Source organism: Lissotriton vulgaris, chromosome 9 (assembly GCF_964263255.1).
Source record: "Lissotriton vulgaris chromosome 9, aLisVul1.2, whole genome shotgun sequence".
NCBI classification, from domain to species: domain Eukaryota; kingdom Metazoa; phylum Chordata; class Amphibia; order Caudata; family Salamandridae; genus Lissotriton; species Lissotriton vulgaris.
This window is the reverse complement of record NC_141697.1, coordinates 700914073-701058251: the sequence shown is the minus strand read 5'-3', so window position 1 is coordinate 701058251 and position 144179 is coordinate 700914073. Positions and strand designations below refer to the sequence as shown.

The following is a 144179-nucleotide window of genomic DNA, read 5'->3' as shown; positions in this document are numbered from 1 at the left end:
CATTGTCTGACACTAGAATTTGAGGCAAACCTTCTAAAGAAAAAAGAGAATCTAAAAATTGTATAAGTCTTAGAGTCAATGGTTGTTACAAATTTGAAATAAATCCATTTACTATAATAGTCACACAGAACAATTAAAAACTTGGAATCATGGTCTAAAGCATGGAATGGGCCAGAGAAATCTATTGCTATATTACTCCAAGATGCACTGGGTATGTCAACTAACTGCATTTCTTGCACCCTAGGCTTTCAATGCTTGTCAGATTTCAAACATATTGTACAAAAATCCACGAAGTCATTAACCTCTGAGTCCAGCCCTGGCCACCAATAACACTGCTTCAACGCTTTCTTGGTCATAGTCGATCCTAAATGAGTTTTGTGTGCTAACTCAATAAGGAGTTTTCTTACCTTGGTTGGTGGGACCAACAGATCTCCTCTCAATATAAAACCGTTTTCAATACTTAATTCATCTGCCACATGCGCATATGTTTTCAAATCAGCATATAAGTTTCTGATTGGTGGCCATTTACTTGAAATGTACATTTTTGCTTTGCTTAAGACAGGGTCCTTGTCTAAGAGAGACAGCCATTCTGATTCATCACAAACTTGTGCCGAATTATTGAAGCAATTTACACACGACACTACAAATACAATACCCTTCAATTAACAACTGTTCAAAGGAAAACATGATAGGAAATCTGCTCTTACATTACATTTTCCTGCAATGTGTTTGATTGTAAAATTGTGCTCTTGCAGTTTAGATAACAATCTAACCAACCTTGATGACACCTTGCCATTTCCCCTACCACATCCATCCATAAGAAAGGTCAAAGGTTTATGATCTGTGATCAACTCGAAACTTCTACCCCAAAGGTACATCTTGAGCTTCTCAACAGCCCATACGCAAGCAAGAGCTTCTCTTTCTATGGTGCTATAGTTTACTTCTGCATCATGTAAGCGCCTGGAAATTAAGGCTATGGTATGCACATTACCTGCTACCTTTTGAGTGAACAAAGCACCAATGCCCACAGAGCTAGCATCCATAGTGATGACATTGACTCCATCTGGATCATACGGTTTTAATGTTGGCGCTTTCAAAATGGCATTCTTGATTTCAGTAAAGGCTAATTCTTGATCTCCAGACCATATGTATTTTGCACCTCTGAGTAATTCTCAACGAAACGCGAGTAGTACTCACTGAGCCCCAGAAAGGACCCAAGGGTATCTTTATCTTTAGGCTCTGGAGCATCGGTTATGGCTTTGACTAAGTTGAGTTTGGGTCTGATACCTTTGCCACTCAAAATATAGCCAAAGTTCTCTACTTCGGTTTGAAGAAACTTACATTTGTCCTTGGCAACCGTCATACCCCTTTCATTCAACCTGTTAAGTACTGTATCTAAAATCTTATTATGCTTTTTAACTGAACTGGCATGAATAAGAATGTCGCCTTGAAACTTCTGAACACCAAGCACACCTTTAAAAATACATTCCAAAAGGTTTTGAAAAACGCTGACTGAGGAAGCCAAGCCAAAAGGGGGTCTTATAAATCTGTACGCACCAAGAAGAGTAATAAACGTAGTCAAATCTTTAGAATCCTCTGAAAGATTTGAGATCTATAAGGGAAAAATATCTCGAACCTCTGGTGGCAGCTAAGATTTCCTGGATTTTCGGCAAAGGAAAACAATCGACCAAGATATTTTTGTTTAGCGACCTCAAATCCGCACACAGGCGTACCTCTCCATTCTTTTTTTTAATCAAAACAATAGCAGAAACCCATTCTGAAGAGTTGGTCTGCTCAATCACGCCTTCTTCAACTAATCTGTTAAGAAGTTTTTGTAAATCTGCCTTAACAGACAAAGGAATGGATCTTACCTTGTGCTTCACTGGTATTGCGTTCTTCTTCAACTTTATAGCATGTTCGAATCCTTTAACGCATCCAATTCTATCCTCAAAAAGAGTCTCATATTTGTTTAATATATTTTCAATATCGTTCATAGATGGCGATAACTCAGAAGCAGTGACAGTCTGTACAAAACTTTCATCAAGAACAATTGGATCATCTGCACCCGGTTTGAGAATTATGCCTAGCCGTGCCAAATCCTTCCACCCTACTATATCTCTGCCTTTTTCTGCTACGTATACCGTGGTAGAAATTATTCTTCCTTTAATGTCCACATTATCATGAAAATAGCCCAACATACTTATATCAAACTCTCCGAATGCTTTCTGATTGATATATGTGGCAATTAAATTTGTATTAGGCCAATACTTTTCATATTTCTTAACAGAAATGATGGTTATAGGCGAACCTGAGTCTGCCATAATTTTAACTTCAACTTCACTAATGTGTGCAATACCCAGGGGACCTTTTATGTCATCAGATGGGTCATCTACAGTCACAACAATATTGGAACACATGTCTTCCTCAAATTCATTTACAGAACTGACCTTAACTTTCTGGAATCTTTGTGGTTTGAAGTTGTTGCACACGCTTGCAAAGTGTCCTACCTTTAGACATTTAGTGCACTTCCTCCCTTGTGCTGGACACCCCGGGAAATCCGCCTTATGGGTTCTTTGAGCCACATCTAAAACAAACAAAAACATTTGAATCTGTACTTTTACCCTCTTTTCCTTTTTTGTCATTGAACGTCATACTTTTCTTATGATCAGGTACATAGTACACTTCAGGTCATGAATTTTTGTCAGAAGCAAGCACTTTTGATGTTTCAAGTGACCTTTCAATACCCTTTGCTATGTCAATAGTTTCTTGTAGAGAAGGGTTTTTGCAAGCTAGTAGTCTTTCTTGAATTTTCTTTTCGAAACAATAAAAAATAAACTGGTCTCTAATGTATATATCGACCAAGTCATTAAATTTGCACTTTGTAGCCAACACACGTAAGGCAGCAATGTATTCTTCAATTGTTTCGCTCTCAAATTGTTTGCGCATTGCGAAACGATGTCTGCCTATCATGATGTTGGGCTCTTCTCCGAATTGCTTTTCTAAACGTTTTATTGCTTCCTGGTACTCGTCCATAGGAATAAACTGACCAAGAGGCACCTCATATTCCAGCAAACTGTCAAAAATTTCTTGGCCCGCTGCACCTAACAAACCGACAGAATATGCACAATGTAAGATCTTAATGAATAAAGATGAATCTTTGAAATGTAACTGTCTTTGAATATATTACACAATTATAAATAATGTTTATTATCCTTGGAGTCATGTAACTAGACGTTGCTCATGACGCAGTCATCTGACAGTTACAGCTGCAACTGACAATGTCAACTGCCTCAGCTGATCTGCAAAAGCCGTTGAACTTCACCAACTGTCAACTCCCAAGGACTCACAAGCATGAAATGAAACTTGGAATATTTTAGTAAAAGAAAGTCTCATTGGCAAGAAAATGTCGTCAACAGTTACTTGCTTAAAAAATTCCTTCTTGAAGCTTGATTTTCGACAGACTTGCACGCAAAAATGACGTCTCGTCGTATCAGCTTCCGCTAAGTCTGCACATGAAGAATAAACAACAAAGCATTAGTACTATAGAACTACCCCGAATATAGACTAATTAATAGTAACTTGCTTTCAGAATAAAAGAAGTCCTCATGGAAAATCATCTCCACAATACTGCTTCAATGGGCCTTATCCTCCAGTTTCTATCCCGACCTCGTCGCCATTTGAAGTGTCAGCGTAGTATAAATTAAACGGATGCGTTTACATTTATACAAAATATTTATTATGAATACAAACGCCCGAAAGCAGCAGGGGGCTGAGATGACAGGAGCAAACAGCTGGGGTAGGAATGCCAACAATGCAGTGATGCACACTAAATAGGGTAAGGACTACTAGTGACTTGGGAGCTGTATGACCAATGGGAACACAGAGACAACCATAAGGATTATGCTTGATTGAGAGCACAAGAAGGCTGGTTTCACCAACGAAGCGGACAGGTTATACAACAGACAGCTTCTCTCGCCGGTTTCCAGTTACGTCCTCGGTCTCCAGGGGAACCAAACAACTTCCTCAACACTCCTAGACCCTGTTCCAGCTTGTAATTATTTCCGTCCTGCTACAAAAGGAAAGGAACAAATCAAGGACAGTATGTATAGTTCTTGCGCTAGCAGCAGACGCGTATTCAAGCTGACACAGGTACTGTTTTATTTCTAAAAAGAAAAGCAGAAAGAAAGTTTCAACAATATGAAGAGAAAAGACTCATTTTTGAAGTAGGAAAAAGTGTACATTTTATCAGGTACTTTATTTTCTGAACTTTATGGTGCTATAGTGATTTGTTTACAAGGAAAAGTGGCAATTGATAGTAAGTGTATCGAGGAATTGGATTTCACTCGTTAGTCTTTTATGTTTATACACATAATGTGACAAGTGTTATTTTATTTCACTGTAGAGAACAACTTTAGTAAGAACTATTTATACATTAATATTGTTCATGTGATGAGATCGAGAAGCATTATCTCTACTGTATATTGAAGGAACATATTTATAATTTGAAGCAGCACATAAAATAAAAGGTATGATTTTAAATATAGTGCAAAACAGTATTGTTACAGAAGTCCTGCTGATCGGTGAGTTTAATTTTTCTTTTTATTTGCACATAGATTTCTGAACGCAGAAGTTCTGCATCATTCAGTGTGTGACCAAGAGACTGCAAACAGCGCCACAGTTGTGCCGAGAATTGAATCCAGCAGTGTGTTTCTTTTCTGTTGTTTTTCTTTAATTTTATCCCATTTTCCCCCTTCCCCTGGAGATCTGTTCTTGTCAAGCTGTGTTTTTACATACGGTTGGACGGGTACAGATTTTTTGGGTATAGAGAACAATCATCTCATCTCTAAAATCAAACATCCTGAATTTCAGGTGAGTGGAGACTTGACAGAAGTGCAAGCCTTCCCAACGACTTAAGTTCTTTTTGAGAGATATGGACGATCACGATTGCATTGATGACCAAGCCATGGCTCACGCTCTAAGTGAGGACACAAATCAGGATCGAGCAATAGCAGATATGTTGCGAGAGTTGCAGTTTGAGATGCAAAAATTGAGAGATGAAAATACTGAATTGAGTAATGAGTTAGTGTGTTATAAACCAAGGGAGTCTTTAAGGGACAGTCCCTTTCCTAAAGCTTTCAAAACCCCTTCAGAAACTGGTGCTCGACTAAAGACATCAACTACTTTCATGACATCGGATACAACATAATCGCCAGTACATGTTACAGTAGCAGTTCCTAATGTTGTGCCCTTGGCTGCGCCAGAGCGGTTTTTTGGTGACAGTGCTAAGTTTAATGTCTTCCTTAGTCAATGTCAACTGCATTTTAATTGTAAGCCACAAGCATTCTCCACTGATGCATGCAGAGTGACCTTTGTGCCTTCTAATTTGGGGGGCACAGCCGCTAATTGGTCTATCCCGTATATAGATAGGAATTACCCCATCTTGTATAATTTGCATTGTTTAAAACAACCATGACTAAACTGTTAATCTAACACACATATGTTCAGGCTAGCGATAATGAGTTATTGAATCTAAAACAAGGAAGTAAGGATTTGTTAAGTTATTTAACCACAATTAATAGCTTGTTGACAGAGATCCAATGACATGAAGAGAAATGCATTTCTTTATTCTATAGAGGTTTGCGTGATGAGTTAAAAGACGCACTTGCACATATTGTTGAGTTACCAAAGGACTACTCGGAATTTGTAGATTTAGTAGTTAAACTAGATCATCTTCTAGGAGAGCGTAAAGGGGAGAGAACAAGAGTAGATTCCAGATTGATTGTAGTTAAGACTGACAAAAAGGATACTGACAGTACATTGCCAGAACCGGAACCGATGCAAATAGGGGGGATCAAGGGGCCATTATCTACAGAAGAAAAGGAGAGGAGACGTAAGTTAAATCTATGCTTATTTTGTGGTTGATCTGGACATTTTGCCCAGGATTGTTCAGTGAAGCCGAAAGTACCCAAAAAGACCAATATCATAACCTCCATTAATTAACATAGAACAGGAAAACTAGAGAGCTTGTCGAGTAAGGAGATCGCTTTGACGAGAAACGCAGTTCCGCAGATCTCCCAACACCAAGCTAACACAGTAGCCCATATACCAAGACATTTCATCATTCAAGTTACATTGATTTTAAGGACACAAATACAGCATTCAGCTTTGGTGCTTCTAGACTAAAGAGCGACAGGAAGCTTCCTGGATATTCTATTAGCACAAAAATGCACATTCCCACAGTATCTAAGACACAACCAGAACCAGTGTGTGCTGTTGATGGTACAGCATGGTCATCAGGATTAATAACCAATCAAACATGTCCCATTACTACAGTTTGTCAGAATGGCCACACAGTATAAGATTTGATCTTATAGAATCACCCACGTTTGGACTAATTTTAGGTGTACCATGGTTGATGGTGCAAAACCTAAAAATTAATTGGGACTTAAGAACCGTGACTCTAGGGGGCATATTATCAAGGGGGTTTATCTCTGCTTTTTTGGCTTTAAAAGCCAAGAAAGCGGAGATAAAATTATCTCCCTATTACCTAGCTGTCGCTAACACCAGTTAGCGACAGCTTGCAGGAGATAGCGACCATCTTGGGCCCCGCTTTGCATGTCAGTGATATTTATCACTAATGACATGCAAAGTGGGCGTGCCAAGATGTTAGCGACTGGAAACAGTTGCTAACATCGCTATCTCCTATTACCAACTTTTGGAGATATTCACGCTAAGCGCGAATATCTCCAAAAGCTAACACCTGCCCTGAGCAGTTCTTAGCCATGTTATCCAATGGGAGGTGGATAACATGGCTAAGAGAATTTGCTTGGTAATGCATGAATATCGCTGACTTTTCAGCGATATTCATGCATTTCGGCCAATTTTTATCGCTTAGGAGATAAACCTTGACAATATCAAGGCTCCTAAGCGATAAAAATCGTCGCTACACGGCGATCAAATTATTCCCGCTAAGCCAACCTAGCGATAATTATCGCTAGTTGTTGGTAATATGCCCCTAGATTCTTTACAGTGCCGGTCACATTGTTATCAAGAGGTACACACAGACTCTATGACAGTTTTACATTGTGCTAATACCACAATACCTTCTCCTGTTATACCTAAGGAATACCAAGATGTCAAAGACATTTTTGACCCTGTAAAAGTAACTACTGTACCCCCACACTCCCCAATAGTAGAGTATATGCTCTTTCTGAGGATGAAACACAGTACTTGCAAAGTTACTTGGATGAATTCCTGGCATTAGGCTTTATTCAACATTCTACTTCCCCTGTCTCTTTGCCACTATTTTTCAACCCAAAACGGGATGGTGGCTTGAGAGCATGCATCGGTTATCACGGGTTAAATAAAGCCACTATTAAAAATAAATATCCATTGCCATTGATCCCAGCCCTTCTTGACCAGTTGCATCATTCCACTATTTACACTAAACTATATCTTAGAGGGGCGTACCATCTTATACGGGTCAAAGAGCATGATGAGTGGAAGATGGCATTTCAAACCAAATTTGGTTTGTTTGTGTGCACTGTTATGACCTTTGGTCTGTGTAATGCCCCTGCGGCCTTTCAATATTTTATAAATGAGGTCCTGAGCAAGTTTCTAGATATTTGAGTAATAGTATACATAGATGACATCCTAATTTATTAAAAAAATAAGGAACATGATCAGCAAGCGAGGGCAGTTTTGAAAAAAATGCAAGAAAACCAACTCTTTGCAAAATTGGAGAAATGCATATTTAATATCGATCAAGTCGAATTACACCAGCTGGGATCATGATGGATCCAAAGAAAGTGAGTGCCATAATGGATTGGTCAGAACCAACTTCAGTCAAGGAAGTACAGAAAGTGTTAGGTTTCGCCAATTTTTAGAGGCCTTTCATACCCCAGTTTGCAGCAACTGTTGTACCCATTACAGAAGTGTTGTAAAAAGGTCAAACCTTTTGTTGGACAGACAAGGCAGCTCAAGCATTTACCAAATTAAAAGGAAAGTTTACCACAGCACCATTGCTAAGACTTCCTGATCTTGAACTCCCCTTCTTTGTGAAGGCGGATGAGTCACAAGTTGCGTTGGGAGCAGTTCTCTCTCAGAGAGATTCAAAAGATGGGCTATTACATCCTGTAGCATTTTATTCTAAAAAGCTACTTCCTGCCAAACACAATTACACGGTAGCAGAGAGAGAACTACTTGCGATCAAACTCGTCTTTACAGAATGTCGTAACCATTGTTCAATTGCATAAAATACCAACTACAATAGAATTTAGTAACATCTTCTTGACCAATGTAGTCTGTTTGCATGGCCTGCCATCTAAGGTTATTTCCGATCGTGAGTCAGTTCACGTCTAGGTTTTGGAAAGAACCCTGAAAAAAAACTAAAAATGGAAATAGCTCTCTGCACGGCCTTCCATCCAGAAATGGATTGGCAAACGGAAAGAGCAAATCAGACACTTCCTCAGACCTTACATTGTCTAATGTCGGACATTACCAGTGAATGGGATAAAGCTCTTCCATTGGCAGTTTGTTTATAACAATAATGTTCATTCTGCAACACATTGCACTCCTTTCCTTTTCTTAAATGGATATCACCCTAAGGCATTGCCTATTTTAATAAGGACTTCGCTTATACCTGCAGTCACAGGTCGTTTACATCAGTTACTGGATAATCAGGAAAAAGTCAAAAAGCATTTAAATAACTATAAAGAGCTAATGAAAAAACAAGCAGATAAATACAGACATTCCACTCCTTGTTAGAACATTGGAGACAAAGTCAGGTATTCTGATGCTGAGAATTCTTGGGAACCAGCTTCCTTTGTTCATGCCCCTTTTTGTGCGACAATTCCATTTACGATGTCCACAATAGCCACGCCCTGTAGGGAGGTCTGTGAGAGGGGCAACTGTTAAGAATGAAAAATTTCCTAGCTAACGTAACGGAAAGCTTCAATTCTATTAAGGACTAGGAGGCGAGGATTATGCAGTCCTTTCTTCTCTTTATTAAAATAGCAGTTCAAAGAAAAAAACAATCAGCACATCATAACTGAACCACAACTCCCATGAGCACATGGGGCACAGTGTCCATAGTAACCATCAGCCAATAACGATGCTGTCCGAAGTATAATTATCCATGACGTCCCTTCCTCTTCCTCTTCTTCTCTGTGAGGAAAGGGCCCCAGGAACGCTCTTCAATCCTTCTGGTCTTGCCCTGAATCCAACAAGACAACCGTTATCCAGTTCCTCTTTCACGAAAGAGCTCAAAAAGAGGCAGTACACAGCATTTACAAGAATCACCAAAGCCATGCAATGTGAACAAGCTGAGATCTAGAACATGTACACACTCTATTAGCCTGTTACAACACATCTCGTTGCATTAGCAGAGCAGTGGAATAAATCATAAACCAATACTTACTGAAGTACGAAGTTGTTCGGGTGGGTCAAGACCAGCAAGTCTCGGGAGGGATAATCCTCGCCTCCTAGTCCTTAATAGAATTGAAAATTTCCGTTACGTTAGCTAGGAAATTTTTCATTCTATGTCAGGACGGAGGCGAGGATTATGCAGTTTTAAAGCTTATCCACCACCAATTCCGCTGCGCCATAGATGGGCTTGAAGTAAAACTTTTTGAACGTGGATTCCGAGGACCAATCCGCTGCTGCCATGATGTCCTCTAACCTACCGCCCACCTGAATGGCTTTAGAAGCCATTGCTCCTCTCGTGGAATGTGCTCCAAATCTAGTCACATTTACCCCTGCTTCGGTCATGATCCAACGGACCCACCTAGCGATGGATGGAGCCGACACTGCCTTAAACGGTTTCTGCAGAGCAATGAGAAGCTGACGTTCTCCCGAAGGGCGGTACTCCGCCGTCATGTCCTCATACGCCTTAAGGCGCGGCACCACACACAGTTTTGATTGATCCGGGAACGTCGGGTAGGACACCAATCTGATATTAGTTTTGGTCCTCCTAGCCACAGTGAAAGTAACTGCCTCTGGAGTGAACATCCGTGCCGTGACATCCAGTGCTCGCACGTCAGAGACGCGTTTACATGAGACCAGGCACAAAAGGATCGCCAACTTAGACGATAATTCCTTCCTGTTCAGATATTGGTTATCGTGCCAGGAGCAAAGGAAGCGCAGGATGATGTTGACATCCCAGAGATTCTGATATCTGGGTTACGGGGGTTTGGAAAGCCTAGCTCCCTGCATGAGTTTGCAAACCCAAGGATGTTCACCCACCGGTTTTCCATCTATGTGGGCATGCCCCGCTGAAATGGCGGATCTGAAAGAGTTGATAGACCAATAGGCCAGCCCTGATTGAGCCAGTTTGGCTAGAAAATTTAGAATGTGGGTAACATCGGCCCCCACGGGATCGGCGTGTCTTCCCAGACACCAACGACGCCACCGCTGCCAAGCCGATCGGTACCTCTTGACCGTACCAGGGGCCCAAGCTCTGCTGATGAGTTCCTCAGCATTCGCCGAAAGACGTCCGTCTTGCCAACGTCCCCTGAAATCCTCCACGCCATGAGGTGTAAGGTCCCTTGAAGGATCAGCGGGTGCCCCTCTCCCATGGGTCCTGAAAGTAACGAAGGGAACAAGGGCAGTCGAATTGGACAATCCCACAACAGTGGGGGAAACCAGGCCTGAGCCCGCCAGAAGGGGGTCACTAGGACCAGCGATGATTGTTGTCGGCGAACTTGCGCCGCTACTCGAGGAATCATTAGAAAGGGAGGGAACGCGTAAGCTTGTTTCAGCGACCAGTCCTGTAGAAAATGCATCTACCGCCGTCGCCTCCGGGTCCGGCCTCCAGCTCACGAACCTCGGGAGTTGACGGTTGAGTCGGGAAGCGAACAGGTCCACCGAGAACGGGCCCCAACTGGTCATTAAAGCCTGGAAGACGGCAGGGTGCAGTCGCCAGTCGCTGAAATCCTGGAAATTCCTGGAATGCCAGTCCGCAATCGAGTTCTGTGTGCCCGGGAGATATTCCGCCGACACCGAAATTGGTTTCTCTAGGCAATAGTGCCAGATATTTTTCGCCAGGTTTGCTAGGGCCCGGGACCGAGGTCCCCCCTAGGCGATTGATGTAGTGCACCGCTGACACGTTGTCCATGCGCAGCAAGATGCAGCACGACACCTGATTCTGGGTCAGAGACTTCACCGCGAAGGAGCCCGCCAGGAGCTCCAGGCAGTTGATGTGAAGCTGGAGCTCTTCCTCCGACCACCGGCCCCCCATTGTGATCTCGCCGCATCGGGCTCCCCAGCCCGCTCTGCAGGCGTCCGATTCGATGATCAGGTCTGGGCTGGATCCGAAGATCACTCTCCCATTCAACGCACTCATGTGCTCTATCCACCAGCGCAACTCCGTCCTCGTTTCCTCCGTGAGGGAGATGAGTTCGGAGTATGTGAGTCCTCTCCGGAGATGTTGCGCCTTCAGTCGCTTAAGTCCAAAAACAACACTAATGCCAGTACTGGATAACGTTTTTTGGGGGGATGTAACCTCACAGAAGCTGCTATGAATTAAACATGGCAGTCTCATATAACTTTTTGTTGCTGATTTATTATAACCATTTTTTTTTGGTCAGAAAACTTTTTCATTTTTTCAAAGACATTTCTGTGCATGTACAAATATAAATATACAAAATATGCAAATATATACAACAATTACAAAAACACAAATAAAGGACAGTTCCTTGTTACATTAACAACACACCCATACTATACCTTTCTCACTACAATCGCTCTATACACATTCACACACTCTAACACAAACAAAATAGTTTAAACTATACCACTGAGGTATAGGTCAGTGTCAACGAACAATGTTTGAAATACAAAGTGTTAACAAGATCAAATGAATTTCAAGTTTGCAAAATCTTCTCTAAACTTGAAAACGATATTAGTTTGAATCCTATCTCTTACAGAACATTCATGTTGTTGACACTTGGCCCTAACGATCAACGCGTTTCGAACACCCTGATTAGCGGGGTTCTCCTCAGGATCACTACAATTTCTTAAACCACCTAGATAGGATAGCTTTCGTGATATGTTTAAGAGGATTGATGTGTGGACACTCACAAGCTGCGAAGAACGCTTGGAGTGTCCGGTATCGAGTTTGAATTGCTTCACCGGGAGCCACTTCACCAATCGCATGTATCGCAAGGAAAAAGTCGTTCCAGTTATTCGGGCTGCCGTGAGTTCAGGATGCCTTCTCTAGTTTGTTTGTAGTCGCGCAAATACACCGTGCCTCTGGTCTCTCCTTCCGCAAAGATCTGTCGCTGAAGGGCCCTGTAGTGCAACGGACCCGGAAAAATCGCCTGAATCGAGGACGATAGGAGACCCACAATTCGAGCCAGATGCCGAAGGGAGATTCTGTCCCTCCGAAGGGTCTGGGATAGTTCTTTGCGAATCTTGGTCACCTTCTGCTGTGGAAGGCTGAGGCAAGCAGATTCTGAATCTATGAGGAACCCTAGAAAAATCATCTGTCTCTTCGGAAGAAGCTCGGACTTCCGAGCATTCACCACAAACCCCAGGGCCTGGAACAGAGCAATAGTCATGTTCAAGTTGGAACGAAGCCGGTCCGGCGACTGATCCATGATCAGGATGTCGTCGAGATAAATGATCAACCGAACGCCTCTCTCACGTAGGGTCTCCACCACTGGCCGAAGGAGCTTCGTAAAGCACCATGGGGCCGACGAGAGGCCGAAGGGGAGTGCTTGAAACTCGAAGACCTCCCCGTTCCACAAGAACTGCAGAAAGCGCCTGTGAGGCGGAAAGATCGGCACCGTGAGGTACGCGTCCTTCAAGTCCAGGCAAACCATCCAATCCATCTGGAGTAGAATGTCGCGTAATAGATGGATTCCCTCCATCTTGAAATGGCGGTAGACCAGCCATTCATTGAATTCGCTTAAGTTGATAACCGGGCGAAACCCTTTGTCCTTTTTCTGGACTAGGAAAATGTTGCTCAAGAAACCCGAAGGGTGAAGACGTGTTCTGCGGATCGCTCCTTTCCTGAGGAGTTTCGACACCTTGTTTTCGATTAGAATCTTGTCTTCTGAGGAAAAAACCAAGGGGCGAGGGCGAGCCCTCTGACGGGGAGTGCCATAGAACTCTATCCGAAAGCCCTTGACCGCTGGAGCACCCAAGGGTCTGAGGAGATTTTGTACCAGTTGTGGAGATGATCCCATAACCTCCCCCCCCAGAACGGATGGGGAAAAAAGGGTAACACTCACCGGATGGGCCTCCCGGTGCATTGGTTCCGCCGTGATAGCCTCTGCCGTGCCCTTTGCCGGCGCCTCAACTAGGGTAGAAGTTCCCTTGGCGACCGTCGTTCCAGCCGTTGTTACGGAGTTGCTGGTTCTTGTTATTAGGGCCTTGCTGGAATTGGCGGCCGGAGGAGCGACCCCGTCCTCTTCCGGCCCCTGCAAAAACCCGTCCAGGAAAAATCTTCTTGATGGACGACTGTGCTCTGTCTAAAGCAGAGAAGGCTGTGACGAACGTATTTAGCTCCTTAATAAAGGGCTCGCCAAACAGCTTGCCTTGTGCAATAGGCCCTGCCTCCGAAGTGACCAAATCTCCAAGTTTAGGATCTATCTTGATGAGGAGGGATCTCCTCCGCTTCGCCGCCAACGCGCAGTTTGCGTTACCCAGGAAGCATAGGGCTTGCTGTGCCCAACCTGCCACGACCTCCGTGGACATCGCCGTCCCCGTTTCATTGGCCCTCTCGGCTAACTGGATGATCTGGGTCACGGGGCCCACGGCGTCCAGGAGCTTATCCTGGCAGTTGCGCCAGGAACGATCTATGCCCTTCCTAGGGTCCTTCATAAACTTAGCGAAGAACGCATAGAGCTTCTCATAAATGTCTGGGGTGGACGCCACTCTGCCTTCCAGCTTCGGGCGAGGGCACTCGCCCGTGCATGCGGGTCCTAACCTCTTTCTCTAGGGGTTGGCGCACTTTACCCGCCACATACGCTGCTACTTTGGGATCAGGGATCCATTCCGACGATCTCGGGTGGTAGATTCTCGTCTGGTAGAACATATCGGGGGTCCTGTCATCCCCTTCTATAGATCCCGAAGAATGAGACGCCGGGCGCAATGGCCGCCCCATGTACTCATCCTCATCCTCCGAGGAAACATCATCGTCGGTAACACCCTCTCCCTCCCGGGGAAACCATCCTCCTGGTCTGTGTCCGGGGCGACCTCGTCGCCATCGTCTTCGGGGTTGAATCCCTCCCGGCAGGGTACATGTTTAAGCGTTCGCGCACTCTTGCGGAAGGAGTCCCTCAAGCGATCGAACTCCTCCAGGTGCCCCGCGTGACGCTTTGCTGACTTTTTCCCTCCCCCCTGCGCACCTTTGGGTCCGTGGTCAACAGGCACTGCGTTGCCAAACACCCCAGGGATGCTTTGGGTGAGGGCATCCACTCTCTCCCGCAGGGGCGCTAGCACAGTGTCCAGAGCCTGAGAAAGCGCGCGACCAACCACCGGTGTCAAGGGTCGGGTGCAGCATAATTCCTCTGCCTCCTGAATGGGGGGTTTTGACTGCTCAGCAGACTGCATTCTATGAGGGTGTGAGCACTAAACACCTTAAACCTAAACTCCAAAAGGTAGCCCCCTCGCTGGTGCTCTGACAGACTAGCTGTCAGAATCCAAGTGCGGTACCCGAAAACCGCCACTAGATGGCGTGGCGCACACTGCGCGTTTGAAAACACTGAGTCGGTGTCAGAGCGAGGGTTGGTGAGGCCGGTAATACACTGCTTCAGCGCGCCGTCCCACCAGGATAAAAGCCGCGATCGCAGCCTTGTCCCCAGCGGTGGCGCCCCACAGAACCGAGGAAGCGCGTGGACGCGCTCCACACAGTCTGCGTTCGCTCGGCAGAGGTCAGCTCAAAAACCATTTCCTAGATCGTTCCTTGTAAATATACTCCTTGGTTTTGGCACAGAAAAGGAAAGTGCAATGTGCAAAGGTGGTAAAAAAAGTCCCATGGTTGCTTCAGATGTTGTCCCCAAGTGTTCCGCAGAAGTTAATTTAGAGGAACCAAACAAATGTGGAAAACGCAAGTACAAGCAGCACAGTTGGCCCAAAGTTATATGGTGGCTGCACAGAGATGTATCAAGCAGAGATCATTTTAGAGTCAAAGCAAGTAGAAAAGCCACAATACAAGGGAGCAGCAGATTAATCCTCGAGTGCCTCAGATGTTGAATAGGGACTGTGCAATTAATTGATCAGATTTTAACTACCATGTTTTATAGTACAGATAGTATTTGCAGTACCCAGTTTCACTGCTGCCATCAGGAGAAATGTGACCTTTTTGATATTTAATGTGGTATAGAAACTTACCCCCTAGCGGCAGGTTTGAACTCCCAGACAGACAAAGTCTCTGCGGAGTAGAACTTATCTTTGCTGTAGCAAGGAGGGACCGTGCCATTAGCTTGGCTTTTCTCCACAGTGGATAGGTGCAAGTGCTGTTTTTCTGATGTTTCCAGGGAAAGTAGGAGTTAATTTCTGACCAAGCATGGGAATGCTTGCTCAGTGCTTCCATATCCTCTAGACTTGACAGCTTTTTTGCGGTAGCTGCTGTATACTTTTTAAATGCCAGCTGTGGTGTACACTTTTTAAATGCCAGCTGTGGTAGGCTGACTCTGATTTCCTGTTCCTTCTCATCTCGTGTTCGGCTTTTCTAGCCTTTTTCATTTTCTATTTTTCTTCAGTATTTCTCTTTTTCCACTTATTACGTGCCTTTTTTCATCCCATCCTTGATACTGCTCTGAACCTGCGCCCCCACTTTCAGCGCTTTTTCAAACCTGCCAGCTGACCAGACCCTCCCACCTCCCTATCACTACTTAATGGCCACCACTGTGTGGTTGTGCAGCTGGCGTGCCACAGGCACACTAAAGGCAAGTCCATCTAGGCTAGTCTTCCCCTGGACCGCGCCCAGCTCCACAGACCCTGGTCCCCGTGCCTTCACCACAATTACCCCAGTATCCTCCATGCCCTCAACACCAGACAAACCATTGCCTGTCACCTAGCGTTGCCATATGACACCCAAGACCCATTTACCTGCCGCAAGTGCACCTTCTCCCCTCTGCACACCAGACCCATCAACAGCACTCTCCCATAACAAACAAGCTGTGGAGATCAGGGACCTGCTTGATTCCATCTACCCCGACGTCGCCTTCTTCAGTGAAACCTGGATGAACCAACCCTCAGCCCCAGACATCTCCATCACCATCCCCGACGGTCACAACATGGCAGGCACCGCGCGTGCCTGTCATCTTGTGCTGTGAAACGCACAACAAGCATTTTTCACAATGCGGCGGCCGGTGCTTTAAGCACCGTCAGCCGCAATTTTAAAAATGCGGGATGCACCCGCCACTGTGGCGGGTGCATCCTAATAGGGGGCACGGTTCCTCCACCCTTGTGGCGGACGGTACCGGCCCCCGACAGGATGGTGGGCGGACTTGGTCAGTCCGCCATCCTAATGGACCCCTTTAGTATTCCCTAGAGTAAATTAGGTGTGATTATTATATGAGCGCCAGCATATCCTGTACACCCAACAGTAGCAACAATATTTGTGTACCAGCTCATTTTTTAGATGAACCTGGAAAGCCACCAATGAGGAGAAAAAACTGGTTAGGAGCATTCGAAAAATAGCTAATATCAATAGATGGAAAGAATTATAGTCCAGAAAAGAAAAAAACATTATTATTTGGACTACTTGGAAATGCAGGTCAAGAAATATTTGACAGTTTACCAGAATTTGAAAGTCCACCAGGTGTGTTCATACCCTTAAATGAATACCAGGAAGCTGTGAAACGTTTAGAAAAAATAATTTTCAGAGGAACCTAATATTATGATCGGAAGGCACAAATTGAGAAAGCAAAATGAAGAATAATCTATAGAGAAATACATTGCTGCACTACGCGTCCTTGCTAAGAATTGCAAATTTGAAGATATGGCTGATATTTACATAAGGGACCAATTTGGATCTTATTGTTTTTTTAAAAAAATACAAGAGAGATTACTTGCTTATAGAACCCCACCTTTGCAGGAAGTTATCGATATAGCGAAAGGCATAGAATGATCGTTAATATCTACAAAATAATTATCTAATGCTAGTTCAAGCACTAATGTTTTCTATTTACAGGAGAAAAAGAAAAATGAAAAGACACAGTATGAAAAACTTAAAGGTGGAAGAAAAACAGAAGGTAAAAATTATATTTGTTACAGGTGTGGTTCACATGAACATCTTGCTGACTTTACAGGTTGCCCTGCGTTAGGGAAAAGATGCATGAAATTTAAAAAATGTGGACATTATACAACCTTGTGTAGAACCAATAAATATTTCACTAATGACAAAGTAAAGGTAAATGCAATCAATGAATTTGATGAGGAAATGTGTGCAAATATTGTTTTGTCATTAGAGTCAGCCGATGGAAAAATTAAAGGATCTTTAGGTAATGTGCTTCTTGGTGAAATTGAATTAAAAGTTATGGCTGATTCAGGTTCACCAATAACAATAATTTCTGACACTACGTACGAGGAGAAATGTAGTAAAATAAAATTAAGTGAGACAGATGTAAATCCAAAAGCTTTTGGAGCGTATGATATCGATATGGTAGGATATTTTCAAGACACACTCTCATTCAAGGGCAGAGTAATTAATACAAAAATGTAAGTAGCAGAACGTGGACGCAACCTGGTGGGTTGGAAAGATTTAGCTAAACTTGCCGTTATACTAAAACCAGGTGCAGCAGATCCAATTGTTCTTGATGATGAATACGTAAACAGGAGCACTGTGCTGCATGACGAGCTGAGCTCGTCATGAGCATGGGAGGGGTTAAACAAAATAAGGACATTTTTAGAGATGAAATTGGATGTGTTAAGGGATTTGAGCACAAAATTAAACTCAAAGAAGGCGCCATTCCAGTCGCACATAAAGTAAGAACGATTCCTTTATCTGTGAGAAATGAGTTAAAAAAACATTTAGATAAGTTATGCAAAGAAGGAGTCATTGAGACAACAGACTCATCAGAGTAGGTTTTAGCTATTGTTGCCAAGAAAAGAAAACAAGTGGCATTAGACTCTGTGCTGACTTAAGATCACTTAATAAAAACATAATTATTAATTGTCATCCCTTGCCAAAGTTCCATGAAATCTTGTCATCTACTGCTGCTTCAAAGTATTTTTCCTTCATCGAACTAAGGTCAGCCTATCACCATATATGTTTTTCTGAGGAATCTAAAGATTTGACGTTTGTGACCCCTTTTGGAGCGCTTAGATACATTGGACTACCTTTTGGGTTAGCTTCTGCATCTAGTGTATTTTAAAAATTAATGGATATACTTTTTGGCAAAATTGATGGTGTAGAAACTTTTCAAGACGAGATACTTGTGCATGCTAAAACTGAAATAGAACATAATGAAACTATAAATGAAGTTTTAACTATTCTAAAATAAAGGGGCATGGCTGTTTCGAAGGATAAATGTAAATTCTTGCAAAATAGCATTGAATATTTAGGACATGTTTTGTCGTCCGAAGGAATTAAATCCAAAAATGATTTGATAAAAGCAACTAGAGAAGCACCTAAACCAAGAGATAAAGAAGCACTTAAATCCTTTGTGGGACTAAGTGAATATTATTCCCGTTTTATATCTGGTTATGCAGATGAGGTTGAACCTTTGAGAAAATTCACAATTGCGTTCATATCTAGAAGACTCAGTAATGCAGAAAAATGCTACAGCACCATTGAGCGCGAAACACTTGCTTGCGTATGGGCTGTGGAAAAATTAAAGACATTTTTATGGGGAAAAGAATTCAAAATTATAACAGATCATAAGCCCCTAATATATATGATGGACGGATTTGGTCGTGTTAACGGAAAGGCAAGTTCTAGGCTAGTCAGGTTACTTTCAAAACTACAAGAATTTAATTTTAGAATACGACATATTAAAGGTGGTTTGAATTGTAGGGCAGATTATTTATCCTGTTTACCTGTTATTGAGAGTGATGAGGATAGTCTTGACAACACTCAATGTGTGGTTGCACATATTGATGCCACTGTCATGTGTGAAGGATCAATCACAGAAAGAGAATGGTTAGAAACTCAAGAAAAAGATGGTATTATGAAGCAGGTTTTTGAGTACACCACTAATAAATGGCCTCCAATAAGAAATTCAACTGCTGAAATGAAAAGTTTTCAACAAGTAGGTGAAGAATTAACCATACAGAATGGTTTCCTAAAAAGGCATGATTGTTTTATAACACCATTAAAACTATGCAAAAAACATATACATCTTGCACACAAGTGGCACCCTGGCAGCACTGCCACAAAAAAAAATTGCGATGTTATTGTTGGTGGCCAGGAATAAACAATGATGTTAACATTTACATTGACTAATGCAAACAATGTTTTAAAGCTGATAAACACTGGAAAATTACCAAAAACTAAATGCAACTTGTAGAAATTCCTGATGGACCATGGGCTAAAGTTACAATTGATCTCTCTGGACCATTTATTCTTTTACAAATTAATTGCAAATATTTCGTTGTATTAATCGATTACTACTCTAAACGGATCCATTATGAGTTTATACAAAATATTACAACAGATGTTGTCATTGATTTTTTAAAAAGAATATTTGCAACAGAGGGCCAACCTAAACTTCTGGTATCTGACAATGGTACGCAACTCGTATCTAAAAAAATGACAGATTTTTTACAGAATCAAGGAAAGACTCCTCTTTATACCCTTCTTCAAACGGGCAAGTAGAAAGAGAGAATAGATTTTTAAAGGAAGGTGTTCAATTAGCTATAGCATCCAATTTACCTGTACAAGAGAACATAAGAGAAAAAGTAAGCAGTTACAACACCACCACAGATAAAGTAACTATACACACCCTTTTTAGGTCTCGCCTGAGACAATGCGCTTGCGCATTGCTGGCGAGATTATAGTAAGGGGTACAGAAAAGTATACCAAAGAGCTTTAAAAATGCGGTTTATGGCCAGTGCATGTGAGGCATTCAAGCGCGAAGCTGGCATCTGGACTGCTTTCGCCAGCGCGCGCTCGGCCTCACTTCCTGCTCCTCCTCTTACTTTCGTTATCGCTCATACCCCATATGCTCGTTCCCTCCCAACCTTCCGTTGATGCCAGAGGACTTTGGAATGCGGATTATGGCCAGTGCAGGTGCCTCACCATTTGCTCCCCCGTCCCCGCATCAGACTTCAAAGGCTGCCGCTACCCCCCCCCATCAGACTTGAAAGGGATGCACTCCCAGCTATCTTGTTCTTTTAGCCCTACACTCGCCATGCATTAGCTAAAGCTCACCAGTGGGCCTTTTGCCCCTCACTAAAAGCTCCTCTCCTCACGTCTCTTTCTTGCTCCCACGCTCTTTCTGTTACTCCTTGCTCTCTTTATCTCGATTCCTTCCCTGTAGTTCTCTCTCATTCTCGCGCTCTCCCTCTCTCTCCCCATAACATCCCTCTCGTTAACCTACTTCCCTTTCAATGCTGAAGATTGAAAAATATAAGCAGTCGCCAGGTGTTTTTAACTCAATTTTTTTCACTTTCTACGTGCGCACCACCCATGTTACTTTAGTTTCTCCTCCTACCCCTCTCTCTACGTCTTTCTCGCTCTCGCACCCACACTCTTTCTGTTACTCCTTACTCTCCCTGCAACTCCAACTCCACCCTCCAACTCCACCATCCAACTCCACCCTCCAACTCCATCCTCTAACTCCACCATTCAACTCCACCCTCCAACACCACCATTCAACTCCACCCTCCAACTCCACCATTAAACTCCACCCTACAACTCCACCATTAAACTCCACCCTCCAACTCCACCATTCAACTCCACCCTCCAACTCCACCATTCAACTCCACCCTCCAACTCCACCATTCAACTCCACCATTCAACTCTAACTCCACCCTCCAACTCCACCCCCCAACTCCACCCTCCCACTCCACCCTCACCCTCCATCACTCAGGAACACCACCACATCACTCAGGGACACCACCACATCACTCAGGGGCACCACCACATTACTCAGGGGCACCACCACATCACTCGGGAACACCACCACATCACTCAGGGACACCACTACGTCACTTGGGGACACCACCACATCACTTGGTGACACCACCACATCACTTTGGGACACCACCACATCACTCGGGGACACCACCACATCACTCAGGGGCACCACCACATCACTCAGGGGCACCACCACATCACTCAGGGACACCACCATATCACTCGGGGACACCACCACATCACTCGGGGACACCACCACATCACTCAGGGACACCACCACATCACTCGGGGACACCACCACATCACTCGGGGACACCACCACATCACTCAGGGACACCACCACATCACTCAGCCCAACCACATCATCACTCCGCACCACAACAGCACTGTCCTTGCTTGCTACCAACAAGCATTGCCATAGCCAATAGGACTCGCATGAGGAAAGTGTAAGCTATTGGCCTTGTGAATAACGATGCTATTAATTTATATTTTTTCAAAGCCAACACATATTCAAAAAATTGTCATTTACAATACCAATAGCTCACACTTTCCTAATGCGAGACCTATTGCATTGCAAATGCTTGTTACTTAATGAGAGGAAAAAAATGCAATAACGCATTAACACCTAAATGTAATGATTGGTTTAGTAAGAACAGCAAAAAACAGAAATGATAAATGATGAAATAAAGTGCAGGAAAAATTGTGGCTAAACAAAAACTTTCAAAAATATATAGTGATATAAGTAACAAAGCAAAAGAAAAAGTATTCAACAAAGGGGATTGGGTCATTATAAAGAAACCCTGTAAAGTTATAAAGGTGAATCCACTTTCTCTGCTCCTTATTGCATAATACATGTTTCTAAAGGCACAGTCTTTTGGGGAGAAAAAGGGTGGTGGAGCAAAAATGATATTGTTAAATTAAAAGATGGTCAAGAAAAAATCCCATTGGAAGGAAAATCTGAACATAGTGAAAATGTAAATGACAGTATGTTACACTGTGAAGGTTATTCATCAAAGAATTGTAGTTTTTATGATGGCAATGATACCTTCAATATCTCTGGAAGTGAAGAAAGTACGTTTGCACCTATTGAAAATAGTGACTGTACTTTAAATTAAGGTAACATTCAAGCAAGGGAAGATAATCCTTTGCAGTAAGAATCTAGTATTGTACACAATACTGTAAATGAGAATTTTGAATCTGTAAACGACAAGTGTGATGATCATTTTAACTTTAGACAAAATCAGACGTCAGAGAGAGTAGTAAGGATTCCCAAGCTTTATGAAAATGTTGTATTGTTTAAATTAATAACTTCTTCAATACATAACAGGGTATATTATTATTAATTCTATTACAGGACCGGAGGCTTCAGATTATGCTTCTCAATCTTTACTGCATAAAACACAGCAGCCAATAAAAATTTATATTTTCACAAAAAACAGTAAATAAACTTCATTTCTCATGAACACACATGAGCATAGGCACACCCCCATAGTCCATAAGAACCGCTTGCGTGCTACCATCATCCTCTTTCTTTGCTGCTCACAAGTCAGAGTTAAGTGCACCTCCCCTCGGGTCCCCTCAACCTGCTTGTGGTTTGGGATACTGTTTGGGGTTTATATTGCTGTGCTTTAAGGTTATTGCGGGATTCCCCGCTTTTACTTGGGGTCTTATTGCATGATCGTTGTTATTGTTATTTTGCCTTTTGTCCGAAATTATTGCACTCTCCGACTTTAGTTCCTTTATAATCTCGCTTTGGGCCTATCAGCTTCAGCTGTTATTATTTCCGCTGTGGAGCGTTTGCTTCGAGCATTTATTCAGACGGTCTTTGACCGGCAAGGAGCCGTCGCGCTCTTCAGTGGAGCCCGGTACCGGCTGCCTGAGGGCGCGCATGGGCTCCCCTGATACGCCCTGACGCTTAGACCGGGTGGCTCTCGGTCGACGCGCGCATCCAAATCACGGACCAAATTGGGCTGCTTCTGGTAGGTTTTTGGTCGCTTTTGGGCTGCGCGCCTCAACGTGATACCCTGGCTTACAGGAACACGTGCCCACACGTTCCACACACTGACGTGCTCCTTGTTAGATAGCCAGAGATTTGGTTGGAAAATAGTGGTGGCCCAGGGTGTGCACACGCTCAGGAGATCTAAGGGCCTACTTGACTACAGCTTTTCTGAGGGGGTTTGGGTAACTTTGCCCGAATGTTTATTTGTCTAGTGTGCTTTGGGCTGACCCCCCCCATTACCCTCCCAGGTGTGAGGCATTCAAGAGTGTTCTCTCTCGTACCGCAAGGTGTATTCCGGCACCATGGAAGATTGGGTACACAACCCGGACGAAGTAAACGCCGATGGGGAGGAGAATGTTGAAGGACAGCCGGAAGCTGTCTTGGAGGACAATATTGTGGAAGCGTTGGATGCCTCGGTCCAGGCTTCCGTGAACCGAGCCATGGAGACGCAAGTCCCTCAGACAGTGCAACAGGCACTGGCGGTGGCCCTACGCCCTCTATGGGAGCTACTAGAGGGTTTTGCGAAACGCCACGGTTACACCAAAAAGAGAAAAGGGAAGCAGGCAGCCTCTTCTTCTGCCGCCGCAGGTTCGGCCGACCAGCAATGGCCGCATTCGCAGTCTTTGGCTTCCCTGCCGGCGAAAGGGGCATCGGACCAGTCCCACGCAAGTGGTAAGGCGAGAACAAAGAGATCGGCACCAATGGACACCGATACCACCACCACTAATACCGATACAGACACCGACACGTCGGTGGAGCAACCTCACCCTCCTAAGGCTAAGGTGGTACCTAAAACTGAGGAGGACAAGGTTGCCAAAACCTTCAACTTTGGCCCTTCGGATATAGTACATCCACGGTCTTCGGACTGGGTTCCGCCGCAGGAAGTTTCCGAATATCTTCATGAGAACCTCAGGAAAAGCTTCGACAGGGAAGTCCGTAATAGGTTGCGCTCGGAGTGCCCACGCCTTGATATCCCGGATGGTGTGGCGGACACTCCGGAGATAGATGCCAGCATGCTAACCTTCTTGAGAAAATTCTCGAAGGATCCCAAACGGGGATTGGACCGGGCTTGGCGAGGATGCCAGGATAAGATGCTCGATGTGGTGGGGCCCCTGGCGAAAATCTTGGAAATGGCCCTGGTGGCCAAGGAAGGGGCGACACCGGTGGATCCGGACATATTGGCTGGCTGGGCTCAGCGCGCTATTTGTTTGGTGGGCAATGCGAACTGCGTGATCTCTTCCCAGAAGCGCAAGTCCTTGTTACTAAGGATGGACAGTAATCTGACTGACCTCGCCGAAGCTGAACCAGGCCCTCTGGCAGGGGTTTTTTTGTTCGGAGACCGCTTCGTCAAGGACGTCACTAAGTACGTAGGGACCTTCACCGCCTTGGAGAAGGCACAAAGCGGAATCAAGCGAGCCCTAAATCAAGGGGTTTTCAACAGGGCCGGGCGAGGCGGGGGTCGCTCGTCAGGCCGTGGTTTCCAGCAAGGCTCCCAAAGAGGAGACTTTGGTCGTGTCGTGGAGAGTGGGACTCCACCCGCGGTGGCACCTTCTACCCATCCAGGAGGAGGTTCAACAAAGGACGTTTCCAGTCGGGAAACAACAGAGCGAGCTTCAAGTCAAGCCAAAATACCGGTGAGTGTAACAGATGTCTCTCTACTTCCATTGGGGGGGGCGCACGCAGCACTGTCTGCCACAGTGGCAAGCCATGACTTGCGACGCTTGGGTGCTGCAGACCATTATGGGGTTTCAGCTGGAGTTCTACTCTCACCCAGCGCAAGCGTTTCCCCCTCCACCTCTCCATTTTTCCCAACTAGATCACAATTTCATAGACGAAGAGGTGGCAGACTTCCTGAAGAAGGGCGCAATTGCTCGATGTCAGGGAGGCCCTCGCGGTTTCTCCAGCAACGTCTTTATTGTTCAGAAGAAAGGAGGTGGCAACAGGTTAGTGCTCAACCTCAAAGAGTTCAATCAGTACCTGACGTACAACCATTTCAAAATGGAGGGTATTCATTTGTTAGCAGACTTACTACAAGAAAACGATTGGTTGGTCCGTCTGGACCTCAAAGATGCATATCTTTCTATACCGATTGTTCCTCCACACCGCAGGTTCCTGCTGTTTATTTGGAACGGCCATTGCTACGAGTACTTGGCCCTTCCTTTCGGTCTCTCCTCGGCTCCCTGGTGCTTCACCAAAGTGATGAAACCGGTGGTAGCCTATCTCAGAGAAAGGGGAGTGCGACTGATCATTTATCTGGACGACATTCTGATCATGGCGCAGAATCAGTGCGTCCTACAGCAGCAGTTGATCATGACTACTTCGCTGCTCCAGGACTTGGGGTTCGTGATAAATCTAAAGAAGTCGGTGATGGTCCCGACACAGGTGATAGAATTCCTGGGATTCACAATCAACTCTCAGACAGCGCAACTGTGTCTGCCCCAAGCGAAATTGAGGGATTTGAAGAAGGAAATTGTGAAACTACTGGACAAGCAAATGGTCACACTCAGGTCGCTTGCCAGAGTAGTGGGGATATTGGCATTGTCTATTCAGGCAATATTCCCGGGCCCCTAGCATTACAGGGCCCTCCAGCGCCTGAAGATCAAGCATCTTCAGAGGGGACTCTCATACACAGACTCAGTTCCTCTTTCGGAGGAGGTCCGTACCGAGCTTCAGTGGTGGCTAGGCCACGTGGACGCCTGGAACGGCAGGGCGATCTTCGGGTCGCAACCAGAAGTGGTGATAGAGTCAGGCGCCAGCAGGTGGGGCTGGGGCTAGCGTTGCGGAGAGGTTTCCACAGGCGGCAGATGGTCGACGCAAGAGCTCGAACTTCACATAAATTGTTTAGAGTTTCTAGCGGGATCGTTCGCGATTCGCACGTTATCCCCGAGGCAGACATCGTGTTGCATTCTCCTCCGCTTGGACAACGTGTCAGCGGTGAGATATATCAACAAGTTGGGCGGCACGAGATCGTCTCTTCTAGTCCAAATAGCCAAAGACTTTTGGCACTATTGCCTCCAGAATCAGATCTCAGTAATAGCAGAATACATAACAGGTCAGGCCAACCAAGTGGCGGACTGGAATTCCAGACATTTGCGGCATTACAGAGATTGGAAACTGCTTCCCCAGGTCTTTCACTGGCTGCAGGCGATTTGGGGTCCTTTTCAGACAGACCTGTTTGCCTCCAGATTGACTTATCAGATTCCCCGGTTCTTCAGCTGGAGACCGGACCCGATGGCGGCAGCGACCGATGCCTTTCTGCAGGATTGGTCGCAAGGGATTCAGTATGCCTTTCCCCCGTTCTTATTGATTCCCAGAGTGATGACTCAGGTGATCAGACAACGGGCGGAAATAGTAATGGTGACTCCATGGTGGACGTCGCAGGCATGGTTTCCCATGTTGTTACAGTGGAGTCGCGATTGTCCGCAGCTACTACCGGACTCGAAGTGGTTGTTGCAGGGCCCTCGTCAGGAGCAACATCTGTTGTTGTTGGAGGGCAGGCTGTTGCTGATGGCATGGAGGCTTTCCGGGAGCAGTGGCAGTTGCCGGGAGTTTCGAGCAAAACTGCAGAGTTCATCAAACAGGCATGGGCACCTTCCACCAGGAAACGTTATTCTGCAGCCTGGAAGAACTGGGTGGATTGGTGCGTGGGACGACATCTGGATCCCGTGGGGGCAGAGTTGCCCCAAGTTTTGAATTTTTTGTCGGAAAAAGCTGCCGACGGTTTAGCGTACCGTTCGGTCAATAATTTTTGTTCCGCTATATCGGCGGGGCATGCTCAGGTAGACGGGAAACCGGTAGGCATGCACCCGGTGGTTTGCAAGTTATTGAAAGGAATCATGGTGGCTAATCCTCCCAAGCCCAAGTATACCCGGCTATGGGACGTTTCTTTAGTGATCTCGTTGTTTAACAGTTGGCCGATCAATGCTCTTCTGTCTAGAAAGCAATTGTCGGCGAAATTGGCCATGTTGCTTTGCTTATCGTCTTGCAGAAGGTCTTCAGATGTGAGAGCACTCGACGTAACAGGTGGAGTGTTTACCCCGGAAGGGGTTTCTTTCCATATTACAGGTCGTACTAAAACATTGTCACGACATATTTCTTACAATTCTTTCCCTGATAATGAAAAACTATGTGTGGTCCAATGTTTAAAGGTTTACAAGGAATGTACCAAGGCTTTGCGGCCTCAGGGCTGTACTCAGTTGTTGATTGCGATCCAAAAGCCCTTTAAACCGGTGGCGTAAGCCACTACTGCCAGATGGCTTCGCTTTATTATGAAAGAAGCTTGTGTTGATACACAGATCTTTGGTGCTCATTCAGTGAGAGGCGCTATGGCGTCAAAATCATATGGTTTGGGTTCTACTATCCAAGATATAATGCGTTGTGCAGATTGGTCTTCTGAATCAACGTTTAAAACGTTTTATTATAAGCCGGAGGGCGATATTACTTCAGTGGTATTTAATCAGCGTTAAACTAGCATAATCTGAAGCCTCCGGTCCTGTAATGGACTCAAAAATTTGCTAGCATTCGCGACAAGAATTTTCAATTCTATTAAGTACACGGAGGCGAGAATTATCCCACCCGGCTTAATGTACAGTATGTAATAAGCTTACCCACCCTATTATTCGGTGATTACGGTGGTGTTATTCCTTTCTTTCAGGATCTGATAAGAAGTCGGATTGAACGACGTTGGATGTCAGGATGTTAACCTGCAGATGTTTCTTCCACGTTGGAGGAGTTTTACCTGTTCAAGTTTCGTTGGACTTCTTTCGCCTCAAAGAAAGAGGATGATGGGAGCACGCAAGGGGTTCTTATGGACTATGGGGGCGTGCCTATGCTCATGTGTGTTCATGGGAAATGAAGTTTATTTACTGTTTTTTGTGAAAATATACATTTTTATTGGCTGCTGTGTTTTATGCAGTAAAGATTGAGAAGCATAATCCTCGCCTCCGTGTCCTTAATAGAATTGAAAATTCTTGTTGCGAATGCAAGCACATTTTTTATTCTTATTGTTCCACGAGTATTTCTTCATTCCTGTAGTTTCCTTTCTTTCATTTCCGTTATTCTTTTGCCTTACGTCATGTTGTGTCACAATTGAACCCTCGTTGGGTATTGATGTGAAGGAACGTTGACGATTCGACCTGTCTCCTGTTCAGACCTGTTAACCTTTGCTTGCTTGTGGGCCTTTTTATGCTAATATTTATTATTAAAATAAATATATACATTTCATTTACAACTCGTCTTTCGTCATTCCGCAACACGTGGCTAGACTTGAAAGTGGTTTTCGAAGCGGGCTCCCGCAGTAAAGCTTACTATGCGGCCTGCAAACAATTAAGAGCTCACACACTACGAAGCCAACCCTCCTTTTTTTTTGTTTTAATATAGCGAGAAATCAACCGCTGTACGTGAGCAACAGGTGCATTACAGACTGATACATTCGTTTTGCAAGGCAGGGGGACGAATGTGTATTTACCCAGAATCACAGTAAGTTTAGCGTCCCTGCCGAGACTCGAACCCGGTTCCTTCTTTTCGCGTCCACCGCGCTAGCCAACATCCGGCTATCTACCCAGGGCTCATCTTCTTTCTCACTCCCTTCATGTACGAGAGCTTAGTAATTGAAAAACTGACGACCTGCATAAAGGCCACATGGATCTTATCACTAGAAGAGCAGACTCGTACGAGATATGCGGAAACTGCCAGCACAAAAAGCTTCCTTCTTTCCCGTCCGTCTTTTCTCAAGCTCTCTTTGCACTGGCCACTGCACAGCAGGCCCCGCCTTCTCCTTTACGGACCACCCTTGATATGACGTCGTAGCTAGTAGGTCGTCCCAACTCTACGCTTAAGTGGGCCCGCCCCGCCGCCAGGTCTTTCCTCTGAAGTAAAGCACCGTTGCGCCCTTGAACCTGAAGGTAGGCCCCGCCTCCTCCGGCCGAACACTCCCTTTGGCTCCACCCCTCCTTGTAGCGTTGCCTCCTTCGCAGCAAATCCCCGTTCTCGGGGCCCCGCCTCTTTTTAAAGCCGCACGTGAAACAAGCGTCCAGGCGAGTACGGTCTACAGGCCACGCCCTTTTACAACCTTTCTCAGAGCGCGCTTCTTTCAAGCCCGCCCATTACCATTAAAGGCAACGCCTCGTTTTCCTCCGGATTCAGCTTCTTCGTTCAATGCTCCGCCTCCCCCCCCCTAGCCACGCCTGGAGCCCGCCCTCTGGCTTGTGCTACCTTGAACCTGGCGATCGTGGGCACAGTGAAAGGAGGTGGCGTTGGTATCCTGACGGGACGTCGGAAGCCCAGCATGTCCCGGAGGAAGCAAGGCAGCAACCCGCAGCACCGCGGTTCCCTCACGGGTTAGTAGCATGGTGGTGTTGCGCTGCAGAGGGGGCGTGGACAGGCCGGACATTGCGAGGGGGCGCGTCAGATAACGTGGGGAAGGGTTGAGGGGTAACTCTTAAGTTCTTTCTCTTGGGTAACGAGATTTGTTTACCAACCCCTCTTTGTCCTTTATTTGGCTGATAAGCTGTCAGTTTAGCGATACCTCCCTCTAAATGCCCAAGACGGCGTCCAGAGAGTGGGCAGCACCTGACACGTGTCCTGGGTGCCGAGAGATCGTTGTATCGTGCCCTCGTGGAATGGAGTGATGCGTTTCAGAATTTCGAATGTTCCCTTCACACAGATCGAGCGCTCTGGATATCTAGAGTTTATTTGTACATATGTATGAATTCAGCTACATCAGTGCCTGGTTTAGGTCGAGTGTGACCTGAAGTGAAACCGCCTGCTGTCTGACCTCTCACTCCGGTGATCGTATGGATGGATGCCTGACACGCATCCTCCTCAGAATCTTGCTGTTAACTTGAGAGAGAGCAAGGATGCAGTTCACGGAGGAGAGATACTTTACACACATGCACTTTCAAGAGTTATCCGAAGATCGATTTTAAAATGTTTTTCAGACCTGATTTGGCCTAATTCAACTGTCAAGCCTTTTCAAATTGTATTTGCATTTTTACTGCAAGATTGTTCCAGAGGCCAATTGCATTTTGTGCATTTCCATCCAGAGGAGTAAGTGGCTTCGTAACCCTTGTGTAGAGCCTTCATTGTTGACATGGTATACATTGATTTGTTTAGGTTGACACCCATGTAGGAAATACACGTGTGTTTCTCATAAAGAGGTAGTCAGCGAAGAGTTGAACGTTGGTGGTTGAATTGATGGATGTTAGTTACTGATCTGAATGTATCATCCATACGGAGTGATCTGAATCAGACCACCAGTGTTTTGGTAAACAGTGATGTAGATTAGATGATTCCAGCAGCTACACCGCTCAATGGGCGGTCAAGAGAGGGTTTATATATACTGAGTGGCAGAGCCCTCAATCTTGGGGTGCAGTAAAGGCAAATTGACATTTAGAGTTCATCGAGGTGTTATTTTTAAGTGTATTAAAAAGAGGGGCCGGGGAGATGGTAGCTGTTACGCCCAAGGGTGTTAAAGTGGGTGCAGTTAAGGACTTTAGCAACTTTTTTGAAGGAATACCATTAAAGGCTGAGTAGGAGAGTATTGCTGTTGATGTGTCATTGGTTTGTGTGTTAAAAGGCATAAAAATGCATTGGTGTCATGGTGTGGTGCACGATCAGTGATAAAACAGTTGGCACACTTGTGATACAGTATTATGAACACATAATACGTATGTCAATCACCTGATGGAGTGTTAAAACAAGGTAGGCCATGTAGACCGGCCATTTAGGTAACGGTTATGGATTTATTCTTCAGGTCACAGCTTCAGTTACAGGTTACAGGAAGATGGTAAGATTGATATTATGCCCCACCAGGAGCAGCCTCCTTGCTGCTTGCTCATCCCTCTAACTGATTCTCCCTCAAGCACAAACACTCTCAACATCCCAGTGACCTCACTATTGGCTGAGCAGCAAGGAAGAGAACAACAATGGGGAGGATGCATTAGCTCAAAAGATTACAACATGGTGCTCGTTGGGAAGTATTAGCACACTGTTACCCTTTAAATACATGGTGTCCTTGTAGTGGTATAAACGCACATTGCTATTTGTGTCGTTCCATTGTGTATATGTATATGATAACAGCCTACTCAGTGGATAACAGCCCATGCACACAAGGTGGATGATCCTCAGAACATTGACTGTGTTTTGGATTTATAATATACCCATCGTATGAATCTTTTTTGCATGATGTTTGTGTCTCTGAATACCATAATATTTACAGAGTATACGTGTGCTCCTGTTATTGCCTGGTGTGTATTCAACGCTTTATACATTTAATACAGTGTATGTGCGAGTGCTTGCATCAGTGCAAATTGTATGTACATTAACATGGTCATACATGTTCACACCTTTTTCTTCTCTGGAGTGCCGAAATAATGCGTACACATTCTTACAACCTAGTGTGTGTTTATGAGTATTAACTGAGTGTGTGATTTTTGTCTTTTTCAATTGTCCAAAGGAAACAAAACACATCACGAGAGTTCCTTTCACCCATGGGCCCTTCCATTCTCAAATGAGGTTTACATCACTCTTGATAACAATTTAAGAGAGGCCCTAGGAGTTCACGTTCATCAACAAAAACCTTTACAGGCGATTCTTCAAATGTTGATATAATGCTCCTGTATGCCTGCGCTCTTTTTAACCGTGGCCTTCCTGAACAACCGCCTACATCAGCCTGACTTCAAATGCGGCTCAGCCCAAAATATGTCAGAGTCAAGACAGCAAACGTGTATGCGAATGGGCATCTTGGTAGAAGAGAACCTCTATACTTCTCCTGCACTTCCTCCTAGATCCGTATACAGGTTATGAGAGCGGCGGTGTTCTTGGTTTGCATACAGTAATATAAACACGGTGTAGCTACACCTGTGTCTCTGCACCCGTTTCGCCGCATGGCATGAGTCCATCACAATACACACTCTATATATACACTCTGATTTTGCGTGTGCATTGTATTAGGCACAGTGTGTGTCCCACAGTGTAAACACAGTGTGCGTACTTGGAACGCACTATGGCATGTATTTACTACCATATACACGGTGTGCATGCACCTGCCTTATTACCACTTGGTTTGCATACTAGTAATACACTTTTGTCTCGGCATGGTAGCTGTACGGTAGTTGCAAGCACATGCTGCGTGTTTACCACGCTGTCACCACTTGTGTCCCTGCCTACGTACGTTCAGCAGAATAAACCCATGGCGCTCGTGCAGTAGTACATACCCGTCGGTGTGTTCTGGCACCCGCCCTGCGCCTTGTGCGCTACTGGATGGACCTTCCGGAAGAGAGGTCTGCTCGTGAGTAAGAATCTAGTTCCTTATCTAATCTGAGCAGCACGGGAGGGGGTGCTCGGCCATGTGTCCGTGTCTGAAGCAAGGGCCGAGGCCGGGGCAGGGACTGGGGAGGAGGCCCTCTGAGGAAGGAGGCGGAAAGAGGAGGGGCTTATGCTTCTGGTTGTTGAGATGCGGAGCCGGGAGACAAGAACAGGAGAAGGGCTGTAGCGGCGCATGGATAAATTAATTGGATACACGGACACATGGACTGGGGTCCACGAAGAGGGTAATTGAAAGAGGAGGTCCATGCACTGGAACTGGAAGAGAGAGGGGAGTATATAGAGGAGAATGAGGGACACGGTGCCCGAGGGAGAAATTTGACAACGGATACGGGCTCAGACGGTTGAAGAGAAAAGGGGTTGATGCACCGAGGAGGAGAGGTGGGGGGCAGGGCTAGACAGGAGGAGAGGTAGGTTGGTGACGGAGTGGTTTGATTGCGATGGAAGAATTGGAAATGACCACGTGTCTGTCGCGTAATACTTCGCCACTTCCTGACTTTTTAATCAACACCACTTTGCATTCTTTTGCTTGCAGTTTCACTTCCTCAATTATTAGCATGGACGTAAATGTCTAAGCATGAGAAGTGGTACTTGGTAAACCTACTGGGCAGAAGGAAGAGTGGTGCGGTAACTGAGATACGAGGGAAGGGAGTATCAGAACTAGAAGAAGTATAAATGACACAGCTGTTGAACGAATACACTCAGGTGGGGAGTTTCAGCCTGTCTTGTTCCCACAGCAAATCGGAGTAGCCGTGCCAAGGCGTTTCGTTACATTTCCCATTACAATTATGTGTCCACAAGTCCCTGTATGATTAGTGCTGTTGTCTGAAATTAAGCACTGGCGGACTAGCATGTTTATGATTTGGGATTAGTTGACATCTATGTAGTGAGGTGTGTGCGCTGAATGTGGTGGGGTTCAGTGGGATGAGGGTAAGAGCTACCTAAACCATAATAGTAAGAAGAGTGGGATTGGGAAAATGAGAAGCATGTGTGTACGTCTCTTGGGAAAAGTCTGCGGCTATATGAACAATGGAGGAAAAAGGGTTAAATGGTCTGGGGCAATAAAGACTGGTACTAGATACTGACTGACGTGGTTGCAGTTATGGGGAGAAGGGAGTGGGGTAGAGATGCTTGGCCTAGAAAGATTGGCGCATAGGCCAGAGGAAGAGTATGCTGCACAGGAGCAGGACATAAGATGTCCAGGTCACCCCAGCCTCACAGCTCTTCAGTGCCATTACTTCTGGCATATGATTTGCAGTCACACATTTGATTTCAGCACCTCTGCTCTGGAAACGTTTCCTTATCCATTCAGAAGATGGTTACATGAATGGGGAAGAGATGCACACCCATGCAAGACAGTAAACTGGTGGAGGAACTGGTAGGGGACAACATTGGGTACAGTGACCTGAGTGGATGGGAATAACAAGTGCAATATGCATACCAGGTGAGGAGGAATACAAGGGATGGGTCACGGTACAGGGATAAAGTGGAGAGAGAGAGAGAGCAATTCAGTTTGACGAGCAGGCCAGGAATTGGCTGGCCTGTGATGTGGAAATGGAGCTGCAGAAATTGTGGTAAATAATGAGGGGCAGGTGGAGGATGGTGAGCAGCAGTATGTACTGTGGAGAAGGAAGTGGAGTACAGTAATGAAGGAAGTAGAGCTGGGTGAAGTAAAGGATGATTCAGAGGAAGAGGGAGTTGATGACGTATAAAAGATAGGATACATGCCCAGCAGAGGAGTATCTGATGGTTGAGAGCTCCACCGTGTCGGGATAATTCTCCTCCGTAAAAGCAGGGGACAGTGATGTGAATTGTCTGTCGCACGATGTGTGCAGTTATTTGTTTGACATGGGTGTTGGTGGAATTGCTTAGTGATGAGCTAATGAGGGTGCAGGGCTTGTTCTAGTGATACAAATGGTTTTATGTGAGCTGTGACATGACTGTTGTGGCTAATCTAATCCAGTACGCAGTAGGTTTGGTCCAAGGCTGTTATTGGCAGGGCCACTGGAATTCTGCGATTCTGTGGCAGCAGCTTTTTTTTGCATAATTATGGATTTGACTTGTTTGCCACATAATCCATCATTTTATGTATAATCCACAGATTTTAGCATAAAAAAAGTTTCTCGCTTAAACTGATCAAAAGTAACTGAAAACACAGTGACATGTTCATGCTCAGTCAAGGGTGCTTTGCAATGGTTAACTAGTCATCTTTCAGTTGCTTATTTGCATTTGGTTGTTAAACTGGTACTAATGAGGTGAAATCTTTCCCCGGACAGTATTACCATGTGTAAAGATGGCAAAATAATGAAGAAATACAATAAAAAATGTGCAGCATTATGCAGTAAAAATTATGTAGAAATACAATGCAAAATGTGCAGCGTTATGCAGAATAATTTGTCTTTTGTTGCCGCATAATTTAGTCAACCCTGCCGCATAATTTGGCGCTACCCTACCGTATAATTCTAGTGCCCTGGTTATGGTTCATTGATGGGAAAATACTGTTTGCTGGGCCCTTGTGGTGCGATTGGGTGAATTACCTGTTAGCTGGTTTAGGGGTAGCACACTTAGACTGTCTTGCGGTCCCTTGGTAGTTGCCAGTGGTATACATACGTGTACTCTTGGTTGGCTACGGTATTAGTTGGTGGTAGGATCCTGTTGTTTTGACCTACAACAGTCATACACATATCTATGCAATACAAGGTAGTTCCTTGGCATGACGGACACATTATACTAAACAAAATATTTTATGGGTAAAATACTAGAGTCTCTAGAGTAGCTGTCTTTTCTTTTTCCACAATTTCGAAGCCCATGTTAAAAACATGTGTCTCTTATAGTGACATACATAGTCACAGTCTGATGCTTCCACCTACTCTCCGCTGTTTTTGGCAGGTCTCCTACCATAACGCAAGACTTTTTTTCTTGTATGAGTTTGGTGTTGTGGGAGAGGCTGTCTCTCAGTTAACTCTCAGGACACTACAACATCAAATTCTATCTCCAGAGCATTAGTGGCTGGTCTGTGTCAACCAGTGTCCATTTTCAGCATGTGGTCACTCTGTCTACATTTGGCTAGTGCTAATTAAGATGTTGGTGTTTTTTCCGTTTTTTCTTAATGTAATTTTTTTTTCACAGTTAGTAATTCTGAAATGTTGAAGTTTTGACCAAACGATCAGTAAAAGTTTTCTGTGCTCGATTTATATATATATATATTTTTTGTCAGTATTTTTGGTGCAGTTACCACCTTGATATGTTGTGGAAAAAATGGTTGGGCTTACAATTAAATTACAAGGGTTAGATGCCACCAACAAAGCCAAAAAACACAATCACACACTGGACAGTACACGGCTTCCAGATTCTCTCCAGAAGGTGGAAGCATCATACAGTGTGAATTCTGTATTTAAAGGCTTTGCATATACTGCCTGTTGTAACCCTGCCGGTTCAAGCAGGTCTGTTTGCAGCTTTCCCGTTAGCGTGTCTGGACCATATCCGGCCCTAGAGATTAAGGACGGATTTAACACATCAGCCCGTGGCACAGAATCTGAGGTTCTTTAAAATGGCTGGGGATCTGAAACCCTGGCTTCATCATGGTTCAACCCGACAGATTCATCCAGTGCCAAAGCAGCGCAGCATCTTCACCAGGGAAGCAGGAGACACGTGTAAGCCATATTCTTGCAGTCCCAGTTAGAGCTGGTGATCTCATTTCACACCATCATGTAAGTGGCTTAAATTCTGTATTATGATTTCTACGTCCTCCTCCAAATGAGATGCATTTGAAAACCCTAGTAGACCATACCATGGTCCCTTGACTGTCTTTTCACATCACTGCCCAATCAATCGCCCCAGAAGCAGGGCGCCTCTTTTGTTGTCTGCTCTATGGGCCAAGTGCAGCTTTGCAGGACTCGGTGACAGATGATCCCTGGAGAGCCCGTGGGGTTCTGGCACAAGTACAAGCCTTCCCATTGCTGCCTGTTTACGACTTCAGGTACTGAGGCCAGTCTCCTGGCGAGCGCCCAGCTCTGATGTGCAACACCTGCTTTCCGCCCGGGCTGGTCCTGCGGTGGCGTGCCTGAGCACACCTTTGGCAGGCCCTGCTGTCTGACAGTTGAGGACTTGACGGGCCGAGCCTGTGAAGGTGTGTCCCTGCCCATGGACACAAACAAGTCCAATGTGAGAATCTTCCTCGCTGCCTCCCCGGCACATTTTTCCACCACACCCAGGCAGGTGTGCGGGAAGGGGGTGTCCATGGAGCCAATGCTTTCCTTGTCTCCTGGCCAGCAACCATCGCTGTTTTTTTTATGTTGAAAGTGTTCACTTCCTGTACAACTCGAGAGTCCAGGTTTCTCCTTAAAATTGAGGTTTTTTGTTTCTTATGCTTTGCACAAACACTTTAAGCCCTTTGCTGAGGCCCCCTCTGAGGTCTCGTGTGTTTCTATCCATTTAAAGATTAAAAAAGTCAGAATATACCAATTATAAGTGATTATGTTAATACTCAGCGTGTGCCCTCTGCCCAGTGGCTAATCTTCAATCTGTAACCTTTTGAAGTGCTGCTGATGATGCCAGAGGATTGGTTTAACCCGGCACACATAGATGAATACTCTACACTTCAGAGATTTACCAGATCCACGTGTATTGCACCGAGTGATGACCCCCATCTAGCTCTGCCCGTCTCCTTGTCACAGTCTGAATGGTCCATACGCTACATAAAGCGATGACGCCACATGAAATTGATGGCTGGTGATATGGGAGTCTCCTTCTGATGTCACCGTGAAATGATAGCAATGTGAAGTGAATTATAGCATGGAAAGGCCAACCAACAAGTGTCCATAGTAGTACTGTCATATCTATTCCGGCTGCTTGGACCATGCCCCCTTTAGAGGAAGGCTACTTAATGATGCTATCTGACATGCCTAAGGCGAGCCCATCTATGCCCGTTGGCACCAGAATGACGCCAGGGCCTAGGAGCTCTGGCTTTGCGGCTTTAGCAGCCAAGTAGTACTCGTCCTGGAACTCAGGAAGATAGCACCTAGGATCCCTCATGCTTGCCACCAGACACTTGAAGTGAATGGTTAAGTCCTAGCGTGTGAGGGCTGTGACTTAGCGCCCCCTGGTGTATCAACCTCTGGTCTTAAGGTGAGCACCAAGATGTCGTCTGTTTTAACCTTTAATTTAAGGGTGGGGTTACCATCTCATGCGTTTAAAGCCCTTTTCTAGTCCCTTAACTGTCGCTCTCTGACAATTATTAAGCTCGAATGATCAGATTTTATCTCTTGACTATGCACCAAGTGCAGTTTTTCCGCCTGAAACTTGGTTCTGTGAAAACTCTGAGCCGGACATTCTGATAGCTATCTGTTCAGGGTATGCAATCAGGGTATGCAATAGTTTGATTAGACGGGCAAGCCCAACGGTGTGGGGGCATAGTTTTCTTTTTCAACAGTCCTTGTTGTGTAATTTCACAGAATTAACTGTAGCTGGCGGCGAGGCAGCTTCTTTACCCTCGCTTGTTTGAGTAATTTCACGATCTCTGGGATTTTGATTTATTGACTGCCAGGTCCAGCTTCTAGCGTTATCCCTTCCTTGGTTGACGTTTTGTTCCCGCTGGTTCTACACTACTACAATTTTACTATGGTAGGGGACCTCAATCTTCATTTTGAGGATACATCATTCCCTAGGACCTTGGCACTAGTCGCGACTTAGCAGCCCTTCAGCTACTGCGGCTAGTCTCCTGAGGTGTGGGCATACGCTTGACCCCATTTTTTTTTATCATTTAAGTGAACTAGTGGGTGACAGACTGTAACAGATTACTTCAGTTTTAACCAGTGAGCTGGATGAGCAACAGTCTTGCATGTTCTCGGTTAAGTCTGGCTCTCCCTCCTATCCCGCCACTCCTGGCATCTTGGGGGGTGGAGTGGATGAACTTCTCCCTGTATTCAGAGATCTTCTTAATAACTCTGGTGTGGCCTAAGTCCAGCTGAGATAGAGATTTCTGTGGTTCCACTGCCTAAAAGCCTTCTCTTGATCCCAGTAAGCCTGAGCACTATAGGCCGATTTCTCTTTTTCCATTCCTTTCGAAAGTGGTTGAAAAATACATCAATTGGCAGCTCTCAGGATTTATTGAGGAAAAGTATCTTCTGCATAGAACTCAGGCGCATTTTAGACCTCCAGACAGTACTGAGTTGGCCTTTTGCAGGCCTCTGAGTCCATGCACCAGATTATGGTTCGGGGTGACACGGCAGCTCTGCTGCTGTTGAATCGGAGTCCAGCCTTCAATACCGTATCTCAAAGCCGCTTATTAGAGCAGCTGTGGTAATACGGGATCGGTTATACGGCTCTAAAATGGATGGCGTCCTTTCTGCAGGGCGAAACTTTTCAGGTTCTACAGAAGCCTTTCCACTCACAGGCTGTTCCACTGTCACAGGGGGTGCCACAGGGCTCCTTGTTGAGCCATACTTGTTCAACCTATACATTACTGAATGATATGGCGTTATAGTTTTAATATCATATAAGCGGATGATACTAAGCTCGATCGATTAGGCCAAGTCTGGTGTCTTAGTGGACTAATGTGTACACTGCAGGGACCTGTGTTTCACCTCATGGTCACAAGTTCAAATCCTGACGGGTCTGCTCAGCCTTTCATCCTCTGGGGTCAATAAAATGAGCACTATTGAGATGGGTGATAATAAGCATCTGTTATTCAGTGCCAAGATACCCTTCTGTGTGAACTTGCACTTCTGACGTTTTTTTACAGCTCCTAGCTTAATTGCATCTCTTTGCTAATCTGATGGACTTCTTCCATCAACTGCAGCCACCACTGTTATCCACTATGCCTGGAGAAACTCTCCATTCAGATATTTTCTGTTTTGTGGCCGTAGTTTTTATCACCTTTGTTGTTTTTACATATTACAATGACATAGATGCAAGTGCAGCCATCCCTGTCACGTACACAGGAGATAGATTAATTCCCTTATAAATCCCTGGAACTACACGGCCATTGTCTGGTGCTTATGCTTAACTGAAGTTGTTATCCCTTCACTCGGCCAGTACTTAGGACGCTAAAGGGAACTCGGCGGATTGATGCACCAAGGCAGAGGTCTTGTGAAACCGAATGCCTGCCTTCTCTCCAAGAGCTGGAAATATCGCATCTTGTCGAAAATAGACCACTATGAAACTGTTTTTATTTATTTGTGTGCGTAGGTCGTTTCTTTGGCTTGGTCCAGCCCTCTCCCAGTACAACTTGGAAGCAGGCAGGCTTCGTGCACTGGTATTGTCCTTCTTAAATTCCCATTGAACTCCCACAGTCTGCGATGAGAGTTAATTGCTGCACCGCCCAACCATGGAATTGTGCAGGTTGCTCGTCCTTACCCTCCTTGACCTTCATGGGGTCTAAGAGAGGTGCCTTTGGGCCTGGTCAGCCCATGCACCTCTGCAATTCCGCTCTCTCTTGGGTCTGGAAACTAGGCCGTATAGTTTCCTTGCGCACATTGCCGAGGGGCGAGTCTCCCTGGTCTCTTGCATCTAATCTTTTAGCACGGCCCTTGCCCTGGAGAGAGTCTTCTAGAAGCCCCCGAACGAAAAGGTGCGGCTTTGTTTCGACCTTTGCGTTGGGCGGTTCACCTGGGTTCAGGTAGCCTTGCTTCCCTCCAATTTGTTGGCAGCTGGGCACCGAGTGGGCGGTTCCACCCGGGCCGGACCAGAACACTCTTTTGTCTGAGCGCTAGCAATGCAGCTGTGTGCCGCTGCCCTCCCGCCCAGCCCCGAGACACTGGGTGTTTGTTCTGGAAGGTTTATCATCTCGATCCATCTTGTTATGATGAGTGCGTCGAACGCCTAAAGGCCATTCTGGTGGCCGGCTGCCAAGAATGCGCGAGCAGGCCCACACCTAGCCCCACCTGCGCCAGCTGCTCCCTTGTTCTCAGGCTTGTGGGCTTCACAGCAGAAGTGGTGTGGCCAGGCTCCAAGCGGCCGTTGGTGATGGCGAGGCAGCACCTTGTCGTTAAGAGCCGGGGACTCCCGCCCAGGGAGGGGCAGCTGGCCTCTGTTCCCACAGGTGCGCAGCACAGCTGCGGGCACATGTCGGCACCCATGGGTCTGACGTGTGGTCCAGCTTAAGGACATTTCTCACCGTGCTTTCAAATTAGGCAAATAAAGTCTGAAGTAAAAGCGGAACTCAAGGAGTTAAAAACGTGCAGCCACCAATCTATAGAAAAGACGTGGCGGAGTAAGCTCGTTCGTGTTTTTCAGTTGTAGTCTGGACAGACGCGAAAACGCCGTAGGAAAAAATAAAAAAGTAAAGTTGGACACCAAGCAGAGTGCGATTTGAGAGGAGCTGGGATAGGTGGGTACCTGGGTTTTCCCTGCCACCATGTTTTTAGGGGATAATAAGGCAACAAAGATGAGAGCTGAAAGGGCCAAGCTGTGTAGATGAATCCCATGGGAGTTCAGCTCTTACCCACGTGGGACACTCGGAGCACCGCAGCCCTCTCCATAAGGCCTCTGTCAGATGATCACAGGATGCCAGGAGCTGCCAAGACAGCCTATGGGTGGCACCTACAGATAGTGGGGGTGCAGTACCTGGAAGAGGAGCCCCTCCATTGGTTGTGATTGTGAGATGGCTTTTTCTTTGTCTTCCCCCTCCCAAGAATATTGAGAGGAAGTGTGATGAGCGTGTTATACTTGGCCCAGAGTGCAAGACGTTCAGGGCACGAGGGTGAACAGTGTGAGGAGGTTCAGTGTACATAACCGGATAGTATGATACGCTTGCAACTCATTAAGTCAGTCAGTCATTGTGAATTGTAAGGAAGAATAGAACCAGTGTTAGGAGCTTGTGCCACACGGACAACTATCGAAAGAGGACTTCAGCTTCCAGTGCACCACATTTCGTGAGATATGCAAATCAAGTCTAACGATGATATAGCTATTAGTGTCCACAACAAAATCAGTGTATTTATTGTATTTTTAGTATTTTTGGAGCTGTATTGTGCGTATACACCACCAATGTGAGAAAGTGCTGCATATATACACACACATATATATATACACACGTACACATATATAGCCAGACTAAACAGCATTTGTATTTTATCCCAGTAAAATCAATATTTCTGCGTTATACTACGGAGGGCCCGTGGCTTCCTATAAATAATGATGATGGTGTCCAGGTCTGCAGCATTTATTATATACTTGGTTCCAGGCAAGGAGAACATAGTAGGTAAGGTCTTTTTGGTAGAACAACCAGCAGGATGATATGTCAGGGAAGCCAAAGCAGGTGGTGTCATGAGCTCTACTTTGTGCCTCAAAAGGGAGATCAATTTCACGTTTTAATGGTACTGATGCCGGTAGTATCTTTCGTGTGGGATGGCCACTTCGCTACTTGTATTCATGGACCTCTTCAGCTTCCATATGATAACCTAATGCCTTCTGGGCTGTGTAGGCTTAGACGCCAAAGACTGGGAAGCTGGTGTTTAATGTATATTTTGTTACATCACACTGGAATTAGAGGGCAGTCTGATATCGCACATGCTCAGTGTTTTCAGTGGGATGAAAAAGATGGATGCTCTTTAAAAGGGACGTGGCCACAGAAACGTAACAGGCGAGGCCTATGTTATTACGGACATGCGTTATGTGTGCTTGTTCCCCCAGCAATTTTTTCTGTCAGTGCATCCAGATTGATCACACAATAACAAACCCATAAACTGAGAAAACAAGGAAATAGTGGCTTTACCAAAGCTTGTTAACTGAGGTTTTTTTTCTCCCATTTTACATTGAACTCCATTTTTCTGTGCAGTCTTCCGTAGTCACCAACGTCCTTTCTCTCCACACATCTTTCTGAAGTTCATCCATTTGCATGTCTCCCAATTCATCTCCTTCCTCTCTATCCTTGTCTTGTCTCTCTCTTCCTCTGCATGTCCTGAGTGCACATAGAGCGAGCTGCACCTCCATCCGCCTGCCTCTGGTGTGTTGGGAAGAAAGTGTACATATGGGGTGACTTACCAGAAGGCTGGTTCTCTGAAAGGCGAGTAGCACTGGGGCAGTCAGTCCAAGCTCTTCACCCTGGTCATCCTAGAGGTGACTCTTTGGTAGAGGGGGCGTGTGGAAAGGCAGGAACGGCCAGCATGTTGCCCTTCTCTAAGCTATGAGGAGAAGGCAAGTAGGCTACTCTCCTCATGCCGTAGAGAGAGGTGAGTGCAAGTGACATTTTCATTAAAGATTCAAACTGAATACTCTTCTTATATTTTGCTTTTTAGAAGACGAGAGTGAGATGGAAGCAGTAACAGCAGCCATGTGGGAGAAGCCGGGCAACTTCCCTGGGCAAAGTGACCTCCTGACCTGTGGGCAGTGCAGATGCACCTTTCCACTCCGCCACATCTTGTCTTTCATTGAGCACAAACGAATGCAGTGTGACCCCTCAAAATACTGCCAGGACCGCAGGAGCCGGGACCGCAGTCCCTCGCCAATCAGCGATATGACTGAGATGTCTCCCCTGCTGTCTGATATGGAGTCCAAGACACAGGGGCCTGGGCCTCTGGTCAAGCGAGAGATTTCAGTACAAAGTGAGTACCGGCACCCATTGGGTGAAATGGCGCTTTTGACTTAAGACATAGACGTTTACAAAATGCCTCTTTAATGTGTCACACCCCCGTCTTTTTGCCTTAAACATATGTCTCGAAATTGTATACGTTTGCCTCGTGGGCAGAGATGTGAAGGACACCCCACATATGAATTCAAGTATTATTATATTTATATATGGAGCTTCATATAATGGCCCTGCTGAGATTCTAATCAGTGGCCTCCAAGGCCCAGCAAATGGCAGTGGCAATCTTCAACTCGCTTTGCATTGCCCTCCTAACACACCTCCTTAGATATTTCTCCACGGAATTCCTTTGTCCTCCCTGGGTTTATCTTACACTCTTACCTTTCCTACAGCTAGGAACTTTGCACTTTTCTCTCTTAGGTATAATGCCATATCCATAGCCATACAGCTTGAACTTTAACCACAATTTCCCCTCTTGCGTCGATGTGTGCTCTTTTTGTTGATCTACATAATTTTTTTTACAGAAAAGTGCTGCTTTCCCAGAGACCCGGTAAGTACAATTTTAATGATGCATACGTTCTTGCCTCTCTGCTATCTGCCCTGTAGCATCCAGTTGCCTGGTCCGCACATGTAATCTCACAGGTCTGCTCACAATTTTTTCTGTCATGGGCCACCATGGCTCATGCATGTGCACCATGACCTAGGCCTGTCTGATGGATTGTGGTGTTGTTGGTCTGGGAGTGGCACCCAAAGCACTACCATCATAAGTGGGAAAGAGCTACTGCACTTACCAAAGGGTTAAGTATCAGAAGCACAGTGGTGGTGGCGTACCGTATTTTAGTAATAATGATCAGAAGCGTGACCAGGCATCTTTACCTGTGTCACAGGGGTGGGGTCTGCAGGCCCGCCCATGTAGAACTCTACCGCTGTGTTCTTAATTCACCCATGGTGTTAGCATGTAGCGCTGTGCAGAGTATGCATATTTGCCTTTTAGTGGACAATTCATGGAGGCCTGTGGGTTCCATATTGGAAGCCCAGGACCTTGAGGAAGGCATGCAGAGGTTGAATGATCCCTTCAGACAGATTTGTGTATTGCTACATTTGTGAGAGCTAGACGGGGCACACAAAGGAGGAAGGGAGAATCCAGCTTCCCTATGCACTTGAAAAGGGGACCTTGATTCTGGAAAGGTCACTGTTCAGTGTGGCCTGGGCACATCTCGGGGAGAGGATGGAGCTGTAAAGGGAATAATAAACAGTAGGGCTGGGGGCCTTTGTAACCTTTTGATAGGGGTATATGAGTGAGGCTGGTATCCAGGTGTGAACCTCTAGTCACTCCTATGACCTGCATTGTGGGGGTCTTCAGGAGTGGGGTAATTCCTGCTGAGACCAACTGCTTCCTGGTGAAAGGAAACCGAAGAGGAGTGGGCACTTCAAAGTGAGCCCCACAACACAAACTTTCAAGACTAAGACACTAAATCACATATTTGAATGGAAAGAGATTATAAAAAGCGGAGCTTAAGCCACCCAAACTTGTCAAACTAAAGCTGTACATCAACGTGGAGAAGCTCTGCACAAGTTCTGCCCGCTCCGACCAGGACTGGGGATGAAAGATCTGCTGGTGTCCCTGTTGGGAGAAGGGACATCACCCAGGAGAATTAATACCACTCACCAGCATTTGTCTGCCTGCTGAGACCAGAGGACCCTGTGAGGAGGAGTAGAGTGCCCAGTGGGAGTGAGGTCCAGTCGAGATCTTCTCGAGTGGATCGAGAAAGTAGAGTTTTTTTGTCCAAATCAGGACCATCGCTTCTGTTTCTTACCCCCACCCCCCTTCATGTATGCCAGGTTGAGGCTGCAGTGAAGATTGTGGGGCCGTCACCCTGGTGCATCGATGTACCACAAAGAGGACTTTACCCTTTGCTGTACTATGGCCTGGAGCAGCTGGCCCCCGTGTGTCCATGTTTGCCACCACTGTATTTCAGGTCAGGGTAACCGTGAAGAGAGAGGCCATCACCCTGGACCCTGCAGTTGTATGCTATTGTGAAGAGTAGCATGTTGTGACCTATGTAAGCAAAGCATCGATTCAACCACCCAAACTCAGAAGTACCCAAGACCTGCTGCAGAACCCTGGAAGACTTACCGCATGACAAGAGGCAAGCCTTGGACTCCTGCTGTCTCGCCTGCAGCTTCCAGGCTTCTGCTCACCTCTGACATGCATCCAGACCTTCCTTACTGCCACACCAACAAGAGTGGGTAAGACTGAAACCAAGACACTGGTGAATTTGCTCTAACTGAAATTGAATGGATGCTGAGAGACCTCGACTTTTCAAAAGCTGTTATGGAACTTCTAAAACTTGTACTAACTAGTGGGGCCAGCCCTGAATGTAGCCACATGAAAATGGGCGAATAACCACCGCCCTTAGATAGGGAAGCAGACTCTCGATCTTATCTGGACAATGCTAGAAAGCTAGCCTTATGAAGAATGTGTATGCTATTTGTGGTGTGCCGCATTTCACTTTGTGTTTATATATAATTACTACTTTTTTTTTTCATAAAAGCAAGTGTCTGACGACAATCATTTATTGGGGTTGCTGAATGTGTTTTGAGGCTTGTGCTCATGTAAAAGCTGCATCTACTTATTCACTCTCATGCTCCAGACGAACCATTGGGCTGCCTGAGCTACCACTAAGATGCAAGTATTGAAGCGGTACTTGGAACAGTTGCTCAGAACCCATAGTATGTCTGACCCCGGGACATCAGGAGTAAAAGGCCTCAACCTCCAAGGTTGGGCTTAGTAGCTCCTGCATGCCCAGTAACCCTCTGAAAGTGGTTCTGACACCTCCCACCCTGGCTTTGGAGATGATTTGTACTGAAATAGAGCCCCCTTCCTCCTGATCAGTGAAGGCTACACCAAAGACCCTACCCTTAACTGTTTTATAGAAGCTGACCCACAATATACTCTCCATACATTCCTTGGCCATAGGGGGCTCGACCTCCTATCATACTCTTGTTTGGCCCGTGACATTTATGCCCCCAAAGCAGAGTGATCCTTTACTTCTCCTTAATCTGCCATTTGCTGCCACACCTCCAATTGCCACAGGCGCCTTGAGTCCTCTTCATGCTCTAGGGACCACATGCCAACCTGCGTCCGTCCTAATTGCAGGATCAAATGCAGGATGGACTCCTTATGCCAACTGCACTATTCACCCATATTCTCCAGATGAATTTCAGGCTGCATTGTTCCTTTCTGAATAATGGGGTGCCAGGTCACTACTTAATGTATATGGGTTGAAACAATGATTGTGCATATGGCAAAAATCTACCCTATATTAGTTATTTACTTCTTGCTTTTGTTGCAAAAGTGAAAAAATCTTATCCTTGGTTTATGCCCCTAAAATCGATCTTCAAGATATTATGTCTCTTGTTTGCCACTGTGTTTTAGACGCGACAAATTGATTATTTTATATGATGCACAACATTACAGTTTACATCATTGAATTTTTTTTCTCTCACTTTATTTTGTTACATTAAGTTGCTGCTTCATTATATTTGGCACTATTCTTCTGTGCTCTCGTTTCATTAGATCCTGAGTGTTTCGTCCTGTGCTTTCAATTCATTGTGTTCCTTTGTACATTCGATAACCACGGCCATTCACCTGTATATAGAGAGCTGAGTAGGCATGGGTGGGAGGCCTCCCACTGGTCAACAACAGAGAGAAAGATCATGAGAAGTCTTATACAAAGTTATGCTAAATACATAATTCTGGCGTTGATCACAGATTAAACGGAGTAGGGCAGAGATAACATCAGCTTAATTAGAGTTTATCTTCAACCCCTTTCTGAGAAAGTTAGGAGTCTGGCCAGTCACTACGGTTAGATATTCCCCGGCATGGCATTGATTCACATTAAATTGGCCTCCAAAGCCTTCATTTTAAAAAGTTTCCTTTAGGCATCTTGGTGTTTATGGATACTTTAATTAAATAGTTGTGTGCATGGACTGTCCTCTTCAGTGATGAATTTTGAGCTCATCAGATGATAGTTCTATCAAAGAGCCATATCCGTCTTAGTGACTACTACCGAAATAGGCAAAAAATCGTATGGAAGCACAGTTTGCTTTTGTGCAATTTGGATCTGCACTGACTATCCTGCAAACAATCTAGGAAATGTAGTTTAGAAATTCAAAGCCATCTCAGCTGTTCCACCTGGACTTTGAGGTACTCCTACCTAAACCACCACAGAGATCTTGGCGATGACGGGTGCAAAATGCAACTAGTCTTATGGCCGCACTGTTTCCTTGTATGCCTCCTGGTGCTTCAATGAGAAGGCGGTCAAAAATGTAAGAACATTTTTATAGAAGTTCCAACATATGTAGGGTGTACGCCAGGCACCATTAAATTCTCTTGCCTGACTCTTATTGATGCTCTGATTTATATTTCATGACTTATGTAAAGCCTTTTTCTTACACTCTTCCAATTGTGGTTGCGCATTTGTCAATTGTCAATGAATAATGACTACGATTATAACTTTGCACTTTGACGAACACATACAGAAAAGGGCAAAGCATAATTTGCAACATTCAAGACCACTTTATACTTGCAATGTTTGAAAGGAATCAAAAATGTCTGAAAATCTGTGCACCTGAACACTGATAAAGCGACTGGTGAGGATATAGTGGTATGGCTCTTGAACTGGGTAAAGGATGCCAATTTTGGGTTGATGCTAAACCTAGCAGCTTCAGGGTGGTACAGAGTTACAGGGCCAGTAACTTGTGGCTGCATTATTATTTATTATAATTATGAATTGCCTGAAGGAGAACCCGCAGTTTGTGAACGTTGCTGATGACCCAAATTTGGGGCAGATAATGAACACTCCCAAGAGAAGAAGAAAACTACAAAAGGGTTTAAAGAGGTTAGAAAGCTACAGGTGTGCAAAAGGGGTGAAATGTAGCTCGGTTTATGTGACTGCATGCACGTAAGACACCCCAAATAATTAAAAATGTTTACATATCAAGTTATTTCTTTAAATTTTTACTTCAACAGAAAAGTTCAAAATAGTAAAAATGTAGATACCCAAAAGAAAGTTCAAACGATGGCCCCAGAAATTATTCGAAAAACGTAAATTGAAAAAGGGGTAGAAAGGGAAAACTGTTGGCGCACGGTTCTCCAGATGCTAAAAGCTGATGTGACGAGGGAGAACAGATTGTAAAGCTAACAGGAAAAAAGAAATAGGGGGTTATGGCAGTCGCCTCCAAAATGAATAAAGAAATTGTGAACTAAGAAAAAATAAATCTGGTAAAGAGGCGACTATAGAGGAAAAATATAAAGTGCAGAAAATAATCTAAAAACTAACACATATAAAAAACTTGAAGTGTAAAATTCAAAGTAATAGTATTAGGAAATAAACATTTGTAGCAAAAAAATACACCCACAGTCTCTGAAAGATCTGAGGGATCCCAATTAGTAACAAGCATTAGAAATGCAATAGGTCTCGCAGCATTAGAGTTAGTGCTTTTAGAATTGTTTATGTTTTTTTTTGTAAATCTTTAGCATGAGGTTGAGGGTGAGTGAGGGTGAGGCTGAGGGGTTGAGGGTGAGGGTGAGTGAGGGGTTGAGGGTGAGGGGTTGAGGGTGAGTGAGGGTGAGGGGTTGAGGGTGGGTGAGGGGTTGAGGGTGGGTGAGGGGTTGAGGGTGAGTGAGGATGAGGGGTTGAGGGTGAGTGAGGGTGAGGGTGAGTGAGGGTGAGGGTGAGTGAGGGTGAGTGAGGGTGGGTGAGTGTGAGTGTGAGTGAGGGTGAGTGGGGGTGAGTGTGGGTGAGGGATTGAGGGTGAGGGGTTGAGGGTGAGTGAGGGTGAGGGGTTGAGGGTGAGGGGTTGAGGGTGAGTGGGGGTGAGTGAGGGTGAGGGGTTGAGGGTGAGTGAGGGTGAAGGTGAGTGAGGGTGAGGGTGAGTGAGGGTGGGTGAGAGTGAGGGTGGGTGAGAGTGAGGGTGAGTGAGGGTGAGTGAGAGTGAGGGTGAGTGAGAGTGAGGGTGAGTGAGTGAGGGTGAGTGAGAGTGAGGGTGAGTGAGGGAGGGTGAGGGTGAGTGAGGGTGAGTGAGGGTGAGTGAGGGTGAGTGAGGGTGAGTGAGAGTGAGGGTGAGTGAGAGTGAGGGTGAGTGAGGGTGAGTGAGTGAGAGTGAGGGTGAGTGAGGGTGAGTGAGGGTGAGTGAGGGTGGGTGAGGGTGAGTGAGGGTGGGTGAGGGTGAGTGAGGGTGAGTGAGGGAGGGTGAGGGTGAGTGAGGGTGAGTGAGGGGTTGATGTTGAGGGGTTGAGGGTGAGTGAGGGTGAGTTAGGGTGAGGGGTTGAGGGTGAGTGAGGGTGAGGGGTTGAGGGTGAGTGAGGATGAGGGGTTGAGGGTGAGTGAGGATGAGGGGTTGAGGGTGAGTGAGGGTGAGGGGTTGAGGGTGAGTGAGGGTGAGGGTGAGTGAGGGGTTGAGGGTGAGGGGTTGAGGGTGAGTGAGGGTGGGTGAGGGGTTGAGGGTGAGTGAGGGTGAGGGGTTGAGGGTGAGTGAGGGGGAGGGGTTGAGGGTGAGTGAGGGTGAGGGGGAGTGCGGAAGCAGCACGGAGGGCAGGGAAGGGCGGAAGCAACAGGGAGGGCAGGGAAGGGCGGAAGCAACAGGGAGGGCAGGGAAGAGCGGAAACAGGGAGGGCAGGGAAGGGCGGAAGCAACAGGGAGGGCAGGGAAGCGCTGAAGCAACACTGAGGGCAGGGAAGTGCTGAAACAAAACGGAGGGCAGGGAAGGGCTATTTTGTATTTTATTGTAAATATGCGGACACAGAGGGATGGAGCTAGCCTTGCGCGAAGATGGCTGCGCTCTAGGCAAGCTCCTTTGGCTGCCACCTAATGAACAGCAATATGCTGCGGTAAACAAAATAATTAGAATTTAGAGAAGCTGACCTGTGCTTCGTGTGGGATTGAGGTCCCCCGCTAAAAGGTCTTGTACTAAGAAAAATGTCCAGAAGGAAAAGAGAGGAATGGTGGTAGCTGCGTTGTCAAAACTTTGTAAACAGCATTGGGTGCAGGGTGGATTCCAACATGGCGGCAAAGTGTCCCATAACAGAAAACAGGTCAGCGTTGTAGCCCAATTGGAAGATTCATGTGATACCGGGAGGCGCGCTGAGAGCTGCGCACTTCACCTGAACATTTTGAGGAATAGGAGGTGTTCCTTCACGTCGCGTTTCGATAGGGAAATAAGAAAAACGCGTCGCAAGATTTTCCGAGCAAGAATTAGAGTCTTCCTACAGAAGATACAAGTAAGACTGTTCCGATACCTTGTCAGAGTAAAAGTTCATAAATATTAACTGCGCGTGCTCTCTGGAGGCTCAGCTTCTCCTGAGCTCATGCGCAGTTGAACAGAATATCTTCTAGAGTTTACCAGAGTCTACCAGAGAAATATTTATCAAGTATTCTACGAGTATCAAAGTAAACAAAATAATTAGAATTTAGAGAAGCTGACCTGTGCTTCGTAGGGGATTGAGCACACAAAATAGGCTTGCCACCGTACATGTGAAGCAGGCGTTGTCCCGCGGCCTAGATGGAAGCGGCAAGGACCGCCCTGCAGAGGATGTGGGAGGCCGCTGGCTGTGAGCTGCTCCTGTGCAGGCGGGCACTCTGTGGAGCCGGTCAGCGCCTGTGACGCTGTGCTCTGCAGCTGGAGGACGGGCGGCACCGAGGGAGCTGCGACCGGCCTGTGGGAATGACTGGCAGGATCAGTGTGCCTGCAGCCCGGTAGATGAGCATGGCTCGCGGCGGACTGAGACGTAGTCTTGCTGTAGGCTGCGACACGGCGGGAAGGGGAGGGGGCGGAGCGGGTGAGCTGCGCGAGGGACGCAAACCAGACGAGTGATGTGACCGTTGCGGCGGTGTTACGCGGAAGGAAGTTAGACGGCGTTAGACGGAAGGAAGAGAGGGGAGGGGGAGGAGAAATGCGACACGGCGGGAGGGGGCGGAGCGGGTAAACAAAGACGGACGTGCACGCGCACGCGCTTTTAAGGTCAATGCGCATGCGCATAAGCTCAATGCGCATGCGCATTGACCTTAAAAGTCACGGGCACTGCAAGGAATCGCCACGATTCCTTGCAGTGTAGATAAAGAGTGGATAAGTCGCAATACTCTCGCTTGCTCGATGCGCATGCGCATCGACAGGCGAGACCTAAAAATTGTGACCCTCCCCCTAAGACGAGTATACTGATCCGCTGCCTCACTAACCAACATCTCTTAGCCTTTCCCAGGGCTTGAGAAATGTGAATTGTTCAGTCCCTGAGAGCACTTTGCCTCCCCAAAGCTCTGAGAGGTTGACTTTTTCAGTCTCCAAAAGTTCTCACCATCCACCCACACTCTTAAATCTTGGTTTCCCCTCCTCAGTCTCCGAGAGCTCGGCTCTACTCCCATCATTCACATAACTGTCCCCCCTGCAAATGAAAGTTGAAACTTTAATCATATTCCTCATTATAAATTCTGCCTGTTTTTTTATAGCTGATCAAGACTCTATGCAGTGCAGCTGCCTAGGGCAAGGCTTCTCACGGGTGCTCTGGCTCCGAGAGTCTTCCTGTATTGTTTGCTTTATTGGCTGCATGAGTATTCAAGAGGCGAAGTGGCTTTTTTTTTACCTCCTGTTGACCAGGGTCTTACAACCCCAGCTTATTTTCCAATTTGGGGGCATGATTGGTCTGGAGGGGCAACTAGGTGTTGCGTTGCTGGTAGGCAACTTCAGGTTCAGTGTTCCAAAATGTATCCTAGGTGCTTGTACTGATACCCTAGGGTATGTAAGATAAGCTTCTATACAATCTTCTGTGCCTGAATTTTGTCTGGCTGTGTTTTGGTTCCTTTAGAAGCATTTGTAAGCACACTACCATGGCGCAGTGTTTATTGCCACTGCAAACCCTATTGTCGTTTGCTACCGAAACCCATAAGGGTGTATTCTTGAGAAGTCTTTCTCAACTGATGGACTTCATGGTGTCATGGCACACCTAGAAATCTTCTCTCTTCAGTGAACTGTTGTTTATATTAGTGGCTTATGGATTATATCCAATACATACCTTCCTCGTTTTTTCAGTGCCTTTGCGAGCTGTGGGCTATAACTCTGCAGTTGGCGAAATTGCTGGATAAGGAGAAGAGTGCACCTCTTATCCATCTGTTTTCCTTTATTTTGTCTACACTCTGTCTCTTGGCGCCTTTTGATGTGTTCTCACTGACAGCGGAGTAACTTTCGTGATAGTATTTTAGCATTTTTAATCAGCCCTAGGCTGACAATATCCTCAAATTCTTGCTATGGATTCACATGCCAATTGATATTTGTTAACATGCAGACGCCCAAGTATACTGCATCGCCTCAAAACTTTGAGTATTAATTCTTTGTTAACTCGTTTTCATATGGACAGCACAAATACAGTTTGATCTAATGTACAGACTGACGAGTGATAATGTGCAGCTGTACTCACTTTTATCACTTTTATGTAGCGGGAGACGTGAAAGATCAGAAGCCCAAAAATACCAGCTGTAGAGGCTTCACCTAATGAACTCCCAATCCATTTCAGCCATTAAAGAGTATCAATCTGTCCATGATTTTTTGTGCCTGAAAGTTGCTTTTACTTTGTACAGTAGTCTTTGGAGCCATCATTGATGTAAGGGACAACACATAGGTTTTTTTTTCCAGAGTTCCGATTTGTTGTGTCACCTCTTTAAGCAGGAGGTCGAAACATTACTGAAAGCTTTTCTTCAGGAGACTTGCGATCCATATTGTAAATGCATTTTGGTACTGAATGTGAGTGGTGCTTGGTCTTGACTGTCATGGGAACACCTAAACGAGCATCTGGTCAGTTCTAGAAATGAACTTGCTTCCAAAGCATGGCTGAATGACCACGTATTGACTTAAGTGTAATACTTTGTGTTGAAACCTGATGATCTGTAAGAAGGAAATTGAAAACAGAATGGAAGGCGCACTCAAAGGAATTACGTAAATGCTTGAAGTCTTGATTTTTCTTTTTTCTTTATTTAGGTAATTATACCAAAAGAACATACACAGCCAACGCGTTTCGTTACGTGTTGTAACTTCGTCAGGGCTAAATTTGTGTTGTAGTGAAAAAGGAGTAGAATGGAACAGGCACCGTAGGGTAACGTAAAGTCTGGATGATATACTAGGTAGATCTGCTCAGTATGTCTGATTCCATAAAAAGTGACAAATGGCCTGTCGCCATCGGTGAAGATTGAGATTGGTAGGTACAGAAATCTTATCTCTGTAGTACAGCTAAAGGTGGTACCTATACCAATTGTAGCACAGTCACTTGTGTGGCGCTCTTTATGTGAATGAGGCGAAGTATGTTTTCTGGCCGCGTCGGAAGTCAAGACAGCGGCCCACTGGCCATGATAGTTTCCCCAATATGGATTAGAGGTCTCCTGGCACGGTAAAACGGGTTCAAAAACACGATACGCTAGAAGGAGATTTGACATAAATCCTTTTCACTGACTTTTAACCTTCCATCAGAGTGACCTGACGGTCAGTTTGATTTCCTTCCTCTTTGTTCAGAATATTATAGTCGCACGTCTTCATCTTGTGTCGAAACTCTTGTCACACCAGGTGACCATGCAATTTTAACCATCCTATTAAAGGTGCCCCTGTGAGTGAGTGTGAAAGAAATGGGGTGAGGCCATACAAAGGAAGATTCGTGGGCACAAGAACAACTGTGGGTCAATAAGCGGCGCATCTGGGACAGCTCATCGAGCTGCTGCCGGAACTGGAACAGTGCATCAGGGACCTATTGTCCAGTAGTTCATGTGTTGAGGCAGTAGGTTCAGGATTTGTAGTAAAAGTGAGGATGTGTGTTTCCTGGCTCCTGATGTAGGTAGCTCTAAAGGAGAAGGGACACGTGGTGCATCTCAAGGAACGGGACTCCTCTGACCCTAAAGTCTGAATATTTTGATATCTCTGGGCACCGCCCTTAATGCAGGGGACGATGCAGAACCATGGCATCTATAGTGATCCCTTTAATAGTGCTTAGACCCTAGACCCTTCTTCAGGAGCAGGATGCATGAGCTCTGCTGTCTAGCTGAATTGCCCTTTAATCCGTTCGAGTCAAGAGGGTTATTTTTAAAGTCTTTCACATGCCTTTCGAATGCAGACCACATCATGTGGTCTTGCCAGTGAGGTAGGATGGAGGTAATAGCGAAGACCTGTTCTAGGAGATTGTTGGACCGTGTCAAGTAGATGCCTGCCCTTCCCCTTTTCTAGATCTAAAATGAAGCATGCAGTCCCCAGGGACTGTAACTTCTTTACCTGCATCCGTCTGCATATGCACATGAAGAAACCAACAATGTGTATTTCGGTTTCTCCTTACCTAAATATTTTTTTAAAGTTTTATATTGTATGGACCACGCCATCGTTGATGACAGAATTTTTATTTTTTTTTTTTTACTCTTTTTGCCTCCCTCTGCTTCAGCGTACATTGTAAATCTGCATCTGCGGTCTATTCACGTGTTCTCTCTCGCTGTATTGCCCAAGTTCCTTCCTTCCTCTGCCCCTTTCTCCCCTTTCTTATTTCTCCCCTTCCTCACTGCCCTCCATGTTCTCCCGCAGGTTTTCCATCCTATATCCTCCTGTGCCCCATGTTTCCTCTGCTTCTCCTCGTCTACCCTGCAGGTTATCCAGCCTATGGCCTTGCCCCTTACGTTCCCCCAATTCGATCCTATCAGTCCCTCACGTTTTCACTCCTCTCCCAGTAATCCCTTGTGTTATGCCATAGCCCCCTGCCCCCAACATCCTCCGTGGTTGTCTGGCCCAGCCCTGTCTGCCTGGGGCACTACCTGCTGGGATCCGGTCCAGACTCGGAACAGGGCCAAAATCAACCCTTTCAAATATCATTTTTTTTTGCGCCTCCTTGGCCTGCGGCGGCCTCTGTGCCTCGTGGTGTGGCGCACGAGGCCTTCTTCCGTGCACCAACTTGTCGCGCATCAGCCAGTACGAAGTGGACTAGTTCCAGGGTGAGCGCCCGCGGAGCATAGAGACAGGATAGTAGAGTGAGGGGCCTTGTGGTAAATGTGGAAGTCGATGAGAACAGGTCGGGGTGGAAATGGGGCTCGAAGTTTGAACGCGGTTGGTGCGTGTAACAGGGGTGCAGGGCTGTAGTGTTTGAGGGCAGACTATGTGGCTGAGGGGATTGAGTAAAACATGAGACTATGTTAGACGCATTTAAGGGAAGGAAGGTGGGGCTGGGGTTTTGGGCATAAGAGGAATGTTTGTATGGGATGAAGGGCGCCGGCATTAAGGGGGTGCTAGCGACGGGGGGTTCCGGAACAGGGGTGAGAGACATAGCAGGAAATGGCTGTATCTGCTTGGGTGCTGGCCTTTGTGGACAATGAGATGGGGACTTGGAGCTCAGATAGGCGAGGACGTGGTTGATACAATTTTAATACTAAAAACAAAAATAAAGTACAAGGAATTTCCTGTATTTAAAAGCTGGTAACTCTCTGTAGACAACGTCATTTTACTATAAGGCCTGTCCGCAGCTCTGCTTTTGATGGGGTTGTAGTAACAATGCAGTAGCTTTTGGCCGTATGATTTATTTGTTAAATCTGATGTGATCGTAGGTTCGAATCCCAGCAATTCCACCTCATCCTTTAGAGATCGGAAAATAAAGTACCATTGCATCAGGTAATTGTTGTTTAATTTAGCTTAGAAATGGGAGCGTGATATAAAATTCTTTGTTAAAACTGTAATTATAATTGTGATTATTAATAGTAATTCACCCCCCTATTTCCCTTGCGAGGTTCATAAGTTGCCGCCTGAACAATTTCTGTTTTCTAGCATCATTGTCAAAAATTACTTTTGCAATTTGACATCTTCAGTCTGTCCTAGCCTTTGACCTAACAACACCTTGCACGCTTAGACTTGTAGGCCCTCACCTGGAAGATGAACAGTAAAAGTACAAGCCCTGATAGCAAAGTGTAGTTTGCCAAGGGCCCAGGGCTGGCATATGGTGTATTGCGCACAAAGATAGGTCCCTTGGCAGCACTGCCTGGCCACCATCTCTTGTCTTCCCCGTTCAGATTCCATGCAGTTTAAAGCCAGGTGGGCCACAACGTGGATTTTTCAGATTTCGATGAGGGGATGTGCTTGTTATACAGTTCCGATGGCTATCAGACACAAGCAGTAGTCCCCAATTATAAAAGTCCCCTCTGCAACCTTGGCTTTTCAGACACTAAACGAAGAAGCATAAAATACATTGTATTTTTGTTACATGCTCTGCTGCCTCTAGTTTTCCTTTTTTTTTTTTTTCGCGCTAGGGGCACCCCATAAATCTGTCTTGAATATAAACTTGAAAGTTTTAATTTTTCACAGCCCAGCCACAACTGGCAGCACACTGTGGATAAAGCAGGGTCTTGGACTTGTAGCTGCCTCAGTTGAATTGACAGTGCCCCCTGTCTACTCTGAGAGTCTGCATCAAAGGCCTGACAAAACCCCAGACACTTCAAGCGTCACCTAAGGGAAGACTCGCAAGGAACCAGATTGAGCAACCGTGCAAAAGGCATGTAGGTGTGGTCCTAAGCCTGAGACTCTCACGACACATAGATGCGCATAGTTTAGAGCCAAGACTGGATTGTCCTGCTAGCAGTGCATGAATGAACACATGAAAAAACATTCGTAAAGTGTGGTTACCCGTGGGCATCCCAGCGCTGCCTGTGGCGCCACTTGAGCATTGAGCAGATCAAGGGAAAAGAAAAGTTTTCAGTTTTCAGCAGGGCATTGTACTTTGCCATTTACTATTTGCTTTTGAGCATCTACATATAATTCTTTTACAAAAACATATAATTGATTGTAAAATAGCTTAATGAGTCAAGTACCTGCTTCCATGGTCTGTGGTAACCCCAGATCCCAGGTTCTACTCCTAGTAGACCAGTCAGAGCCTTTCAGCCACATAAAATGGACCAATATTATCAAATGGTCTGTCCTGCAAAGAATGCGTTAACATGGGCTGGTAAAACATGTAAAATACTGTTTAAAAAAACGTACTTTTCTCACACCTACCCTTGCCTTCCACCTAAAATACAGACATGGGGGCGCCGATATCGTCAAATATTCATGACATTTTCTTAATATCCAGAGAAGCTAAAGGTACATACATTGAATCTATATCGAACCTATTCATATGCCAGAGTTTACCCTGAAAAAATGGCAAAGATCTCGACATCTCGGAGCCCGAACCTCCCTGCTATAGCTTTATCTGCAAAGGTCAAACACAGTATTTTTAGACAGACATGCAAAAATGATACTTGGTAAAAACATGGGCAGTATCAGTTGAATGCGACCTCTGAATTGCCACAACATTACCTTCTCTTAAGTTGAGAACCGCTGTATATTATGATTTGGTAAGCAAAGGGACATTCAAAATAAATCTGTGTCAGTTCCAAATATGGGCCTTAGATGGTATGGGAAACAGTGTTTCATTCAGTACCACTTAACAGTGTTCATTAATTTTCCCTGCTTCAAATGGTCACATTTTTTTAGTGGTGTTTGTAGAGTAGCAGACCTAAAGCTTGAATTGGAAAACTGGGCTGCATTTTTTGGGGTCGTACATATTCAAATTGGGGAACTAGGATCTGGCGGTGTTGGGGCCTTCCTTACAGATGATGTTAGTATTGGGTCCCAAGGTTTTGAAGTCAGTTCTTCCATCTACAGAGAGCCAGTGGACGGACGGTATTCATGTTGGAGTGACTTTATCATCCTTCTTCCAATTTGAAACACAGTTTGTCATCCTTGTTTAAGCCATTTGGAGCTACTCAGTCAGTTTATTTGACGATCCGCATTGAGGTGGTTGTAAAAAGTCCTAATCTGGGTTAATCCAGGCCTGTCAAGCTAAACCCGATGGCTCAGTTGAAGGAAGAGGGAGTTCCTCAGTAGGTTTAGCAGGTAGTTCACGTAACTATAATTTGATTTGTAGGAGTAGGAAGATATCAGCATAAAAAAATAATAGTCGTGTTCTTTGCTTTATGAGTACCCATTGGGGGTGAGCCCAGGGGTTTTAGTGGCCTGCAAATGTCAGAGGGCTGCTTTGCTTGCCACCAAACAGAAGTACCTCTGTATTTGACCCATGGAGATATGGGAAACTCGCCTTCATCCAAAAATGTAATGCATGTGCTCTAGTTGTGCAGAGATTTTGCACTGGTAATGTGGACCTGCTTCGTGCTGAACATGGGTATTTGTGTACGTTTTGAATGTGTTAGTGATATAACGGGGGACTGCACCATTGGAGGCTTGTACCATTTGCACTGCAGAGGGTAATTGAAAGAACCCGGGGGTACCCCTTTTGCAATATTTATTGGTAATGTATTTGGTGGTGTCTTTGTGGATTTGTTAACTTGAAACTGAAAGGCACAACTTGATGTACTGTGGAGTTCTAGAAGTCATCCCTTAAATTTTTTGGCCGGGATTAGAATTCTATTTAATTGTGTTTTTTTGATGGTGCTGCAAGCCACTTTACAAGTGCCCCCATGCCACGGAGGCACCTGTAACAGAAAAGGAATGTCACTTAGGCATGTTTTTCGTTGCATCCATTGCTCTGTCCAGCTAAGCTGGATTTGGACCAGACAGTAGTTCATCTCAATGTTGCATCTGACTCCAGTTGACCGCAATTAAACTCCCTGTCACAAGAGCAGATGCTCAGCAGCACAAGCTCAGGAACTTGTTTGAGTACAGTTTCTAGTATGTAGGTGTACAGATGATTAAATATTAACGCCAGAGGGCTTGAGATGACGCCCGGCTTGTTGGCAGTCTCTGCATAGTAGCACAACTAAATGGCTGTAGAAACAGAATTTCCTTGCATTCAGCGGAGTGCATTTGTAAGATGCTAGGGTTCCTTTTTGAGAAGGCAGTGCTTAAAGTATTATCAGTAACATTCTGGATTCTGGGCCGTGGGGAAGCTCACTTCATGTAATTTACTACAGTCAGGGCTGTTTGATGGGGCGTGGCTAAGCGCGCAACGGGAATGGCCGCCTTTGGGTAGAGCTCCGCACCGAGCTCCCCTTCCCGGCGCATTTACCCGTGAAACCGCCGCTTGCAGCCGGCCGAAAACCGCCGGCGCCGCACTGGGACGTCTCCCTTCACCACCCTGCCGATTCTGGGACAGATCGGTGACGGTGAAAATCACCGAGACTTCTGCGGCACGGAGGCCGCCCGCGAGGCACCCAACCCGGACTGGCGATCAGGAGAGACCGCGGCTTCGCCACACACGGTAGGCCTGAACTCGTGGCCCACGCACAAGGTGATCACGAAGTGCAGCGGGGTGCTGGCGATATCTGAGACTGGCCCTGGCCCGACCTGCAGACCCACGCAGCAGGCGCCTCCCGCCCCCGTGCCCCGACCGGTCAGCAGCCCAAGACCGCCTGGAGGGAGCCGGCTGGACTGACGTGCACCAAAGGTAGGCGGGGAAGACCTGCTTCACCAGCAGCGGGGACCTGCAAACACCCCCCCCACACCCCCGGGGACCCTACCCCTCCACACAGCGGCTGGTGGACCTGGCCCAGAACTGTCATCGGCAGGAACAGGCGCGCAATTGGGTAGCGGACACGGCTGACCCTCACTTAGCTCCAGTGAAGTGATCTGCGCCATCCCGGCTGTAGGAACAAGCACCTGCCCACGGCCGGACCACGACACGCCGAGGGCACACGGCGCCCACAACACCACTTGCATCAAGTGTGCAACGGCCCGCACAGCTCATTGCGGCACCCAGACACGACGAGGGGAGGCACGCCTAGAACCCACGCCGCCCGCTGCTGGTGAGACATCGGCCCAACAATCCCCGGAGGTGGAATACCACCGACGAGAAGCCACGGACGCAGACGTCTGCACACACACACACTGTGCACACCGGGGGATACTCTACTGCCCTGACACTCGGTGAGTTCACACATCGACAGGCCCCCAGGAGGTGGGACACACCACCGGCGCGAGAGCGACACCGTGGTGCAGATGTCTAACGGACCTAGGACGCGCGCTGGGGCTGGAGGCGCAATCTCGAAAGGCAAAATGGATAAGTCCGGGAAAGGCACAGACCCAGACCACACAGCGGCAAAGCTCGACACAATGCTGGCAGCAATGGAAAGACTGGAAGAGTCCATGCAACTGACCCGCACCTCCCTGGCCGCCAAAATAGACAGCGTGGCCGTGGACCTGACGCACCTACGGGCGGACCATAAGAAGCTGGCGGAACGCACCACAACCCTTGAAAGCAACATACAGGAGCTTCAACCCCGGACAGACCAGTCGCACAAGCAAATACAGGACTTACTGAACAGGGTGGAATTCTTGGAGGACAGAGCTGAAGATGCGGAAGGCAGGACACGCAGAAATAACGTACGCCTTGTCGGGGTTCCGGAGAAATGGGAGGGGAGGTCCCCGGAGGAACACATGGAACAGTGGCTGAGAGACATTCTGCCGGAGGGGTCTCTCTCCCCACACTTCGTAATAGAACGAGCTCACAGAGTCCCCACCAAGCCCCTGGCGACGGGCTCCAACCCGAGGCCCATGCTGCTCCGCGTGATGAATTACCGAGACAGGGACTCCATACTACGCGAGACGAGGAAACTCCATGAGGTCCGGATTGACAATGCAACGGTAATGTTCTTCCCGGACTATACCATACAGGTGCAACGGCAACGACAAGACTTCATGGCAGTGAAGAAGCGCCTGAGACAGCTGGGCTTGCAATACTCCCTGCTGTTCCCCGCAAAACTGAGGGTAGTGGCTGGAGAACGGACTCATTTTTTTACGGACCCAGCGGAAGCAGAATCATGGCTGGACAGTGGAGTAGACACAGTCCCAAGAACAACTGCGGGATCCGCGCCCCGGCGACAACCCGGAGGCTATAGGAGAAGACGTCGACCCCGCCAGAGATCACGAGCAGGGCCGGACTCCGAGACGAGGACTCCCCCCCCCCAGCGGACACCACGCGCCAGGAGAAGCAGGACGCCCTTCGCCTGGTGATGGAACTTAGTAGATCCCCAGCGCAGAACGACACGGCGGAAGGCGGCACACAGGAATTTCCCAGCGACGACGAGGCCCTTTATGGAGTACCGGACTCCCCAACATCGGAGGGGCGACCGGATGTCACTCCCCAAACGGCGGACTACATCAGCTGACCAAGCAACGAGCAAGGCGACCCCAGAAACATTTGCTCAGCGCCACCAAGATGGCCCCGGAGCCACGCACTACCAGAACTGACGGGGGGCGACCCCCTCAACCCTGAGGGATAGACTAGCAATGGATACACACCAGGGGTCCTCCCCGATGGGTGGGACGCTGCTGTCTGACACTGGGTGCCTGACCAGGATACGACTGCAGAGACTCTTCGCCTAGCAGCGGCTCAACTGGATCAAGTAACGTATAATGCTTGCTGCATGTATGAATGGGGCTCCCTGCGCGCCAGTGCGGTATAGGCCGGCACGCTCTTCCCGGGAAGGCAGTGGGCTTTCCCACAACGCCATCACTGACTTGATCTTACTGACTAAGTGCGCATAGCACAACCACCCCCTTAGACTTACAAGTTGGTTGCTCTCCTAGAGAGCATGGACGGGAGCACGTTTTGCATCCGACCTTTTGGTATTCTAACTGTTCACGATGTTCGCTGGCTAGTTGTTCTTTCAGCCATGTCCCCTTTTCCCCCACTGGTCTTAAACGAAGTAGTGTGCCAATTTATTCTGATTGTTCGCAGGAATGTTTGCTCGATGGCATGTGTGGGTACCATGTGGGAGCGGCGGTCGGTTGGGAGGGAAATGCTATTGTGTACATGCAATGTTGGCCTATAAAGTTTGTACGTGGAATGTGAGGGGTATGCATACACCGTCCCGGCGTTACCAAATTTACTCATACCTCAAACGCCACCACATACAAATCGCCCTACTGCAGGAAACACACCTCAGCGGCGCTGAGACACCCACGCTACGCCGCAGGTGGCGCGGACAATTATATGCCACAGGTTTCTCGTCTTATGCCAAAGGGACACTGGTATGGGTTAAGCCGGGCACCCCATGGACCACGCTGGACGTACACATAGATCCTGGGGGGAGATACGTAGTAATCCACGGCAGGCTAGATGGGAATCCACTGGTGTTGGCATCAGTGTATGCGCCCAACACAGGCTTGTCGGATTTCCTCACCCAGCTGTCACACGCACTAGCCCCCTGGCATGGGGTCCCCTGGGTACTCGGTGGGGACTATAACAGCTCACTAGACCTAGCACTGGACCGCTCCCACCCTCCACAACCTAACTCGCAGGCATATAATACCGCGAACACACTCCGGGCCTGGTCCGCACAATGGGACCTACACGACGCATGGCGCACCCGAAACCCGCACTCCAGGGTCTATTCATATTATTCGGGAGCGCACGCCCTACATGTACGCCTGGATAGGTATATGGTCACCAGCGAACTCCTGCCACATGTCACAGACACCACCTACATGGGCCGCACACACTCTGATCACAACCCGCATACGTTAGAGTTACTGTGGGAACAGCCACGGGCCCCGATCCCAACGTGGAGGCTACAACCCGACCTACTGTTAGACGGCCAATTTCGGGACTCCATAAATGCACAAACTGCACAATATTTTGAGGACAACACTGGCACAGCGTCAACACCACAAATAGAATGGGACGCTTTCAAAGTGGTCCTTAGGGGGCAATGCTTGGGCACTCAGGCACATTCCCGACGACAATTGGAAGCTGACCTTAGACGCTTAGAATCACGCTTGCTGCAAGCGGAACAGGCAGCAGCCGCGGGCGCGCACGCTGACTTGCTGGAGATGCGGGCAGAACATGACAGATTGCTCGCCAGGTTGAAAAACATTAACTACACGGCCCACTCAGCCCGTACACACCACACAGGTGACAAGCCTGGTAAGCTACTGGCTTGGCTGATACAGCGAGAGGAACGTACCACGCCTGTGACAGCGATACAACCCACAGTCGGCCCCACAGTATTCACCCAGTCGAAAATCCATGAGGCCTTCGTGACACATTACAGGGCGCTCTACGAGTCCCACCTTCGGACGACACAACCCACCATAGATGCATACTTAGATGACATAACACTGCCGACCCTAACAGACGACCAACGGGACGACCTTGGGTCACCACTGGCAGCGGACGAACTACGTGAGGCCATCTTCGCCCTCTCGAACGGCAAGGCCCCCGGCCCCGATGGGCTGCCAGCGGAATATTACAAAGCCTGCTCTAATATCCTGATCCCGGAGCTCCTCAGAGTATACGCAGCAGCGGTGGAGGACTCGGCCTTGCCCCTGTCCATGAACGAGGCGACCTTAGTGTCCCTACTAAAGCCGGGACGAGAGGGAACGCTCTTAGGTTCGTACAGACCCCTAGCGCTGCTAAACACAGACTATAAGATTCTGGCGTCGACTCTTGCTCGCCGCCTGGCAACCCTAGTACCTGCCTTAATCCATAGTGATCAAAACGGCTTCGTGCCCACTAGATGCACCTCCCACAACATACGGAGACTCTTCAGGGTGCAAACTTATGCAACACGGGATTGGCCAAGGTCGGGTTGCTTGATTCTAGACTTGGAGAAGGCATTCGACTCAGTCGAATGGCCCTACCTGCTGTCGGTACTGCACAAGTTCGAGTTGGGGGAGGAGTACATTGAACTGGTTGGACTGTTGTACAGACATCCCGTGGTGAGAGTCCGCACGGGCAAACTACTTTCAGATGCCATCAGGGTACGCCGCGGCACCAGACAAGGCTGCCCACTGTCCCCATTACTCTTTTCGCTTGCGATAGAACCCCTAGCCGAGATATTACGCAATAGGGGCGCGCAATGGGGCATTCCACTGGCAGACGGCGCACACATTGTCTCGCTATATGCGGACGACTTACTCTTGTATATCAGAGATCTCACTAACATACCGCCGGGACTCTCAGATATTTTCCGGTCCTTCGAGGCCATGTCTGGCCTCAAAGTGAACTGGGCCAAATCTGGGGCGTACTCCTTCAATCCCGACATTCCGGTCCCAGACATTAGGATCAACGGCGAACAGCTGCCATGGCATCCAACTACGTTTAGGTACCTGGGAATATATATCTACAGAACACCCCCGGATGTTCTGGACGGTAACTTGACACGCGCCATCACATCTATAAGATCCCAAATTGCCTTCTGGAAGACCCTACCGCTCAATGTCCCGAGCAGAGTCACATTGACGAAAATGATCGTCCTACCCAGACTACTGTACTATTTTGCCAACATCCCGATATATGTGCAGGCCCGCGTTTTCAAGGACCTGGCATCCATGCTCAGGGGCCTGATCTGGAACGCCGGGAGACCCAGGGTAGCCCTTCAGAAATTGTATGCGCCGGTCAATGAGGGCGGCCTCGCAGTACCGAATTTGGAATTGTACTACCTAGCTGCGCAGCTACAGTGGGTGACTGCTTGGCTCGCGGGAAAGAACCTGGAGGAAACGGCCACAGCAACAGACGTGCTGACCACCACACAAGTACATACCCTATTCCACCCCCTGGCTCACTCGAGGAGATCGTCACAACCACATGTAGAGGTAGCAGCGCGGTGCTACACCAGGAGCTTGCGGCTCACGAAACACACCAAGCCATATGCCCCAGCACTCCCACTCCTAGGCACCCCTAAGACCACTTCCATCGTCACGGAGGCGACACTAGAGCACTGGACACGCACAGGGGTGGACACCATGGCGGACCTCTATGCTGAGGGCACCTTGATACCCTTTGAGACGCTGGCCGCTGACACGGGCCTCCCGGCGGGACAGTTCCTACAGCATGCCTCAATTATCATGGCGTACACACAGAGGTGGGGGAGCATTGCTGAGGAACTGCCTACACATCAACTGATCCAACATCTGCATGTCATGGGGAACGGCACACATGTTGTACACTGGCTGACTCAGGCACTCCTGACACACACGCAAAATGCTCTGCAGCCACTGCGCACCAAATGGGCACTCGACAGGGGACGGGAATGGACGGACAAGGAGTGGGCAATGATACTCATGGGCCCAAGAAACATTCCCCGCAACGCACGCTTCAAACTGATTCAATTATACATTCTACACAGAGCGTACCTTTCACCTGATAAAATTAACCAGTACTTCCCGGGCACTACGGCTAGCTGCCCCAGATGTGCCCTGGTGGGAGCAGACCTGCTACACATGCTGTGGCAGTGCCCGCAGATCCAGACATACTGGCAGACGGTGCTACAGATTTTAGAAAAGTGCACAGCTATGCCAATACCACACACCTGGGAGGCGGGCCTCCTCGGCCTGTACAGACGGACCAAACAAAATAAAGTACCCTCTCGCTTCTGGGACCTCGGCCTCCTCACAGCCAAAAGGCTGATAACGAAACACTGGAAACGAGCCACTCCACCCCTGACGGAGCACTGGAGCACCTCCCTAGACAATTGGGCGAAGGCAGAAAGTACCACCCTGCACAGTGAGGAAACGGCGGGACGGCGACAGTTCCCGATCGCGGCACTATGGGACGCGACGCTCAGCTCCTTTCACAAGGAATGCCAACTGGTGGGGCACTCCCAGCATGACCCCCCCCCCAGAGGGGACCAGGAGACACAGGGTGGAGAGGGGGACACATAGGCCACAACCTTGTTACCACCGACAGAACCACACACGATCACCCCGACAGCATAGACACGGCGTAGGCAACCGATGCTCCATGACGACCACCAGGGCGCTGTCCCGCCCAACACTTTCCACGCTCCTGACGCCCACCCACCCCCCCGCCAGCCCGCTACCCTCCCTGACACAGGACCCGCACCCATAACTGCGCCCTGATAGCCATGAGCACCCTTAACATCGACACTCCTTCCATGCAACACACACACACACCACACTCTCGGAATTAGTGACCACACCCTCCCTTTACCCTATCCCCCCTGGTTCTTTCCCCCTTTCACTGTTTATAAAGTTATGTTTTCTCCTTTGCCACGCAAACATGGGTGGGAAGTATGTAGCACACTACCAGCGTGATGTATGAAGTAATACAATGCTATGTGATATACTGTGCCCCGCAACCATGACAGACATCCCCGGGATGTAAAGATGTGCAAGACGAATCTTGCAAATGTTCTTATCTCCTGTGATTTTCAATAAAGGATATTTAAAAAAAAAAAAAATGGATGTACTACCGCAGATAACATTGAAGAAGGACTAATACCGCTTTAAACTGGAAAATCTGTTTTGCGCATACGTCAATTACATCTACGTAGTATGTCAAGGTATTGTATGAATTCTTTATTTCTGCCAAAGGCCATAAAAGTTTTCATTCTAATACATCATTCATAAAATAGTCTAAAATATATCCAGCCAAATGTTACATGATTTCAGTAAAAAGATCAAACGATCACAATAAAACTATTTCATTCAATAAAAAAAACTTTTTTTGAAGTAAAGTCAGGGCTGTTTGATAATCAATATAAATGGACGTGTCTGTAGTCCAGACTGAAGACCACTCCGTGGATAGCCTAGACCATGGGTACTCACAAACTTTCTCTAGGGGGCCAAATTTACAGTGTGGTTTATGTCCGAGGGCCGCACTGGTGGGGGCAGGTCAGTGGGGGAAGGGGCGGGGCTAGAGCAACAAGAAAAAAACTGTGACCATGAGGTTGATCACAGGTCCCCGCAGCGGACGCCTTCGTCCACTGAGCCACCAGACCCGGCATACACACATCTCTCTCTCTCTCTCGTTCTTTCTCTCCCTCACTCTCTCCCTCCCTCTCTCTCCCTCTGTCTCTCTGTCTCCATCTGTCTCCCTCACTCTGACTGTATCGCTCCCTCTCTCCCTCTGTCTTACTCCCTCTCTCCCTCTGTCTCACTCCCTCTCTCCCTCTGTCTCACTCTTTCTCTCCCTCTGTCCTGCTCACTCCCTCTCTCCCTCTGTCTCACTCACTCTGAATGTCTCACTCTCTATATCTCCCTCTCCATCTGTCTACCTCTCCATCTCTGTCTTCCTCTCCATCTCTGTCTTCCTCTCCCTCACTCTGTCTTCCTCTCCCTCACTCTGTTTCCCTCTCCCTCCGTTTTCCTCTCCCTCACTCTGTTTACCTCTCCCTCAGTTTCCCTCTCTCACACTCTGTTTCCCTCTCCCTCAGTTTCCCTCTCTCACTCTGTTTCCCTCTCCCTCAGTTTCCCTCTCTCTCCCTCAGTTTCCCTCTCCCTCAGTTTCCCTCTCCCTCAGTTTCCCTCTCCCTCACTATTTCCCTCTCCCTCCTTCCCTCTGTCTCCCTCTCTCCCTCCTTCCCTCTGTCTCCCTCTCTCCTTCCTTCCCTCTGTCTCCCTCTCTCTCCCTCTCTCCTTCCTTCCCTCTGTCTCCCTCTCTCCTTCCCTCTCCCTCCTTCCCTTTCCCTCTTTCCCTCGGCCTCCCTCTCTCTCCCTCCCTCACTCTCCCTCCCTCACTCTGTCTCCCTCCCTCACTCTGTCTCCCTCCCTCACTCTGTCTCCCTCCCTCACTCTGTCTCCCTCCCTCACTCTATCTCCCTCCCTCACTCTGTCTCCCTCCCTCACTCTTCCTCCCTCCCTCACTATGTCTCCCTCCCTCACTCTGTCTCCCTCCCTCACAGCGGGCTCCCTCACTCTTAGCGGGCTCCCTCACTCTTAGCGGGCTCCCTTACTCTCCTTCCCTCTCCCTCCTTCCCTCTCCCTCCCTCACTCTCCTTCCCTCACTCTCTCCTTCCCTCACTCTCTCCCTCCCTCACTCTCTCCTTCCCTTGCTCTCTCCTTCCCTCGCCCTCCCTCTCCCCTCGCCCTCACTCTCTCCTTCCCTCACTCTCTCCTTCCCTCACTCTCTCCTCCCTCACTCTCTCCTCCGTCACTCTCTCCTCCCTCACTCTATCCTCCCTCGCTCTCCTCCCTCCCTCCCTCTCCCTCGCTCTCCCACCCTCGCTCTCCCTCGCTCTCCCACCCTCGCTCTCCTTCCCTCGCTCTCCTTCCCTCGCTCTCCTTCCCTCGCTCTCCTTCCCTCTCTCTCCTTCCCTCTCTCCTTCCTCCCCTCCTTCCCTCCCCCTCCTTCCATCCCCCTCCTTCCCTCTCCCTCCTTCCCTCACTCTCCCTCACTCTCTCCTTCCCTCACTCACTCCCTCGCTCTCCTTCCCTCGCTCTCCTTCCCTCGCTCTCCTTCCCTCCCTCACTCTCCCTCGCTCTCTCCCTCCCTCACTCTCTCTCTCTCCCTCGCTCTCTCCCTCCCTCACTCTCTCCCTTCCTCGCTCTCTCCTTCCCTCACTCTCTCCTTCCCTTGCTCCCTCTCCCTCGTCCTCCCTCTCCCTCGACCTCCCTCTCCCTCGCTCTCTCCTTCCCTCGCTCTCTCCCTCCCTCGCTCTCTCCCTCCCTCGCTCTCTCCTTCCCTCGCTCTCTCCTTCCCTCGCTCTCTCCTTCCCTTGCTCTCTCCTTCCCTTGCTCTCCCTCCCTCTCCCTCGTCCTCCCTCTCCCTCGACCTCCCTCTCCCTCACTCTCTCCTTCCCTCGCTCTCTCCTTCCCTCGCTCTCTCCTTCCCTCATTCTCCTTCCCTCTCCCTCCCTCACTCTCCTTCCCTCACTCTCTCCTTCCCTTGCTCTCCCTCCCTCTCCCTTGTCCTCCCTCTCTCCTTCCCTCGCTCTACCTCTCCCTCGCCCTCACTCTCCTGCCATCACTCTCCTGCCATCACTCTCCCTCACTCTCCTTTCCTCCCTCTCCCTCCCTGTCTCTCGCCCTCCCCTTCCCTCCCTGTCTCCCTCCCTCCACCTTGCCCGTGTGTGCCGGGCTGAGACAGCTTCTGGGCAGGCACACCCACAAACACAGCCTCACCGGAGCACTTCACACGTCTTCAAAAGACACTTCGTATGTTAATGAGGCTTTGTCACCTCTTAGCCCCCCTGCAGCCCCACTCTGACTACGAAGGGAATCGCCCGGCCCCCACAGAGCAGCAGCAGTCTGAGTCGCGCTGCCGCAGGGGCTTTTGCTGACACTGTAAAAAAATAATAATAATTTAAACACGGGTACATGTCTGCAAGGTCCGCGGGCCGCCAGGGAAGGCTTGCCGGGCCGCCCCTGGCCCGCGGGCCGTACTATGAGTACCCGTGGCCTAGACTATAGCTGGGGCTGCGTCCGAGTCCGTGTATAAACTACTGACCTATAACCAGCTCTGTAAAGCAGTCATTATATGAAGAACACTATAGCTTGGACTGTGTGGACTCACATTATGGACTAGCTTATAGTCAAGTCTGCAGATTAGTCGTTTCTGAAGTGCACTAGAGCCAGGCTGCAGAAACCTTGCTGTATAGACCAGACTACAGCCGTGGCTGCAGAAACGTCGCTGTATGGCCCAGACTACTGCCAGGCTGCAGAAACGCCCCTGTATGGACCAGACTACAGCCGTGGCTGCATAGAAGGGATTACACAGAGCAGAGTGGAGTTGTTTAGAGCTCTTGTATGGTCCGGACCAAAGTCCGCCGTAACTTGTCGCTTCGTTCTTCAACTCTTGTTTCTTTAAATAGTATATGGATCCGATCCTAGCTTGGTGCGTCTTGTCTTTTTTTACTTTTTTGTGACTTAACATGAGCGTTAATGAAATATGGTCTAGGTGTGTCCATCCATGGCCTGTTTTTGCACCATTTTTCCTTCAAAAAGAGAGGTCATGATCTTTAGCCATGGCATGGGCCCATGTTGGCTTCCATTTCCTGATTTTTGTCCTTTTAACCAGATTTTCGAAGTGTTTGCCTTGGCCAGCCACACCATGACCTGGTTTTCATACGTTTTTGTCTGTCTACCCTGCTGTGTGGCTGGCAGAGGAGTTTTCTTCTCACACCTGATAATGGAAACCGAAATGAGGAACCTCCCATATTCACTTCTCGTTTCTTCTGTCCGAGTTAGCAAGGGGAAGTGCAGAGAGTCAGTCTGTTGTAAGGAACAAGTCACCCCTAGAGTGACTCTCGGCAGTGGCAAACACCTGTCTGCACACCCCAGGGCAAACCTTTAATACCAAATGAGATAAAAAGTCAAAGGCAGCCGGGTGGTATTATGGGACCAGGCTCTGGTCAGTGTGAAAGAGAAGGGAGGCAAAGGGTCTAGCACGAATGTGATGGAAGGGGAGACTGCGATGGCATTGGTGTAGTGGGAGTCCGTGTTGAGGCATTTGTGTGAAAGAAGGAGGAAATCTGAAGAGCCTTTTTGCTGTGGAGGGGGACAAGTGTTTAGAGTGTGAGTGTCGTGTAGGGAGGGCGCATGAGTAGTGGTGGCCGACAGTGTCAAGGGCATGAGTGTGGTGGAAGTGTTTAAAGTCGAGGACACTTGGGTGATGGGTAAAAATATTCATGCTGTTGAATATGGGCGGCTACGTCCACCACTTCAGCTACAAGCATGTATTGCTTCCTGCACACCGAAAGCACTACAGGCTCCAGGGTGCCGAAACTGGAGCTAAGGAACATTTTCACTCCTAATACCTTACTCTTGGCCTCATCCTTCCAACTGTGTTGTTTTGTGTTATGGGGATCTTGTAGTGAATTACAACCATTTAGTAGCAGTTTAACAATGTGCACAGCAGCCATCACCTGTCCTGTGGGTCCATAGAGATAAAGGACTACGCAAGCCTACCCTCCTTGACCTCCGAACTACTCTGACCCTCAAGCAATTCAGGAACAAACTGAAAACATCTATCTCTTCAAAGAACTTTACACCCCTGCACGCTATAACTCGCCTCCCTTCCATAATAGACTCCTACCAATGATCTGCCACGCCTTGCTCCTCACCGAGGTTTGTGCTCCAGACAAGAAGCTTAACACACAAGCATTCAAGCCTGTCGAGCCAAACTCGGCTGCATACTGAGGATCCCTGTCGGAACAGTGAGGTGTCATCAGATTTCTTGTACCAGTTTGACCTGCGCCATTGAACCGCATTAGTCCAGCCAGTCACACGCCCAGCTGGGCCTTTCCAGCCTTCAAATTCTCCTGAGGTTGACGAGGCCTTTCCATCAATGCACTTTCTTACGGCTGAACATCCCCAGTATCCCACATTAAGATTTGGGATGACTGGAATAATCCATGTGAAACAACTGATGTAATTGAAGAAGGATTTCTTTCTTTTAACGCGGTTTCTCCCAATCAGTTCACCTGTAAAACGATCCACATACCCACCCAACGGTATAGGGGGCTAAATGGTCGAAAATTATTCCACAGAGGGCGTGAACGGTCCAAATTATAGTATAGTCCTGCAGACACAGCAGGGCAGCCAACCACTCACAATGCAGGGGGTTTCACGTTTCCTCCAGCCTTTCTTCGTTCAGCTGTCTCACTGGCAGAGGTAAATCACCTATTTTTTCCCGTGTCGATTGTTCTTATATTCTTTGGCAGACAGAAGGCCTCCTGCTGTAACCTGAAACAATATCAAGGGCTGAATACATTATAATTTAGATGTGGAGATGCACGGAGATTGGACCTCTGCATAGGTCAGATGGGGCCATGTTATCTTTTAGATAGACGTCAAGCTATATTTTATAGTCCCAGAGCTGTTGAAGGACTCTTGCCACGTGAATAGTGGGAGGCCTGGGGAAAAGGAAGCAGTGGTGGACAGAGTAGTGAGGTCACAGCATGAGAAATTGGCACTGGGGAGATGTGACAAGCCAGAAGTGGTGGGCGTGTGAAATGCTGACACTGGGGTGCAGTGTGAGAAGCACGAACTTGTGGTCAGTGGAAACAGCTACCACTATGGTCTGTGTGAGCTTCTGTCTCTTAGCTGTGCACGGACCTCGCACTTATGGTCAGAGTAAAAAGCTGCTGTTGGTGGCCCGTGTGGAAAGCTGGCCTTTCAGCCATTTTTAACAGACCACAGCAGGTGGCTCTCACTGGTGGTCAATATCAGCATCAGTTAATGGTGGGCTTTGTAGGGGACTGTGGCCGCTGTAGGCTTCTGGCCTCTTGCTAATAATGCACTGACCGCACCAAACACAAGCCTGAACATTTCTGTACGACTTGAGGAAAGTTTGTGTATCCTACAGAGACATTCATGAATAAAGAAGAACTAGACCCATTGCAAATTTTTATAATTAAGTGCCAGAAAAGAGATTGCCCGTATAAAGTCCTTGCCATTGGCCTCACTTTGTGTGGTAGATCTGATGAGCTTGGGTGTACACAAGTCCCTCAGGGATGCTTTTGATGGGGAAACTCTTGCGAAAACACCCACATTTGACTTTCCTCGTGCACGCCGGGTTCTGCAGGGTTACTTTTCATTTTAGGGCAAATATATATATATATATATATACACACACCCTAGGGGTGTCCAAGTACTCGACATTTCTCAGCTTGCAGGAAAGGCACGTGACCTGCCGGATCAGTACACATGACTAGGCGTAAGTTGTACTTATGTGGAGCTACGTGAGACATGAATGGGGGATACCATAAAGGAATCTCAAGTCGGTCCAAATCACCAGGGGTGGCTGGTCTTCTACCGCAGAGGGCATGTGGGCTATCAATCCTGGTCATACAGCTACTTCAGGGGTGGGATTGAGCTAATTTTCATAAGGGTGTGGCCCTTCTGCTATGGCACGCGTGACCTAAAATAATAACAGCGGGGCTGCTGCTCTGTGGGCTTCTGAATGGCTGAAATGCTTTCAGCTGAAGAACTTTAATCACATTTTTATTGGCGGACACTGATAGGGTAGTGCGCACAGATTGTTCTAAATGGAAAAATAAAAGTATAGATAACGTACAGTGTTATGCATTACACCCTCAATCAGTCCCTACTTTGTGACAAACGGCACTTTGTATTCCTGTGCATACAGTCCTGAAACGTGAAAGCTGCCTGGGAGGAAGTTGGGTCTGGACACAAGCGACCGGTATTCTTGCATCATTAAGAGAGGCTGCCCAGCATCCCTCTGAGCACTTGGTCACTGAAAGTTATTCATTTTCTCCGCTTACCCCACGTATTGTGAACCGACCAGTGGTGTCACTTTATGCATTGGTGATAGCTTCAGAGGAGATGCGAACAATAATGGATAATGATGGGAAGGTGACAGTTATTCTTCTTGATCTGTCTGCCGCCTTCGACACTGTGAGCCATGGTGTCCTCACAGATCGCTTCGCTAATATTGGGATCTGTGCATCAGCTGTAGATCTCCTGCAATCCTTTCTCTCTGAGGAGCAGTCTGTGTTCGTCGGGGAATTCAGCTCAAAATCCTTCTCTTTACCTTGTAGTGTCTCCCAAGGTTAATCTTTGCACCCTACCCTTTTTAATATTTTTTCTAGTTAAGCGTATTCAGTCCGTTGGCTTTTCCGCAATTGCTTATGCAGATAACACTCCAATTATTGTGCCTATTTCGAGCAGTGTTGAAGCGGTTTCTCAACGCTACAACAATTGCATGAGCTGGGTCACCAATTGGATGAGATACAATAGTCATAAGTTAAATTCTGACAAAACCGCGGTCCTCCTTTTTTGAAAGGATACCTCCATTAAGGGACTCTTCTTGGTGGCCTTCATCCATTGGTGCCCTCCCCTAGCCCAGTTCAGAAAGTTAGAAATCTTGGGGTGGTGTTTGATAGCTATCTTACTTTTGGCGATCTGGTTAGTAAATTTACCTCGTCCTGCTTTTCTATTCTAAAAATGTTGAGAAAAATTCTCCCTGTTATTCCTTTTGAGTTGCAAAAATCAGTTGTTAATGCGTTTGTACTGTCTAGGCTGGACTATTGTATTGCCCTTTATCAGGGTGTTTAGCTAGGTTCTCTAAACCGACTCCAGCTTTTACAGAATGCTGCAGCTTGGCTCTAAAAGAAGGAGCTTCATTGACTCCGGCCAGGGCTTGAAGTAGGCTGGGTTTTTAAAGGAGGCCTCGAAACTGCTCTCTGTCGGACTCTGTTTTGTGCCCTGGCACCGTTGGTAAGTTTTTTTTCCGCACTGCAGTGCCAGCAGGCACATCGATGCGTGCACTCACACTGCTCACTTCTCACTAGCGGAGAAGTTACGTAATGACGTCATGCCAGGTGAGCGTTGTAGTGGAAGGGAAATCCTTTAAAGAGTTATTTCCTCTCAGGATTTCCCTTCTCTTTTTGAAACTCCGGGGCAGCAACATTGTAGTGGTGTCACCAGGGCTTTAAGTGGAAGCTTTTCAATATTCAATACAAGCCTTAGTTGCTACTTATTTATCTTATCAACTAACAGCCATTGAGAAAGCCAATAGTCCTGACTTGTTGTAGGTATGTTGTTACTTGTTGTATCATATATCTGATTGCAATGACAGAAATAGCAAAATACTAGTCTGGCGGCACACAATGCTAAGCACAGATTTTTAGCTTACGTATTTTATGCCACCCCCTTAATTATATTGGCCACGCCACATTAAGAGACCCTCGTTTTTTCATCCCACTTAATGCCCTGACTCCGTGAAAATAAACGTATGGCTTTTAGTACAGCCCACAAATCTGTGTACGGTCCACAAATCTCGCTATGGGATAGGCCCAGGGTTTTTGCGGAATAGATTCACTTGGTACGTACCAGGGACACTCCTGCACTCTGCCACATCCAAAACATTGGTAGTCCCCAATTGCAGCAAAATTTCACAGGGCAGCAGGAGCTTTGTTCATTCCACCTGTAAACTGTGGAACAAACTTCCTCTGGAACGTAAACTCCAGCAGAACGTTTCTAGTTTTAGAAAACAACTTAAAACTTGGCTTTTTTCGGCCTCTCTTTAGTTTGGTCTCTGCTCGGTGCTTATACCTGCTTAGATGCCCATGCCAAGAGCCTTCGGACATTCGTTGCTCTTAACCCTTTCGATGCTCATGACGAGCTCAGCTCGTCATGATGCACAGTTGAGCTGTGCTGATGACGAGCTAAGTTCGTCATGACACCAGCAAAATGGCAATTTCCAGCACAGGGGGGGAAAACGCCTAGCAGCCAAGGTGTTAATAAACAGTATGGATATCAAGGCCCCCATGACGTGCATCTTAGCTTGTAAAATCATTCCATTCTATCGCCTGCTCACAAGATGCCTTTTGTCTCCCTGGCAGAATTTTCTTGATAAATCAATGAGGGGTGCTTTGGAGCGAGTAACTCTATTTAGAGGTATCTGCCCGACCATGCCTGTTTAACACTGTATTCTGACTTTACAAAGGTTGGTTCTTTGCGCTAAAAACATTCAAGGGAGACACAGAAGCTGCACTCTTTCTCGCTGGAGATGAAGACTAACAATAATAATAAATTAGCTATGTACAGAAATTTGATCTTCATATAGCACTTTATATATAAATGGCTTTAGATATAACATATTTGAATAGACTCCTATTAGATGCCACCTGATTAATCTTCCTTCAGGCATGATGGGTACCTAAGGTTGGCTTGAAGTGTTAGAGCTTGAAAGATCTATCATGCCTTCACAGACTTTGTTAGCTATTGTACCCACTCAGGCCACTCCTTTGGTAAGGCTGGCAGGCTGTGCTGCTAGCCCCCTACCCTCCTGTAACTCCGGTCTGACCTGTGGCAATGTTGGCCCAACAAGCTGTAGCTGATCAGACTCTTCACCTTTTCTCTATTGAACTTTAAACTGTATCTTTATGTCTATCATATTTGGGTCACCCTGCATTCCAGTTAGGCAGGGACTACACTGGTATTAACACAACCAGACAGCCCTCAAACCTGTGCAACCCCCACTAATTAGCTACAACACCTACTCTAGTGAATTTTATGAATTTTGATCTGAAGTAGTTTCCAATGAGATGAACTAGATAAACCTTGGGAAAGCCTGTGGTTTTGGCTTTTTTGTAGTGAATAGGTCTTCACAGTGGCTTTAAGTATACAAAACATGAATCTGTCGTGCCTCGTTCATAAATGTGCTTACCCTGCAAGAAGCAGTCAAACCATCAGACATGCAGATGAAATCCAGCTCAAAGGCGACGGCTAGAGGTGGAGAGGGAGGTACAGTTTTTGGCTGGTGATCAATTTAGTGCTGACAGTATCCATGGCTTTTAGAGGTAATCAGTGATCAAGTTGGCACTGGTGACTTCGGTGCGGCACACTTAGGGCGTCCCAGAGTCTGATGTGAGGCGATGTAGGTGATTGGGTGATTCAATTTTTGCTTGGTGCGTGATTGGGAGATTCAATTTTTGCTTGGTGCGTCTCTTTTGGAATCATGGATGAAATTAGCTGAGCATAGTATCGCGAGGGCCAAGCCATATGACACTTGTTTCAATGTGGTACCGTCGTTTTGCATAATGAAGGATAACCTCGATGTGCATTATTACTTGATGTAGATGGAAAATGCAACACTGTTTTGCAGAAATTAGCAGCAGAAGATTATGGTTGTTTTTGTCGTCCATTATGAGCCGCCTCCTCCCTTTCTGTGAAAAAACACTGCAGTACATCATCCCCAAACAAAACACTATTAGCCAAACCTTATAAGCAAATGAGTATCAGAAGTTGTTTGTGGTGACCGTCCGCAGTTGGTAACGTTAGGGCCGTACGAGGAAGCCCGCCCAGTGGAAGCTGGAGCTTTGAACTGTTCTCGGCAAGTGATTTGAACTATTTAGTCTTTAGAACTGCCTTGTCACTCCTCTCTAGTGTGTGAATGGTTATCTTCAAGGTAATTCGTGTAGAACTCAATCCTCGAAAAATCTGCTCCCCACTCCTTATGGCTTGGCGAGTCAGATTTGATTAAGTCGAGCTACTTTTAGCACCTACTCCTCCTTAAAGGAACAGGTGTTCTGTACATTCAGAAAGTGAATGAGCAATAAAGATGCCTTTAATTCTTGTTTTTATTTTGACACCTTTGCTGTTTGTTCAAGGACAGAGGTCAAACGTCAGTTTGTCTTTTTACTAATTGTTGCTTATCCTGGGAAATGGTGTTAACTTTTCTTTCTCTAATTACAGTTCAGGGTTTTTGTCAAGTGGGCTATCTGACAATCGTTATGAAGCAAAAGAAGATGTCAGTTTTTTTTTTCTAAAAACATTTAAACAGCTTGTAAATAGTACAAGTATTTCATAATGTATTACAAATTACGTGAAAAAAATGTTTGTAATTCAGAAGTTGCATTAAAAAAAATGTAAATGCGGGCAAAACAAAACAGAGCAATTTACTTGACAAATATCTTCAGAAACGAAATTTCCAGACCTATGTGTGGGAAAGTTTGTGGCCATTAAAATGGAAAATCTGCTAATTACGAATGTTTGCTAAGTGATAGTTTTGAAACGTGATTTGAGTAACATTCCTTCCCCTGCCCTGATGACAACACGGTTAATGAACCAAGAGGCAAGTCAGCAGAGCAGGCCTGTATATCCTATATGTGGCTATATTTGTATTCTATATGGAGCAAAAGTTTTGTCTTTTAAATCAAACAAAAGTGTTTTTTGTACAGCAGACATGCTGAACTAGCGTATTTGAAGGTGCTCTCATATGTGATAAAGTAGAAAATAGTGGATCCGTGTATTTAAATATTTGCCCAGGATCACATCATTTGAAACCAGTTTATAAGTCAAGAGCATTATAATTAGGTTGAGTAAATTATTTAAGTCACTAGACCTGAAGGTCATGTAACATGTTTTATTATTTTTGGAGCTCTGGAACTGGTTCAGTATTAGATGGAAAACGTCAGTGGAAACACTTCCAAAGTTGGGCCTGCTATGCTCTCTAGAAATCTCTGTGCAGGGCTGCCAATAAAATAAGATTAGCTGATGCCCACTGGTGGACGTAAACCAATGTCAGCTATGTGCCCATTCCCCAGCAGCCATTCGTGCTCAATTGGTGCCCTCTCTGAATTGGTGGCCTTATCTTTATACCTTCTCAACCACTACTCCAGCAAGACCATTACCTTTTAAAGAACACTCATTACAACCAGCTGTGGGACTTAAACAACCCTACTGTACTGACTGATGATAGAGTGAATGGGAAAACCCCCTCACTTCTCACTTACTCCCTGAACAGAAAGGCTCCTTCCACCTTCACAATACCCAAGTAGCTTAAATAGGAAACCTCCGTGGTATAAGCAATATTGCAATTGTTTGGGTGGTGTTTCCATCTCCTCACACGTAATGGATAATTTTAATACAAGTAGGTCATATTGTATGTGTTTATCTGGATGTCGTGCTCCATAGCTTAAGTACAAACTGCACAAAATAATCAAAGCCCTTGTTGAATTATTTCTTTCTTTATAATAAATAACAATTACAATGTTTTAATAAATATTTCACAAGTGCCATAATATCTAGTTAATTGTTTGGGACTTCGGCCTCTAACATGGTCACCCGTAAATCTTACGACATGGTCACACAATGCAACCGCCAGTACAATAAAATACATTGCCCTCTGTATCCTCCTATTTGAAGGGTTCCTTAGTTGTCTTTCTTCAGCTTCCATGCTTTTTTTCTACTCCATGTATTCAGGAAATATAGTTACCATCTGTGGTAGGGTTCAATTTCATATGTGAGGACCATTCTATGAAACCACGTCGAAAAGCAATCGTTGAGGAAATGAGCAAATGCTAATTCTTTTAAATCTTCTAAAAGTGAATCTTTACTAACTAGTTCAAATAAAAATGATTTTTATAGAGTGGATTACTTCGTCCTCATCCCATAACCCCAGTGCTACACGGTAAAAGATGTAAGAAGACCACCAGCCTGTCACAAGGAAGATTATAATAGTGTGAAGAGGCTTGTGTTATACTGTAACAAGTACTGAACATAAAAACTGTGGAATCTGCATGGAAAGCATAATCTCAACAATTTTACAGTAATAGGAAAACACAGATGAATTATAAACTGTTCTGTTCACATTCTGTCTTGGTACATTCGATAGGTAATAGAGATCGAACAGCTCTGCTGGGGATTTGCCTACCGAGATATATATCACATGAGGAGGTTTCTTTACCACATGCTCAAATTAAAATGTGCAAACCGGTTTTAGCTATTGCTGTCTACATCCGTGTTGACATTTCTTCTTAGCACATGTACTTTGAATATTTTTACCCACAAGTCTATGCAGCGCTCTGCGGCTCTCTGGGCCTCTCTGGGCAGGGTTCACACAGTTTGAAACTGCTAAAATAAATAAAAACTGGCTAAAGTGAGGAAATTAATGTTATTTAACATGTGTTTAAATTGAAAATGTTTTTTTTATTGTTTTTATATTTTTGCGTAGCACCTAAACCCCTCATAATGTATTCATATAGCTGGAATTTTTATCACGGAATAGCAACTTGCGAGATAATAATACTTGAAGTAATTTCCATATTCCCAGGTAAAACATATCTCCACACAGAGGTTCCTCGCTTTAGTGAGGTTTTCTGGTGCAGCAAATCACAATTGTGAGGTCCCAATTAGAGCATATTCCCACTGTGTGATACAGAGGCACACAGAATTACTGCTATGAGGTGTCAAGTACAACAAACTACTGTGAGGTTTATTAGACTAACATATCCCCAGAGTGTGGTTTACAACGAAATATGGCTTCTTAATGAGGCTCCAATCACAACCCGTCCCCACTTTGAGGTTCAGTGGCAGAAGGTGATCACAACATAGTATCTTGGTGACATTCCCATGCATAACCTAGTACCGCTGTGAAGTTATCATGTGAAGTACATTGCCTTTGTGGCCTTCAGGAGCACAGCATATAACCTCTGTTGATGGTCTCTTGCACAAAATATCACTATAATATAGACACTGTAAGGTTTCAATGGACAATTCATCACATAACTAATGTGTGCCTGCCCAGCAAACCACCACTGTGATGTTCATGAACACTCCATAGCTGCAGCCAGTGACTCTCTGCATGGCACAATACATCCCTCCAATGATGTGATAGGTCACAAAACATCACTAGTGTGCATCAAATTGATTGTGTAAAACACAGTGTTGCACACATCAAAAAGCAGGTCTACAGGCACACTTCTATTTTGATAAAATGTGTGCATTATTTATGCGTTGCATTCCAGTTATGTTTCTGGTAGTTTGGGGTGCACACTATAGAGCTTCTGGAGGTGCCTCTCTACATGCATTAAGCACTCTAATATTTATTGTTGTGTGGTTGTCTCACTAGGAGATACTTTACTTTTTAGGATTCAAAGCATGGGACCTTTAAATGCACCATGTTTGAGATGTCTTTTGAGGTCGGAGTGCAATCTTTAAAAACTGCTTTGAGAACACTGAAACAAAATGAATTTTTGATCATGGAAGTGTTTTGTTTCCTTATTCCCAGGCCCAGAGATTCATGAATTTCATTTATGTAGTCAAAGGGTCAATCCGGATAGTAACGTCTGTCAGCTCAAAGAGACGTTATAAAAGAATGCAGAACTCCAGAATGCAACTTTTGCTTGTTGATGCTGCAGGGCCGGCTAAAGAGAACCATTTGTTCTTTGCATTAGATGGACTTCTTTGAGTTTTTGTTTTCTGCTGCATTCCTGTCTGATGAGGGGGTGATGCCACGAAGCCGGTCCTAGGATGCTTGTTTCTGGTCCAGGGAGGACCTGGCCTTGCAGTTTGGGTGGACTGTTCCCATGGGGTTCAGGGTCAAGACTGATTTGCACATAGCTGGCTCCAAACTGGAATGGCATGGTGATCAAAAAAATAGTAGATTTAGGCCCAGATCTTTGACTGGGGGTGAGTGTTTGACATTTTTTTGCATTCTGTCCATTGGTTGTTCTTTTTGGCATTCCTGCTGCAGCCAGAAATAGTTCCTCCCAGTCCATCAGTTGGATGTGTCTGCACTGTGTATCCGAAAAGCTGTTACATCTATGCTGAATATTGCAGTCAGCAGCTGAAAGTTAACTTTCCTTGAGTGTCCAGTGTAGTACTGCAGCCAGTGTGCTGATTTCACGAACCTTCTAGTCATTTGAGGTAGTACCTATTTTTTTGCTATTAAATTTTGCAAATTATGCAGCAAACTATGCGTACCGGGTTTGTGTTTCCCGAGAAACATCTGCACCCGCGGAATAGCGTTTTTGCAATGGCCTTCCCTACTGCTTATTTGGTGACCGGTGATCTTGACGTGACTCCTGTTGTTGCAGCTTCGGGTAGTTTAATTTCACAAAGTAAAGTTTTGGAGTTGCAAGTAACAATAACGTAAAGGTAATGTTTAGGAAACCCTTTCTTATTACCATTTTTGCTTCACAAAATGGGTATGCACTTATACGTGAAGCAGGAAGCCACTCAGTTTCCAACCGATTGCCACTCCCTAAAACCATAATTCAGTGTATATGTACGAGGTGATAGGGTTTGTGGAGAGGACCGGAAGATTTGGCGCTCAGCGTGTTAGTTTAGAGTAGTAGGAATGAGTAAAGTTGTAACGGTGCGACAGGTCAGAGGAACAAACCCAGGAACAGCCCCTGTGGTGGTAGGAAAACTGTCCCCTACTGTGAGAAGTTGGCCTGGTATATGATGTTCACTATTCTAGTGAGCACCTTGCACCAGTCCAAACAACCCTTATGGTGATGGTTGTAAAGTCAACCTTATAGACCACCTATCCTAGAGGTAGCATGGACAGAGCAGTCTTAGGCTAAACTCAAGAGGGCATGTGAAGCCAGCTGTTTTACCATATGCAATCCCTTTAATACCAAATGAAAGGACACCACTCAGGATATATATTCAAAATAAATATGTATTTATTTCTAAAGAAATCCCCTGAACTCTTTATGAGCACAGAAGCACAAGCGCATAACAAGTAACTTAATATAACATACCAAAGTTGCACAAATATGGATAGGCCCGGGTGGCCCGCTAAACCATGTACTAAAAAAGATGTATAAGTACCATGTCACGAACAATGGTGAGGCCTAGGGCCTTGGGAATCGCTGGGGCTACACTGAGCTAAAAATGGTTAGGGAGCAGGAGGCCCACGGGATGCGTGTGCAGTGTCTAAAGGCACACGTGTGCACACATAGAAGTCAATGGGTGCGTAAAAATGGAAAGTTAAAGGTTTGGGAGTCTTCCGACTGGACTAGAAGCTAACCACTCGAAACTAGGACACTAGGAGAGTTGCTCTTTACAGGAGCACCGCAGTACTCTCGTTAGCTAACCCACAGGAAGCGGGTGCATAGGTCCCAAAGTGTGTCTGGTTGCTTTGTGGAGTTCTATGGAGCCTCGGAGAAAAGATGCTGCAGGCGGCCAGGAGAGAAGAGTCCGTGCGGATCCTGGGGTGGATCGAATATGTAGAGGACCTGAAAGAAGAGGGGACAGAGTCTGGGTCACTAGCCAGTTACCAGGCGATGTCGTGAAGCAATCGGGTGCTGATGGGAAGCTTGTCTCTGCAGCCACGTGGACCAGGAGGAGTCGCGCACGGACTGTCCCACGAAGGCTCTCGCTGTCGGCGGTGTCGGCTTCAGGATTGGAGTCAACAAGCCTTGGCAAAGGCAACCCACGCAGGATACGATGTAGACTTCTTACTCAGACCAGCAAGGTCTGAGGGGCTGCTTCTTTTGAGGGAAGCAAGGGCCAGTCTGGAGCAACCAGACCAGCGGTGTAGATTCAAAGGATCGTCTCCAAAATGGCCACTAGCCAACGGGCAAGTGACCGGGCAGACACGTTGAGCAGGAAAATGAAAAAGGGCCCCACGCAGAACTCTTGGAGGGTGCAGGGCTGATCTTTGGTGCAAATGCTGCTCGGGGCTGGGGCTTCTCAATCCCCAATGCACAACTTCAAGGAGGCCTCGGGGGCTGCACAGTTAGCAGGTCGCAGACTTTTCAAGATGCCGGTCTCGTCTCCTCCGCGGGTCTCAGCTTTGCAGGGACTGTGGATCGGGCTGTTGGATGTCTGGTAATCCGGTTCTTGTCAGGCTCTGTGCTCGGGCTCCAGCGGGAGACGGCGACAAAGCAAGGCGTTGATCGCTGTATGGTGCCTGCTTGTGCAGGGTGGTCTCTCCTTGACCACAAGGGAGATTCTTCAGTCGTCTTCTTCAAGTAGATCGTCGAAAGGTCCAGAGTTTCGTTTCAAAGTTTCAGTCGGGATTAATCTAAAGTCCTGTGACTCAGTTCCTACCTATATACCAATCTTAGGGGCTGGATTACCTGCTAGGTCCCTCCTATGGGTGGGACCAGGGAAGGGGGTGGTTACACCCCTTTCCCTTTGTCCAGTTTCACGCCAGAGCTGGGGCTGGGGTGCCCCAGCACCGGTTTGAACTGGCCCATGCATGGGACACCTTGTGTGCCCCAGGCAGTGTCTCAATCCTTTCAGCCCTCCCTGTCCCAAGACACAAAATCCTTTCTTGGTTGGTGCTAGCACCTCCCAAGGCAGGAAACCTATTGTCCAAGCCTCCCTCGCTGGAAGGACTCCCAGCAGCAGGAGGTCAGACTTGTGTCTGTGGCAGCAGCATCCATTTTGTGATGCTGAGGCTCTGGTTAACTTTAACCGGGAATAGTAGGAACAACATGCCTTCTCCATCTAGAAGGGTGGAATGCTACCCCCATCGCCAGGACTGGCGAGGGGGTAGTATTCCAAATCGTATGACACCTTACTCGACATGTTTTGATAAAGCCAAACCATAGTTAGCATTTAACCGGGAGGTTCATAATGCACTTAAGAGTATATGGTATGGCAATATCCTAGAACAGCTATAAGGACATGGTTCCGAAAGCTGCAGACAGGCTCAGCTCATGCTAGAGCACCATCTCACATAAAACCAAGCACTCTGCCTCCAGGATTGTTAAGGCCTGCCATAGGAGTGACTTATAGGTGTATATGTGTCTAGATATAAGGTTAGATATAGGTATACTATATCTAAGCAAGGGGTGATAACACCACCTTGTCCCAGCTGAGTGATCAGCCAGTTGTGTCAATTTGGGTGGCCAGCCAGGGGTGGCATAATACATGCTGCAGCCCCTGGTAGGCCTTGGATGCACCTATGCCCTGGGTACCTATAGTACACTGTACAGGGGCTCATAAGGTGACCCAGTATCCAATTGGAGATGTACCTAGGGTACATGGAGTCCATTTTAAAGAGAGCAGATAGCCTGGGGCCCTGATTAGCAGGATCCCAGGCCAACTAAGTCTAAAACCAGCTAAACACTAGGCAAAAAATCTGGGGTAACCATAGTCTGGTATCCAGCTTTCTACACCTACCGTATGGGTATATGAAAAGCTCCTGTGCACACGTCCAGGTAAGGGGTTCTTATGTAAGAACTGTACAATAATACTTAAAATAGACAAGAAATTAGATAGTTGAAATCCAGCGAAGTGTGCAAAAGATTTATAGTTCGTTTTTGATCAGTACATACCTGGATCCACGAGACCCGCCACCGCTCGACTCCGCTACGTTTACTTAGCTTCCGGCCCCTGGATACACCCGTCCAGAGGCTACAGTCTAGGCCTACACGCCAGACAGGGCCCACTGCCCCTGCTCTTTCCCACCTGTCGCAGCCGGCTTTACCCCTGCCGCTACTGCGTTTCCTACCCTCTTCATAAGAACACAGCCCTGAAGAGTCACATCTTCACACGATTTGGCGAAACACGTGTCGGCTTATGTTGTTCTTAATGTACTGATCAAAAACGAACTATAAATCTTTTTGCACACTTCGCTGGATTTCGACTATCTCATTTCTTGTCTATTCTAAGTATTATTGTACAGTTCTTACATAAGAACCCCTTACCTTGACGTGTGCACAGGAGCTTTTCATATACCCATAATTCAGTGTATGTAAAGTACTATTTCATGTAGAATTTAAAAAGGAAAATGAAATAATTCTAAATAATATTGAATTGCACTTAACTTCTTGCCTTTGCTGGTGACGGAGGTACGTGGCAGTGTGCTGGTGCTGCCTTGTTTGCTATTCTTATTCACAGTCAGGTACACTCAGTATTTTTTTTTTTTTTTTTACTAACTGCATCAGTACGGCAGTACAGACCGACACCACTGTAGTAAATTGAGACTGCAGCCACAGAGGTACACACCACCGTCCAGGTGCAGTGTCACCCATGGGCGGCATGGGTCACCCACTCGGGTGGCAATAGTAGGGTGTGCCCTAGATGTGCACTGGTGGTCCTGTTCTAGCACGAGACGCTCCAGATGCGTACTACTGATACTGCAGTAGCACTCCCTATGGATGGTACCAATACTGTGAGATCAGCCCGGTCCAGATGTGTAGCACTGACCCTGCAGTATGAGAGGGCTGTACAGATACCAGTGGTACCCGAGATGCTGCGGCTTGGGGCAGCGCTACCATGTACTTAAACGGTGCATTTCAGCCGGGAACTGGGCTCTGATGAAGACGGGGTCGCACAGGAAGCCGAGTCCACCAGGCAGCTCAAAGGACAGACACATTTGGGAATTTAGTGTCTGCGTCCCTGCAAATGAAAGAGAGCATGGCACTGGGGAGGAATGCCCTCACCCCATCACTTGGCATCAGCCTCCTCATCCGCCTCTCATGAATATTCGGGGCTCATAATTCTCCCCTCCTCCCCCAAGCCCCCCAGGGCCGCGGCCTGGGGACACGGAGATGGAAATGTGCATTTTTAATAAGCAGAGCGCCGTCTCCCGCACATTCATTATTCACCGTTACAGCAGCCGAGGCCCGCCCCTCGCTCCAGCTCCGAAGCCCTCCGTGGAATTACAAATTTTAGCTCGTGCTTTTTGTGTCGCTTCTATAGAGCTTAGCGCTTGGTGTGCTCAGCCTTTGTATGGCGCTCTCTGAAGAAATCCGAGCTATAAAAGTATCATTTTAGGTCGATCTTTGTCTGAGCTTGTTACAAAAATGTAAATTGGACCATTTGCCAAGTTCAGGGAGGTACGACTTCTAAAGCCTCGCATTCATGACATTACCTGTCACGGAGCGTAAGCACGTCAGCGCCGCCCCTACCCCCAGTGTCCTGCCACGCGCCCTCTGTGAAGAGCGATGGATACAGGAAGCAGACGGTGAAAGTATTGAGGAATACTTTATTTAAGTGAAATACAGCAGATCACAGGAGCGCAGCCTGTTCAAGTTAAGTCCAGGAAACAACTGACATAAACCACTCAAGATAAACTGTGCACATGAATGACTCGAGGGACGCACTTTTGAAGAGAAACATTCTCTTCAAAAGTGCGTGCACAATGATGGAACACTGAGCGGGTGCTGTCAACATGAGCGCGCCGTAGCGTGCTATGTTGACAATCAAATAAAGAACTTACATGTACTTTACATCTTCTCCCTATTTACATAAACAAAAGAAAACAAAATGACAATAAAAAGTCAATATTTAAGAAAGAAAATAATCTTTAAAACGAGTTGGGAGAGAACAATTCCTGTGAGACCTGTCAGAGGAAACAAGGGAAGAAGAAGTTGGAACAACATGAGGGTCATCAGCAGCATCACATGTTGTTTCTTCAATCTGAGAATCTGAAACAAAGTTTGAATTAGGGAGTGAAATTCGAGAAGAAGAAGAACAATTATTAGCAAGTGTGTCTTCATCAGAGGTGGTACCTAAAGGGAAAAAAGAACAAGAGGACGGTTCATTTACATATTTGGTAGTGGAAATTTTCCTTGCTTGTTCAGGAGTGAGTCTGACAATGACACGCTTACTCCACCATCCTCTTCCATCAAGAAAGAGAGATCCCTTAGATACTTTAAGGACTTGTGTGGGTAAGGAGAAGGTCGAAAGACCTTTTTTAACCTTGTTATTAAACTTAATCATGACCCAGTCTCCAACATGGAAGGGCTGAACAGAAGAAAGAAACTTTGAATTAAAATTTCTCTCTTGGGATAATTGCTTAGAAGCAACATTTACTTTGACAATTTCTTTGTCAAGACAAGCTAAACAAGAGTTATCCTTAGTTTTCAAATCTTTTAACCAAGAAGGGCAAATGTTCCCATTAGGATTTCTCTTCCTCAGGAGTCTGAAAGGGGAAACACCCGTTGTACTATGAGGGGTAACCAAATAAGACCATAATTTGCCCCTAAGGAATTTTTCTACATCTAGACTAGAAGACACAGCGGTCTGTATTCCCTCCTTGAAAAACCTATTCATTCTCTCGACTAGTCCATTGGAAGAAGGAGAGTATAATGCCACTTTAAGATGTTTGATGTCATAAGACTTGAGAAATGACTCAAACGAGGATGAACAAAAATGAGAACCATTGTCACTGACCAGCTCTCTAGGGGGACCCTCAGAGAGAAAAACTTTACTGAGAAAATCAATGGCAGCAACAGAAGTGGGAGAGTCTAAGAAATCAAAAACACACCATTTAGAATGATAGTCAACCAGTGACACAATAAAACGTTTATTACTAGGTAAAATCTCCCAAGGACCAGAGAAATCAATAGCTAGCTTTTGCCAAGCTTCAGCAGGAAAAGGAACTGTATGCAACGGTAAAAGGGGTGTCTTCCAGTGCTTGTCCGAAACCAGACAAGTAGAACAAGACCCAATCCAGTTAGCAACATCACCATCTAGACCAGGCCACCAAAAGTGTTCCTTTAATTTCCTTGAGGTGCTGCCAACGCCAAGGTGTCCCTGATGAGCAAAGTCAAAGAGTTTTTTTCTAATACCCAAAGGAGGAACACATAAATCACCCCTAAAAACGACATCACTAGCAATGGAAAGTTCACCAGACACTTGAGCAAAGACTTTCAAGGACGCAGGGAGAGAGCGAATTTTTGGCCACCCAGAAACAATTAGGTTTTTAACATTGAGAAGAACTGAATCCTCAGAGCAACTATGCTTCCATTCAGTCTCTGATATACAAAAAGGTGAAAGGACCAACTCTTCTATGGATGCTACAACACACTCAACGTCATCAAAGGAGTCATCATCAACATCATTTTCAAGTAAAGTAAGTCTTGAAAGGGCATCAGCACGCAAATTATTGCCACCTGAAATGTGTCTAATGGTGAAATTGTACTCATGTAGTCTAGACAAAATACGAACTAATCTAGAAGAAGCCTTGCCTGTACCATTACCATTGAGAAGATGAAGTAAGGGCTTGTGATCACTGAGGAGAATAAAGTGAGAGCCCCATATAAATGTTTTGAATTTCTCAATTGCCCAAGAACAGGCAAGGGCTTCTCTTTCAATAGTGCTATAGTGAGACTCAGCTACATTTAAGGCTCTTGACGCAAAACCTATAGTATTCTCCCTACAAGAGTCTCTTTGAGTTAACACTGCACCTAAACCCTTTTGACTTGCGTCAACAGCAATGGTACATTCTAAACTAGGATTGAATGATGATAGTGCAGGTGCTTCAACAATAACCTTTTTAACAGTGTCAAAAGCCTTGTTAGCTTCTTCAGACCAAATGAATTTGATATCTTTCTTGAGTAAGGTGCGGAGAGGTTGGACAAACTGAGAATAATTTTGGATGAATCGTGAATAGTACTCAGCAAGTCCAAGAAATGACCTTATGGCATCCTTATCTTTAGGGACAGCAACATTGGAAATAGCTTTGGTTAAACAAATCTTTGGTTTAATACCATATGCAGAAATACTATGGCCCAAGTAGTCAAGTTCTTTTACCATGAATATGCATTTCTTAACACCCAGAGTTATGCCAACTTCCTGAAAGCGAGACAAAACTTTCCTTAACACTTTAAGATGCTCTGATCTATTTTTTGAATGGATCAGGACATCATCCTGATAGGCTTGTACATTAGGGATGTCATGCAAAATTGTGTCCATGAATTTTTGGAAGACACTGGCGGCAGAAGCCAAACCAAAAGGGAGTCTGAGATATTTGAATGCCCCGAAAGGGGTTATGAAGGTTGTTAACTCAGAGGAGGACCTCGAGAGGGGAATCTGATGGTAAGCACTCTTGAGGTCTAAAAGTGAGAAAATTTTTGATTCTGAAATACCTGTCAACAATTCTTGAATTTTAGGTAAGGGATGGCAATCCACAATGATGTTTTGATTAAGGGAGCGCAAATCCGCACATAAACGAATAGAGGAATCCTTTTTCTTAACGACAACAATGGGACTAACCCATAAAGAAGAATTGGTAGGGACAATAATGCCTTCTGAAACTAAATTGTCTAGAACTTTTTTAAGGTCATCTCTTACATTCAAAGGAACATTCCTCAGTTTATGACAGACAGGAATGGCATTGGGTTTCAATCTGATCAGATGCTCAAAATCTTTGATGTAGCCCACGGAATCTTTGAAAACCTCTGGAAATTCAGATATTAAATTCTGAATCTCTAAGTTTTCTTCATGAACTACATTAAAAATTGAGGTTTCATTGATTTGGACTGGTGTGTCAGAACCAGGAACCAATTTCAAACCCATTCTAGCTAAATCTTGCCATCCAACAATAAGTTTTCCATCAATGGCAATGTATACTTTAGTATTAGTAAACCTACCTAAACATTCAATTCTTGAAATAAAATATCCTAACATGTCAATACGTTTCTTATTATAGGCTTTGGGAATGATGTCAAGAGGAGATAAAGTTACATTCTTGCTCCAGATTTCATCAAATAAGGTATTAGAGATGATGGTAACAGGTGCCCCTGAATCTGCCATCATGTCTAATTCTACACCATCAACAATTACACAGCAAGTGGGGTCTTTGACAAGTGTAGTGTCTAGATCAAGCTCAACTAAATCAATGGAGAGAATTTTCCTTTCAGGAATAGACAGGTTAGAATCAACATTTTGAATAGAGTTAATGTGAAGATCATCAAATGGAGATTGCAAGAAAGACATTTCAATGTTGGAAACATTTACATTAGGGTCTTCAACAGAAGAAAGGTTATTGATTCTAACACCTTTCCTGTTTCTGCAAACAATATTAAAGTGGCCAATTTTGCTACAAAAAGTACATTTTTTACCCAACGCAGGACATGTGGGGCTGTTACTAAGGTGGCTTTTTGATCCACATCTAAAGCAATAAGAATTAAATTTCTTTTGAAAAGGTCTAAATGATGAGTTTTTTTGAAGAACAGCATTAATTTGTACATCCTTTTCATGTTGAAGAGGATTTCCATCGGTGATGCATCTGGAAGAAACAATCGACCTTTCTACACTTTTGGCCATATCCAACACTTCATTTAACGTGGGATCACGACAACTTAAAATCCTTTCCTGAATTTTTTTGTGATAGCAGTTGTAGACAAATTGGTCTCTTAAAACAGTATCTAGATATGCTCCAAAATTGCATTCCGCAGCCAAATTTCTTAAAACAGAGATGAAGTCTTCCACAGACTCATCTTGATGTTGTTTCCTTTTCATAAAGTTGAAACGTTCCATCATAACGCTTGGCTGATCAATAAATTTTTTATTCAATCTTGAAATTGCATCTGTGAAAACATTCCATCCTTCTCCATCTCCTGATGGAGGTACAGACAATGGAAGATTGTTGAAAATTTCTTTTCCTGCAGTACCCAAATGGCTATATAAAATGGCCAGCTTCCTTTTTGCAGAGTATTCATCTGCTCCAATGGCCACTAAGTAATTTTCAAAACTTATGAACCATAACTTCCATGACTCTTTAGGTTTACCAGGATTGGGTAAAAAATGGTTCAAATAAACAATTTGTTGACTAGTAGCCATGATAAAGTAGTTAAAACAGGAAGCTTTTTAAATTTCTTGTGAAATAGTAATAACAGTATATAACATGTAGTTAAAACGAAATGCAGGAAGTCTTTAAACTTGTAAATATAAAGTAAATACTTTTTTTTTAAAAATGCAGAAAGTCTTTTCTTTTGTAAATATGAAACAAATACCTTTTGGATTAGGTGTGCGCGCTGTTTAAAAGCAACTTGAGGGTCACTGGTTGAAGAAAATCAACTTTAAAATCACTCGTTACAGCGTTGTCATAGAGACGAGTGAATAAACCTGGCTGTGTGGGCGTGAGCGTAATGACGTTGAAGACGATGTCATACGCGTAGTTGGCCGCTAGGCAAATCAAACGCTGGTATCCCAAAACTGTGAAAATAGAAGAAATGTCTTACGGCTCAGCGCAGTGCCACAGGATGACGAGGTTTCCAGGAATGTAGTCGAAGATCAAAATCGAGCTTAGCGCGGTGCACACGAAAAATGAAGGTATTTGGGAAGAATGCGCAAAAATGGTGAAATGCTGATAAAATCGCCGAAGTTGCCGAGATGCTTGTCGCCAAAATGTGAAGAGCGATGGATACAGGAAGCAGACGGTGAAAGTATTGAGGAATACTTTATTTAAGTGAAATACAGCAGATCACAGGAGCGCAGCCTGTTCAAGTTAAGTCCAGGAAACAACTGACATAAACCACTCAAGATAAACTGTGCACATGAATGACTCGAGGGACGCACTTTTGAAGAGAAACATTCTCTTCAAAAGTGCGTGCACAATGATGGAACACTGAGCGGGTGCTGTCAACATGAGCGCGCCGTAGCGTGCTATGTTGACAATCAAATAAAGAACTTACATGTACTTTACACCCTCCTTCCTCCCCGTGGCAGTCCTGCTCCCTCAGACACAAGGATAGACTCTGTCTTCCTCTCGTCTTCCCGTGGAACCTTGCGCCCTTCCTTGTTGACTACATCCACGGTTCATGCATCGAAGCAAGAGCACCCCCGAATGCAGTGCCCCACGCATGTCACAGTATTGACTCTCCTAATCCGGAGCACCCTATAGTGCCGTAGCGTTATTCAACACATCTAGAGCACCTCTTGGGCATCAGTCCTGCATCTGGCCCTGCCACAGAATAGGCCCTGTATATCTAGATCACATCTTACTACCGCAGCGCCAGAACATTTCATCTAGAGTCACAAGCATCTGGGGCACGCCTTGCCTCTCATCTTCAGTTCTGTATCCATAGAGTCCTATACATCTAGACCATACGTTGCTGGTACAGCATGAGCCCTTCTAGTGAACCCCCTTCCACCGCAACATCAATACTGAATGTCATACGTGTTCTCTCTTGGTACATCAGCATCAGCCCTGCACATCCGGGATGCCCTTTGTCTCCTCAGCATCAGTCCTGTACATAGACTGGATCCCTTGGTACCACAGCATCAGTCCTGTACATATACAGGATCCCTTGGTACCACAACGGCGGTTCTGTACATATACAGGATCCCTTGGTACCACAGCATCAGTTCTGTACATATACAGGATCCCTTGGTACCACAGCATCAGTCCTGTACATATATAAGAACCCTTCGTCAACTCTGCATCAGTCCTGTACATATACAGGATCCCTTTGTCTCCTCAGCATCAGTCCTGTACATATACAGAATCCCTTTCTACCCCAGCGTGTGTTGTGTACATATACAGGATACTTTGCGACCCCAGCGGCGGTTCTGAACATATACAGGATCCCTTGCCACCCCATCATCGGTTCTATACACATACAGGATCCTTTGGAACCACAGCGTCGGTTCTGTACATATACAGGATCCCTTGGTGCACAGCATCAGTTTTATACATATACAGGATCCCTTGCTACCACAGCGGCAGTTCTGTACATATACAGGATCCCTTGCTACCACAGTGTCCGGTCTGTACATAAACAGGATCCCTTGGTACCACAGCGTCAGTTCTGTACATGTACAGGATCCCTTGCGACCACAGCATCAGTCCTGTACATTTACAGGATCATTTGCTACCACAGCATCATTCCTGTACATTTGCAGGATCCCCTACTACCACACCACCAGTTCTGTACATAAATAGAATCCTTTGCTACCACAGCATTAGTCATGTACATATAAAGGATCCCTTGCTATAACAGCATCAGTTCTGTACATATACAGGATCCCTTGCTATCACAGCATCAGTTCTGTCCTTATACAGGATCCCTTGCTATCACAGCATCAGTTATGTACATAAATAGGATCCCTTGCTACCACAGCATCAGTTCTGTACATATACAGGATCCCTTGCTACCGCAGCATCAGTTCTGTACATATACAGGATCACTTGCTCCCACAGCATCATTTCTGTACATATACAGGATCCCTTGGTACCACAGCATCAATTCTGTACATTTACAGAATCCCTTGCTACCACAACGTCAGTTCTGTACATAAGTAGGATCCCTTGATACCACAGCATCAGTTCTGTACATATACAGGATCCCTTGCTACCACAGCATCAGTCCTGTACATTTACAGGATCCCTTGCTACCACAGAGTCTGTTCTGTACATACACACGATCCCTTGCTACCACAGCATTAGTCATGTACATATGCATGATCCTTTGCTACCACAGCATTCGTTGTGTACATATACATTACTCCTTGCTACCACGGCATTAGTCATGTACATGTACAGGATCCCTTGCTACCACAGCGTTCATTCTGTACATAAACAGGATCCCCTACTACCACACCACCAGTTCTATACATAAATAGAATCCTTTGCTACCACATCATTAGTCATGTACATATAAAGGATCCCTTGCTACCACAGCATCAGTTCTGTTCTTATACAGGATCCCTTGCTATCACAGCATCAGTTCTGTACATAAATAGGATCCCTTGCTACCACCGCATCAGTTCTGTACATATGCAGGATCCCTTGCTACCGCAGCATCAGTTCTGCACATATACAGGATCACTTGCTACCACAGCATCATTTCTGTACATATACAGGATCCATTGGTACCAGTTCTGTACATTTATAGGGTCCCTTGCTACCACAGCATCAGTTTTGTACATATACAGGATCCCTTGCTACAACAGCATCAGTCCTGTACATTTACAGGATCCCTTGCTACCACAGCGTCTGTTCTGTACATACACATGATCCCTTGTTACCCCAGCACCAGTTCTGTACATGTATATGACCCCTTGCTACCACAGCATTAGTCATGTACATTTGCATGATCCCTTGCTACCGCAGCATTAGTTGTGTACATATACATGACTCCTTGCTACCAATGCATTAGTCCTGTACATGTACAGGATCCCTTGCTACCACAGCGTTCATTATGTACATAAACACGATCCCTTGCTACCACAGCATTAGTCCTGTACATAAACATGATCCCTTGCTACCACAGCATCAGTTCTGTACATATACAGGATCCCTTGCTACCACAGCATCAGTTCTGTACATATACATGACCCTTGCTACCACAGCATCTGTTCTGTACGTATACAGGATCTCTTGCTACCTCAACGTCAACGTCCGTCCTGCACATCACAGCTGTGTCATCATCGCTGCAAGAGCCCTGCACGTCTCGAGCACCCCTTGCTTTCACAGCAGTTCAGCAAATCTGTGGGACTTTTATCTAGAGAGGTATAATCAGGAAGGGGAGAGGAGAAGGCGAAAGACAGGTGCGAGAAGCGAGCAATAGAACCCATTTTCAGAGCAAGAGTTGAAATAAAAGAAAATAATGGCTGGGGCAGTCGACCTCGAATCTGGGGAACTTGGTTCGAGTCTCAGCAATGACGCTGAACATCCTGTGATTCTGGGCAAATCACTTAATCTCTCCATGCCTAACAAAAATGAATGTGTCCTCATGTAATGCAAATGGGGCTATGTAAAACGCTCTGATACCCGAATCGGGTCAAGTTTGCACTATATAAAACTCGTAAAAAAAAAAAAAATTCTAGGAATAGGAGGAGAGAAGAGGGGAAGAGAAGATGCCAGGAAAGAGATGGTTGAACTGGGAAGTTATGAGTGTAGAGCAGAAAGAAACACCTGGTGGTCAGAGAGGAAACGAGCTAAATGATATTGGAGGTAAGAGCTCCAACTACAATGAAAGAATTGGTGTGAGAGGAAGTAGAGGAGAAATGAATAGGTATGTAAAAGAAAAGACGGTATGATAGGGAATTTAAGTTAATTTATGGGTACATAATCGTGACCTTGCTGTATAAAGAACACGTAGAATGGCCCTAAAAGGTTTGCAATGTGCTAAAAAAAAATCTGATGTAAACCAGATATCCCCCTAATGAAGAACCCTACACAGATTCTCATGATATGCGTTCTCTTGAACTTTGTCTGATGTTGCAATTGATCAGTCTTCATCCTAGGGTAAAGCAGTCCTTCGTTTATTTCATTGACCTGTCCCATTTTTCAGTTGGAAAAATCAGACGTCTCTACCTACAGCTGTATACTTCAGTCTGCCTTTGATGAGTAGTATGTCCCACACTAAAGAACAAGAGCTGATGATTCCGTTATTAAGCTTTAAGATTTGACTGCTTAAGTCGATGTTGACTCCTGTAGCCAGAACACTTGCCTTGGACACTGGGTTTTAAGTGGGATGAAAAAACTAGGGGGTCTCTCAGAGGGGCAGGGCCAATGTAAATAAGGGTGTGGCTTAAAAACCCATAAACTAAAAATCTGTGCTTAGCATAGTGTGCCGCCTGACTTGTATTTTGCTGTTTCTGTCATTGCAACCAGCTATATGATTCATGAAGTAACGTCATACGTACAAGTCAGGACTATTGTCTTTTTTCAGTGGTTTCAGTTGCAAAAGATAAATAAGCAGCACCTATGGCTTGTATATAATATTGAAAAAGCTTCCACCTAAACCCTGGTGACACCACGACAATTTTGCTGCTCCCGAGTTTCAAAAAGAGAAGGGAAATCAATAGAGAAAATGACTCTCTTTAAAGGATTTCCCTTCCCCTACAACGCTCACCTGCCATGACGTCATGCCGTAACTTTTCCACTAGTGAGAAGTGTGAGCTGCGCACATGGATGTGCCTGCTGTCACTGCAGTCCGGGAAAAATGGACCGCCTGTGCCATGAGACAAAACAGAGCCCGATATAGACCCGTTACGAGGCCCACTTTAAAAAACTGCCAGGTGATCAGCACAGGTGAGACCCGGCCAAGCACTGATGAGACCCGGCCCACTGAAAGCCCTGCTTGGACAAGAGTAAATATATATACGACTGCCCAACCAAGCTTCTGAAGGCCCGCATCTTGCCTGCCCTTACAATAACATAAGCATTGAGGACCCTCCCCTCGGGGTCCTGGAGGGGGGTTCCCTGAATCTCGGAGTGCTGACACTGTCAGCTGGGCTTCCCGTTCACCCAGGCGTGGAGCTGTAACCGGCCAGGTGCCGGGTATTGTTATTACTGTGTGAAGACCAGAAGTGAAACTGACCAGGCCCTGGTGGTTTCATAGCACCCCACTCACCCTCTTCGCACGCACTCATATTTGTCCCTCTCCACAGCCTGCCTCCCCCACCCATCCCCCGTTGGCATGGGCCTCTGATCTCCCCGTGCAGGGGGACGGACAGCCCCACACTTGTACTGACTTGTACCCATGGCAACAATAGGTGTTCATCACTATCCTTTCCTAGACCAGGGCGGTGACAGGGAGGCGTCCTTCATGTGCACTATGGGATGTTGGGCGTCCTTCATGTGCACTATGGGATGTTGTCCTGGAAAATAGTTGTGTTTTCATGGCTGCTCTGGACAGGCCCCGGAGTCCGGGTGGGGCCACCTAAAGTCATAAAAGACGTATGGTTCTTGCTCGTGCAGCGTGGACGACGAGAGAGAGGCTGTTTCCGTGAGGGGAGACCCGGCAGTGTCCCATTGGCTCCCTGCACAGCTGCTTTCCTTATGCAAGCTCGGGAGCCTGGTGCCGTCTATGCTGCACACCTGTGCCCTGCGCCGCTTCTTTGCTTCTGGCCCCACTCCCCTTTGTCTTTTGTTCGGGTGTTCGTGGGTTCAGGTTTTAAAGATTAAGACCAGTAAATTCGGAGAACATACAATTATGTAAAATGTGATGGCAGATAGGGAGGTGAATTGTTAAACATGGAAACGATAAACCATGGGTATTGTATATCCCAACTACGTTCAAACCAGGTTGGTGAAAACATGTTTTGGTTTATCATGTATGGAAAGAGTAGATGGCGATCTTGTTGGTGGCCAACACGATTAATTCGGATCAATTTTATTAGTTTAAATGGATACTTTGACAAACGGATTTACTTCTCTATGCGGCAAATGAAGCCACGTGCTCTGTCGGCAGTTTGCATGCAGCATGTGGTCTTGAGCTTTACCCTTTCTCTCTACCTGCATTGATTCTCTTGTTTCTGTGACAAACTGTCTTTATGTTTGTAGCTCTTGGAGGGGAAGGAGGATAAACGCGTGTTATTTTTTTTCCTCTTTCGTATTTTTAATAAACCGTTTTATTGATTTTTATACATAACACTTAACAATGCGAGTAAGTCTCACACGACAATAAGTCCACATTTCAGCAATAAGTCAAAATCGATTAACAACCAGTTGGTCTGACAACACAGTATAAATGCCTTCTCGTGTGTTATGCTAGTGAAAGTTTTCCCATCAAAGCCCACATATTTTATTATGTTTCTTTAGGAGAGCCCTTAGCCCCTGTATATTACCTACTCAAGGTGTGAGCAGTGATTTGTACCACATAAGTACTCCTCAGTAAGGGAGTGGAAGGGTTTCGCATTTCTGTAGTGGCATGCTGTGTATCTTTTGGCAAGCAGCTGGCCTATCCCTCCAATGTATGGAAACCCTGCAAACTCACGCCGCACTCTCTGTAGGCCCCCAAATTACGAATTTCGAGTTCAGTTCGAGGGACCATCCGAGGACTGCGGCCAGCCTGTGTTGAATGCATCACCAGTATTCCTGTATCACAGGGCACATTCCCTCGTCACATGTAAGAGGAATCCAACTGATTCACAGCATCTCAAACGGCTGTAGACCAATTCCTCCTACTTTTCAACAATTTTTGTAGAGTAAGGTAAGTTCTGTATAGGTAATTTAAACTGTACAGGCCGAAGGCGTGCGGATAACATTAGCTCCCCGAGTGCCACACTCTCCTCTTGTGGGTCTTCTTTATCTTCAGTCTTAGGCCACGTCTCCAGCTTTCCCGGAGCAGGGTTAATGGATCCTGGATATTTAATATCCGGGAGCGATATAAGTGGGCAACTTCCTTCCTACCCAGTCTTTCTATGGACATTTTGGCCTTTAGCTCGTTTAAGTCTGGGAGCATGTTCTGTTCGACCCTGTATGGCTCCAGTGTGTGGTGTGGAGAAGTGGAGAATGAAGCATTTCTTTAACTTGTTAAAGGATGTTCTACTTTCCTTCCTATATTTTCACAAGCTTCTATACTCCAGTTGCGTCCCAGGCCTTGAAGCAGGTCAGCAAATCATGGGACTACCATATGCCTTCCCAGAGGGACAATTCCCTTCTGAGTTGGAGGTCTCAATCTATCCAAAACAGAGTTTTGTGAAAACACCAAATGGTGATTTTAGTCACTATGGCTTCTTAAAATACATAACGACGAAAAGAAAACATGCACAATCAAGTTCGTTTGCCGGCTATTAATCTTACTTGGGCAGAATTTGACCTCTTGTGGGGATGTGTACGATGTTGGGGATAACTGCCTCTGCTTGATAAAAAACGAGGGCTCAAAGGCGGATTTCTCGTTATGTTGTCAAATTAATGGCCGTTGTATACTTGGGACTGGTTATGCGTCTATTGCAAGTTAATTGGTGGGATTTCCATATACTTGTTTATAAGGCGTAACTGTGTGAAGTATAATATTGACTTTTGCCTTTTGTGGGGGGGGGGGGGGGGGGGGGGGGGGAGATGGTCTGTATTGGTGATGGCATGATTTGTCCTACAAACTAACTTGAAGTGAACCCTGACGTCAGTAGGTAGCATCACCAAATTCATGAGCCGGTAACATGAGTCCGTTATTCTGACCTGTGAAAAGGGTAATTAGCTAGCCCTAACAATGCTTCACGTAAATATTTTACCTAAGGATCCAGAGACTTTCAGGCCATACATTGCAGGTGTCAATCCAAACTTTTTAAAAGCAACCAATTTCATATGAGAGGAATTGAAAAAATTACAGTGAGAATAAAACAAATTCATTGAGTTCATCACACGTTAACAGAAAAAAGTCTGTCATAACATAACATAACCACTCACTTTCCCTACCAGTCACCCACTTGTACATTGAGCTATAATCACACCTCATGTAGACACTTTTAGTGTTCTTACCTATAACAACCCTGTCTCTATATCAACTCATCCATCCACTCTCACAAACGGTATTCAGTCCTTCTTTTGGCATCCATTCTCACATTTGATCTTCTCTCCCACTCCCTTCTCTTTCTGGCTTGTTGAAAATCATAATCTAAATCACAAGTTGTTTGTTACCTGCAATTTGGCTAGAAATATGATACTTAACAAATCAAGATCTGGTAGAATTTCGATTTTTTTTTGTTCTTTTTCCCCCCTATTCGTCTCAAAACCTGACAATAATGATCTTTCCGTATGTTGTTTGATCAGTTCTGTTTATATATATTCTGAATATGCTCTTAGCTGCCCGTTAAGAAGTATGTGTTAGACACTTTCACATCCAAATACATTTGGAATAGACATACAAGATTCGAGTCATGCTGCCATACGGGTCTTTGTATTTCACAATATTTTAGTGCATCTGAAATACAGGCAGGGGTGGGATGGGCCAGCAGGGTTAGTCAGTCTATGTTCATCTCGTTCTGACATTAGGGGTGTGCGAAGTCGCATATTTTTTCATGAAACTTTGTGAAATTCCATGTAAATGTAACCACATTTTTCAACATTTCACTTTTCAGGACGAATTTTCGTTTGCCAGTAGCTCTTGTGATTTTTTTACGCAAGCATGCACCTTGCTTGATAATGTCTCCTGAGATACTGGCAGTAGACTCCTTCGAGAATGAAATGTCTCTCCACAAGGTATTTTCGGTGTGAAATAGCCTCCAGGGTAGCATAAATTACATAATAGCAAATTTACAAAAAAATACCATATTTCATGATATCTTGAAATTCATGAATTTACCCGGCATAGTAAAGAATTTCCCCCATGCCTATATGACCCCCTAACTCACTGTCCCAGATTTTAACTTTCAATCTGTTACTGCAACATTATACATTTTATGTTTAATTAGTCTTTTGAGGAAAGATTCTGCAGCTGGAATTTCTTCGTATTGTCATTAATACAACCATTTATTTGCTGCATGATCGAAAAGTATACACTGCTTTAACCTGATATGCTAGTTAATAAAATCGACGTCAGAGCAATAAAGTTTATGTGCTCTGACACTGTCACCAGGGGCAGGAAAATTCAGGTAATCAAACACAAGATCAGTCAACTTTTCATCCCCTGAAGGGGTAGAAGTCTAGCCTGGAAACTGCCCAAGAGTAAAAACGTTATAGGAGGTCACAACATTAGGCTGGCACCGCACATCCCATTAACTTGTCAGCTAGGTTGAAAAGGGCAAGTAACATTGAACGCCAACATTACAGGTGAAATAAAGAAAGAGCACCAAACAAACTGCACAGAGAAATAAGTCTTTTGTTAATGTAAATTTTGGAATGGTGAATCTGCCTTTCTATATGGAAAACGTAAGGTTATTGTTGAGTCTAGTATCTTCGGGTAGTTAATTCTATAGTTTCAGAACCTGATACAATACGATTTGGGAACTTCAGGATGTTAACAAGACTCCATAGAGGTACTAGATTACAAAATTGAAATCAATTTTTAAATTGAAAACAGTAAATGGTTGTAAAGTGGATGAAGAAACAAACAAGGAAGGTTCACAAAGCGGGAAAAAGAGTAGTTGAATGTGGTTCCTTCTTTAAAAAGTTTGGATTAAGGGTTCTCGGACAGTATCTTGCATGACCCCAGAGATTAGGGAACCGTTTCTGCAAGTGGCTAAGCATAGGCCAGTTCCTAATATTAAGCAGACATTTTTTTGCTCTTCGTTTCGTTTGGTGCTAGTGGCAGGGCTTTAAGTGGGCCGGGTCTGAGCACCGGCAGTTTTTGAACGGTGGCCTCAAAACGGGTCTCTATCAGGCTCTGTTTTGAGCCCTGGCACAGGCGGTCCGTGTTTTTTCTCCGGACTGCAGTGATAGCCGTTTGCTCACTGCAGTCCGGAAAAAAGTGCCGGGGCGCAAAACAGCCCGATAAAGACCCGTTTCGAGACAGCAAGCACATCGATGTGCGCTGCTCTCACTGCTCACTAGTGGAGAAGTTACGGTATGACGTCATGCCAGGTGAGTGTTGTAGGGTGAGGTAAACCCTTTTAAAGAGTCATTTTCTTTCTGGTTTTCCCTTCTCTTCCTGAAACGCGAGAGCAGCAACATTGTTGTAGTGTCACCCGGGCTTTAACACCTTCGCTGCTACAGGAATTTTCCTGCTGTGTTGCCATTTTCTGAACAGGGTGTGGTCGTGACGGAACCATTCCGTCATCAGCACAGCTCAACCGTGGCTGATGACGGAATGGTACCGTCACCAGCATTGAAGGGGTTAATTGGAAGCTTTTTCAATATTATATTTACCAAGCCATAGTTGCAGCTTATTTATCTTATGCAACTAATAACCATTGACAAAACCAATAGTTCGTACTTGTTGTAGGTATGATGTTACTTGTTGTATCCCATATCTGGATGCAATGACAGAAATTGCAAAATACATGTCAGGCTGCACACTATGCTAAACACAGATTTTTAGAGTAAGTGCTTTAAAGCCACGACCTTAATTGCACAGGCCACGCCCCTTTGAGGGACCTCCCAGTTTTTTCATCCCACTTAAAGCCCTGGCTAGTGGTAAAAAGAATCCAGGCCTGGGGAAATTCTGATTCAAATAATTCACGCAGATAAACCCGGGGTGAGGTTCTTGTGTTGTCGCCATGTCTACCAGACACTTTTTCTTGAGGCTTCAGCCTTGCTGAAATCTGGTAATCATTACAACAGCTATATGACTACTCAGCTGTTTACAAATCGCCCACCATCAACTGCTTGAAGTGGAAGTGAGGAGTCCTTTATCTTTGGCCTCTCTTTCCCCACACAGCTTAAGGATTGCTGTAAGCTGTTGATCTATATTAAAAAGAGCATAGGGGCCATCACATAGCCTTCATGCACACCCATCCTGGACCTAATATCCTGGAGAACTTTCCATTTATCCCATAACTTATTTTTTCCACTGTGTCCGAATGCATCCTATACAACAGGTTAATCAAAGATTGATCAAACCCTTATTTTTCCCTAATGGAACACAGTATATAGCGTTTTATCATGTCTAATGCACTAGAGAGATCCATAAGTGCAAGATGTATGAATCCTCTCCTCCCTGCCCCCCTTAACATTGACCTATTTACCTAGGATAAGCTGTAGGTTTAGGCACTGATCAATAGCGCCCAAACCTTTGTGGAACCCATTTTCAGCCCTAAAGAGTATCTGCTTCTCCTCTATCCAAGCCTCCCAATTTGGAAGCAATAACTCTACCCAATCGAGTAAGGAGATTGTGCGGTAATGACTGGGTACATTTTTGTACCCTTTCTTAAAAATTGGAACCGCCGCTGCCTTCTTCCAGGATGGGATTTGCTGTCCAGATACAGCGGCCCTTCACACATTTGTTAGGATGGGTGCCCACAAAGTAACATTTGATTTAAACAGATCAATGGGGGCCTCATCCGGTCCTGGGGCTTTACTCTGGCGCCTCTGGTTAATTGCTGTGATAACATTTTTAACCTGGATTGACTGACTGAGTGAAAGAAGATCTTCGTGGCTCGGTGTATATCTTACGAAATAACTAGAGAAGGGGTATCATTTTCACAACTAAAAATAGCTGAACAATGTTCTACTCAGGAGTGTACAGTGGTGTCAATAGCAGGTTATTATATCTTGAGAAGAATGGTTTATTCACGATTTTCCAGATAGTGACATTATCTCCAGATCCTTTCAAGCTTTCTTCCTAAGCTTCTCTTTCCTTCGCCCAATGACCATCTTGTATTCGCTTCTACATAGTTTAATTTCTTCCCAGCAGCAATGTTTTCCTATTAGGCAGATTTTAAGTCACTTGTTTTTTGGAACAATTAATTTATGTCTGTGACTACCTGGCTCTTATTTATGAGGTACTTGAAGTTTTTCTGGTGTTGAACAAAATCCAGAAAGTTTGAGTAAGTTGAGTAGAGAACGTTTATGTTGAAACTGTGCTTTCTCTTTGTTCATTTACTCAATATTAGTTGATGTCATGTGTTCCATCGCTTGTATTCCATTTTTGAAAATTAATGCTGTTAATTCTCCTAAGTGCTTCTCTGTAGTAAATATGGTCAATGGCTGCGTTTAGGTGCAGCAACTGAACCTTTCAGCTAAACTGTGCTGGACTGTTAGGTTTTGGGCTCAGATATGTAGCTATAATGTTGCTGGCAGTGGTAACCAATGTTTATGGGTTTTTGGGGCTCTGGCAGACATTTTCAAGTTTTTCCTAAATTTCTGAATCTTAAATCTTGAAAGCTCATGTATTTTGTTCTAATGACTTTTCTTTCGTCTTTGCAGGTGACTCAGAGCCATCTTGCTACATTTGCACCACATGTAATGATGAGTTCACCAGCGCCTGGTTCCTACTTCATCACGCTCAGAATATCCACCGTTTACAGATCTACTTAAGTGCAGATGATGACAGTAGCCCACTTGTGAAACAAATAGATGACTGTGCTTATCGAGGGACCAGCCTACTGCCACAGCCCTGTGACTTGTCAGATCGCAGGAGATCGAGCTCCACCAATAGTGTCAAAGAAGCCCCCCAGGCACCCAGAGAGCGATTTGAGGTCCGCTGCCACTCCAGCTTGATGCCTGCCTTTAAATTTCCGGAGGAAAACCTCTCAGAAAATGCCCATCGTTTTCATTTTGACAGTAATCCGATTGCAGTGTACCATGGTAATCAGGAGAAAACATTCATCCCATTTCAAGCTACCTCAGTACAAGAGGAAGCCTTAAACTTTTCCACTAAGCTCCGGGAGCTGGCAGGGAATTCCTTCCCCCATAGTCCAGGTCTGAATTGCCAAGCACAAGCACAAGCACATTCACCATTCCTCCAAGTACATACAGGAGCCCTAAGTGAAGATGAGGCTATGGATTTGAAGAGAAGATCCTGTGAATTTTGTGGCAAGACCTTCAAGTCCCTGAGCAATCTGGTGGTGCATCGCCGCAGCCACACAGGAGAGAAACCGTACCAGTGCAGGTTCTGTGACCATGCTTGCACTCAGTCCAGCAAGTTAAAGCGCCACATGAAAGTTCACCGACTCAAAGAAACTATGTCCATCGGTGATGACTGCAATGAGGACACGGACTTAGAAAGGCTAGAGAATGGTCCTCAGGATGATGATGAGGAGGAGGAGGAAGAAGGATACGAGGAAATGGATGACAATGGAAAGTCAGACATGGACAATCAAAAACTTGGCAAAGAAGAGCTTCAGGACCAGGGGGACCAGGATAGCCTTCAGGACCCTCCCATGTGTATCAGCTTCATCCTCAGTGAAAAGTACTCAAAAAATAAGAAGCCAGTGAATGAGTCCGAGACTGGAATGGGAATGGGGACCCCTTACCATCAGGATAAAGCACCTGAGAATGCACGACGACCAGTGCTCTTTACAAATTCGCCAGGCTTTTATCATTCTAAGGAGAGCACTATGGAGCACAAAGCACGAGATGGAGATGCAGTCACTGGTAGCATCCGAGCTCCTGAGTTTAGTCTTCCGAAGAGATTGCATCCCTCTCCAGAGAATCTTCTCTCTTATATCAAGAAAAGAGTGAAGTTAGAGCATGATTCTGAGCCCCTTCTCCCACTGCTGCCACCAGCACTCCATACTTTCTACTCTCAATGGTTCGCCAACTGTTCAGACTCTCAGAACCTTGTGAAGGAACTCTTCCCAGGCTATAGAGAGGTGCGTCCACCTTTTTTCAACAACTCTGAAAGTTCCTTTGATCCTGGCAACTCTCATGCAGTCCCAGGAGATGACAGCTCGGAGGAAGCCCTGTCTTCAGAGAGTGGCATTGCCAGTGGAAATTGCACCCCAAAACAGAATGGCTTGGATCGGGGTGGCTCCAAGCGTAGCGACACTTGCGAATACTGTGGCAAGGTCTTCCGCAACAGCAGCAACCTGACAGTGCACCGTCGCAGCCACACTGGAGAGCGGCCTTACCACTGCCAACTGTGCAATTATGCTTGTGCACAGAGCAGCAAGCTAACGCGGCACATGAAGACACACCTACAGGATGGCAAGCCAGCCTTCCAGTGTGAAAAGTGCAACATCCCCTTCAGCGTGTTCAGCACCTTGGAGAAACACATGAAGAAGTATCATGGTGCCACACTCTCCTGCACTGAGCTCAGCAGAGCCAATGACATGGACTAGACGCCAAGTACTTTCAGTGTGCAGAATCCCGATGTACACCTTTTGGTTTTATAAATACAAATATATGTACTTGCACTGATTTTATAACAAACACTCCAACTTCTGTGTTTTTATGAACCCTTGACTATGTGGTGAAAAAATGCTGGGACGTAGGCAGCTCCTATTTTATCTGTAGCGACTGAGTTCTCCAGCAATAGTTGATGTGGAGACCTGTGGGTGGCACTTCTTGGTTCTGTGATTGTTCTCACATGTTTCTCAGCCCAAAAGTTCATTACAAGTTTTTTTGTTCTTTAAACCGACTTTGCCATTTTATTTATTACAAAAATGTCAACATATTATGGGGTTTCATTGCAGAAAATGAACAGAACGTTTTGAATAGGAAACCGGAGTTGCCACAAAGATGCTAAATGCTGTGTAGTTGCGAGGACTCTAGCCTTGCCCTTACTTTCTTTCCACCTCTACTTCAGTGCTTCAAGGCCAATGCAGGAGACACTGGCTTCTTTGGAACGAGCGGAGCACACTGGGTAGGCTTGGCAGCCCTTACTTGACTTTCAGGTCTGTGCTGCTGTGTTTGTGTATCTTTTTCCCATAACGCAGTTATTTTCTTACTTCGCCAATGCCTCCTATTAATGTCAATTGCCAAGTAAATCCCTTTGGAAAAAATATTTTCCTCCAGTTTATAAAGGTATAGGCTTTCAGAATGGACTAAAGCGACCTGAGAAGTGATTCCTCTGAGCAGCCTAACGTGACCAGGTGTACGCCAGGCCTCCCAGTGCCTAACCTCTCCATGCCCTTCTTTGCTCTAATTCGCCTGTGGTTGGACTACAAGGCACATTATTCCTCTCTCAAATCTCCTGAAGGTATTGATATGGTTTTAGTTTTATATTTCTCAAATGCATTGACTGAGCAATCTTGTGTCTGAGCCGCTAGCCATCCACACTCCACTCAACAGACACACCAGTGCTGTCATTTTTTCCTCATTTTCCCCCTCACAGATGTGTACATGACATTCCCACCTAATTGTCCTTGTGTCTGTGGCAAGCGGATTGGATTCCCTCCAATACTCTTAAGAGTGGAGTTCAAATACTAAATAGTCTGTGCACAAATAATATGGAAGGGGCTGGGCCGTGTTTTCTAGCTTCCTTTGTTTCCATACTTTGTTAATTGTTTATATTCATGAACAGTTCTGTTTATTTCTGGGAAGAAGTCTAAATTGGCGACAGTAAAGTCTGGAACAAGATACTCTACACTTTCTACGACTTGTAGCAAAAAAGAGCCCAATCTGGGTGTCTTTGGAGGACCTGCTCCTTTATATGACTCTGGAATAGTCCACCAAACGTATAGTCAGGTGTGCCTCGTTTTGTTATCTTTTGTCAGCAGCAGCAATTGGCTAGTCACTGGCATGTCTCGCCCATTTACAGCTAGTAATGCTCCTGCTGTCGTTCATTGTTTTAGGTTGCTTGCTTAGCATTGGTTATCCTGTCTCTTTCTTATCCTCTTAGAGATTTGGGGAGAGGATGTAGCCTTACGGCTAGAGCAGTCGACCTCAAAGCTGGGGAACCAGGTTCGAGTCTCAGCAACGATGCTCAACATCCTGTGATTCTGGGCAAATCACCTAATCTCCCCTTACCTAACAAAAAAAATGAATGTGTCCATCTGTAACGAAACTGGTGCACATGTACAGGGCTCTGATACCTGATATCTACAGGTCTAGTTCGCGCTATATAAAACTCCCCCCCCCCCCCCCCCCCCCCAAAAAAAGATACATGCTTTCCAGGTTCATCTGTATTTCTCTCCTAGGCCACCATCTTATCGCCCTGAAGGACAGATTCCTATGCAGCACTACAGTCCAGAGATGAGGTTCTAAACTCCCATAGGGTTGACAAATATCAAATTATCCATGTTTGTTAGAGTACCTCCTCATACTTGTCCACTGAGATGTTGGTGTCTCTGTCACAGTAAAACAAAGATGTCCACATTTTGCTGTATCATGTCTTGGTGAATGGTCAATATGCTGTTGAACAAAGGACCCTCTTGATTTCACGGATGATAGCAGTGTTGGGGTTTTATTTGTATCTAAAATCCAGGACATGCAGTCCAATTCTTTTTCTTAATACAGCCCTTCAGAATTTGAATTAGAAATTCAAACTTTGCCTGCCAGGCTCATAACCATGCTTTTATTCCTACTCCAGCAAAGGGACCGAAATATAGGAGGTGGAGTGGTCGTGCTTCACTGTAAATATCCAACATTAACATCTTCCTTGAAAAACTGTTCATTTCTAAATCTGATGGCATCTGGCTAGAATCAAGTGTCTCCTAGGGAATATCAGTTTGTGGGTTGATATTTCCAGTGACCCATTGACATCGCAGCTGCCTGTTCAAAAAACCAAGTCACAGCTAAAGATTTACACTGCTGCTTGAAGAAGATCGATCTTTCTTTTTCTGATATGCCCAATCTGTTATCCTTGTACTGCAGTTCTCACTTTAGGTCTAGGACAGCTCGGCATTTCAATTGATGGAAAAAGTAAGACTCTACCAAACAGAAGTTCTTGTACAGGAAGCCAGTGACGGCTAAGACACATGCCTATGTTGTAGCTACCTCGATTAGAACCTATTTGGAGCCCACAAGGAATTTTGGGCCCAATGTACCAATATTGTGTCACATCACAGATGCATTAGCACAGCATGCGCGATGTAACCCAAAGTTAAGTTTTACGCTGGAACCAGTGGCGGCTCCTGCGCTAAGGCAAAGGAGCGTCTCTCCACTGCTTAAGCTGCAAGCTGAATACAAAACTCAAAATGATAATGTTCACTTTTTATTATTTTGTTTTTTGTAATCAGCTTGCCGTTTAAGACGCTGGGCTGGGCTCCCCGCGCCTCACAGGGAGGAGAGGTGGCAGCACCAAAAGTGCCCAATAAGCTTTGGCCAGCCGTCTCGGCCGGTCAAAGTTTAATGCGCACTGTGCATGTTCTCCACCCAGGCTGTAGAGAACATGCCCAGCCTGCCAGCCCCTGTCTGAGCACCGAACCACAGCGCTCAGACCAATCACAGTGCTACTAAGGCAGCTTTGGGATTGGCCTGGGGATTCTGGCAAGCTGTGTGCTTCGCTTCCTGGTTCCAGGTTGCTCCATAGAGGACGGAGGAGAGACGGCTGTCGGCGGTATGAAGGTAAGTGGTTTATTTGATAGACTTCTAGTTGCAGATTTGTTACCTTTGAATTTCGAATGCATCAGGCTGGATCCGGAAACTTTTGCTGCGCAATACCCCTTGTACGTGGCGTAGGGTGGCTCCATTCGGCTCTGCATGACCTCGTCGGCAACGGTAGCATCGGTTAGGACGTCGCGGTGCCTATATAGGCACCGCAGACGTCTGTTTGTTTCTTTCCGCGCCAAATAAGCGCCGAACCGGAAAGAGCTACACCTCTGCTGCTTTTTGGTGGGCTTTTTCTCAATTATGTTGACATTTTTGGAATCCGACTTTGTTTGCGAAGGGTGTCTTCGAGGAAGACCGGTTTCAAACCGTACAGGACTTGTTCTCGCATGATGTCGGTTAGCGATCCCCACAGCGTATGTCTTTGGTGTCTCAAGCGCGACCAGAGTACGAAGCCGTGTTCGGACTGTCAGGCGTTGGCTTCGAAGACCTTGAGGGAGTGAGCGATAAAGTTACTTAAGGCCAGGCAGTCAACACCGTCAAGCGAGACTCCAAGGAGGAGTTCACAATCACGTTTGAAGAAGAGTGGGTCGTGGGACCGCTCCCGGAGCTCAAAGTCCTCTTCCTCCCTTTCGAGGTCCTCTGGACACTCTGGGAAGAGGCACAAGAAGAAGAAGATGTCCAAGTGGACTTCGTCTTCACCTCAACCAACGTCTGTCATTGAGAGAGTTAAGGAGCACTGACGCTCTAGGCCCGGTTTCGGGGAGCGGGAGCCAAAGTCGCCTTCGTGCCCCTCCCTTCCGGGAGCCGGAGCAACTCTCGCTCAAATGAAAGTTTTTTACGAGGTCATGCGCTGCGTATTTGAGTGGAACGACCCTGCTGGCGAGCTAACGGGCCCCAGTGGGTTCGTCTGCTCCAGCCACGATACCAGTGGGGCTTCCGAGATCCAATTCAACGCTGGTTGTGCCTTCGCGACCTTCCTCGGCGTCAAACCCAAAGTCGGTGCCTGTAACGGCACTGATGCCCGTTGGTGGCTCAAGCCTCATCCTCCTCCCCGATGACACAGAGCTGGAACGGCGCCAATCAACTCTGATTCCAACATCGATAGAACCCAGAGGGTTCGAGGCATGTGGGCTGCTGAATTCATATCTGTGCATAGATCGCCGCCTAGTGTTGGGTTCGGATGAATGCACATTGTTGTCCTGGAAGAGTCTTCGAAGTATCACGAGATAGGTGACTCCTCCCCTGGACTACAGTGCGCATGGGCATCCTCTCCATCCTCAGATTGTTTTTTTTCCGCCATTGGGTTCGGATGTTACTATCTTAGCTCAAGTTAGGAAAACTTTATACAAAGCCAAAAGGCTTTCGACAGCGTCGGTATTGTTTCTTTCGGTACCAATAACTTTGCTTCGAGAGGACATCGAGGAATCAAACGGTTTTTTTTCCACACTCGACCCGATCTTCGATCTACGATGGAAAGAAGCCCATTCAAGAGGTGTTCACTTTGCAATGCAAAATACCCGCACATCGATGTCCACCCGGTGTGCAACAAGTGCCTGTCCCCGGATCACAACAAAGCCAGCTGTATGGCCTGTGCCCGGTTCAGGTCGAAGAAAACTCTTCGGATTCGACACGCGGCTCGATTAGAGTCGCAAAGATCAGCGCCTAATCCAGAAAACGTCTTCGGGACCGAAGACTAAGAGGTCATTGATCTGGAAGATCGGGAAGAACACTCGGATCCTGTTTTGGACCATGACTCCGAGTATGACGCCGAAGATGAAGAGATATTGGAAGAAGAAGAAAACGTCGTTGATGAGGTAGGAGACGACGCAGAGGCCCTTTGGGCCGTAGACGATAGCTCAGGCGAGGAGCTAGGCCCAACCGTCGATACGGGGGTCGACGATGAAGCACTCAATAAGGCTCAGGTCGCGGGATCGCCACAAGGCCTTACCCAAGATCTATCGACTCGTTCTACAGCCCCGCATAAAGGCCGGGCTACGAATATTGATAAAGGGCCATCGGTATCAAAAATGCCATCAGTCGATCCAAAGAAATCGAAACCGAAAGCATCACTACCAAAAACGAAACCAAAAGTGCAGCTGACTCTGGTCGGTTCCAAGGCCTCAAACCCCTCGGAGCCGAAGAAACAGAAGAAGGCCATCGATATCGAAAAGTTCAAAAAGGTCATCGAGCTGAAGGTTGGGGCACCGAAGACCAACTTCAAGGCTGTTGAACCGACTAAGTCGGCGCCGAAGGGAGTCGCAACAGACAAGAGGCTCGAACCGAGAGAGGGGGTTGATCCTCTGACAAGGCCCGAGACCAACACAAAGACTGGCTCAAAGGACCCTGTCGACTCGACACAGCCGACCCCATTCGTATCCAAACAGGTGTCGGAGTCACTCCAACGCATCAAATAAAAGGCTACGGCGGTCGGACCGAAGAAGGCCCCAACCCCGAAGTTGGTCGAAAGACTTCAGACCGCATCGACACCAATCAAATTCGGGTTGCCACCGATGGTGCGACCGAAGATGTTCGAACCGAAAAAGGGTATCAGAGCCATTAAAGGAGTGTCGATGGGACTAGGGGCTACTAATGAGCCTGAAGAACAGGAGTTGAGGCAGTTCATGGACTCGGACACTGGTAGACTGTCCATTTATAAGAGGAAAATAATACCAGAAACACCCATGGAGTCCATTAAAGAAGAAGAGGGATTCAACCACATCACCAGTTCTTGTGGAACCTCTGTCATCCTATGGACAAGAGCCTCAGTCTTTTTCACCCACATATTCAGATGTGGATGCAGGGGATGACGATAATGAGGATGCCACTTATCATGTGGACACTGATCCCGATGATCAGAACCAACCATGGGCAGACCCAGCTGACACTGGGGATCCACAGAATGCCCCTGACACACATACATACAATGTAAAAACATCTCCTACGGAGGACACTACTGCCTTTAACGCCCTTATTGAAAGAGCGGCGGGTAACCATGATGTGCAACTACTGAGGAAGATTTTCTGGTCGACACCTTTTCCACTTCGGAAAGAACCGTCAAGACTCTGCCCATGCTAAGAGGGGTCCTTAAGCATGCTGATGACATTTTTAAGGAGACCACCAGAGCAAGGGTATTAAACCCTAGAATTGAAAAGAAATATAAACCGGCACCTTTGGACCCTACTTATATAAGAGGACAGTTGCCATTGGACTCATTAGTTGTTTCTAATGCACGTAAGAGAGCAAACTCCCAGACTACAGGTGATGCTCCTCCTGACAAGGAGTCGAAAGTACTGGAAACTTCGGGGGAAAGGGTGGCAGCGCAGGCAGCTAACATCTGGCGCATTGCCAACACTCAGGCACTCTTGGCAAGATATGACCGGGCCCATTATGATACCCTTGAGACACTGTTACAACACCTGCCAGATCAGTACAAGGAGGGAGCGGAGCTACTAATCCAAGAAGGAAAGCTTATAACCAATGCTTCCATCAAGTGCGCGCTAGACGCAGCTGACACTGCAGCTAGAGCCATTAACACTAGCGTCCTGTTAAGACGACATGCCTGGTTAAGAATCTTGGGATTCAAACCAGAAATACAAACTACTATCCTCAATCAGCCAGTTAACCCGGACTACTTATTTGGACCTGAGGTTGACACCACCCTTGAAAAGATTAAAAAAGACACCGAGACTGCAAAGTCTATGGGGGCTCTACAGTCACAGCAGTTTTGGGGTGGCTCCTTTCGTCGCTCCAATAATAGAGGATCTTCAAGAGGCCAAAACACACAGCAGACACAGTATAATAAAGGAGGTATACAAACCACCTACAATAAACACAACAGGGGTGGATATCGTGGAAACAACATCAAGGGCAGAGGAAGAGGAAACAACAAACCCAGATCCTCTCTCAATAACAAACAGTGACGCCCTGTCACTGCCCCCGACCATATAACACCGGTCGGGGGGAGACTGCAACAGTTCCTGCCGGTCTGGAAATCCCTCACCACAGACAGGTGGGTGAGAGACATTGTCCAGTACGGGTACTGTCTAGAGCTGACATCCACTCCACCCAACATACCACCAAGACACCGTCCTATGTCCGCAGAGCACTCCCACTTATTGCAGCAGGAGGTCGTCCGCATGCTGCAAAAAGGAGCCATAGAGCTCTGTATTTCTTAATCCCCAAAAAGGACGGGTCTCTCAGACCCATACTGGACCTACGGACTCTAAACGGATACATTCTGTCAGAGCATTTTCATATGCTCACCTTACAGCAGGTTTTACCGTTACTCAGTCTGGGAGACTTCCTCGCAACACTAGATCTGTAAGATGCGTATTTCCATATACCCATACACCCATCACACAGAAAGTATCTCAGGTTCACTATTCAAGATCAACATTATCAGTTCAAAGTCCTCCCTTTCGGAGTAACGACGGCACCCAGGGTGTTCACAAAGTGCCTGGTGACGGTAGCGGCACACCTAAGGAGACAACACATACATGTCTACCCTTATCTGGACGACTGGCTTATTCAAGCAAAGACGGCCCAGCAGTGTGCCAGCCACATGTCCCACACCATTCATCTTCTTCAGAGTCTGGGATTCTCGCGGAATTATCCAAAGTCACATCTTCAGCCCGCCCACGTGCAACAGTACCTGGGTGCGACAAAAGACACTCTGGCAGCCAAAGCTCAGCCAAATTCAGTGAGGATAAACAGCATGCAATTGCTGATACAAAAATTCAGACCCCAACACTCGCTTCCAGCAAGAGGGTTCATGCAGTTGATAGGCATGATGGCCTCCTGCATCTTCATAGTCCCGCACGCGAGACTACATATGCGTCCGCTTCAGGAGTACTTGGCACGTCAGTGGAATCAGGCTCAAGGACAATGGAAAGACCTAGTGTTGGTGAGCGGTCAGGCATACAACTCTCTGCATTGGTGGAACCCACAAAAGCTTTGCAAGGGCCGACCGTTCCAAGAGCCTGTGCCACAAATAATACTGACGACGGACGCATCTCTCCAAGGATGGGGAGCTCAGGTACTCCATTACACAGTGCAGGGACTATGGACGACACAGCAGAAGAAGATGCACATCAACCTTCTGGAATTGATGGCAATCTTCATGGCAATGAAAGCTTTCAAAGTGCACCTGTGCAACAAGGTTGTGTTGATCCGGACGGACAACGTGACTGCCATGTACTACATACAGAAGCAGGGAGGAACACACTCTCCACAGTTGTCTCCTCTGGCTCAAAGCATGTGGAAGTGGGCCATTCAGAGGAACATCTTCCCCATGGCGGAACACCTCCCGGGCAAGGACAACCAGATGGCGGATCTGCTCAGCAGACACAGCCACCAAATGCACGAGTGGGAGATACATCCATCATTACTCCAACCGTACTTACAGCAGTGGGGTCATCCAGAGATAGACCTATTCGCCACAAGGGAAAACGCAAAATGCCAAAGCTTCGCTGCCAGGTTCCCACATCCACAGTCACAGGACAATGCGATATGGATGAACTGGTCAGGCAGATTTGCGTACGCTTTTCCCCCAGCACCTCTAATATCTCTGGTGGCACACAAGCTGAAGCAATACTCGATGACACTCATCCTGGTTGCTCCGACGTGGGCACGCCAGCCATGGTACACCACACTAGTAGAACTTTCCGTGGTACCGCATCAAAGACTGCGGCTAACACCCAGACTTTTAACGCAGAGCCATGGCGAAATTTAGCACCCAGATCCGCAACAGCTCAACCTGGCGATCTGGCTCCTGAAGTCTTAGAATTTAGCTACCTCAACTTGCCGCCAGAATGTATCAATATCATCAAGGAGGCAAGAAGGCCCACAACCAGAGCATGTTATGCGGCTAAATGGAAAAGGTTTGTCATATCTTGTAACAATAATGACATTAACCCACTGGATGCATCAATTCAAAACATTATCTGTTATTTGTTGCGCTTATACAGATGTAATCTAGCGTACAGTTCCATTCGTATACATTTATCCGCAATAGCAGCTTATCTTCAGAACAGGCAGCACCTCTCACTATTCAGAGTGCCTGCCATTAAAGCTTTTCTGGAGGGACTCAAAAGAGTGATCCCTCCCAGACACCCACCTTCACCGGTCTGGAACCGGAATGTGGTCCTCACCAGACTGATGGGACCACCTTTTGAACCTCTACACTCTTGTGAGATTCAATTTCTGACCTGGAAAGTTGCTTTCCTAGTAGCCATTACCTCACTAAGAAGAGTTAGTGAACTGCAGGCACTAACCATTCAAGAGCCATTCATACAGGTCCACGCAAATAGAGTTGTACTACGCACCAACTCTACATTCATGCCTAAGGTGATTTCGCAGTTCCACATGAACCAAACCATAGAACTGCCAGTTTTTCTATCCTAATCCGGAAAATGTCGCAGAGAGATCTCTACACACATTAGATGTCAAAAGGGCTCTTGTGTACTATATAGACAGAACAAAGGATTTCAGGAAGACAAAACAACTGTTTGTTGCCTTTTCTACACAGCACAAAGGCAACCCCATTTCCAAAGCAGGAATAGCCAGATGGATCGTTATGTGTATACAGATTTGCTATGCAAAGGCTAAACGCACACTAACCATTCCTCCAAGATCACACTCCACACGTAAGTTAGGAGCATCCATGGCTTTCCTGGGGAACATTCCTTTAGAAGAGATATGTAGAGCAGCCACATGGTCCACTATACATACATTTACGAAACACTACTGCGTAGATGTACATTCAAGACAGCAGGCAGCTGTAGGACAGGCTGTTCTCAAAACTCTTTTTCAGACTGCTGCAGCTGGCACGGGGAGCCGCCGCTAACGAGAAGGACTGCTATGTAATCTATGCACAGATATGAATTCAGCAGCCCACATGCCTCGAACCGAATATGCTACTTACCAGTATGCATCTGTTCTTGGCATGTAGGGCTGCTGACATTCATATCGCCCACCCTCCTCCCCGGCGCCTGTAGCAGCTGTAGCATTCAGAATTACTATGTAGCATGGACATCACTCACTGTATTACACTCCATCTCTGCCACAATGGCGAAAAACAATCTGAGGATGGAGAGGATGCCCATGCGCACTGTAGTCCAGGGGAGGAGTCACCTATCTTGTGCTACTTCGAAGACTCTTCCAGGACAACAATGTGCAATCATCCGGACCCAACACTAGGCGGCGATCTATGCACAGATATGAATGCCAGCAGCCCTACATGCCAAGAACCGATGCATACTGGTAAGTAGCATATTCGTTCTATGTTGTCACCTGAGCACTTTGAAGACGTGCTAGGCTCAGGAGAAGAATGGGAGGGGTCTGGAGTCCCTCTTGAGAACCAGGATGTCTCGGAGAAGAATTTGGACTGGTATGGGGAACTTGGGGAGACCAGTGGTCTGGATACTTCCACAGATACTGGCATGCTCTCTCCACCTACGATGGCTACGAAGGAGGGAGCGTCCTATGCCATGGTGGTAACGAGGGCAGCCAAGGTGCTCTGATTAGAGCTGCCCTCGGTGCAGGTCAGGACTAATCTCCTGACTGAGGTGCTTCAACCTGGGGCTTCCATGTCCGAACTCTGGTTGGCCTTTAATGAGGCACTTACGGATGTCCTTCTAGGAACTTGGTCCAAACCTAGCATAGGGGCTGTGAATAGGACCATTGCACGCTGCCATTGCCCAGCTCCGGGCAAGCCAAAGTTCCCCAGTCAGCACCCCACCCCAGAGGGTTTGGTGGTGCAGGCCTCTACGTCCCAAAGCGCATTCCCTTCCGCCCCTCCGGATACGGAATACAAGAGGCTGGATTAACTTGGGAAGATGTTTTCTTCCTCCAGCCTGGCATTCCGGTCTGTGAGTACTGAATGCTTATTGGGCCGTTTCTCCCATTCCCTTTGGGAGACGGTTGTGCAAGTACTGCCACAAGTCCGGGTGAAGACCCGGGATGTGCTCACCCAAGCTGACAAGGACGGGAGGGATGCAGCAAAATTTGCCATATGGTGTTGGTTAGATATGACTCATTCGCTGGGCAGATCGATTCCAACGACGGTAGCCCTGAGACACCACGACTGGCTTCGTACTACTTGCAAGTGGGTCTTACAGATCGTCCATGAGGGCTATTCTGTACCTTTCCTTTCTTTTCCTCCTACTATTCTTCCAAGTCAGGACTGGCTGACTGAGGATCATTTAAAATTGCTCCAAGAGAAAGTTACTGCTCTCTTGTCCAAGGGAGCTATAGAAAGGGTCCCATTTTCAGAAGTAGGCAGTGGCTGTTATTCCCGCTACTTTCTGATTCCAAAGAAGAACAAGGGACTACGGCCTACTTTAGATCTTTGGCCGTCGATCTCTCCCTCAAGAAGCAGAAATTCAAAATGCTCACTCTGGCTCAGGTCTTGTCTGCCCTGGACCAAGAAGACTGGATGGTAGCGTTGGACCTGCAGGATGCGTATTTTCATATTCCCATCCTGCCCGGACACAGTCGTTACCTGCAGTTCAAGTTAGGCCGCGAGCACTTTCAGTTTTGTAGTTTAGTCCCTATATTCCCAATAGGTTCTGCGCATTGGAATAATATATACTATAGATTTGACGTAGGACTGAGGTCTACTAGGTCTCTATCGAATATATTAGGCTTAATTGCGAGTGCCAGCAAGCTCAGAGGTCACTAGAAACTTTCTGGAATAAACAAGAAGGGATTCATTTCTGACAACCGCCTAAACATGACAACTTTGTTTCCCAAGAATAAGAAATATATCTCTAGAATCACGGAAACAATAGATAGTTATTTCACTCAGTCTATCGTGCATGCTTCGTTTCACCAGAGGTGCAGAGAATTAGAGAGACTGGCGTTTTCAATAAAAGTATTTATTGAACAGTCTTCTGTCTCATGCAGGAGAAATGAACTGCTACAATCGTAATACTGGTTGCAAAGTACAATGCCTATAGTACGAAGAGTATTATAAAATAATACTGTAAAAGCATGATATGGTTTCTAAGCCATAAAATACATAAAATACATACAGTAATAAATAAAGACTAAAAGTACTCAACTGGTGCTTCTAAAATACGCCTACCCCGGTGTACCTAACCTAAGTCTAGTACGAGGGAAGAAGTAAGTGATGTGTAGCTCAGGATCAGTATTCTTTGCCAAGAATCTATCCAAGAATTCTCTAAGGGTCTAATCCGCTCTGTACCTTGGTTTTAGAATGAAGGAGGTCTGGTATCTCTCTCTCAGGACTCGATTTCCCAACAACCCTCAAGGGTAGCTTGGAAACACTGGAGCTGGATTTCTCGGAAAGAAAAAAGACAGCCTATCTCTCAGTGCGTCTGCTGGAGGGTCGGCTTCCTTCGGCACTTGCTGCGGCGAGCTGTGTTGTGTAGGTAGATAGTCGAACTGCTCTAAACCACCATGTGTTTGTCTGGGCAAGTGTGGGCGTATTTATACCTTGAAGGTGCCTAGTTGGACGTAAGGTTGGACATAATAACGTCATCAAAGACTCAGTTGTTTGAAAACTCCATGAGTTCTTGGATAAATCAATATTCAAGCAAGGGGAAGTCCCTGTCTGCTGAAGGCGGGGTTTTCCAAGAAATTGTTGTGGATTTTCGGCACTAGTGGAAGTAGCCATGCCGTATTTGGGCTGCATAGGCTAAGTCTAAATATGGTTATGATTTCTATACCTATATAAGAATAGGGTGATTTATACCTATATATATATGGGCATGAATCGGGAAAATTACACTAGGATCCTAAATTCATATACAACAGTTTACTGTGCGCTCCTTCAGCCTAACCAGTGCCCCTCGAGTGTTCACCAAGGTAATGGCAATGGTCACAGCATATCTCTGCAGGTTTGGGGTGTCAGTCTTCCCCTACCTCGACTACTGGCTGTTTAAGGCGTCCTCATCCCAGTCACTCGTCTCCAACCTTCAGGCTACGGCGCACTTCCTCCATTCATCTGAACTGTTCTGGACACAGTGCAGTTTCGGCTTTAGCCTCCTGAACAGCGAGTCCAGGATATTCAGGCCATGATTCCGATATTTCAGCCTCTATCCTGGATTTTGGTGAGGCTGACTCTGAGGCTGTTGGGTCTCATGACCTCCTGCATCCTATTGGTAAGACACGCAAGATGGCGTATGCGGGCTTTGCAGTCGGACTTAAAGTTTCAATGGACACAGCATCGTGAAAATCTCACCGACATGGTTCAGATCTCGAAAGGAACTGCTAAAGATCTGCAGTGGTGGTTAACGACCCGCTAAGGGATCAATGGCAGACCCCTCTCCCTTTCCCAGCTGGATCCCCAAGTTGTGACGGATGTGTCACTTCTGGGATGGGGCGGCCATCTGAGAGAAGTGGAGATCAAGGGACACTGGTCTCCGGCGGAGTCGGAGTTCCACATAAATTTATTGTTTGGCATTGATAGTGTTTCTTCCCTCTGTCAAGGGGAAGTTAGTGAAGTTGTTCACGGACAACACCACCGCCATGTGGCACTGCAACAGGTATGGTATGGTCTTTGACCCTTTGTCGAGAGGCCCTACGTCTCTGGACACGGCTGGAACAGCAGAGAGTAACCCAGGTGGTTAAACACCTGGCAAGTTCTCTGAACGCCAGTGCCGGCAAACTCAGCTGGCCGTCTCCAGTTAGAGGTGGCGCAAGGTCTCTTTCAGCAGTGGGGAAAACCTTGGTTAGATTTGTTCACCTCTGAAAAGAACGTGCAGTGTCGGCATTACTGGGCACTGGAGTTTCAAAGGCGGCTATTGCCTGGTGACGCTTTTCGTCGTGAGTGGAGCCCAGGCCTGTTGTATGCCTTTCCGCCCATACCACTCCTACCCAGAGTTCCGAAGAAGATCAGGAGCGACCAGGCCCAAGTCATTATTGTGGCTCCGGACTGGGCAAGGAGAGTCTGGTATCCAGAGCTTCTTAGTAAGAGTATCGATCCTCCGATCAGGCTGCTCCTTTGGGAGGATCTTCTGTTGCAGCAGCAGGGAAGGGTTCTCCAACCGAACCTTTCAACTCTGCGCCTCCATGCGTGGAGATTGAGCGGCAACAGTTGATAGCTTATGACCTTCCTCTCAAAGTCTGTAATGTTATTCAGGCGGCCCTCCACTACGACGGTATATGCCTGCCGTTGGCCGAAATTTCTATTATCCTGTACATAAAAGTCCATTGACCTCCTTTCTGCTCCTCTTTTTTTCTGTCTTTTAATTCATTCTAACTCTTGCCCAGCAGGGCTCTGCCTTGGGAACTCTCAAGGGCTGTCTGACCACAAGACCTCAGGAGGAACCCGAGGAGGGGAACTAGAGGCAAGGGATGCTAGGAGAGGCAGCCTCCAGACAAATATTTTTACCACTTATGAGCCGCTCCTAGTATGAAGACCTAAGTGCTAGAGTAGAATAGTGTTAATTTGTGAGTGTAGGCATCTCACAAAAAGTGAAAGACTGGTCTCACACACCACCTGGTGTCATGCTTCATCATTGACCAGTCCTCGCCCTCTAAAAACTTGGTTTGATAGAGGGCGGGCATACACCTGAAGACAGGGATGCACTTCTAAAGCTAAGTGGGGGCCCTTACATGAAAGTGAAGTGAAGTTAAAATGCCCTTACAGATGTCATACTTATTTTAATGTAACTGTCATCTGTATGGTGTCTAAAAGCAAAGGTCGGTGTGATGGGAATTACTATTGTCCTACCACCATTCTATACGTGGTCAACATATTTCTGCCTGCTGGCCCCCAAAAGGGGTCTGTGGCATTCGCGAGGACCTATACTATTTAAATGGGCTCTGCCCTTACCTTTTTAAACAGGTGAGGGTTCCACTTGGTGGTGAGAGAAATGCTTGCCACCGCGTATGCGATATGATTAAACGCCCTAGCAGATGGGACCTACTAGCCCCATAGGAGAGTAAGGAGGGGGGACCCCTTTGGTCAAGCGTGTACTTGAAGGGAAATCCAGCCTCTACACCTGCATCCGATCTCCTTGCTTCCTCGCTGGTGACCAAGGGCTACCTTTCCGCTCTGTCTGCTTTTTTGTGGCTGCCTGACCAGCCTTCTCTCCAAGTCTCCTATTGTAAATAGATTTCCAAAAGGGCTGACTCCCTTATTTCCACTCATGTCCTTTATTATGCCACAGTGGGACCTTAATTTGGTCCTCACCTACCTGATGTGCGCTCCCTTTGATCCTTTGCAGAATTGTCCCCTCCGACCATCAAAACTGCCTTAGTATCGATTATATAGGCCCGGAGGGTGAGTGAGTTGCAAACGTTATCCAGCTCGCCTCTTTATCTTATGTCCTTTCTGGTCAAGATGGTGCATCGCACCAGGGCATCTTTTTTGCCAAAGGTTGTGACCCCTTTCCATCTGGGTCAGTCCATCACTTGGCCCACCTTCTTTGCTCCCCCACATCCCTCTAAGGAGGAGGAAAGTCTCCACTGTCTGAACCCAAAAAGAGCGTTGTCGTTCTACCTTGCCGCACTAAAGAGTTCTGGGTGGACAACCAACTCTTTTTGGGCATGTGGGAGCAAAGAAGGGAAGGGCACTGCAGAAAAGGACCATCTCTCGTTGGGCCATTCTATGCATCAAAATCTGTTATGCCTTGGCGAAGAAGCAGCCCCCTGAGGGATTAAGGGCCCATACCTCGAGGGGATAGGCTGCGACTACGGACTTTGATCGGAGTGTCCCAGTCCAAGACTTCTGTCAGGCAGCGACATGTGCTTCTTTGCACTTGTTCGCAAAACATTACTGCCCAGGTGTGCAGGGGCAAACATTTTGCCCGTTCAGTCCTGCAAGACCTCTTAGTCTAGGATGTGAGTCCGCGACCCACCGCCAGGATGGTATGGCTCGGGTATCTGATTCAAAGGTAAGGAATCTGAAGCTAGACTTCTCTATCAGATGAACAAGTTACTTACTTTTGGTAACCCATTATCTGGTATAGGCTGTAGCTAGCTGCAGATTCCTTACAGCCCCACCTGTGCCTCCCCGCTTTGCAGACTGATATTGTAGGGCTAGGGTTGTTCCCCTTTTCTGGGCCATAGTTTTGCTCACGACTACGTCAGTTACCTCGTGGCTCTGCGCTTCTGGCGTGGAAAGTATGAAAAGTTCTGACGTCAGCGCGCCTGAGTGGCGCCTACATAGGCACTGCAACATCATTACCGACTCTGTCACACAGAGCCAAATGGAGCCACCTGACGCCGCGCTGTGCTCAGCAAAAGTTTCTGGATCCAGCCTGACTCCTGGGAAATTCAAAGTTAAGGAATCTGCAGCTAGATATAGTCTCTACCAGATAATAGAGTCTCTACCAGATAATACTTTACCGAAGGTAAGTAACTTGTTCTTTAAATTATTTTTTTATTCCTCCCCTCTCTCGGCCCCCGCCACACCACCCCTTTTGGGTAGCAGCCGCTACTGCCTTGGACAGGTATACTAATTCATTGCGGAGGAAACGTGGTTTTCAGGAATGTTTGCAAAATCTCTGCCCCATTTATAGTAATGTGCTTGGGATCACCTTTGCGAATGCCTGCAGAAATTGGGATGGAAACCTGTGAGGATATTAGACCTCCATCCTTGCATTTGCTGAAAACCTCGTATTTTTATGTCTGGCATAAGGCAAGACCTCTTGCTGTGTACACAGAAATTGGGCTCTGGGTCACTCACCCCCGTTCAGTAGTTGTGTTTTTTTAAGGTGATCACCCCTGAGCAATTTTCTTTATGGTTTGTCTTTCACTTTTTGCACACCCACAGCATTTTGCGAATGTCTACCTTTTTGGCACATCTTGCAATGGTTCCACACAGATGTGTTCGTACAGATGCGCCATCTTGGAGTTTTGGCCCTACTGCTGCTCCTTAAAACATCAGCGCCTCTTCTGAATTTTGCTTATTATGCGGCCAGAGAGCCTCGTGAATTCTCTGCTGCTCCACCTACTTCATTTTTCGGTTTCTTCCCTGCTAAATGCAGCATAGAGTGTTTTGGTCAGGATTTGCCTCATGCCCCATTTGTAAAGTCTTTTGATCACATGGGGCTTGTGGAAGATTTTCTTGGAGAGTTTTTATTTTTTAAAACTGTCTTTAATCATTTTCACAGCATAACAAATCTTCATAAGCAAAATAGCATGTCATTTCACAGTGCATAGTTTTATAGTTTTTTTCACATCACTTATTTCTATAACAGATCCCTACTTTGTGATACAACAAGCATTCCACTGGTCTGTCAGTGACGCATGCAGTTAATGATAACGCCCCCCTCCCTTGACAATGAGTCTTAGTCTTATATTTTATTTATATATATATATATATATATATATATATATCTATCTATAAATAAATATATTCTCTAACCAATCCCGATCTTTTTTGAAAAACCGGACACCTACACACAGGAGCACGATTAGCCATCCAGTTGAGGGTTTATTTTAAAACCGCATGACACGTTTCGGCACACAGGCCTTGTTCACACACATACATATATATATATATATATATATATATATATATATATCCAAAACTATGCAGGTCCCAACTTTAACGAGCAGCCACACACGAACACATTCAATGTTGTTTATTTCATCCAACTCGCCAGCAGGTGCAAACCAGCGATGTACTCCCTCATCTGCTGCCAAACGCGTTTCGAGAGCTGCTGCTCTCTTCGTCAGTGGCAAGGTGCTTCTGAGTCGATGGCGCGCCTCATAAGTTTTCAGTCCCCGCCCTCTGGGCGTGTCACCATCCCAGCGGCGTTTCTGGGCTCTGTAGTCTTTGTATTCAGAGGGGCGTGTGCATGGAAATGCGGGCGAAATACTCCCAAGTGGGTGGGAGTGCACACCAATGGCTGTCACCTGCCCCGCTTCTCAGTGGGTGAAAGCATGTTGCGCGGACATTCCTGCAATGCCCAACGCTGTCCGTGTCCTCGTTAGCCCAGTGTCGGTGGTAACGTAGGTTCTGCCACAGTAGCAGGTTGCTCCTCACGACCAGGGCGGCAGTTTTTTAAATCCAAAACTATGCAGGTCCCAACTTTAACGAGCAGCCACACACGAACACATTCAATGTTGTTTATTTCATCCAACTCGCAAGCAGGTGCAAACCAGCGATGTACTCCCTCATCTGCTGCCAAACGCGTTTCGAGAGCTGCTGCTCTCTTCGTCAGTGGCAAGGTGCTTCTGAGTCCATGGCGCGCCTCATAAGTTTTCAGTCCCCGCCCTCTGGGCGTGTCACCATCCCAGCGGCGTTTCTGGGCTCTGTAGTCTTTGTATTCAGAGGGGCGTGTGCATGGAAATGCGGGCGAAATACTCCCAAGTGGGTGGGAGTGCACACCAATGGCTGTCACCTGCCCCGCTTCTCAGTGGGTGAAAGCATGTTGCGCGGACATTCCTGCAATGCCCAACGCTGTCCGTGTACTCGTTAGCCCAGTGTCGGTGGTAATGTAGGTTCTGCCACAGCAGCAGGCTGCTCCTCACGACCAGGGCGGCCGTTTTTTAAATCCAAAACTATGCAGGTCCCAACTTTAACGAGCAGCCACACACGAACACATTCAATGTTGTTTATTTCATCCAACTCGCGAGCAGGTGCAAACCAGCGATGTACTCCCTCATCTGGTGACAGCCATTGGTGTGCACTCCCACCCACTTGGGAGTATTTCGCCCGCATTTCCATGCACACGCCCCTCTGAATACAAAGACTACAGAGCCCAGAAACGCCGCTGGGATGGTGACACGCCCAGAGGGCGGGGACTGAAAACTTATGAGGCGCGCCATGGACTCAGAAGCACCTTGCCACTGACGAAGAGAGCAGCAGCTCTCGAAACGCGTTTGGCAGCAGATGAGGGAGTACATCGCTGGTTTGCACCTGCTGGCGAGTTGGATGAAATAAACAACATTAAATGTGTTCGTGTATGGCTGCTCGTTAAAGTTGGGACCTGCATAGTTTTGGATTTAAAAAACGGCCGCCCTGGTCGTGAGGAGCAGCCTGCTGCTGTGGCAGAACCTACGTTACCACCGACACTGGGCTAACGAGGACACGGACAGCGTTGGGCATTGCAGGAATGTCCGCGCAACATGCTTTCACCCACTGAGAAGCGGGGCAGGTGACAGCCATTGGTGTGCACTCCCACCCACTTGGGAGTATTTCGCCCGCATTTCCATGCACACGCCCCTCTGAATACAAAGACTACAGAGCCCAGAAACGCCGCTGGGATGGTGACACGCCCAGAGGGCGGGGACTGAAAACTTATGAGGCGCGCCATGGACTCAGAAGCACCTTGCCACTGACGAAGAGAGCAGCAGCTCTCGAAACGCGTTTGGCAGCAGATGAGGGAGTACATCGCTGGTTTGCACCTGCTGGCGAGTTGGATGAAATAAACAACATTGAATGTGTTCGTGTGTGGCTGCTCGTTAAAGTTGGGACCTGCATAGTTTTGGATTTAAAAAACGGCCGCCCTGGTCGTGAGGAGCAGCCTGCTGCTGTGGCAGAACCTACGTTACCACCGACACTGGGCTAACGAGGACACGGACAGCGTTGGGCATTGCAGGAATGTCCGCGCAACATGCTTTCACCCACTGAGAAGCGGGGCAGGTGACAGCCATTGGTGTGCACTCCCACCCACTTGGGAGTATTTCGCCCGCATTTCCATGCACACGCCCCTCTGAATACAAAGACTACAGAGCCCAGAAACGCCGCTGGGATGGTGACACGCCCAGAGGGCGGGGACTGAAAACTTATGAGGCGCGCCATGGACTCAGAAGCACCTTGCCACTGACGAAGAGAGCAGCAGCTCTCGAAACGCGTGTGGCAGCAGATGAGGGAGTACATCGCTGGTTTGCACCTGCTGGCGAGTTGGATGAAATAAACAACATTGAATGTGTTCGTGTGTGGCTGCTCGTTAAAGTTGGGACCTGCATAGTTTTGGATATATATATATATATATATATATATATATATATATATATCTATATATATATATATAACCTACTGGCGGTCGCCAGTAGGTAGTTATAGTTAGGATTTTTTTCAATGTTAAATCTCAAAATTCTATTTGGAATAACTTTGGCACCGGTTGACGAATCTGCCTGAAAATTTCCTGAAAATGGCCTCGTCGAGCTCCGGTCCTTCCTTGAAAGTTTGGGGGGGATACGTCAAGCGGGGGCCGAGATAAAAGGGGGGTCCCAAAACACGTTTTCCCCATGTAAATTTCCATAGGGCGGTTGATTTCACTTTTAGCCCGAACGGCTGAATGGATTTCCAGCAAACTTGGCAAAATTGAAGGGACTGGTAGCCCGATGTGCCTTTGCTATGTCTCAAGATATGTGCTGCAGTGGATTTTGAGTAATTTAGGTTCAAAAAAATATATATATCTATAGGCGCTCTCCGGTGCGCGCACCGGAGTGCGCTCCAGGCGCGACACGCGACTTGCGCGCAGGAAGCTGATTGGCTCTTGGGTGTCTGTAAACATTCTAAACAGTCTGGAGCGGCCGCCATCTTGTGTCTCGGTAAAATCGAGACACAAGGGGTTTGAACAAAAAAGGGGCAAATGACCATAAGGGGGAAGAGTAGACCCCCTCTGACCCCCTAGGTTTGATGTGGGGGCTAAAATAGGGTCCTGCGGGGCATTAAATTTTTTATTTTTTTTTTCGTTTTGCGCGGGGGAAGCGCATGGTACGCGCACCGACGAAGCACGGGGAAAATCCAGGACCATATTTATGAACGCCTTGCGCTGCCAGTTTTGCGCCGCCTGTGCGTCAATTTTTGTGACGCACCAGCGGTGTAAAAAAATGCGCATTGTTACGCAATATTTAAAAAGTGACGCATCTATCTAGATGCGTCACTTTTTAAATATAGTGCAACGAGGCACATTTTTTTACACTGCTGGTGCGATGCGTCACTTTTCTGTGCGCACTCCTTATGACATTCCAGATGTGTCATATTTAATGTATGACGAATCATGTTGCAAGGAGTTACAGATACATCAGTATTTCTGACATATCTGTAAACATAAAAGTGACGCGAGGCAGGCGCAAGATTTTGACGCAACAGCATCCTAAAAGTGACGCAGAGAAATCTCATAGATTTCAGTACGTCGTTATTACCAAGCTTTTTGCGGGGGAATGCCCCCTCTGCATACATTATACCTGACGCAGATATAATGTGGCGCAGAGTTTTAAAAAGTGACCCATGTACCTAGATGCGTCACTTTTTAAAAATAGCGTCAGGTATAATGCATGCAGAGGGGGTGTTCTCCCGCAAAAAGCTTTGTAATAGCGACGCAGTGAAATCTTTGAGATTTCACTGCGTCACTTTTAGGATGCTGTTGCGTCAAAATCTTGCGCCTGCTTTACAGCAGGTGTTAGACTGACGCAAGACCTTTCACATGGTGCTTTTTCCATGTGAAAGGACACATTACTGGAGTTGCGTCACTTTTGTGACGCACTCCAGCAATGCGTTACTTGGAATGTCATAAGGAGTGCGCACAGAAAAGTGACGCATCGCACCAGTGGTGTAAAAAAATGTGCCTCGTTGCGTTATATTTAAAAAGTGACGTATCTAGGTAGATGGGTCACTTTTTAAAATCAAGCGCCACATTATATCTGCGTGAGGTATAATGCATGCAGAGGGGGTGTTCCCCCGCAAAAAGCTTTGTAATAGCGACGCAGTGAAATCTTTGAGATTTCACTGCGTCACTTTTAGGATGCTGTTGCGTCCTTTAAATATAGTGCAACAAGGCACATTTTATTACACTGCTGGTGCGATGCGTCACTTTTCTGTGCGCACTCCTTATGACATTCCAGATGTGTCATATTTAATGTATGACGAATCATGTTGCAAGGAGTTACAGATACGTCAGTATTTCTGACATATCTGTAAACATGAAAGTGAAGCGAGGCAGGCGCAAGATTTTGACGCAACAGCATCCTAAAAGTGACGCAGAGAAATCTCATAGATTTCAGTACGTCGTTATTACCAAGCTTTTTGCGAGGGATTGCCCCCTCTGCATACATTATACCTGATGCAGATATAATGTGGCGCAGAGTTTTAAAAAGTGACCCATGTACCTAGATGCGTCACTTTTTAAAAATAGCGTCAGGTATAATGGATGCAGAGGGGGTGTTCCCCTGCAAAAAGCTTGGTAATAATGACGCAGTGCGTCACTTTTAGGATGCTGTTGCGTCAAAATCTTGCGCCTGCTTCACAGCAAACCTTTCACATGGTGCTTTTTCCATGTGAAAGGACACATTACTGGAGTTGCGTCACTTTTGTGACGCACTCCAGCAATGCGTTACTTTTGTGTTTACAGATACGTCAGAAATACTGACATATCTGTAACTCCTTGCGAATTGATTAGTCATATATTAAATATGACATATCTGGAATGTCATAAGGAGTGCGTCCAGAAAAGTGACGCATCGCTGTTTTCACGTAGCGATGCGTCACTTTTCAGAAATGAGGCCTCCAGTTTATTCACTGTGTCATAACTTTCTTTTCTAACACTCACCTTCTTTCATTCCTCCTACTTCACTTCCTTTCACCTCTCATACCTTTCTGTTCTTTCTTACTCATTCTCCTTTCAATTATCAATGCACTATATTTCACTTACTCTTCATTTTTTTAAGAATATAGCTCTTTGATGAGAATTGGAGGTAGTTCTGAAAAGAACTTTTGGTTTTCTTCTTTTAACTGAACAGGAACAAAAACAGGGAATGGAAACTGCTCAACAGGAGCAAAAAGAAAACAAAAAAATTAGGGGTGGGAAGGGCAGCGATGGTTCTCCAATGCTCGAACCATGAGCAGGACACTTTGCTCCCCATAGGTGAGGAGTTGATTGCAGTATCTGCATTTGACGACCCCATGGTTAAATGCAGGTTGTATGTTTGGCACCTGCTCCTGCGATTGCTCTCTCCCAGAAGAAGTTGCTCCTCCGGTTGATGTAGAGGCCCCATCTCTGGGAACCTCTTGTGCCAGAGCCCTGACACTTTCCCGGGCAAAATTCTGGGGGTGCCTCCTCTCCACATGTCGAATCATGGTAAAGTTCCCAAAAGAGTACTTTTTTGGGGGGTTACCCCGTGACAGGACCTGTTTGCAGATCCTGCACTCCACTTTTGGTGCATTCACCTTTTTCTGGTCTGCTGGAAACTTAAAAAATTTCCAAATGAAATGCTCTTTCACCTTTGGTTGAGGAGGCTCTTCATCGATGAATTCAGGCTCATCTTCACTGCTGGATGGTCTGGCAGCCATGATTAACCAAGAAATATGCAAGAGCAAAAAGGCAGGTCTTTCAGTCACAAAAGTGAAAGAAGAAGTGAAGGAAATGGGTGGGGATTTCATTCATTGTAAAAAAAAACTGTTAGCAACCAATGAAAAGTGTTATTTTAGGGTCACATGACCCGACGCGTTTACGCAGCGCGCTCCGGAGCTCTTCCGGTGCGTTTACGCAGCGCGATCGTAGGCGCTTCCGGGGCGCAAACGTGGCGCGATCGTAGGCGCTTTTGCGTGCGTTTACGCGCCGCGAACGTAGGCGCTTCCGAGGGCACTTACGTTGCGCGCCGAAGTGACGTCATCAAACTTTTACAGAAATGCATAATAATTTTCCTTATTAAAAAAAACTAATTTTATTTGTATGGTACGAAATGTTTTGCATTATTATTAACTTTTCATTCATATTTTTTTTCACGAACGACAGTAGCGCTCTGGGTGCGCTTTCAGATGAGCTCACGGAAAAGCTTACCGGAGAGCTTAGCTGAAAGCTTCCAGGAGCGCGCACCCAGAGCGCAAAAGAAAAAAATTATATAAAAAAAATGAATATTTTAAAAAAAACAGCAAATTGTAAAAAAAAAAAAAGGTTAGAAACTCGATATACAAAGGAATTAGCATTTTAAAAACCTATGAAATTCAATGAAAAAACCATAGGTTTCACACCAGTTATAGTTAGGAATTAGCATTTAAAAAACCTATCAAATTCACTGAAAAAACCATAGGTTTAACACCAGTTATAGTTAGCTGGAAATTTTACTGATATAAAACCATTGAAATTCCCAGGTTATAGTTAGATGGACTCACTATAACTTGCGCGTGCAATGCACTGCTGATGACGTCACATATTACATCACTCATGACATCACTCATGACATCACTCATGACATCACTCATGACATCATCCTTGAGACAGAGTGACAGACCTCCTTTCAGTGTAATGCCCCCTCTTTCAGTGATTGCCCCCTCTGCATACATTATACCTGATGCAGATATAATGTGGCGCAGAGTTTTAAAAAGTGACCCATGTACCTAGATGCGTCACTTTTTAAAAATAGCGTCAGGTATAATGGATGCAGAGGGGGTGTTCCCCTGCAAAAAGCTTGGTAATAATGACGCAGTGCGTCACTTTTAGGATGCTGTTGCGTCAAAATCTTGCGCCTGCTTCACAGCAAACCTTTCACATGGTGCTTTTTCCATGTGAAAGGACACATTACTGGAGTTGCGTCACTTTTGTGACGCACTCCAGCAATGCGTTACTTTTGTGTTTACAGATACGTCAGAAATACTGACATATCTGTAACTCCTTGCGAATTGATTAGTCATATATTAAATATGACATATCTGGAATGTCATAAGGAGTGCGTCCAGAAAAGTGACGCATCGCTGTTTTCACGTAGCGATGCGTCACTTTTCAGAAATGAGGCCTCCAGTTTATTCACTGTGTCATAACTTTCTTTTCTAACACTCACCTTCTTTCATTCCTCCTACTTCACTTCCTTTCACCTCTCATACCTTTCTGTTCTTTCTTACTCATTCTCCTTTCAATTATCAATGCACTATATTTCACTTACTCTTCATTTTTTTAAGAATATAGCTCTTTGATGAGAATTGGAGGTAGTTCTGAAAAGAACTTTTGGTTTTCTTCTTTTAACTGAACAGGAACAAAAACAGGGAATGGAAACTGCTCAACAGGAGCAAAAAGAAAACAAAAAAATTAGGGGTGGGAAGGGCAGCGATGGTTCTCCAATGCTCGAACCATGAGCAGGACACTTTGCTCCCCATAGGTGAGGAGTTGATTGCAGTATCTGCATTTGACGACCCCATGGTTAAATGCAGGTTGTATGTTTGGCACCTGCTCCTGCGATTGCTCTCTCCCAGAAGAAGTTGCTCCTCCGGTTGATGTAGAGGCCCCATCTCTGGGAACCTCTTGTGCCAGAGCCCTGACACTTTCCCGGGCAAAATTCTGGGGGTGCCTCCTCTCCACATGTCGAATCATGGTAAAGTTCCCAAAAGAGTACTTTTTTGGGGGGTTACCCCGTGACAGGACCTGTTTGCAGATCCTGCACTCCACTTTTGGTGCATTCACCTTTTTCTGGTCTGCTGGAAACTTAAAAAATTTCCAAATGAAATGCTCTTTCACCTTTGGTTGAGGAGGCTCTTCATCGATGAATTCAGGCTCATCTTCACTGCTGGATGGTCTGGCAGCCATGATTAACCAAGAAATATGCAAGAGCAAAAAGGCAGGTCTTTCAGTCACAAAAGTGAAAGAAGAAGTGAAGGAAATGGGTGGGGATTTCATTCATTGTAAAAAAAAACTGTTAGCAACCAATGAAAAGTGTTATTTTAGGGTCACATGACCCGACGCGTTTACGCAGCGCGCTCCGGAGCTCTTCCGGTGCGTTTACGCAGCGCGATCGTAGGCGCTTCCGGGGCGCAAACGTGGCGCGATCGTAGGCGCTTTTGCGTGCGTTTACGCACCGCGAACGTAGGCGCTTCCGAGGGCACTTACGTTGCGCGCCGAAGTGACGTCATCAAACTTTTACAGAAATGCATAATCATTTTCCTTATTAAAAAAAACTAATTTTATTTGTATGGTACGAAATGTTTTGCATTATTATTAACTTTTCATTCATATTTTTTTTCACGAACGACAGTAGCGCTCTGGGTGCGCTTTCAGATGAGCTCACGGAAAAGCTTACCGGAGAGCTTAGCTGAAAGCTTCCAGGAGCGCGCACCCAGAGCGCAAAAGAAAAAAATTATATAAAAAAAATGAATATTTTAAAAAAAACAGCAAATTGTAAAAAAAAAAAAGGTTAGAAACTCGATATACAAAGGAATTAGCATTTTAAAAACCTATGAAATTCGATGAAAAAACCATAGGTTTCACACCAGTTATAGTTAGGAATTAGCATTTAAAAAACCTATCAAATTCACTGAAAAAACCATAGGTTTAACACCAGTTATAGTTAGCTGGAAATTTTACTGATATAAAACCATTGAAATTCCCACGTTATAGTTAGATGGACTCACTATAACTTGCGCGTGCAATGCACTGCTGATGACGTCACATATTACATCACTCATGACATGGTCAGTGACATCACTCATGACATCACTCATGACATCATCCTTGAGACAGAGTGACAGACCTCCTTTCAGTGTAATGTAACCCATGAAACACATATTCAAAAATAGAAATTAACATTTTCAAAAAAATGGAGATACACATAAAAGTTACAACAACCAATTCAATAATTCCACCATCTATATACACATCCACTCATTCACCAACAGTTCTATATAGTCACTCATACATATACTCACTCATCATATGTAGTGATACACCTATACATCCTGTTACATACCAACAGTCATCCAAAAGTTACTCTCACACATACTCACACATGCAAGTAAACTATTGAACATCCATTTATTTGCATATACATCTAAACACACACTACCACCTTACTTCTAAGGAAACTTACACATACTTACTCTCTTAAACAATCACTTATAGAAACACATACTTATTTAAACAGGAACTCTTACAATCTCTTACTCTCACATATACTCACTTATATACATCAATATTCACATATACTAGATTAAAACATATGTAGTTACTGATAAAGACACTAGTGAGACAGTCATTCACGCAGTAACACACACATATACACACTCATCCACCCATACAGTCCTGCACATATGCTGTCTTCAAAACACATACAAAGAGAGAGTCAGTCATTCATGCATCTATGTGATAAGTAATACCCCCACCAAACCATACAAACACTCATACTGATACTAAAAAAAATCTAATAACCCATATACCTACACATGTAGCTACTCACCAACCCATGCAGCCACTTATAAACAAAGTGAAACACTAATACATATATTTAAATATTTAAACATTACTCACTAATATATTTTTTCACTAGCATACACTTAATAAGCCAGTTAACGAATCAATTTTTTTTAAAAAACCATCCATTTAGACACTTATTTAAACATTTATTCTTCCATCAACTTTTACATATACATATATAAAATATATTTATTTTTCAGAAAGACACACATTCACTGGATGGTGTCATCAGTGATGTCATGAGTGATGTCACTGACCATGTCATGAGTGATGTAATATGTGACGTCATCAGCAGTGCATTGCACGCGCAAGTTATAGTGAGTCCATCTAACTATAACGTGGGAATTTCAATGGTTTTATATCAGTAAAATTTACAGCTAACTATAACTGGTGTTAAACCTATGGTTTTTTCAGTGAATATATATATATATATATATATATATATATATATATATATGAAAAAAAACACCTCCTCTCGTCGAAAGAAGCAGAAGCCTCGAAGGGGATTTGCAAGACAACACCCTTTATTTCAGTAAAGTGGCGAATGCATTTCGGCCGGATTGGCCTTCGTCAGCGCCTGCGGTGAGTAATTAGGAAGTCCTGGTGTCCTGCAAAACAAATGCACCCAACCGCACTCTGATAGGTGCCTAGTGTTAGCTCCGCCCCTCACTCAGGTGATGTTTCAGCCGGTCCGAGAAAGTCAGCGGACTCCATTACCCAGGATGCACTGTTAGCTCCCAGGTGAGTATGGCTGAGGGACGTTCTTGATGAAATACAAGAAAATAGCAGGGGTTGGGTTCAATGCAGGACGTGAGCCGCAAAAGAAACTGGTGGTGCTGCCTCGAGTCCCCGTGCCTCACCTACCGAAAGTCCAAGTGGCAAATTCACAGGGGCGGGAGAACAATGCAGCCCGCCCTGGCAGAGGCAAATGTCTCAATTAGCCGCTTCAGATTGCTTGGACTGCCGGCGAGTCTGGAGAATTCAAAACAATGAAGAAACAGGCAGTGCCGAGGCAAGAACCAGAATCTCCAGGCCACAAGTGGTGAGTGAGCTTCTGAACGCGCTTCTGGCACACGCATGACATTGATGAAAAAAACACCTCCTCTCGTCGAAAGAAGCAGAAGCCTCAAAGGGGATTTGCAAGACAACACCCTTTATTTCAGTAAAATGGCGAATGCATTTCGACCGGATTGGCCTTCGTCAGCGCCTGCGGTGAGTAATTAGGAAGTCCTGGCGTCCTGCAAAACAAATGCACCAAACCGCACTCTGATAGGTGCCTAGTGTTAGCTCCGCCCCTCACTCAGGTGAATATATATATATATATATATATATATATATATATATATATATATATATATACTAGCAGCCGTCCCGACGTTGTCCGGGTATGAATTGCTGCCGGCCAGTAGCATATTGTTTTGTAGGTTTTCGTTTTGATAGCATTTCTTATCTGTGACAGGCCTGTGAAACGCACTGATTCACAGTGCATGGCATGAGCACAATTTACATTACAGAAGAACACATTCATTTGTGCTGATGCCGAGATTCAAACGTAGCTCCCCGGCTCTAAATTTCGCAATTCTAGAACTTGTGGCGGGTGGTGAGTCTAAAAGTGTATGTCGGTGCTGGCCATCAATGAGAGAGACCTGTGCATTTTTCAAATGGGTGGTGAAAAAATATGAGTATGTTGTTGGAGATGTGGGCCGCCGTGCCACCAATGTACTTACCGGGGGAGGTTTGCAACTTTCTTTACGCATACCATCACTCCGCCTACTTTCATTATGAAAGTACCATGACTCCGCAATGCCATTATAACGCATGGCATTACAATTTATATGCTTTTACCACGCATACACTTACAACGAAATTCGTTGTAAATGCTTGAATGGTAAAAGCATGGTTTTTAAAAAAAAATTGGATAAGGCAAGTATGGATATAGGGGTATATGTTTTGGGGTACTGGGGTATATGTTTGGGTATTTTAAGGGTACAGATATAGTTTTGGGTTATGGGGTACAGGGGTAGTTGTAGGGTTTAGGGACAGGTATGGGTTTTGGGGTACAGGGGTATTTTTAGGGTTCAGGGGTAGGTTTGGGTTTTGGGGTACAGGGGTATTTTAAGGGTTCAGGGCTAGGTTTCGGTTTTGGGGTACAGGGTTATTTTTAGGGTTCAGGGCTAGGTTTGGGTTTTGGGGTACAGGGGTATTTTTAGGGTTCAGGGGTAGGTTTGGGTTTTGGGGTACAGGGGTATTTTAAGGATTCGGGGCTAGGTTTGGGTTTTGGGGTACAGGGGTATTTTAGGGTTCAGGGGTAGGTTTGGGTTTTGGGGTACAGTGGTATTTTTAGGGTTCAGGGCTAGGTTTGGGTTATGGGGTACAGGGGTATTTTTAGGGTTCAGGGGTAGGTTTGGGTTTTGAGATACAGGGGTATTCATTGGGTTCAGGCTAGGTTTGGGTTTTGGGGTACAGGGGTATTTTTAGGATTTAGGGGTAGGTTTGGGTTTTGGGGTACAGGGTATATTTATAGGGTTAAGATGGGTTAGTGTTTAAGGGTGTTGTGGTATTTTAAGGAGTAAGGGTGGGTTATGATTATGAGGTGCAGGGGTATTTAAAGGGAGCAGGGTGGGATTAGCACACAATATGAGACATGGCATGAAGGGCGGAAAGTACCACACGCCCCCATTGTTTGTCACGCCCCCAGCACACGCCCACAGCACAACGTAGACACGCCCACAAGGGACTACTATGCTGGCACGGTTCTTTTACCTTTTAAATGTATATGGTGGGCGTCTGCATAGCCTATGTCCTTGTGCTGCAACTGACCTTTCCAACGCTGTATTGGGTGTTGTGATTGGTGCTGTGGTTCCTGAGATTACCCGCCTCAAAGGTTTGGGCTCTCTCTTTATTATATTAGTATGGATATCCCACCATTGCCAGCGAGCTTTATTTACGCAAACTTACCATGTATTTTTTTTATATACAAACATGTAGTTGACAATGTTCCCGGGGTGGCTCATACTGCGTGAACACACACTAGTAGATCAACAATGTGGTTGAGTTCTATATACCTTTCATTATTAGCTGTACAACTCGCAACTCTCTCCACACTGGTGGGTGTCTGATTTAACCGCATCGCTGCGGCGGTTATTTTTCCCCTGTGCGGCTTTTTTCTAAAAGCCGCGTTACCTGACGAGCTCAGCTCGTCATCAGCACACGACCATCGTGGCTGATGACGAGCTGAGCTCGTCATCAGCAGCGAAGGGGTTAACAGCCACGTGAAAAGAGTTCGTTTCATAGTGGCTAGTTCGGTGAAGTGGTGCAATGTAAGTGCTTTCAGCTTTAGCTTTTTGAAAGTTGTTGATTCAACTCTCCATGTCACCATCAAGCTTTTCTTTTCGCTAAACTCCAAAGGTACTTTTCTTTCTAAACTACTTAAATTTAAATTCCTACATTTCATCAAGTCTAAATACAATATGGGAAAAATAGAAATGTTTCCATCAAAATTGGTTATGAAAAAAATGGATTGTGTTGTCTCTGTTTTGTTAAATGCTTACTTGGGCAAAATATTGAATACCTCAATATGGAGTGCGTACAGAAGAAGTATATATTAAATAGAAAATGTATACAGCTTTATCTTTCAATGGGACTGTCCAGCCCGAACTGCCAGGCCAGGCCAGGTCCTCCCTGAACCGGAACATAAGCAAACTGTTTGTGTTCTAGTTCAGGGAGGACCTGGCCTGGTAGTTTGGACTCAATTGTTCCTACTGGAGCAGAGTCAAGACTGACTTGTATATGTCAGCATCCAAACTGAGGAGGCATTGTGTGCAGCCTGAATTATGTGTGTCTGAGAATAATTCAAGCATTCTATATATCATTTTTATGGATACTTCAGTGCGATGCCCTAGATGGGACAGGTAAGCAGACATGGGTCCCGTGCACACTGTGCCACTTGAACCAAGCTATATCCGACTGATGAGCCCTAATAGGATCAAACCGGTCTTTGGTTGCTTGTGTTCCAGTAGGACCCGGCCTGTTACTACTGGAGCGGTGTAAAGGCTGATTTGCACATGGCCAAACTGAGATGACATGGTGTGCAAAATAATTGGGATGCTTCCAGAGTAATTGGTAGCATATGAGATTTAATTCAAGCATTCCATCCATTACTTTTTTTGTATTCGTCAGTTCAACATTTTTAAAGCACCTTCTGTCATCAACATGCCTGGGCCGTAAACACATGTAACACACTCACATAAAAAGTTGGTGCTTGGAAAGTTTAAGAATGGCTATCCAACGTTCAGTGCGTTACTATTCTCCCTTCTTACTAGCTGTGCAATGATACACTCCATCATAGTGCATTCTTAAAGTGTAGATTAAATAATTGTTGTATTTGAGTCCTCCAAGGCACAATGTATGTTGATTAAAGCTGATGTACAGTGATCTGTTGCCTAGACCAGAGTGGGTCCTTCTTCCATCCTCATTGCCATCCAGACTCTGGCCTGGTTGTACTAGCTGATGCCTAGCTGCTGTGCATTGTTTTGGGAAATATGTAGCTTCTTATTCATTCTCCAGACCTCCACTTCTTGTTAAATCCAGGCCCAAGCCCTCCTGGCCTAGCTGCAGCAGCTGATGTCCAGTCCATGTGCATTTTTTGCCAATTTGTCCCTAGCCTTTGTGTCTGGCGTTACTGATTATATCTGCTTCCTACCTCCATCCTTAACGTGCAGCTATTTGCCTTTTTCCTTTTCACATTCCCTTGAGCAATGCCATCGTCTCTCATTTGCATAAACCTTACTTCAAAACAAATGCTGATTGGTCCCTTAATCTCAGTGATGGCTTGTCCTGTCACCACTCCTGGGTGAGTCAACCATGAATTTTGTCTCTTTATTCCTTGGCTTGCTCCATTGCCACTCTTCTGTGGTATCCGTAGAGCTTTAACAGGGCATACACCTTAGCTGGTAGCACAGTGGCTGCTGTTGCTCTACTGTGGCCCGTCCGAGCATACACTAATGGTGGTTGCATAAAGCTCGTTCTTAAGGGTTGTTCCTCTGCAGCTACTCGGTGAAGCTCTCAAAGCATATTGGGCCCGATGTAGGTGGCCAATACCGGTCGGAAACGGCCGAATTCGGCCGTTTCCGACCGGTATTTGGCCTTTTGAGATGCAGGGGACCTTTTTTTCTCCGATTCAGTATTTTACTGATTCAGTAAAATTACCGAAGCGGAATAATACCGAATCGGTAAGTTTACAGATTTTAAAAAATCGGGATGTAGGTGGGACTACTTTCAGTCCCACAGGCCCTTCAGATTCGGTATTTTAACACCCAATCCAATTGGGTGTTAAAATACCGAATCCAGGTGTGCATGCACATGTGTGCATGCACAACTATGCCATGTGACAGACAGACATGCCCTTAGGGCATGTCTGTGGGCCACATGGCACACAAGCCAGTATTGGGGGTGCTAGAGGGTGTCAAAGTGACACCCCCTGCACCCTTGCAGAAATCGGTAATTACCGAATCGGTAAATACCGATTCGGTAATGCACATTGATTCCTATGGGCTTCAAGGCCCATAGGAATCAATGGGGGATACCGATTCGGTATTTACAGAATCGGTAAATACCGAATCTTACAGATTCGGAATTTACCGATTCTGAAATACCCACATCTCCCCCCCGCCAATTTACCACTTCTTAAATTCCGAATCGGTATGATTCAGTATTTAAGAAGTGGTAAATTGGAGTTTACCTACATCGGGCCCATTCTGTGGTTGTGTCCTCTGTTGCTCCACTGTGGCCCATCAGACCTTATGCTATCACTCTTTGTATAATGTCCATTCCAATGGGTTGCCACTGCCACTACTGTGTGGAATTACATACATATTCCTTGGCTGTCCTTGTAACGGTTGCGCGTCTGTCAATTGATGATTGACCCATTAGAGGATACAATATTGATGGTGGTGTAATGCTCCTTGAGGTGGGTTGCTTCCTCCTGCTTAAGCATGGACTTCTTGGACCACATACCATGGCTGTTGGGAAAATGCCAATTCCGTCGGCTGTTCCTTTATTATTTTTTGTATGTACTCCAGTTCATTTACAGCAGTTAATTCAAGATTGTGCCTCCAAGGGTTGTATTCTTCTCATCTGGACACTTCTTAAGCCTTTACTTAATGCGGTTTAGTCCGTATCATACAAACCTACTGTGTTGCCCCACTCATTTGCTATCTGTCCGTATACTAAACAACTGATTCCTAAGAGTGCCTTTTCTCTCACTTTCTTTACTTCAAATTCATCCATAGGTCAATCACAATAATCGTACAACTGTGCTCCTCACACGAATCAGTAGTACTCCTGTTACCAATGCATAATATGCTTCAGCTTCTTGCAAGAAGAATGAAGCACTACATAGAAACGCTTTAGAAAGGCAGCTATAATACACATTACAGTAGTATATTACACAATTGGGTTACTAATGAAACAAAATACGCATCATGCTTCATCGTGATGTCTACATCGGTGGAGCTGGGGAAGGTTTGGGTTGTCACTGTGCAACGTAATTTAAAGTGTTAGTATCTCTAGCAAGAGCATGTTGAGTTATTCTGTGCATCTATCCAGAAATCTTATTGCAGTAAGACTCTTCTTAACACAGCTTTAAACAGAGAATCAAAGGATCATTGATATAGTGGTGCGGAAGGTGACTGGGCAGAGGGTGCAGATGTTATGTGGCACCTTGCGATGTCATGCGTTACCTTGAATGGTGTGTGAAGTGCTCCTACCTTCTATGATTATTTATTATTATACGGTCTTATATAGCGCATAGCTACCCAGGGAGGCATTCCCAGCACTTCCACAAAGAGGTAGGAGCTAGCAGAAAGAGAAAAACGATCAGAACAGCCAGGTTTTTAGAGTTTTGCGGAAAATGGTCAGTGATTGGCAGCTTTTCGGAGACTCAGGCAGATTGTTCCAAAGCTTAGGACCCAAGTAAGAGAAGGAGTGACCACCCATGCGGGCCATTTTGACTCTATGGACCTTACGAAGGAACCGGTGGCTTGACCGAAGGAGTGGGTTGGGTGGTATGGTTTCACCCTTTGATATATTGATATTTACCATTAGCATAGCATACATATAATTTTAGGTGGTGTTACACAAGCCACTGGTATGTTTTATAGCCTTTAAGGTGTAATGTTTCATGCGGTGTTTTACTTGAAAAAGTTACCATAGTACCGATTACTATAGGTCATGAATGATGGTCCAGATTGGTGCAAAACTCTGCTGTTCCTCCGAGTCCATCTTATTTTTTTCTTGTCTCACTCATACTAATGTAAAAACAAAAATAATTGTAGCTGCATTGGACGCAAGCAGGAAATAAAAAAGTGTCTCCACATGTAAAATACCCCGAAAAGAAGTGAGGCTAGTTGACACTACCTTTGTTTCAACTTGTGATCTATAGGGTACGTTCCATCAGTTCTATTTATGAGCTTCTCAAACACTGACCTATGCTGCCAAGTATGACTGTGCCTAATATATGCCTATTTGACTTGATCTCAAAGAAATTCATGTATTGTTCTAAATTTACAAATATTTTGTTTCCACTTTGTGACATTTATCTTTTTGTTTCCTACATTGTCTCACTCTGAATTCTCCACTTATGTCTGGCCAAATGTTTCTTTTCACAGAGCTACCAAGAAACAATTTTAAATGCATATGAATAGAGCCACAGTTCCTCTTCAAGAAATAAAACGGGGGTGCTAGAGGGCACACGGCTAGATAGCCGCACTCTAGTGTAGCTCTGCCCGGCTGAGCTAATATCCGGCCATTATCCGCCACCAAATCGATGCATCTGAGTCCCTACTGCAAGATACTACTCCCCTGCCTTATGGAGCAAAACGGTCGGTGCTTGGCGGTACCGCTGCGCTGCTGATCCCGTCTGGCAAAGTTCAAGTGAATGCGGACAAGATGGTGCCTGCAGTGCGGCCCTGATATTTGGTTCTACCGTCTTGGCCGCAGCCGAGTGAGCTGTCCTAACAGTTGGTAGATCGCAGGCTGAGTATTGAGAACGTCGCCGGCACAGAGTGCCATCTACTGTGCCTGCCGAGGGAGTAACTTCTGCAGGAGTGGTGTGGACCTGCCACGCGGATTGGAGTCCTGCGGTGTGAGGAGAGGCTGCGGCAGTCCAGATTGTGGATTTGTCACCCCGGCTGCCTGGAGAGTGCCTGTGGCCGATTTCGACCTCCTAAAGCTGACCGCAGTGAGTGGGGCTTGACCTGACCGGGCTCGCAGCTATGGAGGTGGGATTAGGCCCGGGGGAGCGGGTCGCGCTCTGAGCTGTGGAGAGCACCGGGGGTGGGAGGGGGGGGGGGGGGGGGGAAGAGGGACGGGTGTGATGAGTGCCGGCGATCTGTGGTAGGCCGCCTAATTGAGACTGGGGGTCATTGCCTGAAGTGGCCACAATCTCCTTTCAATCTGCGGCCTTACCAATCTGCGGGCTACTGTGCCTCAGAGCGTGGCCTGGCGCTGCAGCGTGGACTGCGTTGCTGGGACCAAGGGTGTAGCAGCTGCTGTGTAATCTGAGCGTCACGGGGTCCAGAGGATGGTGGCTCATGGTGGTGGTGCCCTGGGACATTGAGCACGTGGATTGGCACTGGATGGGACATCGCTACGCCAACAGTCTGGGGCCCGGTGCTGTCTGCCTGTACGCCTCAGAATCTAGCTCGCTTGTTGGTAATGGTCCCTCGCTGGAGATATTGGTACTTGTGGCGTCCCCCACTGCCTGTGATCATCTGATTTTCCTCTGCACTGGCCACACTCTTGACAGGTGCACAATGGACTCCTAGCATCTTGCTCTGGACATTTGGAATCTGGCTGGCGTGGTGGGGTGTGGTGTACTTGGGTTGAGCGGGCACTCCTGGGCAAGGGGAAGATGTAGCCTGGCAGGAGTACCTCTCTCTTTTGTCTCCCACCGTACAACTCGGTGCAGCCTTGCTGAGAGCCCACTTGTCACCTATGTCCTCACCTGGGTACTGTCTCTGTGAGTGTCCTTATAATCCCTTGTAGGTATACCTAATATTTGAAGACGATACAAAAAGCAGCCTCAGACTCTGAGGCGGATGCCCTTAGCGACGCACCTCCCACCCTTGAGACCACGCTACTGGCCATGTAGCGCAGCCTGCAATCTATTGAGGGCACCATGGCAGAGGTAAACCATCGTCTGGACCATATGTCTGAGCAGCTGGAGAAACAACACATTCGTATGGGTGAGGTGGAATAACAAGTGTCTGCAGGAGAGGATGGTCTGAGTGAAGTTGCAAGTAAGACATTGAACATGGAAAAGGTCCTGGCCCTTCTTCAGGTCAAGAATGAGGACTTGGAAGCGTGGTCCCGGCGCAACAACAGACTCACGGGGCTGCCGGAATCCACCAACGTTGGAAAAATTGAGACCTTCATAGAAAATCTTATCAAAGATATCTTTGGCACAGAGCAGATGTCTAATATGTTTATTGTGGAGCATTCACATCGCTCCCTTGCGGCACGACCGATCCCAGGGGCCCCTCCCCGCCCAATTATAGCCATGGTGCTAAACTACAGGGATCGTGATGCCATACTCTGATAAATAAAGGTTCTATTGTCCACCAAGGTAACGCTCTGGCCTTCTTCCCCGACTTTACTGTTGCTGTGCAAGCTGCCCGCAGAGAATTTGGTAATGTGAAAAAATTTCTCCAATCGGAAGAGATCCCATATGCGATGTTCTATCCCGCTCGACTAAGGATTGGTCCTGATGGGGAATCAAAAATCTTCTCTAATCCCAAGGCGGCCCTTGAACACGCGAAGCAACTGAAGCGGAACCGGCGGGAGTCCAGCATGGCACGAAGCGATGAGGAGCAGTAGTGGGGGAAGCTGTTATGTTCAAACTGGACTATTGTTTGTTGCTTTCTCCTGATATGGTACGCAATGTAATAAGGACGATTAATGATTTTATCTAACTGTGCTCCCCTCAGATGCGGAGCAAGAAATGGACTGCACGCTGGGGGTAACTAGCATAGTTACTGTGGCATAGTCCCTAGACCTGCTCAGTCGCCTCCTACTATTTGGGAGGTTAGGAGCGCTCTGATGACCCCCCCCCTACAATGGGTGTACCCCACAAACAAGTTATTTTTCGTTGTTTTTGTTTGGGGCAAGTTGTAACACATTGGGATGGCTTTAGCGCGTTGGAGAAGCTGAAGTGGGTGGGGGTAGGTGGGTAGTGGGTCAGGGTACAGTATTGGAATTAGTTATCTACATGTCACGGGGGTATTGAGATGCATCGCAAAATAGCAGACGAATGACTTGAGGAAACAATGTCTTCTGTGTACTATGGTACGAGCGATATGAGTGGTAGAGTGCAGTGTTTGACCTGGAACTTGCGGGGTCTGAATACACCCAAAAGAATTCGAACTGTGCTGCTATCCTTGGATAGGATGGATGTGCAAGTGGCACCCCTTCAGGATACACACCTTACTAGATCCTCTGAATGCAATGTTGGTGCTAGGTGGGCAGGAGTGCAAATTGCTTCATCTTACTCTACCTACTGACTAGGCATAATGATCCTAGTTAAGAAAGGAATCCCATTTACAGTCTTGCGGTCTGATATGGATGAGCTGGGACGGGCAGCAATGGTTTATGGTCAATTGGGTTCACATGAGTGTATTACTGGTGAATGTATATGGTCCAAAAGTGGACGATCCCTCCTTTTTAGGTCTCGCTGAACCAATGGGTAAGCATTGTTCGGCGATATTATAGTAAGGCTTCTGAAAAGTCTCCCCAAACTGCGTATTAGGCACAGTTCATGTGAGCCAGGCAGGTGCACATCACAAGCCACATCGCACATCGCACTCCATACACCATTTGTCTGAGCCTTGGCATCAAACTTCAAAGGAAGCCGCTCCCCCGCCCCCCCCATCAGACTTCAAAGGAATGCGCTCCCCTGCCACAGCAATGCTACTCCCCTAATGAAACCCTTTACATAGTGCATTGTCCCCAGAGTGTTGTTTGCTTTTCAGCCGTCGCTCATGTGCACCTCTCTCCCAATCTACTTTCCATGTTGCTCTGTCGCCAGCGTCCTTCTCCCCCACCCTCTCTGCACTGCTCTTTTTTTACAAGCACCAATGGTGGATCACCCTTGTAAATTTCAAAATAAAGAAAATACTATGTTATCGAAAACATTCTATGTATCTATTAAGAGCCTTGTGGTAGCAATATCTGTTCCAGATGTAGTTTTCTGATGACCTGCACTTAGTTTATTTAGTTGTTTACCTTCTTACTAATCAGAGTGCCCTGTATGTGGAATTTATATGGAGGATTTGCTTTGCATTTCAACCAAACCCTTCCAAGGACCTATGTCTCAGGTTCCAGCAGGCGCAGTTATTCAGAAGATGAGGAGGGTCGATTATTTTTCTTGAGTTGCAATTTCACAACATGCTTCTCTATTAACGGTTTCTATGAAATTACATTTTTGCCCCATGGTTGAATACGTGTATATTGAAAATGCACAAGTGTGATTTCCATACACCAAATATGATTGAACGATGGAGGTGCGGTAGTTCGTTTCAATCTAAGTAGGTGGTGTGCATTGAAATGCAGGTACCGTGGCAAGCAGGCACTGCGTCAGTTGAGTGAGTTGGCCCCACTGAGACTTGAGAAGAACACGTCTTCTCTATGTAGATGGATAAGCAGCATCGTTGAATTTACCGCCCTCACTCTACCGCTCTACCGCCCTCACTCTACCACCTTCACGCCCTCACTCTACCGCCCTCACTCTACCACTCTCACTCTACCACTCTACCGCCCTCACTCTACCACTCTCACTCTACCGCCCTCACTCTACCACTCTCTCTACCGCCCTCACTCTACCGCCCACAGTCTACCGCCCTCACTCTACCACTCTACTGCCCTCACTCTACCGCCCTCACTCTACCACTCTACCACCCTCACTCTACCACTCTACCGCCCTCACTCTACCACTGTACCACCCTCACTCTACAGCCCTCACTCTACCGCCCTCA

The 144179-nt window shown here is 46.1% G+C and overlaps 1 protein-coding gene across 2 annotated transcripts; it reads left to right on the top strand.

The window, feature by feature from the left end:
* Positions 1-29213: 29213 nt before the first annotated feature.
* On the top strand, positions 29214-105187 carry LOC147692132 (B-cell lymphoma/leukemia 11B-like). 2 transcript variants are annotated; one of them, XM_086938433.1, is made up of 3 exons: positions 29214-29368; positions 42593-42898; positions 103037-105187. In XM_086938433.1, exons 1-3 carry the CDS (start codon positions 29317-29319, stop codon positions 104890-104892), a joined length of 2214 nt encoding a protein of 737 aa, XP_086794559.1. In that variant the 5' UTR covers positions 29214-29316; the 3' UTR covers positions 104893-105187. The 2 variants fall into 2 exon arrangements, with proteins under 2 accessions (XP_086794559.1, XP_086794560.1); XM_086938434.1 differs by lacking the exon at positions 29214-29368 and adding an exon at positions 32458-32581.
* Positions 105188-144179: the final 38992 nt, after the last annotated feature.

What these genes read in the sequence shown, in the direction of transcription:
- LOC147692132 (XM_086938433.1), top strand. Translation starts at nt 29,317, where the DNA reads ATGTCCCGGAGGAAGCAAGGCAGCAACCCGCAGCACCGCGGTTCCCTC. An exon ending in GCACCGCGGTTCCCTCACGG is followed by an intron (nt 29,369 to 42,592) that starts GTTAGTAGCATG and finishes TTTGCTTTTTAG; the next exon opens with AAGACGAGAGTGAGATGGAA. An exon ending in GCGAGAGATTTCAGTACAAA is followed by an intron (nt 42,899 to 103,036) that starts GTGAGTACCGGC and finishes TCGTCTTTGCAG; the next exon opens with GTGACTCAGAGCCATCTTGC.